This window comes from Castor canadensis, chromosome 11, assembly GCF_047511655.1.
Source record: "Castor canadensis chromosome 11, mCasCan1.hap1v2, whole genome shotgun sequence".
NCBI classification, from domain to species: Eukaryota; Metazoa; Chordata; class Mammalia; order Rodentia; family Castoridae; genus Castor; species Castor canadensis.
The window spans coordinates 11,017,769-11,161,947 of record NC_133396.1 but is presented as its reverse complement, the minus strand read 5'-3'; positions in this window follow the sequence as shown (position 1 = coordinate 11,161,947).

Sequence of the window (144,179 nt, the reverse complement as noted above, 5' to 3'; positions counted from 1 at the left end):
AAATCTCTCAAGAAAACAGACACATGGGTGTGTCCTACTTTGCCTGCATGTCTCATCACAGGTGCCTGGTCAGTTGTTCATGAGAGTGAGATGCTGCTTTGATCACAACTAGGCAGGTGCTCTACCACTTGAGCCATTCCACCAGCCTCCCGGATCACAGCTAAACATGGCAGCTGAGACTCGCCAGGGCCTATTGTTGGCAGAAGGCAAAGGAGCCCAAGGCATTTATATAAGAAATCCATTAGTACTTCTCATTATAAACTTACAAATCAACCTAGAATCCTTGTTGATAACAATCCCAGCATTCTCAGAGTCTGCTTATCCTAAATGGTCTATGCTCTAGGAATTCAAGCTTTATGTAAATGTGAATGTAAATTCAGGCTTTATGTATTCATGAACTAAAACTGGCTTGTAGCATGTCAAATACCTCCTGAAGTTCTTTCCATATCAGTATTTAAAGAACTACTATTTTAAACTGCTGGTCATAGTCCTTACTATGGCTATACTGGATGTATGTGGTCATTTTCCTTTAAATGGATGGATACTTCAGCTTTCCTGATGCTGCCTATCTGAAAAGAGCAATGTTGTAGATTTTAGGTGTTTGCTGTTAGCTATTTTCTGTCCAGGCAGAGAAAGGAGAAATGATATTCTCAGAATGTCTAAAGTCGGATAGCTGGTCAGCAGAGTTAGGACTGTCAAATACAATTTTTGGATCTACATTTGCATGACTATATGTAGGATGGCTAAGTTTTCCTTCTTTCTAGTCTGACAGGCAAATGACTTACCCCGCTATATTGAGGGAAATGCATGCAATTAATCAGGGGACACTTAGGTTTATTCCAAAGGACACTTAGATTGTGCTGACATTTTTCAGTTTTTCCTGTCCTTTTTGTAAGAGTAAGGAGAAAAAATTTTAACGTTTTAGACTACAGTGAGAGCCTTCTCTAATATTCACACTTTCACTACTTTTCAGTTTTCGATAGATTAATAGAAATAATTGTGCGAACTTAACATGTTAGCACCAGCTTAAGGTAAAGTTTACAACATATTCTGTAGAGTTGAAGTGTTGTATTGATTTTTGCTTTGAATAGCCGTGTTGCTTTCTTCTTCTGTGAATGAGACTTGGCTGGTACTGGTTTTAAAGTATGTGTATACCATCCAAGCTGCCACAAAAAGCTTAGTTTTACTCCTGAAATCATTAAAAGAGAAAATCCTATTAAGGAATAGAGTAATTTGATCACAGCATCCATAACTGAGTAACTGAAGTGACTTAGGTAAAAAATAATATTTATATATAAGTTTTTTATGTACTTATATTCTTGTTGAACCAGAAGACCAAGTGGAAAGCACTAATGATGATATTATTATAGAGTAAATCCATGCCGGGGACATTTCATTTAAGGTTCTAAGCTTTCCTTATCATAAAATAAACATAAGGTGTTTCATAAATAATAAAAATTGGCTTTGCTCTCATGACTTTTTTTACTGATTCCATTTGAAACAGAATGATGAATTCAGTTCAGGGAATGTGAGAACAAAGAATACAGGGGAAAATTGCTGAAGGTAAGCTTCTCTTTCCAGCACTCTCTAAGGGCAGAGTTTATCTGGTTTAACTCATTTGGGAATTTCAGACATCTAAGAAGGTCCTGATTGGAGTGAGTGATTGATTTTGAATTTTGACACTCCTAACAGAGATAACCTGGGCTTTTTTGGGAAATTTCATGATGATGCATTATGTATTTTCCTACCTGGGAAAGAAGATATGTTTTTGAAGTGTTATGGAATCACTCTTTCTGAAATAGATTAGATTGTACTCATGCTAGCTTCCTGAATCCTGCTTGAAATCTTCAGGAGTACTTGTGTAGCTCCTAAATAGGCAGGGGACCTTGGCTTATTCCCTGGCAGAGAAGTATGGCATTTCCAGTTACTCTGGCTTAGGAAATAGAGCCCTCTTCCTCCCATGGGGACTCGATCCTACACTATGCAAAGGAATTGGCCTTTTCTGGGAGTCTTTTGGTTTGTTGAGTTAGTTTGAACAAGGGATATGTGACTTAGTGTGATCTACTTTATATTCATGAGAAGAAAACAACAGTCATCTATCAGGTAATCAACCAATGTTTAGGGACTGCTTCCTTTGCACTTTCAATTGTGCCATGTCCTTTTGAGAATATAAAAATAGCTTATCAGCAGTTTTGGAACTACATTAACCCCCATCCTCCACTCTTGGTAGGACTTTCCAATTATCTCTACCTAAAAGTCCCAAGTCAGATAATATTCATGATTGTGTCCTGCCTTCCCAGAAACACTAGCACATCTGGAGCTATGGCCTTGGGGTTGTTTGAACTTGACTCTTTGCCCATTCCTCTTGTCTGTGTCCTGGACCCTTTGCAAGTCAGCATTTTTTGTTTTGTTTCTAAATTTATTTTGGCCTCTCCAGACTTCATGCTTATCCTTCCAAATGCTCCTGTACATTCCAAGTGTGGATCTAAGCTTCATTGTCTGTTGGATTCAACACCTGTTACCTCCTGGATCTGCCTCTCTCTTATCTTAATTTTGGTAACCCCTCATTCTTATCTCATGCTCTAGATTCTGTCTTCTTTCAGCTTATAGCCTGGTATTGAACCATGGTTTATACCCATCATAGTTTTATCCAACTGCTTTCAAAGGGAGGTTGGGCAAGAAGGTGTGCATACAATGGTGAAAAATGATAACCTCTTTAGGGAAACTGTCTGCCTGTATTACTCAGGTTAGCTGTTTGAATGTCCCCCAAAGGCTGATTCTTCATGGTGGTGTTATTGTGAGGTGCTTGAACCTTTTAAGGGGTGGTCCTATCTGGAGGTCTTTAGGTAATAGCTAAATGACTCTTAAAGAGGATTGTGAGCTCCTGCCTCCCCTCTTTGCTTCCTGGCCATGAGGTGAGCACTTTTACTTTTTCACATATTCCCTGTCACTGCTATCCAACACCTCCAGCAAAGGTTTAAAGTAATGGGTCTGCCTGAACATGGACTGGAATTCTGACACTATAGACCAAAATAATCTTTTTTTTTTGTAAGTTGATGATCTCAAGTATTTGCTACAGTAACGGAAAGCTGACTAACACACTATGAAAGCACATGTGTAATGTCAACTGTGGTTACTGAGTGGTGGTTAGAACCATACTCTGGAATTAGATAACCTGATTCTGTCTCCTTTGCCTTCCATCTGTGTGTCATTGAGGAGCTTATGAAACTTCAGTTTCTTCATATGTAAAATGTGAACATGAAAAATTAATCCCTTAGGGTTGGTGTGAACTACAAAACATATACAATATCCTTAACATATAATAAATTCTAAGTAAATGATAGCTTTTGCTTTCATTATAATTACTTTAGGATTATGAATTGCCAAGTATTATTATTGAGTGTTTTAATAATTTGGAAATTATGCCATAGATATAACTTAATTTTTCTGGTTCATCACAACTGATATTTATTATTTATCTTCTAGTTACAAAGGATTATATAAGCAAAGGACTATGTTAAGTGAGAAGTGTCCAACATATGAACTCGAATAAGATATAATTTCCCTTGAAGGAGTTTGCAATTTATTAGGAAAAATAAAACCCATGTTATAAATAGCCAAATGTGATTAAAGGTGTAATGGAAGTAACAAGTCTAATGGTAGGAGAGAGGAAGAAATGAGGCGATGTCTTAATGGCTCAGTGAATTGGGGAGGTCTTCATCAAGTAGAGGACATCTTAACTGGGCTTTGAAGGATGTGAGTGTTTCTACAGATGAAGTTGGGAGATGTAGGAATTTGGGGTGATAGATACTGAGTTAAGAGAGTATATTTAGGGGAAATGGTCTTTCATTGTCATTTAATTTTGGGATCTTTGTATATGTACCCTGGAGATTATGGATAGTGTCAAATGTCATAGTAAATGAGTTTAGATTTATTGTACCATAAGCAAGGGATACTGAGCTGGTTAGGGTTATAATTAGTCAAACTTAAGGGAAGAGTGGCTGAAATAGTATATGACAACAATTGGAGATAGAATAGACCTGGAGAAAGAGAGAAGAGGCAGGACTTTACTGTATATTGTTGAGATGAGAATAACAATAGATAATATTAGGATATAATAGAAAACAAATTCAGTATCAGGGTTGAAGCAAGATGTTTGACTGAATGTAAAATGCAAGGAGGGCAGAGAGGTTGGATCTCATTTGATTTGATTCTGGGAGTCTGGGAAAATGGTGACATAGGAAGGAAGAGAAGAGTAATTGACATAGGAAGGGAAGCAAAGAGGAGGATGAAGGAAGGCGATAAATCTCAGGTTGCACATGCGACATGGTGTTTCATACCTAGCAGATAGGTTAGAAAAGCCTAGTAAGGTAGTGCTACTTGGGTCCTTTAGTGATTCAGCTTGTTACTAGATCCACATGGACTAGACTCTCTCTCATACTTCTTATATTCAGTATTTCTTTTTGATTATTCTCCTTAGCTCCTAATACTGGCTTTCCCATTTGGAGATCAGTCCAATGGCACATTCAGAGAGATAAAGATCCTGACTGGTTTTGTGTGTGTGTGTGTGTGTGTGTGTGTGTGTGTGTGTGGTGTGTGTGTGTGTGTATGTGTGTGTGTGTGTGTGAGAGAGAGAGAGAGAGAAAGAGAGAGAGAGAGAGAGGGAATTATTGCAGCTCATTCTATGAGGGTACATACAATCTTTTAACTTACTTGATCTCAGTTTCCTAACTGGTAAAATGATTAATAGTAACTATCTTATCTACTTCCTATTTGTCTAAATTAGAATGTTGCTAAAAACACAATTTAAGTGCTACATAAATAAAATTAATCATCGTTATACTCATCATCAAAGTCCATAGCGGGTGTCTTTAGTGTGATTTTTAAACCCATTCTCCTGTTGTTTCCGATAAGATGGGAAATCACCAAATGTGCTCCTGTGTTTTGGGCACCACTCTGTGAATCATAGGTACGTTTCTTCTAAAGTGACAATTCAGAACAATCAGAAAGAAAGGCCAACCGCATAAACACATCCATTTCTATTTTAAACTCAAAGTGCATCACCCAAACCACAAAACCCCACATCAAATTTAGCTCCTTCCGAGCGCATGTCCAGCCCCAAGCCGTGGGCTCTCCCAGAGGTGACCTGCTGGGAAAGTGTCTGGGCTCCACGCCCAGGCCTGGTGCAGTCAGTGGCTTTTTCCTCTCCTCTCCCCACGCCTTCCCCCCAGCACACCTGTTTGCAGGGCTCCTTCCTCTCTGCCCAGGCATTTTGAGTCTGCTTATGACCACCTGTTATGGATGACGCAGATTTATCCCTACGCACATCCTTGCCTTGTTGCTGTCTTCAGGGTCCCCGACTGGGTTGACTCACCTCACAGGACATTATTTTTAGCTTTTATCTCTCAGTGGTTTTGTTTACTTTCCGTCACCTTTTGACCTGAGAGCTGGAAATAAAGTCTGCCTTCCATGAAGACGAGAAAGTTGTCAGCCATTTCCTTCCTGCCAGCATGAAAGGCCAGTCCAGCACAGGCTGGGAAGAGTCTGAAGGACTCAGTCCCTGAGTCCGCCAAAGCACCCACAGTTCATGAGTCAATCTACATGGAACACAGCAGTTGCCTGTGGTAGGCCCCTGTTCTTTCAAAGCTTTCTTGAAGATGCTCAAGGGAAATAAAATAAGATTTTTTTTCTTCTCCTTTTGATCACAGTTTATGAACTCAAAATCTGGGTATCTGTGTAGCCTGCCTGTTTCCTTTTTGTGTTTGTTTTTTATTTTTGAAGTAATTAAATGAAGTGTACAGGAAGGGATGAGCAGTTCAGTGAGTGAGCACTTATCCAACATATGCCAGGTCCTGGGTTCCATTCCAGCGACACAAAAATAAAGGAATAAATGACTAAATATTAAATAGTTTAAAAATCACAGTAAAAGAGAGAAATTATGGCTTTTGACATGAAATCATGTAAAACTACAGCTTTGTTGGACGAGACCTGATTTATGCTGTGGAGTCAGATCTAGCAAAGTGCTTGTCAAATGTTCAAGTGCTAGGTGTATATTAAAGTTTTCAAAATTATATTCTGCTTCCCCAATTCTAAAGAACACACACGTACACACAGATATTAAATGTCAAGATGAAAGTGGAAAATACACGTGCACCCAGTGTTCTTTTCCATAGTGGAATCAATTTTTGGGCTCCTGTAATTCAGCCAATTGCTGATTGATGTACCTTTTGGGAGTATTATCAATAGTACTACTAATAATTTTTCTGTATATCTTAGTCAACTTTTCAATCATTTCCGTTCAGATTACATTCTAAATGTCAAGTTACTGACTCAAGTTACACACATTAAAAATTTTTATTAGGATATAGTTGACAAATAAAATTTGTATATATTTATGATGTACAAAGTGATATTTTGATATATATGTACATTCTGAAATGGTTAAAAATCAAGCTAATTAATTACCTCATATACTCATCATTTTTTGTTATGAGAACATTGAAGATCTATTTCCTTAACAATTTCTATGTATTAATACATTAATATTAGCTATAGTCACCCATATCTTCAGAAAGACTGTACCAATGTACAGTTTCTCCACAAATATATAAAACTTTTTATTTCCTCAAATCCTTGCCAACAGAAGTTTTGTCTTCTTACTCTATCTAGGTCACTCTGACCATCTTTGCTATTGGGTACCTTGATATATATATATATATATATATATATATATATATATATATATATATATAGCTACTTATATCTATCGTTAGTTAATTGCTTATTTTTTTAATCCTTCCCACTTTTCTGCAAATTTGTAACTATCATTTTTCTACTGCATATTCATTTCTTTTTTCTCTTACACAAATATCTTCCCAGTTTGTCATATGTCTTTCTATCGCATGGTGTCTTTTTTTGCCATATACATTTTTCCTTATGTTACAAGTAGCTGTGCCTATTGGTCTTTTCCATTGATTGGTTTCTGCTTTTTGTGCTTCCTCTTGGATGGCTTTTCCTGTCCCTACATATAAGACTCACTTTTAGGCAGGCTTTGAAGCCAGCATAACAAGTTAATCCTTCTTCTGGCTGATATTGGCTGAGACTAATGTATCATGTGTCCAGGTCTGTAAGTGGGACATCTGTCTCACAGTGTTGTTTAGGGAGTTGAAGGAGCTTTCGGGTAAAGGGCTCAGTACTGAGTACCTCTAGGAGGAGGGGAAAGCTATTGGTTTCCTCTTATTTATTGGTTTCTTCTGATTCAAAATGATCTAAATATTGAGTTGGTTTAGATTCTTTAAGCAAGAGAATGACAAGGCTGAGAAGTTACCTTTCACTATCTTGTTTCCAATTCATAAATACTCCAGGAGAAGTGGTTTCCAGAATGTCATATGGGTCTGTTTTCTGCTTTAGCATATATATTTTTAATAAGTAATTTCTTTCCTTTTTTATTAAAAAAGAAGTAATTTCTGTTCCTGTGCTTTAATCAAATTTTACATTTTGGAAGAACACCTAGTCTTATGACCAAACGAATCTCTCTTCAAAGATTAAAGACTAAAAAGGACTGAATGCATCTGCCCACGTGAAGGTCTTGGGCTAAACAGAGAGATAAGAGGAATCTGAGATGCTAAGATTATTCTCAAAGGAGTTTCATCGAAACTCCCTACAGATGAACTCTTCAAGAATTTTCTATGTCTTTATCACTTCCAGGATTACTTTTATGTTAATGAAAACTAGTCTCAGTTATCAGTCAAAAAAGACTCTACAGCAACCATAGCTCATTAGTATGCTCAAAGCTCTAGCTGTATATGGAGAAGAGGGAATGAAGTATGAAAAGAGAGTCCATCAAGAGCTTCCGGGTTTTTTTTTTTTTTTAACCATCCACCATCTTCCTTTGTGTTTTCTAATAAATAACAAACCTACCTTGTTCACCTTTTTACAAAGAAAGTGAATTTCCATCAAAGATCTTTTTCTCTGTCAAGTGTAAATTTTGAGGCTCTGCTTTGTTATATTTCCAGGCATAGAGTGATAGAGGGAATACAGGTAGTCAAGAAGGTCATCCAAGAACTAGGAGCTGACCTTTGCTTTACTTACCAGAATATCTATATTCTGCATGTTTATTTCAGCTTAAAATACACAGAAATCATTATTGAATCATTTCTACGTCATTTTGGGGTATAGGCACAGTCTATTTTAGGTCTCTATTCTTTATATCCATAATTAGGCAAGCCAAAGTATTAATATTAAGCTCTGTAAGATAAGTCTGTTTCTAATTCCTTAATAATCCATCACTTACTCTTAAATTTGACAAACTGACTTGAAGTCATCACTTTGGAGGGGTTAACTACAGTATCTATCATTAAAAGGTAATGTACAAATAGAATGGTGTAATTTTAAAAGCCTAGCATGCTAATAATACTAATAAACCACATTAAGTATTAATAAAATAATAATCAGATAATATTTGAATGACAAGAATGATTGGTTGACTGATTCATTCAACAAACAATTATTGAATGCTTACCATGTCTGAGACACAGTTCTAGGGACTGAGGGTAGAATATGAGGCAGACAAGACACTTGCGCACACAAAGTCAATTATCCTATTGTTGATGAGGCTGGGGAGAAAACAAACAAAAAAAATAAGATTTTTTTGGCAGTGAAATGTGCACGAATAATAAAATGGGTAGAGGTAGGAGATTTTTTCTGTGGCAAAGAAGGTGTGGGGCAACTAGGATACACAGGTTGGGCAGGATAGGTTGTTCTGGAGAGCTGACATTTGTGCTAGGATCTGAGTGATAAAGCGTGTGCTTTATTTAAGAGGATGAGTTTCCAAGCACAGGAAACAGGGCAAAGGCTCTGAGGCAGGGATAAACTTGGCAATTGTATGTATGATAGCTAATTTAATGCTACACTTTGGCTAGAGAGCAGTACCCAGATTTTTGGTCAAATTCTAGTCTGTGTGTTGTTAAGAAGGTACTTTTTAAATAAGATGGCATTTAAAACTTTTTAGATGATATGGTTTTGAGTATTGCAGGTTCCCCTCCATGATGTGAGTGAGACTTTTCCAATCAATTGAAGTTGAAATCAAACTGAAAAGTTTGATGCTACCAGAGAAGGGGGAATTCTGCCTCCAGAATTTCAGAATTCTGTCTCTGGACTCAGGCTACCGCACCAGTTCTTCCCTGGGCCTGTATTCTTTTGGTCTATTCTAGTGAATTATTTATTTATTTTTTGGAATTGTCAAATCTTCAAATTATGTGAGACAATGCCTTAAAATAAATCTCTTTCCAAATGTATCCAAACATTTTCCCTGCTCTATTTCTCTGGATAACCCTAACCATAGGAATAATAGATTGTAAGCGGGCAAGACTGCAACAGCAAAACCAAAGGTGGGAAGAAGTGAGTGCCTTTGCTGTGTGTTGAAGACACTGACCTGAAGGTGCTCGGGAACTGAATGAAAGGATGGCACCAAGGGAAGTTCTTCTAGTAGATGCTGTGCTATGAACTCTGTCTATAACTTCTCATATGAAGAGAGCAAGACGCAACAGACTTACATACCTTGCCAAGATCACAAATCTATTAAGCGCCCACATTTGTAGATTTTCAAAGGACTGTTTGAAACCTCATGGTTGGCAAACACTTTTCAATTGGTTACTAATTCAAGACTTGAAGATGGGGTTGGGGAAATCATGGGTTATTGGAGTAGTTTAATATCCTATTGGGATGCAGGATAGTTTGTCTTCTAAAATGCCAGCCCAACCTCCCTGTCATCTTTTTGATCTCACACTTTCTTTACACCTTCACCAGCCAATGACGCTTTGCTAAATTCCATAGCTATTTCTCAGGTGATTGTTTAACACACATGTAGTTGAAAGCTTTTCAGTCACGATGATATTGGTGATCTCCCAGAGGGAGGAAAAGTAAGAAGATGCTTGACTCTCTGTACCACCCTACAGGTAATGTGCTACTTAGTCCTTCTGTGTGACCCACGGAATCCAGACCATCATTCACATGCTATAAGCCAGTCAGAGGCTCAGAGGGATAATGCATTGCATATCAGAGCACAGAGGTGATAGATGACAAAAACAAGGTGCAAATATAAGGTGTACTAGAACACTCTCCACCATTTCCTGCCATCAGTGCAGGAAAGTCATTTTCCTTTTTCCAGTATCTCCCCACTTATGTCATTTCTACTCTACTCTAATCTGTCTCACTTGCTTCACTGAGTACATAAACATATTCCAATTAATTACTCAACAGTGACACAAGAGATCATTCCATTGTGTCGGTCTTTATGTTCATGTGTGTGTATGAGAAAGAGAGAAAGACAGACAGACAGACAGAAATTACTTAGCTACAAAGGTGAGAATTGACTAAAACAGAAATGTCCAATGGTGGGGTTTCCAGGTTTCAGGGGACATATTTAAATCTGACAGTCTATCCTAAGGTAAGCCGGGCTTTTATTGTATTTAATTAAGGTTTAACATCTTAGAACCCCTTATTTCCCAAGAAATGCAAATTACATTCCAGAGGAACCCTTGACTTTCAAGACAAAGATTTCTTTTACTTCTTCTGCTTGTCATGACATTGGTAAGGATTTTCCTTGCATTTAATCTAATCTTTCTGGAATGATGACTTTCCATTTCTTTGCATTTTGGAGTAAACAATCTTCCCAGGATTTTCCTCATGTGGTCTCCATTGTATATTGTGGGCAAGCAGTGTGTGTGTGTTTGGTACTCATTCTGTCATTCCAATGATTGCCCGAGTTCACCAAACGCTTTGCCAGAGGTAGTGTTACAATCAAACAAGGAGAGAAAAGTCTTTATGTGCTCTTTTGCAGCTTTCAGATACAGGATATCATTTGAAATAGAATTTTAATTTCATTTATTTTCAATTTCTGATAACGTTCTAGATGACCTCAGTGTGTAAGAACGCCATATGCCAAGAAAATGTTTTTTTTCCGGCCTTTGGACGTCAGATTGCTTCCTTTCACACCTTGGAATGCCAGAAATGTATTAACTTTTTATCGCTGAGATAGTTTTCTCTTAAAGTATTTATATGCTGACAGTGGTGTTCTGTTTACTTGTTGTTGAGTAGTTTTCCAAACTCAGTTACAATAGAAATAAAAACCTAAACCTCTCCTTCCACTACCTGCTGTCGTGAATGAGAACAACAGAATCAACTCTTCAATCAATCATTTCTGACAAAGAAAAAAAATTTCATGAATATTCTCTATGACTGGAGATTTAAATACCCACATGCACTGAGACATTTATGGGGTTTGCCTTAACTTTAGAACAGCAAGGGAGTGCCCTAAGCAATTGGTTGAGTAGCCTAGATGAGTATCCATTTCCATTTTCCATTAAATAGTAAACTCGATGGAAGGTTATGGGATTTTTACTAAACTAAGGGTAGAAGAGATTGGATGACAGTGATACTTAGTGCTTACAAAATATCAGTGTTTCCTTGCCTCAGTTTCCCAGTCTTACATTTAATTGGATTTGTTGATGAGTTTTGACAAATAGGTTGTGAACCTAAGTGATGTCTTACTTTAGGCCATGGTCGTACAGTTCTTTCCTTCTGGCCACAGATGGCCGGGGAGCTGAGATGGGAAAATAGTGACATCATAAGACCGAAGGACTGTTGAACGAATTTTGATAGGGAAAATTTTGCATTGGATTTAACAGGACCAAGAAATTAATTTTTGCCATTTACATCATCCATATTTTGCATTGTCCTTGAGATAACTTACCTGAGTGCAGGTTAAACTATTACACATTTAAAATTTTTTTTAAAAGCATCAGAATGTTTATCCAAATTTTGATCATGGTTTCATGTACTGCTTTGGAAATGATCCTTGATGTAATGCTTCATATTTCCATTATTTCATCATTCTTATCTCTGTCATTTACCCATTTATCTGGAAAAGCTGTGGTTGTAACGGTTCATAAAGTACCCCTGTGGAGTTTGAAATGCCTGGATGACTCCAATGAGGTGAGAGCTGAGGAGAAAACGTAGAGGCAATTTCCCTGCAGAGTTATATACACTTTGCACAAAACGCATGATAGAAGAAACTTTTATAAAAATAATGCTTTAGGGGCATCTTTTTAAATTATGGCCTGGAAGAAACTAGAAATCTGTTTGGCACAGGTTGATCATTGAAAGGCAGCACTAGAGGAACTTTTGCCCTCATTATCTCTCCTGGCTGGTTTTAATTATCATTCATTTTTATCTTGCTACTTAAAGTCATATGCCTACTTCTCAAGCTTTCCTCTTTGTCTACATGGAGTTATTCCACAGGGGTGTCCCTCAAAAGTCATTCTCTCACCTTCTTAAAATGTAACTGTTCTGAGTGTTATTTCTTCAGTAAATACCTAATAAACTACTGAGCTAGTGAACTGATTCATTCTTGTGTCATTAAACTTTACCTGGGAATCTTCTATATGCCAGGTAGTAATGCTATTGGTGGAGATGTTCCAAGCAGCTACTCAATCATGTTTATTTGTTTCCTGTTTCTTTTTAAATCTTTCTGTTAAAAAAAAAAATTCCGACTTAAAGAAGATTTGTAAACTAGTATCAAGAGTTTCCATATACCTTTTGCCAGGTTCCTGAAGTACCACATTGACACTTTTTACCACATTGATTTATCACTTGTCCTTCTTTCTCTGAAAATCTTGGGAGTAAGTTACCCTGAAATGCTTTTGTACATGTTTCCTAAAACTAAGTCTTCTCTTCTGTAACCAAAGTGCAATCAACAGATTAGAAAATTAATTGATCTAATGCATGCAGTCCAGCAATTAGCAAAGGTGACCCCCTATTCTGTTTGTAAATAAAATTTTACTTAAACATGGCTATGGATATGTTGATGGCTTATCTGTGACTGCAGACCCTACAATGGCAGAGTTGAACAGTTGTGACAGAGACTGTATGGCCTGCAGAGCTGAAACTATTTACTCTCTGGTCTTCTAGAGAAAACGCTTGTGATCCCTGATCCAATTAATAGATTTCATGAAATTTCATCATTTCTGCATATTAACCTTTACTGCAAAAGAAATATATCTTACTTTATAGACCACAGTTCAGTTTAGGATTGTCTGAACTTGTAAGTGAACTTATGTTACAGACTTTGAGCAAGAATACTTCAAACATGACACTGTCTTCTCAGTAGAACATAACAGGAAGCATGTGACATCTGTCTTTCCTATTATTAGTGTTCATTTTCATCTATTTGGTTAAGGTGATATCTATCAGATTTTTTCTCCACTATAAAATTACTGTTTCCCTTTTTACTTAATAAGCATGGTATGGAAAAATAATTTGAGCCCATTTAAATATTTTTCCTCTTATTGCCCAGTAGTTGTCCTTCACTGATCATTTATCAATGTGAATTTTAAAATTCCTTTTTCTTCTCTCTTTCTCTTCCCTCCTTCCTTCCTTCCTTCCTTCCTTCTTTCCTTCCTTCCTTCCTTCCTTCCTTCTTTCTTTCCCTTTCTGCTAGGTCATGGGTTTTTAATTTTATTTTGTGGTTTATAATCTACCATAATCTATTACTATTATTGTTAATTTTGATGTCCCAAATATTACAGGAGAACTTTTGCTTTCAACCATGGTCCATTGAGTGAACTGAAATACCAGGGTCAAATACTGTCATCTTAACACTGTTGTATAGCTGTTGTTTAGTATAGTGCCTAGAAATGACAGGCGCTCAATTAATTCTTGTTGAATGCGAGTCCTAACTTGAAAGAATAAATACATAAATGTGGAATACTAGACACTGTGGTAAACATATTTTCAGTACCTTTCAAATATTATAGCCAGTGTTAGCAGAAACCATGGCAATTTTCTTTCATTTTGATTAGTAATTTGACAGTAGTGAGATGTGACTTTTTTTTAAATTACTTTTGAGAGAATTAATTTTTGATGAAATCTATTGGAAACATGGCTCTTCTTCTAGTTCTAATTTAGCAGGAAAGTGTTCTAAATTCCCCTATGGCCTAGAAGCTTATTAGTTTTATCCAACTACTGGAAACTGATTATCCTTAGGGATTCAGGAATGGTTTTCTCATGAATCCAGAAAACTGCTTCAGTTTCAAAGCAGTTCTGTGTGTTTTCCAAATCTCTGTTTTTCTGAACTGTATAAAAACTGGTCAAAATAATGATTCTAAGAAGTCATATCCCTTCACCTAGCATCCTCTTTCCTCCCCATTCCCTCCCCCCCTCTACTTTGCCTACATGGGGAAATTTCTGGTCATGCTTTGCACTTTGCTATGGGGATTACCATTTGCGTTTTCCCTTGACATTAGTGAACTGGTTGGGGTCCAATGGGCCTGTTTGTGAATTAAAGGGCTGCTGCTGGCTATTGTGCATGGGAAGGAAGCAATGAGTAGCCAAAAGGAAGCAGCAGAGCTTGGCTAGGAGGAAGTGTAATGGTGATATTTTCCCTATTCCTAAGTCTTTGCATTACCGTCAATAACTGATAACTCAGAGGATACAACCTTAGTAATTCATTTCCTTAGGTAAGTGACTTATGGAGGCAAGCTACTTATTTGTCAGCAGGCATTAGAATGTCTAACCTGACTTCAGGAGGACTTTCAGGTTGCACATGTTTGTGCATCTGTGAGCTCTGCCCACCTGCTCACCTCCCCTGCATGGGAGGAGAACTGGCAGAGACTGATCTCCCTGTCTGGAGGTTTGGTTGGAGAAAGACTCAAAAAGTAGCTCACTGTGGATAGCTAAACACAAATTATTCTTGAAGCAACATAACCATCAGATACATGCAAAGCGATTTAGAAGTCATCGTCTGGAGTGTCATGGGTTCTTTGCTTTCCCCAACAATGTCAGACACTGTAATTGGTGTATGCAGTATCTCACTATGGGGATTCGCTCAGGTGTCCACCCAATGTCATTAGTTTTTCCTTCTGAGACTCTCTATAAGCAAGAACTCTGTCTTTTTTATGTGCCCTATGGCACATTACTTAAATGGCCTTAGCAGGCCAAGATCAACCTTGGTATGCATGGAAACTGCAACACAGGTGGGAGATAACCTTTGACAGGCTCCCTCCTATTCTTTAGCTTCTAGTTTCACACAGAAGCTGCAGGAAGCTGCTTCCAGGAGGCTGAGCCCTGAGGAGCTGATAACACAGGGAAAAGCACCTGGTAGCAGTGGCACTTCATCCAGGACAAAAACAGGATCTGAAATATAAACAACATCCTCCCCGACACACGCGCACACTAGCGCGTGCTCAGCTCCCTCCTCTCATGAGAATCTTCATTGAAGCAGGAAGATGGTCAAGACTCAATCAAAGTTTCAAGATTTCCTGTGGACATCGTCAAAAAGTGTTTTTGGTGCGATCGTTGATCTTTTGCTTTTAAGTACACAAATGTGATTAATCATGCAGTACCTGCAATGCTAAACTTGTTTATAGCTGAATAAAAATTTAGATACTTCATGACTAACGCTATTTTAAAGGAAATGATGTAAATGGGATCAAAGCAGAAAAGAAGAATGGGTTCTGATGATCTTGTCTTTTCTGAAAACATCTCTGTGGACATAGTTGTGATCTTTGTGAAGTACCATATTAACAGCCTGAAGATGACATTTATTGTGCTCACAATTCCTGGTAGTGTGTGAGGTGCTTCATGTGTATTAGCTTTCTTAATACAGTGGGAAAGTTGGGCAGAGGGAGGTGAGGCAGCTCCTCAGTGTCACGACTGGTATGTAACTGACAGAGGATTAGAACCCAGGCAGTGTGGCTTGGAGCTATTTCCCTTGTCGATTACACTCTTACCCTGTCCATATCATATTACTTTTTAAAAATATAAAACTGTTTAATATTTTTTAGCTTCAAGGAAATGCAAATGAAAACCTTTACTCCTCATGGCGGTTCCATGAAGAATGGTATGGTTATCATTCAGAGTTGTTATCAAGAAGAATACAAAAAAATGGGGACCGTGGTGTGTTAGTAAAACTTGCCTGTTATCTCAACATTCCTGAAGCTGTGGCAGGAACATCAGGAGTTTCAGGCCCAGCCTTGGTCACATGGAGGGGGGGCTGTCTCAAAAAAAAAAAAAAAAAGAAAGAAGGAAAGAGAGAGAGAGGAAGAAAGAGAGAATGAAAGAAAGAGAAAAAAAGATGTGTGTGTGTGTGTGTGTGTGTGTGTGTGTGTGTGAGAGAGAGAGAGAGAGAGAAAGAGAGGTGAGAGAGAGAGAAGCAAAGAGAAGAAAAAAATACTGGGTGGGGATGTGGGAATGAAACCACTCAGGAGAGTGCTTGCCAAGCATGTGTGAGGCCCTCGTTTCAATCCCCCATATCTTATTATTTTAAATAAACATTATGCGAGTGTTTTTCCTTAAAGACCCTGCAATTGGTAAGGAATAAGTAGAGAAACTTCCAGAATGGACAGATTTTTCAACAGATAAAAGTGTGGACTCTGGGATTCAAATGCAGAGCCCCCTTACTCAAGTCTGTTCTCAATCAAACCAGAAGGGCAGAACTTAACATTAAACATGACCAGATGCACAGTAGACTGGTTTAAAAGAAAACTGGCAGCTGTTGATATAATCACTCTGGATGTTAATACAATTTGGCCAGCTCCTGTTGTCTTAATTTTATTTTTATCATTATCTTTAGATAACAATAGCATTAAGTCCTTGTAATGATTTTCAGGTGCCACGAGAAAACCTAGAGGAAGAGCTTCCTTTCATAATTAACCCAAGTGAAGCATTTGTCCTTCTCCAGTCTGACCAAGAATTACCCGAAGTACATGTTTCCAGTGAATGTTGTGGAGATTGACACAGACTGCTGGTCACGCAGTTTCAATAACTCCCTAACTCTGACTTCCTTTGAGGCACATCAGTAAATTGAGTCTATCTACAAAAGCTTCCTTGTGACTTTTATGTGTGGTATGACTGATCCTTACAAAGAGTTAAGGAACCTTAGCTGCCTGCAGGAAGTCTGCAACCGAATCCAGGAGCTAGAGCGGAAACCTTAAGTGTATCGTGGGAGAAAAGGAAAGCAAAGTGCTAAAGTTGTTACTCTGAACAGAGGATATCAGAGCATCCTGCAAAAAACTTCCTGTTTAGCTAGTAGACTAGAAAACAAGATGAAAAACACTCAACTTCAATGACTATTGTGCAAATATATTTTTATACTTTCATTATCTTGAGCAGGACTCACAAGAACTCATAGTTTCCCAAGGTGCAGAGTTAGTAACTGAATCACTCCCAGCCTCCCATTTTCCTTGTTTTTGCTGCCACACCACATCCTTGTGTCATTTGTTTAAATCTATCCTTAGACCTGTAAATATTCTAGACTGGATTTTTCCCCAGAATGAACTTTCTTCGTGTTCTATTAAACACCTTGTGAGATGGAGTAAGAAGATATGTCTTAAAATATTTAAGACTTATTTTCATCTCAACTTTCCTGCCTCTTCCATGGTCAGGTTTTGGGAAACAGTGGTCCCAAACACTGTTTGGGAATGAGCAGGAAACACTGATGGGTAAATGAAGTTCACCTGCTATTTATGTTCTTTACTCACAGATACTCTCAACTGGTAGAACTAAATTCAAGGAGAAAAATTGGAGTTTTAAGTTCCTTTATTAAAAGATGAAGCATTTAAAGAAAACTTCAGCTATTTAGTCAAATACATCCCAAAAGATGTTGTTATATAGTATGTTGTAATAGGAAATTACTCAGAATAAAGATTTTTTTAAGGTTTTTTTTTTTTTAAACTTACCCACTAGACCAATTTGTATGCTAAAAAGTGCTAACAATCACTTAAGTCTTAAGTGAGCTGTAATCTTTTTGTTGGTGGATGGTTTCGTTTGGTGTTGGTGGCTGTTGACTGATCAGGGTGATGGTGGCTGAAGGTTGTGGTAGCTGTGGCAATTCCTTAAAATTAGACAACAGTGAGATTTACCACATCAGTTTTTTCTTTCACAAAGGATTTCTTCATAGCACGTGATGCTGTTTGGTAGCACTTCAAGCACATAGAACTTGTTTCAAAATTGAAGTCAATCCTGTCAAACCCTGAAACTAATTTTATGTAATATTCTGAATTCTCTGTTGTCATTTCAGGAGGGTTTGCTGCATCTATACCAGAAGATTCAACTTCAGGAAACCACTGTCTTTGTTCCTGTAAAAAGCAACTCTTCCATTAAAGTTTTATCATGATATTATAGCAATTTAGTCACATCTTCATCCTCCACTTCTAATTCAAGTTCTTTTACTATTTCTACTACTTTTGCCTCCATCAAAATCTTGAATCCTTCAAAGCCACCCAAGATGCTTGGAATGAAATTTTTCCAAATTCATGTTGATATTTTGATTATGATTTTATGTATCACAAATCATCTTTAGGCCATCTAGAATGGTAAATTCTTTCTAGAAGGTTTTCAATTCACTTTCCCCAAATCAATCAGAGGATTCACTGTCTATGGCAGGTATAGCTTTGCAAAATGGTTTTATTAAATAAAAGACTTGGCAGTTGAAGTTACTCCTTGGTTTGTGTGCTCCAGAATGGATGTTGGGTTAGCAGGCATGACACCAACTTTAATCTCCTTGCAAATCTCCACCGGATCCTTTGTGTAACCACATATATTATCAATGAGCAGTCATATGTTGAAGGGAATCTTTTTTATTTTTCCTGAGAGGTAGGTCTTAACAATGGGCCCCAAATCTTCCGTAACTTCTGTTGTAAGCAGGTGTGCTGTAATCCAGGCTTTGTTGTTATACTGAAAGAGCACATTCTTAGATCATTCCTAAGAATGCCAGGGTTTTTAGGATGGTAAATGAATATTGGCCTCAACATAAAGTCATCAGCTGCATTTGCCCCAGTAAGAAAGTCTTCCTGTCCTTTGAAACTTTGAAACTAGGCATCATCTTCTCTTCTGTAGCTATGAAAGTCCTAGACAACACCTTTCAATAAATGACCATTTCATCTGCATTGAGAATCTGTCGTTTTTGTGCTGCTGCCTTCATCAATTACTTAAGCCAGATCTTGTGGACAATCTTGCTATTGTTTCTACATTAGTTTCTGCTTCCCCCGTACATGTACGTTATAGGGACAGATTCTTTCCTTAAACATCACAAAGCAACCTCTGCTAGCTTCAAAATTTCCTCTGAAGCTTCCCCAACTATCTTGGTCTTCATAGAATTGAAGAAACTAGGGCCTTGCTCTGGTTTAATATGTGGTGTAATGGAACCTGTAACCACTGCTACCTTCTTTCCTGACCCCTAAAACTTAATTTCCTCCAAGAACTTGGCTGTTTAGCACAAGAGGCCTTGGGTTTTCCTGGGCCTTTGACATGTCTTTCTCATCAACTTTAATCATCTTTAGCTTTTCATTTAAAGTGAGAGATATAAAACTCTTCCTTTCATTTATAATATTTAGAGGCCATTGTTGGGTTATTAATGGACATTGTTTCAATGAGAGAGAGAGAGGAGAGAAGAAAGAGAAGAGCCAGTTAGTGGAGCAGTCAAACACATATATCACTTTAGTTTTCTCTTACAAGAGTACAGTTTTTAGTGCCTTAAAATAATAGCTATATCAAAGTTCATTGACCAGAGGTATATATATATATATACCTATATATATATCCATATATAATTTTTCATTTTTACATTTTAAAAATTTTGCATATAACAAAAAGGTTGAAATATTGCTAGCAGCACTGAAGTGTAATACAGAGACATGCTTTGGGAAAATCATGTCAATAGACTTGCGTGACACAGGGTTGTCACTAACCTTCATTTGTAACACAATAAAAACTACCACAGTATTTGTGAAGTGCAGTGAAATGAGGTATGCTTGTATTGTTCTGACTTCCAAACGAAACAAAACGAAAGATTATTCAGAAAATTTTAAGTAGTTATTTGCCTGTCTCCTATATTTCTGTGTTGATTATATTTATATATCACAAATGCCATGGACTCTAAATTATATCAAATCATGCTTCCAAACAATTGTTCCCAATGGTGAGCAATGAACCTGGACCTTAATTCTGCTTCCCTCTTTTACTCGCATTGTAACTGCAAGCTATCGCAGAGGCAGACGAGTATGCTTTGGATGAAGTCATTTTTATGTTTTAAGAAGGTGAGAGTCATAACCTCTATTCAAAGTTGACATCAGAAAGATTAAGTGCATTTTGAGATAGGGAAATTTACCTCTTGACCTTTTTCCTAGACTTTCTAGTTTTTTTTCTTGCTTGTTAATAAATTGTTCACTGAATCTAAGTGTATGTGAGAGACTTTTTTCTTTACCCTCTTAAATTCTGTGGCTGGTCCTGCAAATTAAATAGGCAGGTTAACAAAAAAATCACACAAGTTTTTCTTGATGTTAATACTGTTATGCACACAGAAAACTCATAGAAATGAAATGAAAAAAACAGAGAATTTGTTAAACTCGGAATATATATTGCTTTAACAAAGGACTATACGTGTGGACAAGGGACTAGACAAAGGAAGGGACTTCAGGCTTTTAGGTGTGGTAAATTGCAGGAAGGAAAATTTCTGGGGAAAACTGGTGGCAAATAAGTTTTTACAAATGTAGTCCTTTTTCCACTGGGGACCTATTCCAATACCTCCAGTGAGTGCCTGAAATCACAAATAGTACAGAATTCTATAAATTCTGTATTTTTTTCTATACACACATGTCTATGATTAAATTTAACTTATAAATTAGGTAAAGTAAGATGTTAATATCAATATTAATTACAAAATAGAGAAATTATATCACTATACTGTCCTCTTTCATTGTGGGCCATTATTAAGTAGAATAAGGGCTACTTGTACACAAACATTCCAATACTGTGACAGTGGATCTGATAACGGATGGCCACTAAGTGACCAATGGACAGGTGACAAATTCAGTGTGGATTCGCTGGACAGTGAATGATTCACTTTTCAACATGAGCAGGATGGAATGGCAAGGGATTTAATCATGCTACTCAAATAGTGTGTGTTATGGTTTGGATATTAAATATCCCTTGAAAACTCATGAATTAAAGGCTTGGTCCAAAATGTAGCAGTGTTGAGAGGTGGGGCCTTGAGAAGTTCTTAGATTATGAAGACTCTGACCTCATCAGTGGGTTATTCCATTGATGAGTTCATAGGTGAATGGGCTGGCTATTCAGAGGAGGGGCCTAGGAGTAGGAAGTAGGCCCTTGGGATGTGCCCATTCAGGGAATATCTTGTCCCAGGTCCCTTCCTCACTTCACTCCTCATTGTCTTTGCTTCTTGGCCACCATGAGCTTTATCTCACCACATGGTCTCCACTATGATGTTCTGCCTTACAACAGGCCCAGAAACAATGGATCCAAGTGACCATAGATTTAAAACTCTGAAACTATAAGCCAAATAAGTATTTCTTCCATCAGAGCTGCTTTTCTGAGGTATTTTGTTACAGTGACAGAAAGCTAACACAGGGCAGAAGTTAAAACTTATGAATTGTTTGTTTCTGACATTTTCCATTTGATATTATTGGACCATGATGAATGCAGGTATCTGAAACTACAGGAAGCAAAATTATGGATACGAGGGAGACTACCATACAGATTTCTCTTAATGTCTCCATTTTTGGTGATAAATTTTGTTCTCCTCTTTCTGGCGTGTGTGTGTGGTGGGGAGGGGCACCTTCATAAAGAGGAATTCATACTCCGAGTTTAGACAGATGGGGGAGGGTAAGGAACTCTCCTATGTCTGCTTTTTCTCAATTGCTTCTGGCTCAAAATAATCCTATGACAAAGTGGTATATTGTGGCATGACACATTCTGATTTCCTTCACTGGGAAGAAGTCCCCGAATGTGAGTCTAGCAAAGATTCTCTTAGAAATACTCCTTAATTTAGAACATAGCTGCTAAAATTCAGAAGCCAGATTTCTATACATATTATTTAACTGCTTGGCAAGCAAGGATTTCTCAAAGAAAAGACAGACAGGGAATGCACTGAGAAGCTGGGTCAACCCTATCTAAAGTTCCACAGACTGAGAGAACATGTTTTTCCCTCTAACAGCCATTCAGAAAAGTTCAGCTGCTCCAAGTCCCATCCCAACCTCCATCATTCAAAATCTGTGAGGTTGATATTAAGCCTTTGATGGAAGAGTCATTTAACATTTTAGAAAATTGTTGAGTTGAGGAAATGTAGAAGCTAGATGGCGCTGGCTGCCACACTCTGCACAAGATTTACCTCCACATGTCAGAAGATGCCCTGTCTTAAGGACACAAATGTGAAACCTTTCTAAGGGATTTGGTCATAGACACAGAGAGACTGATTTGAGATAAAGGAGAAGAACAGAATTTCCTCTGCATTGCTCTCAAGCTGTCCAACATTACCTATTCCTTCTGACTTAAAAAATACAAACCTATGAAGTGCAAGGCCTATTTATCTATTTTGTAAAGAAACTCCTTTTGGTCCTTTGCTTTTCAGCTTGATCTTTTTGGTTTTGCAGTCACCACCGACTTGGAATTCCACAGGAAAACCAAAAGTTCCAAAATAGCAATCGGAAGAGACCTTGGTTTCACTCTCTTTTCCATTAATGCCTCTTTTCCACCAACCACATAACCTGTGCATTTGGAATATTTTCCCAATTGCATTGGCTTTTATAAACTGCAGTGCTTGTCAGGAAATAAAACTGCCTTTGTGGAAAGACTAAAATTATAGCTGAGAACACAGGAATGTTAAGCCAGCCCTTGACATCCTAAAGCACAGGAGAGAACAATGTTGAATGGCAGGTTTAATAGGCATAGGACACTTATGAATTTCTAGTCATATTTTCTGCTCAAATCATTACCTAAAGAGTCACATAGCCTCAGCACAAGAGATATTAATCATACATCTGGTAGATAACACACTTAAAGCAGGATCTCATAGTCTGACAAAATTTTTGCTTTTGCAATGTTTATGGAAAGATAAAAATATTAAAACACATTTATATATTCATTAAATAAATTCCATTTATTGAGAATAATGCAGCTATGTTAAAATAAAACATTCATCAAGTTAATACTTCCAACTGTCCTGAAAGATATGGAGCACAGTTTACATACATCTGTAATCCTAAGGGATTTTATTGCATAAGAAAAAGCAGAAAGTACTGTTGATTGTTTTTGGAGACATATTGGCTGATAAAATGTTGATCCTAATTAATTTCCAAGTGGAAACAGCTTACAGGCTAGCAGATGAATTATAAACTTTTTTTCCTTTCATCTCAGAGCTGCTAGCATCCTTTTTGTAGCTCTGCCTGGCCCAAGTTACTACTTCTACTTCTGCTCAGTGCTAATTCTACCTTCCTTCTCCACCAGCAAAGGAGACTGTGAGAAAGAATTTCTTTACATAAAGACATACATCATTCTCTACTACCCCTCTTCCATCATTTCCCCTCTTCCATATAGCCAATGCGTTCATGAACTCTTGTTCCAACTTGGTAATATATTGTGATACAGAACTTCATGGAAGAAGCAGAGTTGAAAATTCCTACTTTACTTTGAATAGGTAGGAATGACCTCAAAAAGCTCACAGAGGAGAAAATAGGCTCAAACATAGTAGATAATTCTCTCTTCTTATTCTCACTGTATTTCTGGCTCCTGGTGCCATACTTGATATATCATAAGTACTTCATAGCTAAGCTTCTTGTTTGTATCTGCTTATGCATTCCAAAGGCAGGGGGATCTCTGTTAATTTGGACAGAATTGACATAGTTTATCAAATAGTAAGCCAATGTTGTTGAGCCCCAACTAAATACAGTGGAAGCTTTGAGGATTTCAAAGAATGATATACTAGTCCATGTTCCCTAAGAGGTTATCTATTGGTAGCATATTGCTTACCAACCATCTGCCTCAGTGTCTATTTGTGCCTCATCTAGTTAAGTTAGCAAAATGTCATGAGAAACCACTAACCAATTTGTTTTCCTGGATAATTGTGTATAACACCCATCAGCTTTCTATGGCAGAATTGAGCCCAGAGAACTCATCTGTTGCCAGTGGTCAGAGAAGTCAGTGAGAAATAAGCCTATTTCTGTATTCCTGGAGGAGTGCCCAGGTGCCTATGAGGTCACACAGTCACCATGGTATACTTGGCTATGTTAGGACACTGTTCTGCTATCTCTTGAACTAGTTTTAGGAACCTGTTTTAAATGTAACATCCCTTATTGTATTTCAGAGGCTTTGGGCTTCACAATCTGAAATCACAAGATTTACTCTATGACAAAGGTCATGTCTATGTTAGCTTTCTTTTTCTATGACATCCTTTGTTGATATTCTATTTTACTGCTCCCCTCTTTTCCTTATATGTATTCTTAGCTAAACTGTGGAGTGACCAGGGTTCCTCAACTTTGGCACTAGTGACATTTGAGCCCGGTCATTTTTCGTTGTGGGAGGTTGTCTTAGTTTGTTTTCTATTGCTATAACACAACACTTGATACTTGGTAATTTATAAAAGAAAAAAGCTGTTTTTGGCATATAGTTCTGCAATCTTGGAAGATTGCAGATCAAGATCCAGTGGTTGTGTCTGGTGAAGTTCTCATGCTGTGTCATAACTTGGCAGGTTGCATCAAATGACAGAAGCTTATATTATAATTTATTAGACTGGCTTACATAATTGGAACCTAGATAGTCCAACAATGGTCATCTGCATGCTGGAAAGCCAGGAAATATAGCAACTGTTCAGTCTAAGAAGCTATAAGCCTCAGAACAAGAGAGACCAATAACACAGAACAAGATGGACCAATGATGCAGTCCCAGTATGAAACTGAAGGCCTGGAACTCGCTGGAGAGTTAGTAGTGTATGTTTGCATTGAAAGACTGAAGAAGCTTGAGTCTGATGTCCGCAGCAATGGAAGCAGCAAGAGACCTACCCTCTCAGGAAGAATGGAACTTGCATATGCTGGCTGGCTTTCGCCATTGTTCACCATTATTCCATCTGGGCCCTCCGCCTACTGATGGAGTCACCCACATTTAGGGTAAGTCTTTCTCCTTCAGTTGCTGTCCCACATACCAACCATCTCTGTAAACACCAACACAGACACACCCAGAAATGTGCTTTATTCATCTCCTAGGTGTCTCTCAACCCAATCAAGTTGACAATCAAGATTAATCATCAGGAAATTTCAACATGAGATTTTGTGGGGACAAAGCACATAGAAACCATAAGAGGGGCTACCCTCTGCATTGTAGGGTGTTTACTAATATCCAAGGCCTTTGCCAGTAGTTAGAAGCAGAATATTTTCTTTCTTCTACCAACACATTGTCTTTAGACATTGCCAAATGTTGGTGGAGATGGGTTGCTCTCTGTTGAGAAGCACTGGTTTGCATATATGTGATTTTTCTGCATAAAACCATCAAATACCATTTCTTAATATTCCTTGTTAAAAACACCATCCTAAAAGATAACAGCGATCTCATCCAAAGCATTATACTCTGTCCCTATGTCAGCTTTGTGTTATAAGGTGAGAAACAGAGGGACACAGAATCATGGGTTGGAAATTACATTCTGCAGCCTCTGACTGGCTCCTAGTGCACTTTATCATTGTATGAATACACAGATAGAAACTGTCAGAGAAGCGACGGTAAATTTACTTTTTCTCTATGACTTATTGCTGTGAGTTGGTAGTGGCATAGGTGGTAAGAAAGTAACATTACCAATTAAAATGATACTATTTGCATATATGTAAGTATAGTTGGCATAGCAGAAATAAAGTCATATCAACCATTCTCTAAATACTTTGAAATGTTCTTCAGAAATAAAATTTTAGGCATTTCATAGCTGATTTCAAAGAGTTTTTCTCTGCCTGACCAAACTTATGGGAGAAAAATAAAAAATTATAGTTTCTAGGAGCCAGAAGAATGGGGAAATGGAGAGTTGCCAATCAGTGCCATGAAAATTCAATTGTGGAAGTCTGAACAACATTGTACATATAGACAGCAGTGCTATATTATGAACTTAAACATCTGTTTAGAGAGTAGAACTTATGTTAAGTGATCTCACTACAATAAAATAAAAATAATAGAATGTATGAACTTTTGAATAAAAACTTCAGATAAGAGAGATCATTTTGTTTCTCTCCCAAGATTTTCTGACAACGCGAGTGGAAGTGACTTTGAAAAATGGAGCTATGACTCCTTTAGTGTATGCTGGTTTATTTCCTCACAGCCCATCATAATAAGCCTATACATGAAGATGACCAGGAAGATCCTTCAAGGAGAAAGAGTTGGGGTTGGAGCAAAACTGGCAATTGTTGGTCAGATGTCAGTTAGTATTATCTCATAAATTGCTCATGATAAACATGTTTATTTCCTATTTGTAGATGAGTAAATTGAAGTGAGAAGAGTTAATAAACAGGTTTAGGTTTGGACTAGCAAGGTTCTTATTGTAGGATATTCAAACTCATTCTTTTCCTGTAAAGCCATGGACCAGGTGAAGTGTCTGTCATCTCAGCTTCTTGTGCTGATGAGAGCAAGGCAGGTAGGCGTGTACAGTAATGAGACACAAAATGACAAGCCAACATATTATGCTTAAATACTACATGACCGCCAAAACATTTGTGTATATTGATTATAGTCTGGCTACAGAAAATAATATTTCACTGCTAAAGATTACTTTTCATTATTTGCTACTTAAACACATAAAGCCCAGCAAAAGAAAGGCAGACTAAAAAACACATAGTTACATAAAATATTTCCATAGATCTTATTTTCTATTTTAAAGAGATCATTTAAATTTTATTGGTGGTTGCAGAATTTTATTTTACAAACTTTTCTGAACCTCATGGGGGCTCTAGAATGTGTTAAAATGAAGCTTTCCTGAAATGAATAAACTAGTGAATTTTTGAAGAGTTAGTGAAATGAAGAATTTTACCTCATTATCTTTCTGATAGGTTGAAATCAGCTTCTTTTTTGTTGATTTCTTTTCTATTAGTGTATAATAGTCACACAGGGAAATACATGGTGATATTTACATATGTGATTATAATATATCTTAGTTATACTCCCTCCATCATTCTCCCTTTCCTCCCCCCAGAACAATTTTAACAGGTTTCATTCTTCTATTTTCATATATGCACACAAAACACAGCCACTATATTAACCCTCATTCCCCCTTTTCTTGTGCCCACCCCCACCTACAGGTACCTATCCCCAGAAAAGATTTACTTTTCTCCCTTGACATTTTTTTTTAAAAAATTAACTGTATATTGATAGTCCAAGGGGGTTTTCTTTTATCAAATTAACTCTTTCCCCTCCATTACTTACTCATTCTCTACCAGCATGCTACCCTAATATTCAACAGTTTACTGTACTCTGCATAATATTATAATGTATAGATGGGTTGTTTCAATACTTTTCATTCTGTAACATTTTCTCTCTCCCTCCTTTGGTAGCACCCTCAGACAGACTCTCTAAAACAATTTTGTTCTCTCTCTCTCTTTCTCTCTCTCTCTATATGACTGTATATGTTTCTATACATACATTTAACTTATAGGTCTAGCTTCCACATATGGGAGAACATATGAAATTTTTGACTTTTTTGGGCTTGGCTTACTTCACTTAACATGAAGTTCTCCAGTTTCATCCATTTACCTGCAAACAACATAATTTCATTCTTCTTTATGGTGAGTAAAACTCCATTGTGCATATATGCCACATTTTCTTAATCCATTCATCAGTTATGGGGCATTTGGCTGCTTCCAAAGCTTTGCTATTAAATAGTATTGCAATAAGTGTGGGTATGCAAGTGGCTGTGTCATACCCTGGAGTACATTCCCTCAGATATATGCCTAGGCGTGGTATCACTGGATCTTATGGTAGTTCTAGTTTTAGGTTTTTCGAGAGACTTCCATAGTATTTTCCATGGTGGTTACACTAATTTACATTCCCACCAACAGTGTAGGAGCGTTCCTTTTCCCGGACATACTGGTCAGCAGCAATACTGTTATTTGTGTTCTTTATGGCAACCATTCTGACCAGGGTGAGGTGGAATCTCAATGTAGTTTTGATTTGCATTTCTTTTATGGCCAGGGATGCTGAACATTTCTTCATATGTTTATTGGCCGTTGGAATTCTTCTTTGAGAATTGTCTGTTCAGTTCATTTGCCCATTTATTCAGTGGGCTGTTGATTCTTCAAGCGGTTAGTATTTTGAGTTCCCTTTATATTCTGGTTATTAATCCCTTGTCAGATATACAGCTGGCAAAGATTTTCTCCCATTCTGTAGGTTGCTCTTCAGTCTGGTGATTGTTTCCTTTGCTGTGCAGATGACTTTTAGTTTCATGTGGTCCCATTTGTCAATACTTTCTCTTAATTGCTGAGCTACTGGAGTTCTATTCATGAAGTTATTACCTATGCCTATGTGGTCCAGTGTGTTCTTCATTTTTTCCTGGATTAATTTCAGATCTTACATTAAGATCATTAATCTGTTTTGAATTGATGTTTGTACAGGTGAGAGACTGGGATCTAGCTTCAGTCTTTTGCAGGTGGAAATCCAGTTTTCCCAGGACTGTTTGTTGAAGAAGCTATCTTTTCTCCAGCACATATCTTAGGGACCTTTGTTGAAAATCAGATGGCTGTAGTTGTGTGGATTTATGTCTGGGTCCTCTATTCTATTCCATTGGTCTTTGTGTCTATTTTTGTGCCAGTACCATGCTGTTTTTATTACTATGGCTCTATAGTATAGTTTGAAGTCAGGTATTGTGATACCTCCAGTGTTGCTTTTTTGGCTCAGGATTGCTTGGCTATTAGAAGTCTTTTGTGCTTCCATACGAACTTTAAGGTTGACTTTTCTATCTTGGTGAAGAATGTCGCTGGAATTTTGGTAGAGATTGCATTGAACATTTAGATTGCTTTTGGTAGTATAGACATTTTCAAGATATCAATTCTGTCGATCTATAAGCATGGAGTGTCCTTCCATCTTCTGATATCTTCATTGATTTCTTTCTTTAGTGACTTGAAGTTTTCATTGTATAGGTAGGCACCTCCTTCATTAAATTTATTCTTGGGTAGTTTAACTTTTTTGAAGCTATAGGGAATAATATTGTTTTCCTGATTTTTTCTCAGACTGTTCATTGTTTGTCTATAGAAATGCTATTGATTTTTGTGTATTGATTTTATATCCTGCTACTTTGCTGAAAGTGTTTATGAGATCTAAGAGTTTTTCAGTTGAGTTTTTAGGGTCTTTTAGATACAGGATCACATCATCTGCAAATAGGGACAATTTGACTTCTTCCTTTCTTATTTGAATCCCTTGTTTTTCTTTCTCTTGTCTTATTGCTCTGGCTAGGAATTTCAGCACTACATTGAACAAGAGTGAGTGGGAAGAGTGGACGTCCTTGCCTTGTTCCTGATTTAGAGGAAATGGTTTCAGTTTTTTCCCATCAAGTATGATGTTAGTTACAGGTTTGTCATACATAGCCTTTACAATGTTGAGGAATATGCCTTCTATTCCTAATTTCTGCAGTGTTTATCATGAAAGAATGCCAAATTTTGTCAGACTCTTCTGTCTATCAGTATGATGGTATGGTTTTTGCCCTTGATTCTGTCTATGTGGTTTATTACATTTATTGATTTGTGAATGTTGTATCACTCTTACATCCCTGGAATTAAACCTACTTGATCATGGTGTATAATCTTTTTATTGTATTGTTGGATTCTGTTAAGTATTTTATTGAGGATTTTTGAGTCTTTGTGCATCAAGGATATTGGTGTATACCTTTATTTTATTGTTGTGTCTTTACCTGGCTTTGGTATTAGGGTAACACTGGCTTCATAGAATGTATTGGTAGTATTCCTTCCTTTTGTACTTAATGGAATAATTTCAGGAGTAGTGATGTTAGTTCTTTAAAAGTCTGGTAGAATACAGCAATGAATCCATCAGTGCCTGGGCTTTTCTTTGTTGGGAGAGTCTTTACAATTGCCTCAATCATTACTTCTTATAGATCTGTTTAAGTTTTAATAACCTCTTGGCTAAATTTTGATGAGTCATATGTGTCAAGAAATGTATCTATTTCTTTTTCATTTTCCAGTTTGCAAGATTATAGGTTTTTAAAGTATTCCTATATGATCATCTGAAATTCATTGGTGTCTGTTATAATATTCCCTTTTTCATCTCTGATTTTATTAATTTGGGTCATCTCCTTTCTTCTTTTGTTAACTTGGCTAGCAGTTTGTTGGTCTTGTTTATTTTTTCAAAGAACCAGCTTTTTGTTTCATTGATCTGTTGTATTGTTTTTTGGTCTCCAATTCATTGATTTCTATCATTATTTTTATAACCTCTTTTCCATCTATTACCCTTTTGGGTTGTCTTGCTCTTGTTTTTCTAGGAGTTTGAGATGTATCATCAGATTATTTACCTGAGGTCTCTAGTTTTTTGATGTGGGTGTTCATGGCTACAAATTTCCCTCTTAGGACTGCCTTGGTGCATCTCACAAGTTTTGGTGACTTGTGTCCTCATTTTCATTTGATTTTAGGAATTTCTTAATTTCTTTCCTAATGCTTCTAATTGATGGTCAAAAGTGTGTTGATCAATCACACCATGAGTTTGAATGTTTTTGTAGTTTTCTTTGTTATCGATTTCTAGTTTTATTCCATTATGGTCTGTTAGTAGACAGTGAATTGTTTCAATTCTTTTGTATTTGTTGAGGTTTGTTTTATGATCTAGGTTGTGCTCTATTTTGGAAAAAGTTCTATGGGCTGCTGAGAAGAATGTGTAATCTGCTGTTGTAGGATGAAATACTCTACAAATGCCTGCTAAGTCCATCTTGTCAAAGGTATTATTTAGTTCTAAGATACCTTTGTTGATCTTCTGCCTGGACATTTTGTCTATTGAAAAGAGTGGGGTATTGAAATCTCCCACAATTATTGTATCTGGTCCTAACTGTTCCTTTAAGCTCAGAAGTATCTATCTTATGAATATGGAGGCTCCAATGTTTGGAGCATATATATTTAAAATTATTATGCCTTACTGCTGGATTGTTTCCTTTATTAATATGCAGTGGCCTTCTTTATGTCTTTTGACTGATTTTTGTGAAAACTTGCTTTGTCTCATATGAGAATAGCTACTCCTGCTTGTTTTCAGTTTCTTCATGCCTGTTTAAGTCTTTTTCCAACCTTTTACTTTTAGTTTGTGTGTGTCTTTGGTTATGAGGCATGTTTCTTGTAGACAACACATTGTTGGATCTTGCTTTTGGAGACAATCTGACAATCTGTATCTTTTGATGGAAAAGTTAAGTCCATTTACATTTAGGGTTAATATTGAGACATGTTTACTGATTCATGTGTGTCTATTGCTTTTCTTCCAGATTGAGTTTCATGTTAATTGTTCTTTTGGCTTTGTTCAGCTTTGGGTTTTGCTGGTTTTCTGAGTTGGATCATGCTTGCTGTTTTCCTAGTTCTTGTTAGTTTTGTCAGTTCTCCTTGAGTTTTATTGTTTCCTAACCTCTTGTGTTTGTGATTGTTTTTTCATTCTGTTCCATGTATATTTTCCTTTGAGTAGTCCTTGCACTGCAGGCTTGGTGGACTTGAACTGCTTTAGCTTATTCTTGTCTTGGAAGGTCTTTATTTCTCCCTTGAGGTTGAAAGACAGCTTTGCTGGATAAAATATTCTTGGTTGGCAGTTATTCTTTCTCAGAGTTTGAATTTTATTGCTCCATACTTTCCTGGCTTTTAGGGTTTGTGTTGAGAGGTCTGAGGTGATTCTTATGTGTTTACCTTTGTATGTAAGGTGGTGTTTTTCTCTTGAAGCTTTCAGTATTCTTTTTTAGTTTTCTAGATTTGGCATTTAATTATGATGTGTTTTGGGGTTTTTTGGTTTGATCATGTCTATTTGGAGTTCAAAATACCTCCTGTAGATGGGTGTCTATATTGTTACATAGATTTGGGAAATTATCTGTTATGATTTCATTGGATAGATTTTCTTTGCCTTTGGTTTGTATTTCAGCTCCTTCTTTCACCCCATGAATTATTAGGTTTGATCTTTTGATTGTGTTCCAGCGTTCTTTATGTCATATTCATGTGTTATCTTTATGATTGCTCACCTGAAATGTTCCTCAATGTTGTCCTCCATCTCTGATACTCTTTCTTTTGCTTGATCTTATCTGCTGATAATACTATCCATTGTGGTTTGCATTTGATTTATTAGGGTTTTATTTCTAATATTTCAGTTTGAGTTTTTTTTCATAATTTCTATTTCTTTGCTGAACTTCTCTTCCATAGTGCTGACTTTCTTGTCGAAGTCTTGGATTGATTTCCTAACTTCATTTATGTTTTTTTTGAGTCCTCTTTAAGGTCTCTGATCATTTTTAAAAGTAATCTTCTGAATTGTTTCTCTGACATTTCAGTCAATTTTTTAACTTTGGATTCAGATGTTGAGTTGTTGTGGTGAAAGTTTGGAAGTGAAAGATTGCCTTGGTTTTTCATATTTAAATTTCTATTCTGTGTTTTTCACATCTGTTGGTCTAATATTCCTTGGATGCATGGAGAACCTATTGCAGAAGTGAGTGATTTATTCAACAATAAATCAATCATTTGAATGAGAAAGGAACAATTGATGACTGAATCTGTCTCTCCAGAAAGGCAGTATGGGAACAAAATTCTTATATCTAGGGGAACTATATGGGAGCTTAACACTGGTTGAAGGATCTAGGGATTGGAAATTGAACTATGGAATGTGCTAACCTAGTCATTTACACAGCTCCATCCTCCCATGGAGATTACTAAGCCATGATCTCTGATACTTTACTTCCCATTGTTCCTGACCAGCAAACTCCTTAGTGCTGGTGGTTCATCCTTTCTCACCAGTGCATTCCTGATCACTTTGGTGTATGATGTCTGTGTATTTGGGATTTCTATAGAATAAGCTTCTCTGGTAGATCTTCTGGACTAAATAATTTATCCATTCCAACATGTCCCTATCTTTATTTCTTCTTCTACCACCTGCCAAGTCAACTCAGGATATTCTACATTGCTAAAATTTGTCCACTGTTTTTTTTTTGTGCTTCTAAGAGCCACACAAGCAACAAGTTTGTCCCATTACTTCAGTTCCCTGTTAGAATGGTAAATCTTGTTAAGTAAAATACCTTTAAATGAATGGACTCTTGCTTATCCAGGCTGTATTCTACCCCTCCCCCTCCCAATTCATATCCCAGGAAAACTCCTCTGATTCCTCTAATTCTTGTGAATATAGTTCTTCTGGTATATAATCTTTTTCTGTCTTTATCAGACCCAGTATGTCTCTAGCTGGGTTACATTGCAATTAACCAGTTAGGAGCCTAGAAAACAGTGTTGAATGAGAAGCACTGCCAGGTACTTTTCTCTGCCTCATTTCAACAACTTTCCAACAGTCCTATGAGGCAGGTATTATTTTCATTTAAGAAATTGAGATATTGAGGCTTTGAGGGCTTAAATAATTGGCTGAAGAGCCCATCACTAGTAAATGGTAGAAACACAGAGCAGGATGCTGGTGGGGTAGGGGATATGAGCAGGAGTTTCTTCCATTGAAGAAGGCATTGATGTGGTTTGGAAAAGTCTGGTTTTGGTTAACACCAGGAAATTGAAGGAGTTTTGAATAAGAAGGTGCAATTTAGTGGTAAGACAATGAATTTCCAGATGAGGTAGTAAAAATGAGACTATGGAGTATTGAATAGGGCTAACATGGTCCAATAATTGAGTTCGGATGAGAGGATGGAAAGATACAGCTCCAAGAAAGGACTTGAAAGTCCCAGATTTTGTAACTTTTTTGATACTACTCTCTACTTATTGAGGATTGTAGCACAGAATAGCAAACAAAATTAAAAAATCAAATTATAACATGTATTTGTTACCTATTGCTATATAATACATCATCCTAAGAGTTTGTGGCTTCAAACAAGACAGAGATGTGGGAAGGCTTAACTGGCTCCCCCAGCTTATGGATTCTGCCAGGGCTGTGGTCATCTCAAGGATTTACTGGGCCAGTATTGGCTTTCAAGCTTACTCACAAAGCTGTTGCCAGGATTCAGTTCCTAGCAGACTATTGGACTAAGGACTTTTGTTCCTTACCTCTTAACTCTTCTGTAGGTAGCTCACAACTGAGAAGCCGGCTTTCAAAGTAAGCAAGTGAGAGAGCAAAAAAAGAGCCTGCAGGATGGAAGTCACAGTGCCAAGATAAATTAATGGTAAAGGAGTAGTCTCATCAACAAATGGTACTGGGTCAAATGGATATCTGCATGCAAAAGAAGGAAGCTGGATTCCTATCCCATGTAATATAGAAAAATTAGCTCAGAATGAGTAAAAACATAAATATAAGGGGATAATTATTAACTCTTCTTAGTAGAAAAGAAAAAGATGAAATCTTTGTGACATTGTATTAGACCATGGTTTCTCAGAGGTGACATCCAAAATCCAGACAACAAAAGAAAAAAAAAAGATAAATTTGGTCTCATCAGAATTAAAAGCTTTTGTGCTTCAAAAGATGCCATCAGGGAAAAAGATGACTCAGAGATGAGAGAAGACATTTGAAAATCATGTGTCTGGTAATGGACTTGTGTCCAAACCAAAGAACTCTTACAAATCAATCAAAGAGACAACCCAATTTTAATTCAGATGAAAGATTTGAATACACAATCCTTCAAAGAAGATACACAATTGTTCAATAAATACATTAAAAGAGCTCAACATCATTAGTAATTAGAGAAATGAAAATCCAAACACAATGAGCTATAATTTATACTAACTAGGATACTTATAATAAAAATGATGATGTAGCTATCTGAGGACAAATTAGATGTCATTCCTATGTGCTGGAAGTGTAAAATGGTATACCTACTTTGACTAACAATTTGGGAATTTGTCAAAAAGCAAAACAGAGTTAACATATCATTTATCTATTCCACTCCTAACCATAGACATAAGAAAACTTAAAACATACATCCACATAAAAACTTCCATATTAATATTCATAGCAACATTATTATAGCTCAATTGTGAAAATAACCCTCAAATTTATCAGGTGATGAATGGATAGTATATATGTATGTATATTTAATATGTATTAGAATATTATTTGTGCATAAAAAAGAATGACGTTCTGGTATGTGCTGTAACATGAAAGAAATGTAGAAACATTAGATTAAGTGAGAAGAGCCAGACAAAACCCCACCATGTATTGTCTAATTCCATTCATGTGAAGTATTCAGAATAGGCAAATCCATGTACAGAAGAAGCAGATTAGTTGTGGCTGGGGTTGAAGGAAGGGGGTACAAGGGAGTGACTGCTAATATTTATAAAGTTTCTTTTGGAAGTAAAGAAGATGTTCTGCAATTAGTGATAATCAATGCTAAAAATCCACCAAATTGTACCTATTAAAAGGAACTTATGGTATGTGAATTATATTTTAAGAAAAATGTTATTTAAAGAAGCCTGTCCCTTCATCTCACTTCTACTGAGTCTTAAAATTTAATCAAACCTAGAAAAGTCTAGATTCTATTGTAAAAACCCATGCAGTTTAAACTTTTAGCCATTTGCGTCCTATCAAACATTTCTTAGTAATTGTCTTATATCCTGTTGAATGTTTGACTCACACTGACTCAAACTATCACATCAATCTAATTGCCTATCATTCAAAGAATTTTAGAGTTCTATTTAGCATAAATATAGTCTAGAAAAAATCCATTCTTCTTCGTCATTTAAGTGTTTTGAGTTTTCATTAACATTTTGTTCCTAGAGATGAGTAATCTAACAAATGCAATTACACAAGATGCTGACACTTCTCACATGAAATCTAAGTAAAATTCAAGTTCTAACACCCAACCCCCTGAATTCTTAATTCTGTTTTTGAAAGTGAAAATAATTGTTTATGGGGTAAAGGATCAGATGTGTTTAATATATTTTAAAGGACCAGATATGTAATGACAAAAATTAAAATGCCACCAAAGAGGAAGTTACAGCACATGACAGCTTATTTTCTGATTTAGTAATTTTCCGCTAGGTTCAAAGCAGCTGGGGAGAGTGGCAAGTAACAAAATAAGACATATTTATGGAGCCCACACATGGCAAGATTTTGTGTAAAATTAGTCAAAACCATTATACTTGTAGATGAAGAAATGGATTCCAACAAGCTTGCATTTTTAAGGAGCAATCATATTTGCTCTAAGTGAACTGGAAGAACTGAGAAATTTATTGGATTAGTTGGTCACCAGCATTGTAGCTCATAATAAAATCTTAGGGGAGAGCTGCCAAGTACTGGCACTCAAAAATTAGGATAATAATCCATTGATTTTCAATGAGTAGAATTCAACCCAGATTGCAGTCTGTCTTCCTCTCCAAGGGATGGGGGAGGGGAAATAAGGCATTAGAAGAATTTCCATGAAAACTTTTGTGTTTTGCCTTTATGTATTAGCTAAAATATTTTAGTAAAGGATGGGACAGAAAATGTGCCTCATTTTTAAAATGTTAATAAAAATGACTGATTTCAGGGTGGGTACAACATGAGCTTGAAACATCTTATTATACCATAATAAGGAAACACTACACACACACACACACACACACACACACACACACACACACACACGGTGGATCTATATGTATACTGGTGCTTATCATCAGAAATAAAGATCCAGCTTGAAGAGACTATCCATAGCCAAATCTAGGACAATTTGAGCATCAAAATAATAAGGTACAATAATAAATAAAGAGCCATCAGAAAAAGGGAACCATGTCAAAGATCAAGAAGGAAAGAAATAAAGAAAGGAAGGAAGGAAGAGAGAAAGAAAGAGAGGAAGAAAAAAAAGAAGTAAAGAAGAAAGAAAGAATAACAAACAGGAGAGAAAGGAGGACTCTTGCTGACTGCAAGTCTGGGGGGACTACTGGAGTTGGAAATACCATTTGGAAACCACTGAACACAGATTGAAGTAACTAATAAAAATCAATGTGTTCTAAATATGGGGAGAAAATTTCATGAGAAACAGAATATTTATATAGTCTTTTTTAATGTTCACAAATATTTACTTATTAAAAATACAAAGAGGTAAGTTTATGCTGAGAAATGCAGCAATAAATACAATTGAAGAAAGGAGAGCAATGCTACATGGATGCATTAGCACCAATGAAGATTTTGCAACCACACCACACAGACCTCAATGCCTGCAGGCCACTTTGTACAGGATTTTTTAAAACACTACTCTGAATAGATCTTGTCAGTTTATGTAAGAGAATGAATACACATATAATCACAAATGCTCACTGCACATGATTGTATTTAAAAATTAGCAGACAATATTGTAAAGACATTGATAAGTAAATTTCTAAAAGGCTTTGAACCTAAAACAATATTGGCTTGCATAGTACTCCTTTTTCCTTTTTCTGCCTTTTCCCTAGGCATTGCCTATTAGTGCTGTTAGAGTTAAATCCTATAGCATACCCAATAACTTGCATATGAAGTAAAAGGAATACTGTGAAAGGAGAGTAATCTTGCACAGCCAATCCTATGGAATATCTATGCATTTTTATACTTATACTGAATCTTACACTTTAATATTACACTTAGACTAGAATTTTTAAACAATAGAAAAATATTTTTCCAGTGTAGTGTATATGGTTTCTACACAGAAGACTAAATTCATACTTATTGCTAAATGTAATCTTTGCCAATTAAATCTAAGACATTTAGAAATTTACATACATGGTCTTAAGGAATCTGGCCATACTTATCTGTTATAAGTGAGATTTAAATTAATACAGTGATTATGCAATAAAGAATCAGATCGTTCCTTGGCTGCATCTTGACTGGTGATCACAGTCACCATCACCTACAAGGAGCAGACGGACATAGCGTGCCTTCAGGTGTGGAACTCCCAGAAGGAGGTTATATCACATATGCAGTACTCTAGCTGAGAATACATCACCTCAATGTAATCCGGAGAAAATATCAGGCAAGCCCCAAAGGAGGAAATTTCTAGTAAACAAAAGGGAGACTTCATTTTCCCAAAACATCCATGCCATAAATGACAAACTGCAATGTTTCAGTTTAAAAGAAGTCAAAGACAAAATGTAAATGAGGTTATGGAGGAAAGGGAGCTCTACCATACTGTTGATAGGAATGTCAATTAGTATAGCCACTATGGATAATAATATGAAAGTTTCTCAAAAACTTAAACTATTATATGACCCCAGAAGTACTGCTTCTGAGTATATATTCAAAGGAAATGAAATCAGTATTTTTAAAGATGTCTGTACTCCTATGTTTATTGTGGTATTATTCGCAATTGTCAAAATATGAATCAACCTGTGTCCATCAATAGATGAAAGGATTAAAATGTGTCTTCTACATGCAATGGACTATTACTCAGCTTTTAAATAGGAAGGAAAGACTATTATTTGTAACAATATGGATATACCTGGAGGTCATTATGCTAGATGAAATAAACAAGGCACATAAATACAAATACCCCATGATCTCACTTATATGTGGAATCTAAAAAACTAGAACACACAAAAGCAGAGTAGAACAGTCATTATCAAGGACTGGGGAGGAAGGATTTGGGAGATATTGGTCAAAGAACAGAAAATTACAGCTAGACAAGATGAGTAAGTTTAAGAGACCTATGGTATGACATGGTAACCATAATTAATAACAATAATTATTTTTTAAAAGACCAAAGAAACATGACAAGCAAATACAAGACCTGACCTTGGACTAGATCCTGTCCTGGAGTTGGGAAGGGCACTGCATTATTATAACACTGTCTGGTCAAGTGGAAAATCTGGAATCCAGTGTAGGTTAAAGAAATAAAACATTTGCTAACATTAAATTTCTCAAGGCTGACAACTCCTTGGTTATAAAACAGAAAATTCCTTCTTTTAGGAAATACCCATTGAACTACTCACAGGCCAAAGGACTTGATATATTTAATTTACTTTCTTATGGTTCAAAAATTAGATATAGCTAGATACATATTGAGTTAGCACTAATGATAGAACAAATGGTATAAAATGCTAAAAATAGGCAAATCTGAGTACCTCGTAGGTAAATATTTTCATATCATTTTTATTTCTACAATTTTATCTATAAAATTGAAGTTATGCCCAAATAAAAAGTTAAAAATTGGTCTGGGAATTTCTTTTGTTTTAGTTGGCAATGGACTTTGCTCGTGCAGAACTTAGCAAAAGGAATCTGAGGCTTGGGAAATCCAGTAGGACTTTTCAAGTCTGATGACGGATGTGCGTTTCAGATCAAATAGGGAAGGAAAGAAAAAAGATAAGTTTTATTTCTGTTTACAGTTATCTGGTTGTAAGAAAAACACACTCATGTTAGCCTAAATAAAATTTACTATAATTTATTATAGGAACAAAGGGCATTTCATAAAGTATTACCAACCTCGTGGGAGCTTTAACTACATCAGGTAGTTGTCTGTCTCTGACTCTGTCTCTGTCTGCTCTCCTCTCCAGTCACCTCTGCTCAGGACTATAGGGTCACCAGGTGGAAATATGAAGCAACTACTTCAGCAAAATTTATGAAGGGTTTCCAACTAAACAGGCATAGGCTCTGTAAACACCCCAAATATTTCATTCATTATGTTAAAGAAGAATAACTGACCATTGCTCTTTGATTAACGACTTAATTAATGTGACTTAATCTGTAATGAATAATTTATCTTAAGGGCAATGTAAGATTGTCAAAATGTTAATATGAGCGCGATATGCTTCGATTTTCCTTTCATAAAGAACACTTTGACAAAGGGTGGAGAGTGGATTTTAGCGAAATGAGAGCAAATGTGGGGTATAGATTAGATGCTACTGTCATAGTCCAAGGAAGGCCTGTAGTAACAGTAGCAGCACAGGTGGAGAGAAGGGGTAGATGAGGAAAATTGGGGTGGGTGGGGTTGTTTATTTTGGAGCAAGTTCTCACTATGTGGTTCTAGCTGGCCTTAAATTTGTGATTCTCCTGCCTCAGTCTCCCTAGTGCTGAGATTACAGGTGTATATTGTTAAATCTAATAAAATGGCAAGGAACAATTTGATAATGGTGGGCGCTGGATCACAATAAGCCCATATTCATTAAATTGCAATTTGTCACAGATTGAAGAGTACAATTGGTAAGTATGTTAGTCAGCTTCCCATCGCTATAACAAATGTCTGAGATGATCAATCTGTAAAGAGAAAAGATTTATTTTGCCTTACGGTTTTCATTCCATAATGGGTTGTGCCAGTTTTCTTGGGGCCTGTGGTAGAACACTGTGGCAGGAGTGAATGGGGGGGGCAAAGTCACTCAATGACTGAAAAGTAAAAGAAGGGAAGAGATTGGCTTCCCACAGTGTCCTTTGAGGGCACACCACCAAAGACCTCCCACTAGGCTCCACCTCTTAAAGTTTTCACCTCCTCCAAATAGTGACAAAGTGCAAACAAAGTCTTTAATACATTTAATACATTTGGAGAACACTTAATATCCAAACCATAGCTGTGGGGAATCGACAAAAAAGACAGAACTACATTTCTACTGCCGCATAACAAGTTGCTGCAACCCAACAACATGAAACAACACCCAGATGTCACCTCACATTTCTATAGGTCAGAAAGCTTGATGAACCTGACTAGGTTCTTTGCTCAGTCTTCCAAGATAGAATTCAGGGCCACCTAGGCACTGACTTGGAGACTCTGGGAATGAATCCATTTCCAACCTCATTTAAAACATTGGAAGAATTCAGTTCTTTGCTGTTACAAAATAGAGGTTCCCATATCCTCAATGACTCCTAGCTGAGGTCCTGTTTTAGTACCCTGAAGTCTCCTGAAGCTCTTTGACATGGGTTTTAACACAGCCTTGCCCCTCAAAACAGGCAGAAGGACCCTTTGCCTAGATTTCTTCGCCTCAGTTTCAGAGCTCCCTGGCTTGCACTATCATCAAGAGGTGCTTCTCTGCATTTCAAAGGATTCATATGAATAATTTAAGCACAGGTGGCTAATCTCCCTCTTGTCATGTACCTTCTCATCACATTTACTTCTTCTACCCCTGCTAGAAAATCAACAAGATGGACTATACAAGGACAAGGGTCACTGAGGGTCAGTTTTAGAATTTTGCCTGCCACACAGGCAAAAGACTGTGTTACAGATTATCCCTTTGACAACTTTTGTTCTTGGAGAGGGAAGATTGCCTTTGACTCGACAGTAATATCTTCAGCATTCTCAGAAAAAAAAGCAAACAAACAAAACCCTATTCTTTTTCCTTCTAAAGTGGAAAAAGCTAAGATGATTCTGTAGTAAAGAGGATGTGCTTCGCTTCCCCCAAGACACCACAGCTGGGCAGCACAGTTGCCTTTCTGGGAAGAGTGACTGCTCTGGTCTGCATGGAAGGCCACCCAGGAGGGAGCACTTCCATGTGGAAGTCTGAAGGAACAGTGGAGTACCATGAACGTGGCATCAAATTCTACCACAGCTGCTTGTTTCCTCTCCCAGAGAGATCAAGACAGACCGCTGTCCAGAGAGCAAGAGACTCGGAGCCCAGGACACTGGTGATTAAGGGGGAAATAATGCCTTGGGATGAGCAACACCAGGCACTTGTAACCCAACCTCCCAGTGAGTTTTCAGCATTTTTGAGTTGTACCAAGATGTCTTTCCTTTGGAGAAAGCAGAGGGAGAGACAGGGACATGAACGCTGCAATAATGTGGGTGGCTAGCTGCTGAGAGTCCAGAGCCCAGACTCTTGGCTTTTAGAGTTGCAAAGCCTTCAAAATGCCAGGGAAGCATCAGGGAAAGTGAGTGGGAAGCCTCTTACAAGAATACTATGGGCTGCAGAATTGCAAACAGATCTGACATACTTACTCAGGAGCCCAGCAGAATCTGAACACTGCCTGGTGTTACAAGTCATGGGACAGAAGGCGCTTGTTCCTCTGGAATGGACTTTGGCACTCAAAAAATCACCATCTGCCTTTTTTTGGCTACTTCAGACCCCCAGGGAGGGACTTTGTTGTTGTGTCTATGTCCTGAGCCTCATTTGTAGTAGAGAGGAATCATGCAACAGAGTTGGCAGCTGTCTTGAAATACTGAGGAAAGTAGACAGGCAGAAGTCTCAACATGAAGGGTGATTGAAGGAAAGTTTTGATAGAGACAGTCAGGCCTGGGTTCAAACTCTTATTCTGCCATCTGTGATAGGAGTGATCTTACAAATGTTGCTTTGTCTTTGTAATCCTTTATTAGCTTCCCTGAGTCCCAGTTTCTCATTTGTAAGTGGTGGAGGTGTGGGCAGGAATGATGTCTCTAAACTGTGCAAAGAAAGTCACTCCAAGGTTTAATAAATTATAGACACTACGATGTAGGTAATATCTTACCTTACATCCAGAGGACCTGTTGGCTGCCTACTAAATAGCTTTTCCTTTTATTTTCTTCATGTCTGGCAGAATCTAGCTCTCAAAATATAATAAAAAGGTAAAATATTTGTTTTCCTAGTTTCCCTTATAGCCAAACATGGGCACACGTCTGGTCGTGGCTTGGCTCTGCTATAACCTCCTTTAAACATTTAGAGGAGTCATCAATGGTTTACAAAGAAGAAAAAAATGGAAAGAGGGAGGCCTATGTATGGTAGACTGAAGTTATGACAGTGTTCCATGGCATTGTCAGACTGCTGAATGAATCCTGGAACTCTCTTGCTGTATTAGTTAGGATTGTCTAAGATATGCTGAGGAAATAAGCAAACCCTAAATCTTAATGGCTTATAAAAACAAAGGTTTATTTCTTTATCTACTTATTTGCTCATGTTGTATGGATGGCATGGACTAGCTAGGGGATTTGTCCCATGTTTCTTTACTCTAAAAGATAAGTAGGTAAAACAACTGTATCCTAAATGGTATAGGTTTAGGGATTTGTGTATTATAGAGCTACAGGCTGTGTTAAAGGAACAAAAAGACATCCTTGAATAAATATAAATATCCTCTAAGTTGTCTTCTTCTTTCAGTTTATTCAGAACTTAATATTTTCAAAGGCTGAATGTCCAAAACTCCTCTTTGCATTTTCATTACACAGTTTCTGCTATAGCAATACTGTTTAACAAACATCCTCAGATCTCAGTGACTTATAGTAATGCACATATTTCTCACTCATAGGTCTGTGGGTGAGGACTGGTTTTGCAGATATCAGCTAGGAATGTCAGATCTTCACTTCATGTACACATATTGGATTCAAGTCTTCTCCATGTAGCATTTTCTTTTTGGATCATTTGTTATTTGATATATGTTCCTCTCATATCTATAGAAAGAGATTCAGTTCAATCCACAAAGGCTTATTAACATCTGTGATATTAGTGGAGTTAACATTTCCTTGGCCAAGTCACATGATCCATCCCAAAGTTAAAGTAGTAGTCTTGAATGTGCTGTTTTATTTCTTGGGAAGCACTGTAAAATCATATGGAAAGGGATATGAACATAAAATTTTAACACAAAGAGAAAATAAGAATTGGCAACAAGCCTCCAGTCTACCATACACATGCCAATCAACTGATCACAGCAGTCAATAGTTCTATCTTTCGGAAAAAAATAAAGTTTATGACACTAAAGAACTTCTATGTCCTGGACTTTTCTTTCTTTTCCATTCTCTTCTCAGGTTTCACTTTATTCAAATCAAATTAGCCTATTTTATTAGAACCTGACATAGTCCCTGTCATTTCTAGCTATTGCTGATTACACTGCGAGTCGTCATATCCTTCTTCCATACTTCACCTAAAGCCTAAGATGCCTTTCCGTGTTTCAGTCTACAATTTTGCATTTGTCTGAGCTGGTCCATTTGGGGCTTAGAAATTGAAATCTTGGATAGATGACTCTTCTTAATCTCAGCTAGAAACTAACTTTGAAGCCTACAGAGTAACTTGAGCACTTGGTATTGAAACTCTTAGTCTTACTGTAGAAGAATACCCACAGGGTTGCAGACTGTGGACATAAAACTTTAATGCAATAAGGAGGAAGTAAGGCAGTAAAGAAGTAAGGAAGTAAGGCAAACTACATCCAGTCTGCCATACACAAGCCAGTCCACTCATCACACCATCAATGGCTGTATATCCCTGACAAAATAAAAGGCCTCAATTGAATATTATACAGGCCTCCCTTTTCACTTCCTAAGCTAAGAACTTTTACTGACCGGGCTCCTTTTTCATTAGCCTTGGTCATTTGGAACTGTATAATTGAAATGGAAAAAGTACAAGCCTTCTCATATGGTCTTTGGAGATTAATCAATTGCATGGCATTTGGTTGGACGGAACCTCTTTCCAAAAGTTAAATTGATGAACAAGCCTAATATAAGAGAAATAAACCTCCCATTGCAGTGTTTTGTATTAAGATTTCAGTCGCTTCCCAACACCCAGCATGAAAAAAAGAAAAGGGGTGTTTTGGAAAGTGCTAGTCTACTTCTGCTACCTTTGTCCTTAGAGTCTCTGTCATGACAGGAGCCTTCTGTACTCTACTGCGAACATCAGTCTCTAGAAACACTGAGCTCCACAGTTTGGTTTTGGGAAAATTACATAGACTGGGCATAGCCACTATTGGCAAGAGGAACCGCATACGACAAAGGGAATTGAAATTCACCCAGGGCAGCTGTCTTTGATAAGAAAGAGAATGTTGTTAAATACTGCAGTATTGCTTAAGCCTGAAGCAGTTTGTATTAGTCAGGGTTTTCCAGAGAATCAGAGCAGCAGTTGTGTGTGTGTGTGTGTGTGTGTGTGTGTGTGTATAGTCACACCTTGATTTGATATTCATGGGGGTTCTAGGACTTCCTGTGGATACCAAAATCTGCAGATGATCAAGACCTTTATGTAAAATGGTGTAATATTTTCAAATAATCTATGCACATCTTCCTGTGTAAGTTAAATCATCTCTAGTTTGCTTATGATATGTTATTCAATGTCAAGGTTAGGTAAACAGTTGTTACTTTGCACCATTTAGGGAAAACTGATGAGAATGAAATGAATGTACGTGTTCAATACACAGGCAATTTTTCTTTAAATGCCTTTGATCCATGGATACAGACACTGTGAATGGAGCACCCACCATTTATATACCTGTATATTCTCCCTTCCCTAATATCTTGTGAGACGTAAATGCAGTCTGAAAGTATAAGTGGGCGTATTTTATATTTATTTTCCTTAGGGCAACTTGCATATGACACTAAACTTCATCTTACTCCTTTCAATTATATGAAAATTATATGTCCATACTTGCTGGATGTCTTCTTGGTCTTTCTTGTTCTCTTCCCCTCCCACATTCATTAGCATTGCAATTCCAAGATCAGCACAGCACTGTTTACCTCCAAGTTCCCTTTGGCAGTCTCTGTGTTTCCTTCAGAGCTTGTCCTTTGTTACTTCTATGCAACTTTGGGCATAGGCATCTTTGCCAGAGCTGAGGTCTAACATTTTTAAATTACTTGCTTTAAGAACTTGTTGTCTTGCTGAGAGTCTTGTCTTCTGATGAGCTGTGCCCAGTCTCGCCATCAGTGGATGAACTAGTGGTCTGAAGTGAGTGGACTTAGTGTGCCAGTTTGGGTGAAGTTCCCTTCTCTGCTAAATCACATAGCTTACATCTCTATGCCCACCAAATGAAGAACCTCTAGCATATTCTCATGAAGGATTCCAGGTTTTAGAAAAATGAGACAGGCAGGAAATATCCTCTGGTAAGGAAGACCCAGCTGCCCTCTGCAGAGAAGAAGAAAAGACAGTGAAAACTAACTTGAAGTGAGCACTGTATCTCATCACACATGTCACTTGCTCTAGCACATGCTGGTCTTTTCTGTCCTATTTGCTTTTCCTGCTAGACTGAAAATGATGTCAAGTCTGAATGTTATTTCTATCCCTTTAAATGTGATCATACATGTAACAAGTCGTCATGAAGTATTGTTCAGAGGCTGAATGCAGTGAAGAAACAAAGACCAGTACAGAAAGCAATGTATAAACATAGTCACCACTGGCCATCAAAATTACTTGGGAAACTTTTGTATATTAAACTTCTGATCCTCATGCCTGATGAGTCCAATTTAATAGGATTGAGGTAGGCTCCAGGAATCTACATTTATAAGACACACCAAGGATTTTAGGTTGAATAAATATTGGGATACTTTAATGATTTCATTTTGTGGAAGAAAAAAATGAAATTCAGAATGTTAAGTGACTTGGAAAAGACTTAGTTGAAGACAGAGATGACAAAGGAATTTGTAAATATATGGCTATTTTGTTGTCTACAATAATAAAGACAATACACATTTGTGCTAAGAATTTAAACAGTACATAGAGGTGTAGAAAGAAAAATAATTTTCTACCTCTGTATCTCAGTTTCCCATTCTTACTCCCAAGAGCTAATCACAAATTGTGTATATACTTTATCATAAAATTTTTAGTGTTAGCTATGTGCAGGATATTGTGATCTATTTTGTCCCTGAACACAGAAATTTGTTGAGGCAATCTGAACAAAAATATTAAAAAATGACAGCACTAGTATAGTTAGTGCTTTCTATAGGTCCTGTATTGAACACAATATATCTATTTTTTGCATTTAATAATTGTATTAATCCTGTTAGTAATTGTTCTTAACCCTATGAAAAAGATGGCGAATTTGAGGCACAAAGAACAAAACCCTGAAATTTACACTGCTCAAGCATTGTACAGCATTGATACAGCCTGACCTTTTGACCTTCAGCTTAGTTACTTCAGTAGGGTTTCATCCTACCTTTTGACACTGCTAGTGGGAATTAATGCCACATATCTCCTATAGAAAAGTAAGTTTGAAATTGATGTTAACAGAATATTACATTTTGACCTTAAAAAAACCTTTCCTCGGATTCTAAAGTAACTTTTTTCAATATCTTATTTTCTTCTTGCAAAGATGGTTTCAGTCTAGCAAATGTTGTGTCAAATTATGACAGCCATTTAAAAATGTTCTGGCACTAATCTCCTTATACATGGACATGCATGCATGATGATGTCATATGTCAAAGCAGAAGTCATCAATCATTTAATGTCCATCAAAACCTGCTAGGTTGAACTAAGCAGCATGCCTGTAAAATTTGTGCCAGGGAGGATTTGAAAGAACCCTTACAAAGGACTCTTCAATCACCCCAACGAAGAAAATATAAGCATCTCAGTGTTATGGCTTGGATATGAAAGGTACCCCAGAAGGCTCAGTTATAGAAGGCTTAGGATCCAGATGGGGTGTAATTTTGAGCGATTCTGGAAACTTTAACAGTGGGGTGTGGCTGGAGGAAGTAGGTCATTGGGGCAGGTCCTTATAGTAGCTTATCCCTGGCACATATTTATTTCTCTCTGCTTAAAACCATCCTGAGGTGATCACCTTTGCTTCTCTACACCTTCTCATCCATGTGTTCTGCCTCACCATGGCTCAGAAACTATGGAGCCAGACACCCATGTCTGAAACATCCAAAACAGTGAGCCAAAATAAATCTTTATTCTTTTTAAGTTGTTCTGTTGGGTATTTTGTCACTGCAGTGAAAAGTCTCACTAGCACAAATAGGAAGGTTTCTTAGTGCTTGGTGTGGATGTGGCTTGAGTGTGTCTTTCAAAGGTTACTATATTGGAAAGGAAAATGAAGAGGTGAGAGAGAGAGAGAGAGAGAGAGAGAGAGAGAGAATCTGTGACCTCTACAAGCAGCAGGTCTTTATTAGGGAGAGGAGACCTGAGAGGGCCCCTCGACCATCAGAGTAACACTCTGAGAGGGGAGAGAGCACACCTCTCTTGGTTTGTAAGCATCCTGCAGTGGGAAAAGAGAGATTGGAGGAGGATGGGCACTAGAAAAAATGACTGTAAAGGGGGAATAAGGGAAGGTGCTGGACATTATCAGGAAGGTCATTGGGACTGGGTAGTCAGCCATATGTGTTGTTTTTTGCTGGCTCTTTTGTTTTAGTGTTTCTCAATGTTCCAACATTCCAGGATTTTTATTACATATATATATATCATAAAATATATATATGTGATAAGGGGCATCGCCGTTCTTCTGTCTACTTCATGCTCGTCAGGGACAATGTAGGGAGTTGTCCAGCCTGGAGAGTTTGTAGAAGCATGATGGCTTTAAATTGCTCCCTTGAGGTAGCCCGAGAAATGGCAGTAAAATGTTCCTGTAAAAATCTTTGGAGGATATTAATAAGACTTGGTAGAAACATTAAAGCCAGACAAACAAGGATGAGAGGAACTGCCAATGGAATGAGCCATGGGTACAAAGAGGAAAGGATAAAAAGAAACAATAATCCTCCCATAAGAAGACACATAGCCCGCCTTTTTCATCTGTGAGGAGATCTAATCCCCTCCTGTTTTGTAGGACCACTACCATTAACAAGTCTATCTGATCTTGGATTGCAGAAATCTATAAGGCAATGTTATTAAGGCTTTCTTTTAGAGCTGTGGATAGCTTTTGGAATTGGCTGATTGACACTCCCAATCCAGTTGATCCTGTCTCAATCCTGGTTAGGAGGCCCAGTCCCACTACTAGGGGGGTGAGGCCAAAATCTGTTTTTGTGCATATAAAGCTGACAATGGGGACAGGAATTATTTCTGAGTCAATAGTGTATGAGACAGGGGGAATCAGAAAAACAAGGTTACAAATTCCCATCCAGTTAGTAGGTAGACATGTGTATGTGTGGGACCCACACAGAAAGAAGATTCCTGCAGAGGGGGAGAGGCATCCCATTAATTCAAAAGAGAGGAGGGGTTTTAGCAGGTCTGCATTTTGTTCTCTTCCTATGAGTGAAAGGAGATGGAGAGGAAGGCCATTAAGAGGGGTTGTAAGAGAGGGGAAGAAGCACTAGTGGGTGTGGGGGATTTCATGATAAGTTGGTGGGTTGGTGGATAGAGGAAAAACTGGGATTGAGGTGTGAATAACAATTTGTAGTCACTTTTGGAAAAGGGATTTGGGTACAGTTCTGGTATGTTAAAGACTAGAAAGGCACTGGGGTGGAGTCTCCCATTACAAAAGTCTGATGTGGCTGTAGTGAAGTTATCCTGGGAGGAGGGGAGGAGAAGTAGCTAAATGAAATTTCATTGTCCTTTTCTTATCTATTAAAATGTGGGAATGTTGAGGTTAACAGGGAGGACCACCATGTTAGGACCAGACCCCATCCTCCTTGTAGGTGGCTTACTGGAAACTTCCCCACCAGACCCCAAAGACTAACAAAAGGACAGTTGTTAACCTGTATCTCCCCAGATGGGTGCCAAGGAGAATTGAACAGACAGTAACCTAACTACGACTTTCTTGGTTGCCCAGCAACAGCATTTCTTTATTATCTTTTGGTACTTTTTTATTAGCCCCCCTATATCTAGCCCAAGCCTGTGTGTAGCAGTGGGCTCTAGCTCTCTTATTGGTAGTGGGGAAAGCTTTGGTCTATCCCGTTAAGATGTCAATGAAAACTAGAAGATATCTGATATGCTTAACGGGGGGCATATTAGTAAAATTCACTTGCCAGTCTGACTGGGGTAAGTCACCTCTTGCCTGATGGGTGAGTGGGGAGGGAAGTTTGATAGGGGTTAGTTTAGGAGCATATGTTGTAACAGGATGAGATTTCCTTTAGTGTTTTGTGGAAGTTAGGATTAGGAGCAATATGAGTAAATGGAGTAAAGACAAGAAGACTTGGTGGAGGGAAGTTAGTATGGGTTTAATTTGTTGTTCTGGTAGAATAAGAGTATTATTAAGAAATCAGTTATCCTTTGTGTTGGCTAGCCCCCTGAGTTTTTAGTAGTTCTATCTCTTTTGGTGTGAAGCTATAGTGAATTGGTAGAATGGGTTGGGGGTGGGTAGCATTTGTTGGGCTGCCTGTTTAGCTGTGGTGTCTGTCAAAATATGGCTGATAGATATGAAGATATTATCCTTTTGATATTCCTTACAGTGAAGGATGGCAGCTTTGTGAGGGAGAGTGGCCGTTTAGAAAAGGTCCATAATATTTTTATGTTGGTTATTGGGGATCCCTTAGTTGTTAAGAAACCCTGTTCTTTCCATATTAGGCTATTAGAATGGATGGCTACTGTATGTGTATTTTGAGTCTGCATAAATGTTAACTGTCTTTTTTGACCTTTGTAATGCTCATGTAAGAGCATACAGTTCTGCCTGTTGGGAGGTAGTTGTAGGAGGAAGGCTATTTGTTTCTATTATGGTGTATGTATTATTATTTGGGTGTCCTTTGACTATTGTGTATCTTGCTCTACCTGTAGAGGTAGTGGAGGCTTTCATAGAGCTGCCATCTATAAACCAGGTGGGGGCATCAGTTATGGGGGTATCTGGGATGTGATGAAAAGTTGTAAGTGAGTCATCAGGTACCTGAATACAGTCATCTGTTGGGGGCTTTGGGTTAGGTGGAATGTTTGAGGGCAAGAAGGTAGCAGGGTTAAGTCAATGACATCACTGGAAAGTTAGATCAGGTTGTAAGAGAAAGAAGAGTACGATCTGAACACAAGATAGGGAGATGAAGTTAAGAGCTTTGTGGCTAATTAAGTCTCGAATGTTGTGAGATAACCAGATTGTCATAGGCAAGTTGAAAATTATTTTTTGAGCTTCTGGTATTAAGAGAGATGCTGTGGCCAATACTTTTAGGCAGGCTGGCCTAAAAGTAAATGGGGTCTAGTTGTTTTGAGAGGTAGGCTATAGGAGTTACTGAATCTCCTGTACTTTGGGCAATCAGGCCCAAAGTTGGCCTTTGTCTGAGTGTAGGTACAGATAAATAATTTTGTTAGGGTTTGGGATGGAGAATGCAGGTGCCTTTGATAAAGCTTGTTTGAGGAGGTTAAAAAGGGTCAAAAGGGCCCTGGGGCAAGGTAAAGTCTCTTCTGGGTCCCCTCTAGCAGCCTCATATAGTGGTTTGGCTATTATTGAATAATTAGGAATCCAGGTTCTAAAATACTCAGTTAGTCCTAGAAATGAAAGGATGTCTCTTTTTGTCTTAGGGGAAGGAATTTGGAGTATGGCAGTTTTTCTGTTTTGAGGTATTTGATGATATCCTGGAGTTAATAAAAGTCCCATGAATGAGATTGAAGTTGAGATAAGTTGGGCCTTATTTTTTGATACCCAATATCCCCAGTGTGTTAATGAATTAAGGAGAATAATGGTGTGGGTTTTACATAAGGATTTTGAGGGGCTACATAGACGTTTGGGAAATTTGCTTGGGAAAAGAATGAAGGAATTGAGATCTTGCTGTAGGACGTGGCCATAAAGGTGAGGAGAGTCTCTGAATCCCTGGGGGAGGACTGTCTAGTCTAAAGGAGTCATTGGGTTATTTAACTGGGAGGCTGGGAATCTTGTAAGGGGAATTAATAAGGATGAAGAGATGGGGTGGGGGTCAAAGGCCAGAGGGTAAGAGGGAGTGGAGAGATAGGAAAAGCAAAGGCGAGAATGGCCAAAGTCCAGAGTTCGACACACCAAGGCGCCATGGAGTACCAGATGGAGAGGCCAGGTCTTACCCATCCCTTAGAAATTGGAGCCAGTGTTGAGTGTGCAGAGTGGAATCTGTGAAGGGCCCTGCAGGAGGTCGAAAAGGAACAGGAAGTTAGGGGTTTATGTATGACCAAAAGGTCAGGCCCCAGAGCAGTGTGACTATTAGGTAGAAAAAGCCAGCTAACAACTTTTGGGCTCAAGTTCAATCAGAATGGGAAGTTGCCCCAACCCTATGCCCAAAAGAATTGTCAGTATGATGGGGAGGCTTAGCAAAAAGTATAATAGTGATAGCATCATATAGATGATAGTGAGGAGGGAAAGAAAGGAGAGAAAGAGAATTTTGGAGAGAGGTCAGGCGGTTGGGATGGAGTTGGGCACCAGCTGTGTCCCTCTCGGGAACTTAGGCACATCTTGGCCTTAGTGCATCTGTATAAGCCCCGGATCAGAGACCCTGTAGGGTTGTACCATTGACCATAAAGATTGCCACAGAATCGCAGTAGCCTGAGAAGGGCATTCCCTGCACTCCCTCCCCCTCCCTCGATGAAGAGAGAGAGAGAGAGAGAGAGAAAGAAAGAGAGAGAGAGAGGGAGGAAGAGAGAGAGAGAGAGAGAGAGAGAGAGAGAGACAGAGAGAGAATTTGTGACCTTTGCAAGCAGCAGGTCTTTATTAGGGAGAGGAGACCTGGAGACCTGAGAGGACCCCTCGACCATCAGAGTAACACTCTGAGAGGGGGCAAGAACGCGCCTCTCTTACAGGCTTGGGTTTGTAAGTATCCTGTAATGGGAAAAGGAGGCTTGGAGGAGGATGGGTATTAGAAAAAATGACTGTGAAGGGGGTTGGGGGGAAGGTGCTGGACATTATCGGGAAGGTCATTGGATCTGGGCAGCCAGCCCTGTGTATTGTTCTTCTCTGGCTCTTTTATAGAAGGTAGCCATGTTTGCATTGTTTTAGTGTTTCTCAATATTCCAGCAGAAAGTTGGTCCTCACTGTGGTGATGCTGGGAGGTATGACCTTTAAGAGGTCTTGAGGTCAATGTAGGGTGCTGCTTGCTCTTGGAAGAAATTGCGAATCTTAGTCTCTGTGCCTTCCTGTTGGAGATGTGATCCTTTGTTTCCACTAGGATGCCATGAGGTCTCCACCAGAGCCTTCATTCCTGGAAGCTAAATAAACCTCTTTTCTTTATAAAATTACTCAGCCTCGGGTATTTTGTTTTAATAAAAAACTGACTAATGTGTTTAGTGTAAGATTTTTCTACAAGTGACAGATAATTCAAGACTATATGGATGGCTGTAGCATATCTTGGTGGTAAAGCCCTTGCCTAGCATGCTTGAAGTCGTGAGTCTCATTTTCAATACTTCAAAATATAATAATAATAACAACAATAATAAAAATGATGATATGGCTTTAACAAGAAAGGACCATATTTTTTCCCAACGTTAAGTGAATTAGTTCTCATATGGCAGGTTTACTCCATGAAATCTTACCACATAGGCGCCTTCCAAGTTTCTACTACTATGTTCCTATAGTTAGCCTTTTTCTTCCTAGTTCAGCATGTCATAGTCTATATTTAGGCAGCAGATTAAAAAAGAAGATAACTAGGGTTTTTGTATCAGCCATTTATTAGGAAGGTTCTTATGTCCTCGTTTCCCCCTTTTCTTTAAAAACTTAACTGAGTTATAATTGATATACAGAGAACTTCACGTTTATTGTGTGCAATTTGATAAACTTGTACATGTGAGTGTTTACAATACAATCATCACAATCAAGGTAATAGACATATTCATACTCTGCCAAGATTCCTTCGGCCCTTTCATTTTTGTGGTAAGAACACAACATAGGATCTTCTGTTTTAACAAATCATATTGTATCATTAACTCTAGTCACTATGCTGTTCAGCAGATGTCTAGAATTTACTCATCTCACAACATTTGTCTATATCAGAGATTGTGTTTTACTTCATTCTTTTAGTGGTTGTAAGGTGTGCAGGGGGTCATGAACTCTTTATTAGGGGTGACCCTAGCTCAGTAAAATATTCTATTACTACTAAGGAAGAGGGAAATGGGTAACATGGGACCAATGTTATTGTCTGCCACTAGATAATAGAATAATAATATGGGGAGGAAGTCAGGGGAAAAATAACTTACTGAGCATTGAGTATAGCATTTGCTGAACCAAATTCTTTCTCATGCAATGTACTCTGTGCATTTCATACCACGAGAAGCAATATTGGATTAGTTTTGCAGAAAATTTGAATGAAGTTGACGAAGACCATATTTCTTGCCTAAGATCATTGAGTTGGAATTTGAACATCACACATTCTCTTGTTCCAATCAGATGCATTTTTCCTTCTAAGCCATGCTGCCACTCTGAAGTGGCACTGAGGCTCATGCATTGGCAATTGTAGGACTGTGGCACTGGGAGAAAAGAGTGGGAGATGAATTTTGCCACTGAAACACCCTTCATAGGAAAAGACTCTTGCCCAAGACATGTGTTCCACTAAAATGAAAATTTGCAAGATGAATTTTCCAACTTTATGAAAGGGTAAAAGAGAAGGAGCAGGCAATACGGAAAGTTGAACAGCTGACAAATTATTAATCTTATGGAATTTGGAGAAATAGATTTATTTTGAAAATAATTTAGCAAGAAATGAAAGTCAAAAGCTACTCTGAAGTTTGATTTATGTGAGTTTTAACCAAGAATAATGTAGTGATGTAATTACGATAGACCTTTGGGAGAAAATGGCCAGATTATTATCAAGTTCATATTCATAAATGATGAGAAATCTCACTTTTGGTCTAGCAGCTGGTGTTTAAAAACTTACATATTCGTACACCTGAAATGTTTGGTTTGTAAAGTCATGCTTTTATCATTAAAGCTTCTTCCAGTGTTCAGATGGCATACTCTACAATGGGGCAAGGCATAGGTTCTAGTTGCGTTTATTGGTTTCAAAGTTTCTTGTTTTAAAAATCATTCTTCAAGTTTTAATTTTTTAAAAAAATCAGCTTTTTCGACTTGTTATTTTCCTGTGGTAAAATATGCAAGAGAAAATTTACCACTTTAACCATCTTTAAGAGTACAATTCAGAGGGATTAAGTACCTTTGCAATAGTGGGTAATTATCACTACTATTCCTCTCCAGGACTTTCTCATTATCCCAAACAGACACTGTTCTCATTAAACCATAACCCACCCCCTCTCCTCAAATCCTGGAAACTTATCTTCTGTTTCTTTTCTCTAAGAGTTTGCCTGTACTATGTGTCTCATTCAAGTACAATTATGCAATAGCTGTCTTTTGTATTTGACTTAGTTCACTTATCATAATGTTTTAAAGATTTATTCATGCTGTAGCATGTGTCAGAAATGCATTCCTTTTGTACCTGATTAAATGTGTAGTCCACATTTTTTTATTCATTCCCCTGCCCCTGCTGACTCTTGGGTTGTTTTCACCTTTTGGTGGGATGATATGAGTAATAGTGATGTGAATATGGTGAATAATGCTATGAACAATGTCACACAGTATCTAAGCACCAGATACGATGGTTTATGAGATGTTTCTCAGAAGCTTGTGTGTTGAGCATTTGGTTTCTAGCTGGTGGCCCGGTTTTGGGAGGTGGTGGGAACTTTAGGAGGTGGAGCCTAAAGAGAGAAAGTAGGTCACTGGGGGCATGCTTTTTGAAGGTTGTCCTGGTCTCTGGTCCCTTCCTTTCTTTCCAATTCCTGTCCACCATGAGGTGAAGAGCCTCCTCACTTGCTCCCACTGCCTTTCTATGTTGCTCTGTCTAAGCACATGAGAGTAGAAACATGGACTGAACATTCTGAAACCATGGGCAAAACAAATCTTTCCTCATTGGTTTTTGTCATGTATTTAGTCACAGTGATGACAAAACAGACTAACTTGCTTGATTTCAATTCTTTTGCACACATACCTACGAGTGAATAATGTGAATATTCTGAAAGTATATTCATATTATTTTGAAGGTTGTGATGATATACCTAGGAGTATAATTGCTAGAACATATAATTCTATATTTAAACTTCTGATGATTATTTTAATTCTTCACTACAGGGGTTACATTTTAGCATTCATACCACTAATGCATGTGGGTTCTTTATTTCTCCTCATCTTCATCAACACTTGTTATTTTTAGGGTTTTTGTTTCATAACAGCCATCCCAGTGGGTATGAGGTGGTATTGCATAATGACTCATAACAGTGAGCATTTTTCATGTACGTACTGGCTGTCTGTATGTCCTGTTTGGAAAAATGTCTATTTAAGTTCTCTTCCATTTGAAAAATCTATTGTTTTGGTTGTTGAGCCCAAAGCTCACACTTTTTTGTGCTAACTACTTCTTGTTAGCCCAGTATTGTGTCAGGAAAATAGCTTTTGATTATCTACAGTGTTAGAGAACTTGCAATTCCTTGCTAAACGGTTTCTGGATATAGCGTATTCTGGATATAGCGGTTTCTGGATATAGCGTATTCTGTTTTGCCCAGTCTATATCCCCCCAGGTCTGACCATGGTATTGTGTTACCATTGACACTCATGTATTGATGGCTTTCTCTGCTGCACAGGACATTTCCTACCCGATCAGTTCTCAGTGAATGAGTGATGAGAGTAAATGCGTAATTATTTAATGGAGGTGAGAAAACTGTGAAGAACAAGTTCTGCACTGGCTCCCGGGGTTCCCCAGTAGGATTGTCCTCTTTAGTTGTAGCCAACTTAATAATTCTATGTTTTCCCGGGGTTCCCCAGTAGGATTGTCCTCTTTAGTTGTAGCCAACTTAATAATTCTATGTTTTCCTTGGATCACTTTCTTATTCTCCTGATGTTTTCTGAGAATCTCCTCCAAAACCAACAGTTTGTGCTTCAATCCTGTCTCGTGATCTGCCTCTAGGCAATCTGCACAGACTATGTGCAGAGGACAAATAAATAGATAGTTGGTGTTGGGTAAAGTGGAGAAGCTTCAGAGCCTTCCTTCCATTACTGTCCACCCTAGGATCTTCTTCCTGCAGGCTCCTGAGATAAACTCCTTTACTTGGTGGGTAAAATGGGAAGCTTGTTAATAGCACCTTATTTCAGACTATCAATGGGAAATTAAGCAGTAGTTGCAACTCTCAATGATGTAATAAAGACATTTTTTCAATGGAAAAAAACTTCTACTGGCAGATTAATATTAGTTTCTGTTTTTTTTTTCTTCTCTAGCAGTTTTTATGCTAAACACACACACACATACACACACATATATATTCATGCAGTATTCCCTAGTAAGATCAGACAGTGGTTTCATATCAAAAGTTGAGTATTATCTTAAAATAAGATGCTTTTCCAAAATTTCAAGTGATAGATCAATATGAACTCATTGTTAAGAATTTCACAGACAACTTGTTATTTGTTCTTTGACGCTATTATTTCCATCTTACAGATGAAAAAACTGAGCTTGGTGTAACATCTGGAGCACAGTAGGACAATAATAAATCTTACCTTTAAGTAAAATTTCATCATGTTAAAATTTTTCATTCTATAATTTAATCACTTTAATCAATGAGTACCACAAAGACAAAAAGCTTGTTTTCCAGATCTGCATATGCATCAAAAGCGGAAGAAATGTGCTAGTAAAATAACTCAGCTTGCAAATACTTTAATATTTTTAATTTAGGCACAGTAATATAGCACAAGTATAGGATGTGGGAGCCCTGGCTAGACAGAAGTTGACCACAAATTTTATATGAGCCAGCAGTGTGATGTGGTTACTTGATTGCAATGTCCAGCGTCATTCTAAGAAGGCTTCTGTCAGGAAGATGGGTGTGCTCCTTGGTTAGACCAAATGTGTTCATTGGAAGAATCAAAACTCAGTGAGAAATGTTGCTTAAGTAGGTAGCTACTAAAGGACTTTCAGAATGGTACGTTCTGAGAGCCCTGCTGTGTGAGGAGCACATGAGGGCACTTGTGTTTGTTCATCTGGGTCTGAGGTACCGCAGAGTACAGTCATAAACTTTGGAATCAAACAGATCACAAATGAATCTCAGTTCCTCTGTAGCTCAGTAGTTCCTCAGTTTACTCTGTAGCTTTGTAAACTTAGATGAGAAAATCTCTGCACTTTAGTGGCTTTTTAAAAAAAAAGTGGAATGCTAATTCATGCCCTCATATATCTTAAAATGTCCAAATAACAGACTATGTGCAAAACATTTTGCATATACCAACTGTGAAGTAAATACTAGTTTTCAGTCTTTCAATATTTGGAGGGCTGTTATGTAAGAAATTTGCTCCCTTGTACCTTTCCTGAAAATAGAAGTACCAATGGGTTCAGTGGAAAAAATTTTGGCTTCATGTTAGAACTTTACTTCTAATAATTCAATTTTCTTACAAAATGCAGATAACTCAAGTATGCTCCCCACCCCAGAATGTTTAGTCAATACTCCAATGGCAAGCATCTCAAACATAATGTGTTCAAAAGCACAGTACTTGGGTTACCTACATTGTTTGCAAACCTGCTATGCTTCCTGTTTTCCACAGATCAGCAAATTGTAGCACCACCTGCTCAGCTGTTCAAACTTAAGTAACTTGGAGTTGTATGTGATTCTTCTTTCTCTTCCTCCTCTTTTCCCACCCCAGGCCACAGCGTCAATCTAGCCAGACTTGTCAACCCTCAACCCCATATATACGCCCAATCCATCCACACTTCTCCATCTCCTAGATTACCACTACCATCTAATTTATCAAAATCTTATTCTGATCTACAACAATGGCCTCTTACTTGGTTTCCTTGCTTCTACTCCTGCTGCTTTAGATTCCATTCTCTATACACAACAAAAGTTTATGAATCTATTGCTTAAAATTGCCTAAGAGCTTCCCACTGCACTTAGGCTAGACCCTAAAATCCTTATCACAGACTATGAAGTCCTGCATTGAATGGCCTCTGTCCATTGCAACCTTGTTTTCCAGCACCCTTCATCTACATCCCCACCCTCCAGTCATTATTCATTTCTTTATTTTATGAGGCCATGCTGGTTCTTACCTTATTCCCTTCATTCCTTCATCTCAGTTTTTCCTTCTGCTTGAAACTCTAAGCCTCAATGTCATTTCCTAAAGAGGATAGCTTTGCAACATCCCATCTTTAGTCACTTTCTAATTGTGCTAAGTATTTTAATGCTTCTACTTGTACTGAATATTATTTAATCATTTTTCCTATTTATCAATGGGCCTACCTAGGGAGGGCTATAAAATATGTATTTAATGCATAGCTTCATAAGCAATGGAACTAAATTCCCCACAAAATAGTGGGACCTGTATCAATGAAAAGATACAAGCATGCTTTCTTTGTTACAGATATTAAAAAAACAGACATTTTAGAAAAGATTCTTGCCCTGACCAAGATATAACTATGTAACCATTGAAATTAATTTAAGCCACAGATTCTATGATCTGATTGACAATGTCCATCTTCTTCTGTTGAAAAGTTGTTAAAATGTGAAGAAATCAGTGATTACCTTGGCATCTTTTTTCAGAAGTGAATGAAAAAGGCAGGAAGAATAGAAAGGGGAAAAGAAAATTGTTGCAGCACAAGTGTAGGTTTGACAACGGATGTACAATACAATGTCAGTTAATTAGTTTGTTTTGCATGACATTTTCAGTTGACAAAATCCGAGATAAACAAGAACGGATGGTCATATATATTCACCCACAAATAAGTTTCTACCATGTATATTTTTCTCATTCTTTGTTTTAATGTTGGAATTTGCACTTTTCTATAAAAATCAAAAAGCTAAGACTCATTGTCTTCCATGGACCTCATCTGTTCCTCGTTTCAATTGTATAAATATTATTTACATGTCATGGGTTTCTGACCCCTACTGGTGGAGACCAAATCGATTACCCATGAACCGCTCAATTTGCAGTCATTTAAAATTCCAGGCTCTCTGGCACAGAGAAAGAACAATGGAAATTTGTTGTACTTCTCTGTCTTGGTTTATTTCCTTTTTATTCTCCTCTTTCCCACCACTTTCTCCTTTCCTTTCTCCACCTCCCAGGATTCCCTAAGACAAAGTCAGATTCTCTTTCACCACGCATCTCAATTTTGGTCACCAGATCAAAATATGAGATCCTTCCAAGAACTGTTCAAATGTACTACATCAGTCAACCTGAGTGTCCCAAATGCAGGTGTCCCATGCTGAGAAGGAGGGAGGCAGGAGACCAAGGGAAGTGACTGTCATTTGAGCCACATGTGGTTTATCTACCAAGTGGCAACATCTCTCACTCCCACTCTCCCAGCCCTGCTCCTAGGGCAACTGATCTGTCTTTAATCTACTCTGACCACAGAGCAAATGTTTTAAATAAAATCTCTGCATGAGTGAGTCACTTCTCTTCTGGCTCCTATATGACATACTGAGGAGTGATGGTTTACTTTGCCTCAGTAACAAAATTAATATAAGAGAAACATTTTTGTTATGTGGTATCCTAAAAAAGTTAGAAAAAGAAAGAAGAGACATATGGGCCTGAGCAGTGAAATTTGGATGAAAAAGTTCCACTAGACATGAGGAAACTAATGAAAAAAATGTAGTAAATTTTCTTGGCAGAGAAGGGTGAAAAAAAAAATCAACAGGAAGAAGTAGAAAAAAAAGACACTTTCACTAAACAGCTGCGGTAACTAATAATACTACTTCTGTAAGGTCTTCTAAGAAGCTGCATTTGTATTATCATTTAAAATGAGACAAAAGTAACTTTAAATCCATAGGGGACTTGTTTATTGGGTACAATCTGGATTACAATGAAGGAATGTAGTGGTGTTTTTGAGTCTTTCCTTAAGAAACCTTGTTTAGAGATAAACACAGACAGGAGGTGTCTTTCTTTGGCCTGGATGGGTGGAGTACCTGGGGCCAGTGCAAGTTTCCATGAGATTTTACCTGACTGAAAGCATCCCACTTCTGTAGAATCATCTGAGTTCTCCTGAATCCTAAAGCCCAAATCAAGTGTTGCACATCTAATGAGAGGGTGTGGTCTGTTGCCTTCTGCAGTATTCTGAATCAAATTGTAGTCTGCTATTTTAATAGTATTTTGTTATTCTATTCTACAAATAGAACAGCATTCTGCTACTTATGAATAGTAAAGTACTATGAATTCTTCAATGATTCCCGACCAGTGAACACTTTGGAATGTGTGGAGTAGAGTTTATGTAACAATTTTAATGTTCCATGAAGGTATTCTGATTCCAATGCGTGAGGGAATTTCTTTTGCCCTAAATTGTGAAGACACAATCTATAAAAACAAAGATACTCTTACCCAGCTTGGCAAATTTTGTAAGGAAAGTAAGTCCCCTGAGGAAATGGTAGATCTTGGCGAGAGAGCTGTGAAGTTTAGCACTCAAGACAGGACTGTTTTAAAGCATCTCCAATGCTATGGGTTGGCTCTATTTCTGCCTGTTATTAGCAGTGTAATCTTGGGTGGGTTGTTTTTCCTCTTGGAGACACAGTTCCCACATTTCAATCATGTTAAACAAAGTAAGCCAGACTCAGAAGGACAAAGGTCTTATGTTTTCCCATACATATGAGACAGAGTGAAAGAGAGAACATGATTATAATAGTGAGTCTGTTGGAGAAGTCTGGAAGGAGGCAGGAGAAAAAAAGTCAATGATAGAGAGTCAATAATATTGAAATATATTGCATCTGCATAGGAAGAGAGCATAATGAAATGCACTTAAGGCTGTTGAACAACAAGGGAGCAGGGTGATAGAGAAAGAATAAGTAACAGAAGGGGTGAACCTGATTTACATATAATGTATAAATGTGTGAAATACCAAGGCAAAACCCCATTGAACAATTAACATACACATAAAAGTAATGAAGAGCAGAAAGGTAATATAGGTCCTGTCTGAGAGCGGGTACCAGTGGGAGGGGTAGGATAAATAGAGAGAGTGAAGGAGGGTGAATATGATCCAGGTACTTTATATATGTGTACAAAAATAAAACAACAAAGCCTGTCAAAATTCTTTAAGAAGGGGGGAAGAGAAAATGAGAGAGAATGATGGATGGAGTGAATCTAATTAAGATACTCTATAAACACGCATGTAAATGTCACAATGAAACCCCCTGTACAACTAATATATGCTAATAAAAATGTATTAAAAAAGTGGGGCTAATCATCCCTTTATACTATAGGGATAACTCAGATCATTTATGCAAAGAGCAAGCATATTTCTGGCATGTAATCAATGCTGAATGATTCAGTGAGTGTTGTATTCCTTATGCAACACCTGCCGAGGAAATTTTCAATAGTACCTTGTCTTTCTTTTATCTGGGATGATATTTACAAGCAACATTTCCTTCTTCAACTCAGATTTTTGGGTATGATGGTCATTTAAGGATTTATAACTGTATTTTATTGCTGAAAGAGATGCTATTTTTACTCTACAATTTCTGAAGAAATTGTATTATTATACAAGACTTTAATTAAATTTGATTCTCAGTTCTTAATCCATTGTCTTAGCAAGGACTTGAATAAGTGGGGTTCCTTGGGAGTTGAAAGAAATTCCTGGCTTCATAGGCAACGCAGAACAGCCAGGAGCTAGCCTTGGTGTGGGCCTTTGTGGTGGTATTCAGAGGCTTCTCTACCAATTTGGACATTGGCCTGATTGTAGAGGCAAGGATTTTTAGGGTTTGGAGTCCAGCCTTCTTAAGTTGACCTATTTTTCCCATTGAGGTCTGGTCATTTTTTAGGAATCCGAGAAGAAACAGGTTTAGTGTTCCTATTGTTCATAGGACTCCAAGATCTCTCTAACTTACTCAGATTTATATTCTTCCTTCCTTCTCTCTAGTTTCTACTTCATTTTCTCCTCTACCCTCCTAGTCTCTCTCACCCTATGAGAAGAGTACCTAATGTAATTCTGAAGGCTTAAATATGAAATGTCACCCATGGGCTCGTATGTTGAACTCTTCACTTGGTCTCCAGCTGATGGTAATGTTTTAGAAGGTGGTAGTAACTTTGGCAGGTAAGGATTAGTTGAAGGAAGTAGGTCACTGGGGATGTACTATCAAGGTACACCTTGATTCCTAGTACCTTCCTATCTGCCATTGGGTGAGTAGATTGTGTCACATGGTCCTACCACCATGATAGTTTGCTTCACCACAGGCCCAGAATCAACAAAGCCAAGGACTATGGACTGAAACCTGTGAAACCGTGGGCCAAAATATATCTTTACTCCTTTGACAACTTAATAACTTGTTAGGTATTTCGTTACAGTGATAGGAAGTCTGATCTAACACAATAGTATAATCCAAAATATTAGGACTTTGAAAACACAACTCAGAGAAGTGAGTCCATCTTCAGATAACTTCACAAAACAAACTATCAAATAAAAGAATATAAAGTTTAACTATTTCCTTGTAGTGAGACATAGATAGCAATCATGTATTTTTTATTATGGTGAATTAACTTGTCATATGACAACTTTGAGGATGAGCACTGTATTTAATGTAGTTTTTATAAATTTAAAATGACTGGGCACTTATCTTACTTAGGATTCATAATGGGTAGCTGGAGAGGAGAACTCAGTGTTGGATTTATTTTAGTAAACATATTTTAGAATATATTTAGATTTACAGAAAAATTGTGAAAATATACCAAAAGGTTCCCCAAAACCACACACCCAGTTTCCTTAATTATTAATAACTGACATTAGTTTAGTACATTTTCCAGTACTAATAAATAAATAAATACATTGGCATATTTTTAATAAATAAAGACCAAGTATTCAGATTTTCCTCATTTTAATCTAATGTCTTTTTTGGGATCCTATCTTGGATACCATAATATATTTGGTTGCCTTGTCACCTTGGACTCTTCTTGACTGTGACAATTTCTTAGACTTTTTTTTATGACCTTAGAATTTTAAAGAACTCTGGCCCAGGTATTGAAACTTTTTCTGATGTTTTTCTCTTAGCAATTACAGGAGTTATAGGTTTTGGGGATGAAGACCATCAAGGTAAAGTACTATTTTCCCCTCCTCATACCAAGAGCACGTGCTATGAACATGACTTGTCTCTGTTGCTACCAGCCTTCATCACCTGGTGGAGATAAAGTCTATCAAGTTTCTAAACTATAAAGTTATGGTTTCCTCTACTTCCCATTCTGTTCTCTTTGGAAGGAAGTCAACATGCAAAGATTAAATTTTGGGGATGGGTGGGTAAGCTCTATCTCCCTGAAGGGTAAATATCCATATAAATTGTTGGGAATTCTTCTGTATGGAAGATTTTTTCTATTATGTCTTATGCATGCTTATTTATTTGTTGTGATACTATGATTTATTATAAGAAATATATTCTTGGTTTTTTTCCCACTTCCTGGCACATAGCTCCTAAAACCCTTAGAATCTCCTCAGCAAATTACTTTTCTGTATTCTAATGGGATGACTGCTAGCTGGGGGTTCTGCATAGCCTCAGGATACAGCATGGTTGTCAGGGGAGTCAACAAATTAATTAGAAGATTGGGATTTTCAACCTTTTTCCTTGGCCACCAGGAGGGGAGAGGGTTATGGTTGAATTGATCACCAATGTCCAATGAGTTAAGTGATCACGACCATATAATGAAGTGTCCATAAAAACACAAAAGGATGACATTTTAGAGCTTCTCATTCAAGGAACACAACGGGAGGGTAGAATTGCTTAGAGGAGCCATTGAAGCTCCTCACCCCTTTTACCTTATCTTCTCCAAGAGGCTGTTTTTCTGACTTTTGTCCTTTGTAATAAACTGATGATCTAGTAAGTAATCTGCTTTCCTAAATTCTGTGAGATGTTCTAGGAAATGACTGCACCTCAGGACAGGTCATAGGTTCCTCTGGTTTGTAGCCAAGTCACATAGAAGGTTAAGTAACAAGGAGAATGAGGAGATCCAGCACTTGCGGGTAGCATCTGAAGTCAGGGCACTCTTTTGGGCCTGAGTCCTTAACTGTGAGGTCCAGTGAACTCCAGGTAGATAGTGTCCCAGTGGAAGTGAATTGTAGGACAACCAGTTGGAGTCCATAGAGAACTGGAAAATTGCATGGTACTGGAAAAACGCATGCATTTGGAGACTGAAATGGAGTGCAGAGAATAAAAGTTTACTTGTTGTTGTCGTTATACTTGTTTATTTATTCATACATCCAATGACTTACTCATATCAGCGTGGATTCACAGCTATTCATTTCACATGCTGGGGTATAATCCAATGTCATGTTATTGATCTTCCTCAAATTATTTCAGTTGTTAGACACTTTTTCTCTCAGTGTTCACATACATCACTTTCTTTCATGAAATTATTTTAACGAAATTTATGAAATGAATTCTTTTAAAAGTGACTAATTATAATTTTTATAAGCACATTGGATTCCAGGTGATTTTTAGGACTGAGGAAGGCAGGTAAACAAGTGTGGCCTAGTTTAAAAGACTTCCATGAACTCTGTGTTTGAAGTTGTGAACTCACTGTGACCGTCTAGATTTTTAAGTAACTTTACTTTGTTTTGGCACATGACCACTTCCTGTTTTTTATAAGGAAAAGAAAAAACACTACTAAAGCCTGAAATATCAGAGAAACACAATATTTGGTCGATGGAAGTTTAGAGAATTAAATAAAAATGGATTTGATTTCCCTTAAAATACTCACAAATTGTGAAATTAGGTACAAGAGGAATAGTAACATTTTAGGTTGGATTTTTTCCCACAAAACTTTTGAAAACTGATGCAAGGTATTTGAGCATTACCAAAATCATTCTGCAAGTATCAGCTAGTCTAGAAAATTCTTTTCATCTGGTGTCAACAATACATACTTTAATTATATAGGATATTTTTCTTTTATTAGCATATTTTAGTTGTATAAAATATTGGATTTCATTGTGACATTTTCATGCATGCATATGATATATTTTGAACATGTTTTATTCATTCCCCATTATCCTCTCTTAAGTCCCTACCACTCTTCCCCTTGTCCCCCTTTTCCCCCTTTTCCTTCCCTAATAGTACACCTCTCACTTTCATGTCTTTTTAAAAACTACATTCCACATATGAGAGAAAACATGTATTATTTGTCCTTTAGAGTCTGGCATATATCACTTAAATGATGATATCTAGTTCCATCCATGTTTTTTCTTGCAAACATTTTTCTGTTCTTCCTTATGGTTAAATAATACTCCATCGTGTATCTATGTCAAATTTTCTGTACCTATTCATCCATTGATGGGCATGATTTCATAACTTGGTTTTGTGAATAATGCTTCAATAAACATGTATATGCAGGTATCTCTATTGTAAGCTGACATTGATTCCTTGGGATATATACCCAGGAGTGATACAGCTGGATCATATGGCAATTCTATTTTTATTTTTAATTTTATTTTCCTCCCAAGATTATATTTAAAGCTCATCTTGTTAAATATAATTATAGTTCTAGTGTCATCCTACTTAGGCCCTACAATAGGTTAATAAAGGGAGATGAGTACCTGGTACTTCATTTACAGATTCTTCTGGATCTGGCTCTGCCCAAGATAGAATAATGAAAGCCTATCCTGAAACAATCAACTATCTGAAGATACTTAAAATAAGGAACAGCAGAGAGTTATGACCTGGAGTAAAACACTGGAGACATGGCTTACACAGGAAATGTGTTTTTTGGTTTTTTTCTTCCTCTCTCTTGTGGCCTGAGCTGCATGGTGGTGACATGGAAGGTGAACACTCCAGTAGGGATGTCATGTGTGGACCTCAGGGAGAAAGAAAAGGTATTCTATATCTCAGTAGAGGAGGGCGAGTCCAATTTTCTTTACTTGTTTTTTCTTGTCTAGCACCCAAGGCTGACCTCATTCACAGAGAACCATGGCACCACCAGCACCAATGCCACATCTTCAGAAAAGTCCCATCTTTCTGTCTAGAGCAACTAAGAAAAAGTGAATGTAGAGGCATCCCAGGTGGGGAAATAGCTCAGGAATCCCCAATTTTGTATCTGGACAGACACAAGGAGCCACTGGACAGTGACCAAAGCTCATTCCTGAACAGCAGCACATTTGTAAGATAGACCCAAATAAACATAGAGAAGAGTCTGAGATCTGAACTAAGATGTAAACCATGGTCCAAGTGCAAACTTACCCCTGAAAGGTGAATGTGTAAGGCAGACTCAAAGCAGCATAACTTAGTCTTTGAAAACAGAACCAAGCTCAGGGTCATGGAACAAAAAGTGAGACTGAGCATGCATGATAAGTCTAACTGCATCTTTTGTCTGCTAAAACAAACACATTAACATTCTCCAGTTGATTTCTACCAACACCTAGAGTTTGCACAATGTAATACTCAAAATGTCTAGCACGTAAACCAAAAGTAGATTTGAAGCAGAAAACTATGACAAATTCTTAAGATAATAGACAAAATCTCTAACTTAAATACATTTGATTTTTTTTTTTCTTATGATGCCGGGATCAATCCCAGGGCCTTGCACATACTAGGTAAGAGCTCTACTACAGAACTATATCCCCAGCCCCTCCCCCAGTGATACAAATATCACATATATTTATCAAGTGAAAATGTCCTTGAAATAAGTATGAAAGAGTTTTCATCAAAGAAATAAAAATGACAAAAAAGGCCAATGGAAATTTTGTAACTGTAAAAGATAATATCTGAAATAACAATCTACCACATAGACCTAATGCTGGAATGCATATGAGGAAAAAATAGTGATTTTTAAAGGCTGGATCAATAAAAATTATTTAACACAAGAACACAGAGAAAAATAACAAAAAATGATCAGGGCTTCTGGGACTCACAGGATAACATCAAAAGTTCTAACATATCATTGGAGTTTCAGAATGATAAGGAAGATCTGGATAGAGAAAATATGAACAAAGGAATTACGTCTAAAAGCTTTCTAAATATGTGGGGAGTAGGCATTAAACAGTTTACAGACTCAAGAATTTCAGCAACCCCAAAGTGGGCAAAACACAAGGAATCCAGGCTCAAGCATATCATAATAAGAATGCTTTAAATCAGGACAAGAAAAAAGTCTCGAAAGAAGCTAGCAAAAAATGACATTGCTTATAAAACAAAATACCATCTGAAGAGCAAAAATCTTTGATACAATGGAATACATCTTTAAAGTAATGAAAGGAAAACAGAAACCAAAAACTTGCTGAGAATGGTGGTAGTGGTATATGCCTGTAATTCCAGCACTCAGGAGGCTGAGGCAGAAGGATTGCAAGTTTGAGGCCAGCTTGAGCAACATAGTGGGATCTTGTTTAAACCCCAAAGCCAAAAACCTGTCAATTTAGAATTCTATATGTAGGAAACTACTCTGTCTCAATCTGTTTTCTGCTGCTATTTCAGAACAGCAGATATTGGGTATTTTTTTTTATTGTTGTGCTGGGTGGGGAGACATTGTGGCATTTACAAAAGTTCTTACAATATATCAAATATATCATATTTGAATTCACCCCCTCCACCACTTTCCTTCTTCCTCCCTCCCCCATTCCTGGAATAGTTTCAACAGTTATCACTTCTGCACTTACATACATGTGTACACATTTTTTGCACCGTATTCATCCTCCTACCTCCTTTCCTTGCCACTTCTCCCTCCCACTGATACCACCCCCACTCCCCGCAGGACCTGTTCCATCCTTCTGTTCTCTGGTTCTGTAGAAGAAAAAGAAAAAAGGAAAAAAGAAAAAAATTGACATTTTTGATTGTTTGTGGTAAAGGTTGCTACACAAGGAAGTTCCTTGTGATATTTCCATGTATATATGCATTATAATCCCAACTGGTTCATCTCCTCTATTTTTCTTCATTCTGCCTTAGTCCCTTTCTTATGGTGGTTTCAGCTGGTTTAAGAATTCTATATTCATTCTTGTATAGAGAGCATATTGTCCGTATTCAAGTTCTTAGTTTCCTTCTTTTACCTTCCCCCTCTTGTATGTGACCTCCCCTTAGTGTGACCAGTTTCTCATATTGTTGCTGGATTTGCATTTGGTCTATACTCTACATATGAGGGAGGACATGTGGCTCTTGGCCTCTGACCTTGGTTAACTTCACTTAAGATGATCTGACTGGGTAATTTATAAAGAAAGGAAATCGCTTCTTACTTTTCTGGAGGCTAGGAAGCCCAGTGCTGAGGGGCTGCATTTGGTGAGAGCCTCCTTGCTGCATTACAACGTGGCAGAGAGCTTCACACAGCGAGGAAGCATTTTCAGGACAGAGAATGGGAGATAACTTCACCTTCTTCTCAGGAACCTTCTTCCACAATAAGGAATTAAGCCACCTAACCCCTGTTAAGACTGTTATGAAGGCAATTACATCTCTACATGAGCTTTGGAGGGGACAAGCTATAGTATATCCCTTAGACATGAAGGCAAAGCAAAAATATCCAATGAAGGAAAAATAAGACAATTCATTTCTTAATAAACCTACTGTAAATTAAATGCTATAAACAAATTTCTTTAAGATACAAGAAAACAAAAAAGAAAGAGTAAGAGTGAGAAATATCTAGGTAAACATTGAAACTATTGTTTTTTTCTCTTGAGTTCCTTTACTTGTGTATTGCTGCTAAAAACAAAAATTATAACGTTTTAGGATGGGGTTTTCAATGTATATAGATATGCTATGTGTGATAAATATATTCATAAAGAGAGGGAGGTAAAGCCATCTATATATTAGAAACATATAGTCTTCTTGAGAGAGTAAAATATTAACTCTAATTAGATCATGAATTTTATATGTATATGTATGCATAAAGTATGTGTGTAAATATGTATAGATACACACACATGTATAACAACCATTACATATAATAAGAAAAAAATAAAAATCTAGTGAATAAAGGAAATATTAAAATATTCAAATAATTTTTAAAAGACAGAAATGGAAAATGGAAAAAATTTCTTAGAAACAAGAGAAAACAAGTAATAAGATTGTACACCTAAATTCAACCATATCAATAATTATTTTTTATGTAAATATCTAGACAAATTAACAGATTACCAAATTATATTAAAATACAGACAATTCCCAACTATATTATGCTTACGAGAAATAGTCTTTAAATATAGAGGCCTATATAGGTTAGAAGCAAAAGTAAGAGAATACTACACTATAGTTTTTTTTCCCAGAAGATGCTAGAACAAGTAGAACGGCTATGTAATTCCTGAGCAACACTGCCAATCACCATGATGTATCTGATGTTTACTGAATACTTCACCCAACAACAGCAGAAAACACATTCTTTCCAGGTCCACAGGAAATTCACCAAGGTAACTCAAGATAGATCACAAGGCAATTCTTAATATACTTAAAATAACTGGTATTAATCAAAATGTGTTTTCCGATCCTAATTGCATTAAATTAGAAAGCAGTACCTGGAAGTCAGCAGCAGAGAAACAACTGGTCCAAGAAAATTTCACAGATAATTAAAAAATACTGTAAGTAGAACTAAAATGTAACAATAGAATATCAAAACATTTGGATTGAGCCATGGCATTGCTTAGGAGGAAATTTGTAATACTAACTACTTGTATTAGAAAAGAAAAAAGATTTCAAATCAACAGCCTGAGCTGGTACTTTGTACACATTTATGTAAATGAAAAAATGTTACCAATGAAACTAGTCCAGGAATGGGGGGAGGGCTACTAAACGAGGATGACCGAGGGGGTAAGCTCAAGTATGATGTATTTGGTCTATCATAAGAACTTTTGTAAATGTCAGAACATACAAAAAATATACTAATAAAAACTCTGTAGTAATATCCTCCCCCCAAAAAAGAAATGAGAAAAGCAAACTAAAATCAAAGAAGCAGAAGTTAGGAAATGATTAGACTGAAAGTCAATGAAATAGAAAATGAAAAACCGTAGAGAAAATCAGTAGAGTCAAAGTTTGATTCTTTAAAAAGATCAAGAATTCAACAAAACTTTAACTAAAATCACTAATTAATAAAATATAAATATTATCAAAATCACAGGTGAAAGACAGGACATTACTACCAACTTCACAGAAATTAAAATGATTGTCAAGATATACTATGAACAATTCAATACCAAAAACATGACAATGTTTTGATTTTTAAAATTTTTTGACTAAATTTTATTGTGTTTAATTATGATATGTGTTAATCAGCTTTTCATGGCTATAACAAACATCTGAGCTAAAGCACCTTCAATAGAGAAGAGGTTTATTTTGGCTCATGGTTTTGGGGGCTTCAGTTCAGTACAGTTCCTTGGTCTGGTTGCTTTGAGCTTGTAGTGGCATAGTATATCATGGTGGGAGCTCCTGGAGAAAGAGGTGCATTCCCTTATGGTGGCCAGAAAGCAAAGAAAGACAAAGGAAGGAGGTGGGCTCAACATTCCCCTTACCAGTGACCTAAATTCCTTCCACTAGGACCCATTCTAAAGGTTTTTACCCCAGACTGATGACCAAGCCTTCAAGCCAAGGTTTTGGGTACATTGAGTACAATGTTAGCAGATGGTAAGATGGGCGAGGTAGTGAAGATATTGATGTGTCCATCACCTCACATTTTGTATCTGTGTGTGTGTGTGCGCGAGTGTGCGTGTGTGTATGTGTGTGTGTAGCCAGAGCAGCTAGAGTCTTCTCATTTAGCATATAGAACAAGGAGTCATAAGCCAGGGAATCCAAAAATATAAAAAGCAAGGAAGCAGATTATTTCCTAGAGACTTCAGAGGGAGCAAAGCCCTGGTGTCAACTTAATTACTGGCCTAGTGAAACTTATTTGGAACTCCCTGTCTCTAAAACTGTAAAATCATAACTTTTATCTTGTTTTAAGCCACTAAGTTTGTGATAGTTTGTTATAGCAGCAAATGAAAACTAACTTTCCATCCAAAAACACATTTTGCTCAATATATAATTTTGGTGAAAAATATTGTTCACAAGAAAAGACACAGAAAGAATAAACATTCAAGAGTGTGTGGTATTAACCAATGGGTAAGATTTTGTTTATGTCATCAGATCGTTTAAAATAGATTAAATAGCAGCTTAGAACCTGTTAAATTAGACAACTTAGATAAAATGGATAAATTATTGGAAAGATATGAATGATCCTTAGTGATGCAAGAAGATGTAGAAAAATGTACATATATTCATAACAAGTAAAACAACTGAATTAGTAATTTGAAATCTTCTCATGAAGAAAATTCTAGGCTCACATGTCTTCATTCACAAGTTTAACCAATGATTTAACAAAAATAATACCAATTCTCCACAAATCTTTCAGAAAATAGATGATAGGATACTTATGAACTCATTTCAGGAGGCAAACCTTACCTTTAGACAAATTCATAAACATAAATGTAAAAATTCTTGACAAATTATTCACAAATGGTGAATATAGCAGTATATAAAAAGTAAGGTATCATCACCTAGTAGTACTTGTCTCATATATTCAAGGTTGGTTCAATATTCCAAAAAAAAAAATCAATCAATGAATTTCATGCTATAACACACTGAAGAAAGGAAATCGTATGATTTTCTTGGTAATAGTCAAGATTTGTTCACCATAAACCTCTCATGCACGATTAAAATCGAATGAAACATCCTTATGTAAGAGAATGAGTGTCTAAAGAAGCCTGCAGCTTACATTTTCTTAACAATGATAGAAAATGCTTTCTTTATAAGACTAGGAACAAGACAGGAGGGTTTTTGCTCTCTCTGTTCTTAATGTAAATCATCCTTAGAGGTATTAGCTTGTGCAGTTATGTAAGCAAAAGAAAGAAAAGACATGCAGATTAGGCATGAAGAAATAAAAATACTGATATTTGCAGATGACATGCTTGCCTATATAGAAGACTTAAAAAAATATCCACCTAATATAATAGAACCTATCAAGGTTGTAGAATATGAAGTCAATATGAAAAAAATCAATGAGTTACATTTCAATACATCAGCACTGGAAAATATAAATTTAAAATAGCACAATTTACAATAGTACCAAAACATTAAATTCTTGCATATTTCAGTTTTACAGTACCACTTCCAACTTTCATAGCTTTGTTAATTCATTTTGTTGAGAGAATTTATTTGGCCGTGTAATAATCCAAGCTTAATAAGTGTTTGAATGAACCTGACTAGGACATGTTTGGATAAGAACTTTAACTAAATCTGTAGAGCAATATAACGCTGGAAATGTGAACAAAAAGTGAATTAGATTAGTTATTTTAAAGAAGAGACATTTAATCCTGTACTTCAGAATGTAGAATTAAAGTCAGGAGTTCAAGTCTAGGAAGGCCACTCAACAATATTATATCCCCACAAACTGTGTACAAATCCACAAGGTTCAGAGACCTGCCTCAGTGTACAGTGTATGCATGTGTGTGTGTGCGTGTTTGCACGTGAACGTGGGTATAGATGTGAGTGAGTAGTTTTGTGTGTGCCAATGGGTATGTACATGCATTTGTGTGTATTTGTGTGTGTTGGGAAGTGGGGAAATGCCTACTTAGAGTCTGCCTGTACTTCCTCCCTCACCATCTAAGTAGCAGAGACTTTTCTTGGTTTGTACTTTATTGGAGTTCCATATGAGAATTTCCTGGAGAAGAGTTTCATGACCAAAAATAAACACGAAAACCTCAATTAAAAAAAGAAAAGACCAAGGTGATGGAAAAAAAAATCACCAGAGCAGGCAGAAGGTAGGCAGCAAAGTCTACCATCTTTGGTAGATTGAGGCTGAAAATTTTTTCCATGACCTTATCGGGGTAATTTGTGCTTTGAGGACAGGAGCCTTAACTACTGAGGAACTGAAGGACTGGTAAGGAGTTCAGTTGTTGATAGGAAAATTACAGGGAACTAGTCAACCACGTCATTGAGGCAAGAACACATTTTGTGTTAAATTGGGCTGTAAAGGTCTGAACCATAACCATGAGAAATATGATCCAGTAAACTATGGCCTGGGAACAGCTTTGGTCCCAGATTCTGGGATGGAGCCATATCTACAGTGGGATAAGGCTGCCATGCAATGCCCTTCAAGGGGTGATTCTTGAAGCATTTCATTTGTCATCACCTGGGCAATTCATTTAAAACACAGATGCTGTGCTCCTCCACCAGTCTAATGCCTTAGCATCTCATAAGCCTTGTCATTTTAACAAGAGAGCATCTTGTTGCGTCTGATACCCTCTAAAAAGTATAGAACTGCATGCCAAGTTTTTCAAAATTCCTTGCTGCTAAGAGTCACAGTGATGCTTGTTAAACATTCAGCTTTTCAGGCCCTTCCTCTAAAGGTCTTTATTGACATAGTTAGACTTTTATTCTCAGATTATTTTTATCATAGATGAGGAAAAATCATGAGGTTAAGTGTGCAATTTGAAGCTGAGGGTGGTGGCTCATGTCTGTAATACCAGCTATTCAGGAGGTGAAGGTAGGAGGATCAAGATATAAGTCTTGTCCTGGGCAAAAGCATGAGAACCAACCTGAGAAATAACTAGAGAAAAGGTTAGATCAAAAAGAATTAACCTAGAAGCTAACACACACGCACACGAAATTAATGAGTCAAGTCCCTTTATAGCTATCCTTATGTCAACCAGCAAAACCCCTTGTTCCTTCCTATTATTGCTTATACTCTCTCTACAACAAAATTAGAAATAAGGGCAAAATAGTTTCTGCTGGGTATTGAGGGGGTGGGGGAGAGAGGGAGGGGGTGGAGTGGGTGGTAAGGTAGAGGGTGGGGGCAGGGGGGAGAAATGACCCAAGCCTTGTATGCACATATGAATAATAAAAGAAAAAAAAAAAAGCTAAGATAAAAAACATTTTCTTCCATAATGGCTTCTCTTGCAGCTCCTCTCTCCCCTGTAAAGAGTATAAATAGGACAAACCTGCTTAAGATTTTCATTTGCATGAAAAAAAACCAAAGTTTTAAATGAAAGCAAAATAAAACCCATCAAGGGTAATTACTAAAAAAAAAAAAAAAAAAAAAAAAGACCTGAGGGTTTGGTTTATGTGGTAGTGTACTTGCCTGGCAAGTGGGAGTCCTTGAGATGAAACCCCAGTACTGAAAAAAAAAAGTCCAATGAGAAGAATTTCTGACTGTTATTGAAAAACTGTTATAATGAAAATTCAAAAAGAGCATAAAAATCATTTTCAGGTTTTCTTTTCCTCACTTGGAGCACATTCAGGAAAGTATCTTCATGAACAGCTTCATGAAATTGCTACAGAAATCATATGAAACATAAAGTGTAGGTTTCTCTGGGAAAGACAAGGGGGTCTTCTTGACAATATTTGCATAAAAATGACATAAGAGCCACAAATTATTTGATGTCAGCTGACATCAAATGGCAGTGTTTTCCATGTTTGTACCGAAAGGGATGCGTAAGGTATGACCCATACCTGTTACATGTATTGTGCGTGTCCTTTGGAAACTTACTGGGCAAAAGCAAGGACTAGTTTTTTTTTTTTTGAAGCTATGTGATGACCTTTTATTTATTTTTTTAATGCTTAATCATTTTTAAAATTTTTATTGTTTTATTATTCATATGTGCAAACAATGCTTGTGTCATTTCTCCCCCCTGCCCCCACCCCTCCCTTACCACTCACTCCTCCCTCTCCCTCTTCCCCCACCCCCTCGATACCCGGCAAACTATTTTGCCCTTATCTCTAATTTTGTTGAAGAGAGAGTATAAGCACTAATAGGAAGGAACAAGGGTTTTTGCTGGTTGAGATAAGGATAGCTATACAGGGAGTTGACTCACATTAATTTCCTGTGCGTGGGTGTTACCTTCTAGGTTAATTCTTTTTGATCTAACCTTTTCTCTAGTTCCTGGTTCCCTTCTCCTATTGGCCTCAGTTGCTTTTAAGGTATCTGCTTTAGTTTCTCTGCGTTAAGGGCAACAAATGCTAGCTAATTTTTTAGGTGTCTTACCTATCCTCACCCCTCCCTTGTGTGCTCTCGCTTGCAAGGACTAGTTCTAAAAGGAAATTTGGATGTATGCCTCTTTGTCTTGTAAGTGAATAAGTGGGACATACAGAAATAAATAATTCATTTGCTGGGCCACCTTGATCCTTGCTTCTCAAACTTTACTGTGCATATGAATCACCTGGAGATCTTGATAAAGTACAAATTCTGTTTTAGTTGCTCTGAAGTCAGGAATGAGATTCTCCATTTCTGTTCAGTTGTCACATGATACCAGTGCTGCTGGTCCTGTGACTGCACTTTGAAATGCCCAGGACAGGAATATAGCATTCCATCTGACAGGTGGAAGCAATGGACTGTATTATAGCTCTCTGTGAGGGCCCTTTAAGGGAGCATGAGAGTACAATAGAAGTTGAGTGAAAATGGACCTTATCTCAAAGAACTGCAGATGGCTGTGGAAAATGCAGTTAGAAGGATGACGCAATGTTATGCAATCTCCCAGAGCTTTGAACAAGTACTTAGAGAGGAAGCCCCTGCCAACAGAAATCTCAGCAGGGAATTAGCAGACACTGCCTGTAGAGATGGTTTGAGAAAATAATGCAGGGTTTTGCCACCACCAACTGTCCTGGGAACACTTAGAACAGTGGAGAGCTTACCCCCAAGAACTGTGGTTGAGATCTGAATGCAGATCTTTGCCATCAAACTACTCAAGCATTGTAGTTTTCTGAGACAGAGAAGGAAGCCAGGCTTTGGTTTGGGGCAAGGGAAGAATAGACATTTGGCTTTCTTACTTTCCTTGAATAACAGAGTTGCTGGAATAATACTTTCACTCCATCATGGAACCTGGCTGGGTTGGAAGCCTAAAAGCACTATGTGTGAGGTTATGGGATGGGGATGAAGGACAAGAGAGAGGATTGTGTCTCTATAGGGATTCCTAGTAACTTTTGCTTTGGATTTCCATCATGGATAAAGAAGACCATATAAGTAATATCCTTCTGATATAGTTAGCAAAATTTGAGAATTGCCTTAAAAATTATTGCTGTAGTAAATTTGGCTTGACCTTCATTTGTCATCATTACTGTGACCCAACCTCGGTTGTCCTCACTTCTTTCTGGGTACATAGGATTTGTTTCTTGCTAGCTAAGTTTTCACTGTGTCCCATCTTGTGAATATTGGAAATTATTTCTCTTCTATAGACTGTAAGTGCCTTTCTTAATGTCCTTAGCTATAAAATTAGATGGTTTTTATCTCAGTAGAATATTAGCTTTTCCATAGAAATTATTAATTCAAAAATTGTGCACCATGAAAGGCAGTACAAAAGCTCAGAAAATTTAATGAGAAAAGAGTTTATATTCAAATTTCCTATTATCTACTAATTTTAACTGCATATTAATTGAAGAGTCTTGGATTTTGGAATTGTTCAAATGTTCTGAACATTTGGAATAAGAGGGCGGAAGATTAGAAGTATGAAATAGGATGTCACATTGTAGTCTTCAGTTGATATAAAAGTTTTCATAAATTTATTTATAGCTTTCATTTGAGAATCATTAAAAGAAAAGATGTTTTTCTTTTTATCTCTCATGCTATTTTTCTTCTTTGCTTTGGTCCTTTGGCAATAAGAGAACTAAGCCATGTGAAAACAGAAAGGACAGGTCTGGAGTGATGCAAAGCCAAGTCTTTAGCTCCCACTAAATGGTTTCATAGGCTTACATTTCCTACAAGGTACTTCAGTGATCATGTACTGGTGTCACCATCTTTGAGGAGTTAAGTGGTCTTCTCTAAGTACCCCTTGGGAGGAGAACTCTCCTCCTCCTCTGAAGTGGCCTGGAGAGGTTAAGATAAGTGGCAGTATTATGGCTTATCAGTGTCACAGCAGGAAGATGTGCTCTTCATGAGTAAATCATTGAACTTGTTCAAGGCATTCAAATGAATTGGCCCTGACAGATGGTTAGAGACAGATAAGATACGGTTAGCTGGTGCTGGTTGTACTGCCTGGCAAATTTTTTTGCAACAAATTTTCTTTCTAGAGGAAAAACAAACAGGCAAATGAACAAACAGAAAAGAAAAATGAAACAAAAACAAGAACCAACTAATTCCTTAATACATAGAATCTATGGAAAATGAGTCAAAGAAATGAGTGTGTGCACGGATTATTTTGTTTTAACTTTTCATCTGGCCATTTTTTAGCATTGTGATTCCGGGTACAAACTCACTATTGATGTACCACAAGAAGACTCCAAACTTACTAGAATGTCCTATTTAGGTTTCCTGTCTAGGAGACCTCTGCTGACCTTCTTACTCAGACCTGCTGCTAAAGCTTCAACATCGTCTATAGAGTCCTTCTACACCAACTTAAAAACTCAATGAGACAAGGAAACCTGTTCAAATTGTGCTAAGAAAGGGAGATGGGAGGGGGTGAATCTAATTGAGATATATTGTAAGCACTTATATAAATGTGACAATGTACTCCCCACAGCTATAATATGCTAATAACTAGATAATGAATATAGATATTTGGCAAATGTAGAATTGTTACTAAACCTTATGAAAAAGTGTTCATTCTGACAAGCAAGGAATTTGTAGTGAAATGACATCACAGCATTACTTTTTAACCCATTAAAGTGGAAAGTAAAAACAAGAAGAACATACTCAGGGCTGGTAACTGTTGAAATCAAGTACCCATTTCATGACTTAAGTACTTTTCTAAATTACTTGTCTTGGAAATTGGTGTACTTTCTTGAGGCCATTTTGGCATTATATTGACTCAGAACTTCTGTTCTTCATATATTTTAAATATTCTAAATACAAATAGAATCATGATTTTCTGCATCACAATCCTCCATAACCTCGCTTACCTTTAATTAATGCAGAGATCATCTTTATCTGACAAAGGGTCAGATAATACATACTTTAGGGTTTGCAGGCCATATGGTCTCTATTTCAATTAATAGACTCTGTGAATGCACACAAAATTTTAGAAAGCACGTAAATGAGTAAGAAATTTCAATAAAACTTTATTTAGAGACAATAAGATTTGAATTTCCTATAATTCTTGCATGTTGCTAAATATTTTTCATAAGGTTTTTAACATTAAAAATGTTACAATTATTTGTATCATAATGGGCTTTAAAAATTATTATTTTAATTGTATACACTTAAGGGATGCACGGTGATAATTTGATTCATGTATACAATATGCAGTGGGAGATGAGCTTTATCTCAACCACCTGCCATAGAGATGCCAGGCCAGAGTAGATCTTTCCTTATCACTAAATCCCCTCTTAAGAAAGCATTAGAGAAGTGGTTCAGTTTGTTATGCTACAAAAGTTTAAAAACTTCTTAAATGTAATTACAAGATTAAAGTAAGATTTTTGGTATGATTTGTGGGAATCAAGGTGTATTTAATCAACAAGGAAAAATATTTACATCTCTATTTTAAGAATATATGAAGTGAAGGTTGCCAGAGAATTGTGGGTATGTGAGTTTGAAAGAAGGATTTTAATTAGGAATATAGTAAAATAGGAACAGAAGTATGAAGTTGGGCACATACATAATCAACAGTATATTATAGATTTGCATGTTTGACCTTGATTATTTTTTGGTGGACTGTAAACAAATAAAAGCTAGATAGAGAAGTGATTATGCAACTGAACAACAAACAAAAGCCTGTCTACTCATGATTTATGACTTTTGAAAAATACAGCCTAATTAACTGTAAAGACATAATGACAATTACTTTTCATTTTAGAGTTTCTCAATACTTGTTATGTTTTCATAGGAGAAATGCTTCAAGATAGAGGTATAGGCAAAGACTTTCAGACTAGGACTCCAATACCTTGGGAAATATGAATAAGAATTACCAAGTAGAATTGCATCAAATTAAAAGCTTCTGCATCACAAAAGAAACAGCAGAGTGAAAAGACAGTCTACAGAAGGGGAGAAGATCTTTAGCAGATACTCATCTGAGGGGACTAACATCCAGAATATATGAAAAACTAAAAAAAGTAAACTCCAAAATAACAAAAAAATCCAATCAATCAATAATCGGGTAAATGAATTGAACAAATATTTTTTAAATGAAGAAGTACAATTGATCAAAAAATATGTGAAAAATGTTTAACATCCTTAGTCACCAGGGAAATGCCTTGAGATTCTACCTCCCTCCAGGGGGTACGGCTATCATCAAGAAAACAAATAGCAACAAAAGCAGATGAGGATGTGGGGAAAAGGAACTTGTATTCACTTCTGGTAGAAGTATAAATTAGTCCAGCCATTGTGGAAATCAGTATGGAGCGTCCTCGAAAATTTAAAAATAGAATTCCCATATGAACCAGCCATTCTACTTCTGGGTGCACACCCAAAAGAAGCAAAGTTAGCTTACTATGGAGATACCTGTATACCAATGTCTCTTGTGGCACTATTCATGATAGCCAAATTATAGGATCTACCTAGGCACCCATCAATAGATGAATGGATAAAGGGAATGTAAATATACACAATGGAGTTTCATTCAGCCATTAAAAAGACTGAAATTATGTTATTTGATAGAAAATGAATGTGTACACAACACTCTAGAAATGAAAATACTAGTGCTACTACTAACAACAAGATACCAGAAAAGAGTATATGGCTTTATTTCTTATATAATTACCTTTGCTCTCAGTAATTAGAGTATAATTTTTATGAATGTACAAATTACTGTTTTTTGGTGTTGAATAGATAGCTCAGTTTCTCTGGCAGTAATTATGCTACCAACTATTGATGTATTTAGGACCATTTACTTAATTTTACTTTATTAAACTTTGGCATACTACTAAAAAGAAACAAACAATGAGGTTAACCTCTGTATGGTGTGGTGGTAAACCTCGGTAATCCCAACACTCAGGAGGCTGAGGCAGGATGATCATGAGTTTGAGGCCACCTTGGGCTACAAAGTGAGAATCTGTCTCAAAAATACAAAAGCAGAAAAATCCTCTAAGTTTTATAATTATGTAAAACATTTACAGAGTTTCGAAGGTAAATATCCAGAATGTGATGGATTTGAACAAAGCTAACCTGTCTCCCTTCTCCATTTATCACATTCGTTCTCTTTGTCTTGCATGTAGATTTTTAAAAAATTGAGTGTTGTTATTTTATTGTTATAAAACCGGGGACAGATAGTTTAACACCTTCTTGTGTCTACCAGTGTTAGATGAATGGTAGAATACCACAACAACCTTTCTTCATCTTACTTCCTTCACTGCACAATATTTACTCAAAATTGTCCCATGGTAGTACCTACAGTCTTGGATACTGTGAAACTGCACAGTTTGCCATTATGTTGATATTCGGTAGGTTACTCAATCAGGCTCCTAAGAGGCAATCAGGTTACTTTCTATATTTTGCTGCTACAAAGTCTTTGATGCACAGTCTAGTGTAAATACCCTTTTTATTGCTGAAGTGTAGGTTAGTGGGTAGATCCTGGCTGGTGTACTTATTGGGTAAAATAGCAAATGCATATGCAATTTGGTATAAATTGCCAATTTCTCCTCCATTTTTCATTCTAGCAAAAACAGAGGCTGCCAGTTTATTCCCAACTTCCTCAGGGAGTGTATTTTTACTTTTGACTTTTGACAAATAAATGCATGGGAAGGGGTAGCTCCCTGTAGCTTTGGTTTTTATTATTATTATCATCTTATTGTTGCACTGGGGGTACATTGTGACATTTACCAAAGTTCTTACAGTATATCATAGTTGAATTCACCCCTTCCATCTTTCTCCTTTATCCTCCACTTCTCCCCCATTCATGGAATAGTTTCAACATGTCTTATTTTTCTGTTTTCATACATGAGCACATAATATTGATCTGCATTCATCTTATGGTGATTGAGAGTCATTTTCAGTTTTCTCTCTGTGAGCTTTCTTTCCATTCATTTAACCCATTTTCCCATTGAGTTGTATTTTCCTTTCCTCTGCTTGGAAGCTTTTTGTGTATCCAAGATTTAAAAACTTGATGATAAAAGTTGGAAATATTTTCCTATTCATTACTTGTCTTTTAGTTTACTTCTGTTTTCTTTTACTACACAAAATTTTAATTCCTATGTCCTTAAAGCATTCTTAATTCTATATCACTTTGAGTCTTGAGTCATACTTAAGAAAGTTTCTGTTTCCTTCCAGTTGTAAGCAATTCACTTATAGTACTGCAGGTTAAAATTTTCCCATTTAAAGATCTCATCAATTTGGACTTGTCCTGGCTTATAATGTAAGAGAATAGTCCAATTTTGTTTTTATATGGCTGGTTCTTAGCCCAATACAATTCACTACATAGTGTATCTTTTGTTAAACATATAATGTGATGCTTTTATTGTGTATTACATTTGTTCTTGTAATTGAGTCTATTTCAGGGCTTTTAATATGTTTATTGGCGTGTAGCAATTTATGCCTGATACTGCACCATCTTAACTCTAGAGGATTCATAGTATATTTTAGTATTGGCAGACCTAAACTTCTGCCCTCGCTATTCCTTCTTCTTCTTCTTTTTTTTTTTTTGGGTGTTCCTTATTTGCTTTATTATTATAAATAAATAAACCTTATTTGTTTATTATTTGCTTTTCCAAATGCACTTAGTAAAAGAACAAAGTCTGGTTCTAAAGAAAACCTAATAATATTTTTGTATAAATTTAAAAGCTAATTTAGATCAAACGAGTGTCCATACTGATAATAAGAAAAAAAAAATGACAGAAATACTTTTTAATGGAAGGGGTTCGATGGACTAAAGTAAAGTATACTCACAGTGGGCTACATTGAGAAACTTGGGAGGGGAGGGTGAACAAAGAAGACTAAGGTGAAGGAACAAGATTGTTGGACTTCATATACTTATATGAAATAGAACAAAGAAACCTCTTGCAATTACTTTAAGTGGGGTGGGGATGATCCAACCAATGTACATTATAAGTCTATTTGGAACTGTCACAATGAATCCCCCCACCATTCAATGCATACATTCTAATAAAAAATCATGAAAAGAAATACCACTATTTTAAAAAATGAGAAATGATACATAAGCATAAAATACTTGTTTTAGCTAGATTTAATGGCTATGCCAACATTTTAACACTAAGATTTTCTTTTATCTGAGACACACACTCATTCAAGAGAGACAGTTTGACTTTCAGCATAACTGCATTTATTTATTAATAGGTCACTTGTAGTTGAGTTTTTCTATATCTGTGGCTGCATTAGTAATTGGGTAGGTTGACATGATCCACTCGATAAAGACATAAGGATTGTACTTTCTTTTAATCTACTGTCTAGATCATGTTTCGTGGGTTTATGACTGACAGCAAAAGTCTAGGTAGGGCTTTACAAAAGAAAATCTGCTCTTTTCACTGTTTCTGTGTCTTTGGTAAATGGTTAACTTGCTACAATTGCAATTAAAATGCAAAGGTTCTGCATGAATTTTGTTGCAGACAAAATTCACTAGTATCAAAGATTCATATTCCAGAGCTCATTCATCACATTAGAGCTGTGTGCCTGGCTGTGGTGGATTGAATTTGCCAGATCTTTCTTCCATCTCTAATTCTACTGCCATGTAAATACTTATAGAGTATCTCATATTTGTAGTTTTAAAATAACATTATGCATAATTCAACAATCCATGAGAGTCTACTTAATGTGACAGAATAAAATTAATAACCTCAAAGTCTAGAATTAAACAGGTATTTCAAACTTGAAACTTAATGCAATATGTTTAATAGTAAATATTTACTAATTGCCAGACTCCTTCCAAGTGTTTTCCACATATCAACCTATGCAATCCTTACAACATTCTGAAAATGTAAATACCATTTCTGAATTCTATAAATAAGGAAATTTGGGCCCAAGTCATATGATTGGTAGATGAAATTTGGACCCTGGTGGACTGGTCCAGGTGCCTGTGTTCTTAACCACTGCACTTACTGTCTCTGTGTGCTAGAACAGCTTCTGTTCATTCAGAACATGTGCGCTGATCACTTCCCATTTGCCTGACACAGGGCAAGCACTGGGGGAATACAATGACGACAGACATATGTGAAGTCTCTCCCCTTGGAAGGAGAATGGGTGGAAAATTAAAAGAACATCAATACATAAGCCTGAAGAGGTGAGCAAATACTGGTTTTGAAGATGTTGTCAGTCAGGTTAAGGAGATTAGATTTTATTCTCCTGGAAGTGAGAACCTGTGGATATAGGTTCTTGTATATATAGCTTTATATATATAAATACATATCAGTATAGAGAAAATGGATGGTGACCTTAGCAAGAGCAAAATCAAAAGCCTGGTAGAGTGGAAACTGGGCTGGAATGGAATAAGGAATAACTAGAGAAAGGAAAAATAGAAACTGAAGTTAATCAATTTATTAAAGAGGCTTGACAGTGAAAGTAAGTAGAAAGGACAGTAGCAAGAGGAAGGGAAGAAAAGATGAAAGACCTTATTTTCTTTTAAGATAGAGTTTAATGGATATTTGTAGCAGAGAAAGGAAAACAGAAAAATATGAGTGAAGATAATCAATGGTGCAATTAGTATAAGGGAGATTTTTAATTTTTTGTGGAAAAGAGTTGATATGGAATAAATGAAAGTGGTGCCACTGTTTTTTAGGAAGAGCCTCTCACCAGGCTAAGGTAGTCATCATTTCACTCAATCTCATATCAGTCATATGCAAGAGGAATGGTTATTATTATTTTACATATGAGGAAATGAGTTTAGTGATGCTATTTAACTTATTCAAGGTCATATGGGTAGTTGGTATCAAAACTGGGGTTGCAGACTGGGGTGTTGTCTTTAGAGAAGAGTAGAAGGTCACCAGACAGGGAAGTCAAGGAGACAGTTTATTCCAGGCAAAGCTTCCATGGTATGAAAGCACACATGATGGACACAAGTGGAAAAGCCAGCTATTCTCTGGGTTAGAACATGATGTGAGGGAGAGAACTAGTATGAAGTGATGTAAAGGCAAACGTGGAGCAGTAGAAGGTCTTGTCTTTACTCATTTTGAGGAGTAAGCAGTAAGTAGTTTTAAGTTGGAGAGTAGAATGATCATATCTGGATTTAGAAAGACAAAGTGGGTGGAGACGGAAAGTTGGGAGGCAAGAACACCAGTGAGGATTCTATCGTAGAGAAAAGCAGCAGCTATGTCATGTGGTTAAGGACCAAATTCAAGAGACTTTTCAGATGTATGATGAGACTGTGTGCTGAGTGTTTGGGAAAAGGGCATAAATTACTTTGACATTCTACAACTATACCAGAAATTAATAGAAAGATGTCTTTGTTCCTCAGAGAAAATGACTTTCCACCTAGTATTCTATATCCAATCAATGAAGAAAGTGTGAAGATTAGATATTCAATTTTTAAGTAATTTACTTTTTATTTATTCATTGGAGCCACTAAAGAGTGTACACTAACAAAGCAAAGGAGTAAACCATTACACAGGACAACCCAGGGCATGCAACACAGGGGAGGTGAGAGGAAGCTCTCTGTCCAGGAAGATGTTGAAGCAAGATCTGAGAATGAGCAGAGCAGGAAGCCCAGAGAGCAACTGATCCCCACTGTACCTGGAGACCGTAGAACTCTATGGAGAGTCTCTAAGAGGCTGAAAATGATGGAAAAACTGAAAGAGATATTAATTCTGATAAGGAAGTTGGGTATGAAATCGTGATGGATGATAGAAAAATAAGCACCATCAATAAATATAAAGCAAAGCAAAACAAAAGAAACATTGGCTCCATGATAAGAAAAAATATGAGAAAGAGAATACATTTGCACTACTTGGCATAGCCCAGTTGTGAAAAATATTTGGACGGTAATAATATTATCATGGCGGAGTACTAATTTAATAAAGTTTGATATTACTGTGTTGCGACACTGTAAGAGGGGGGCTGAAATGCATGGAGAGTAGTTTTTGGGAGTGGAGGTGGTATAAGAGTTAAATTCTTGGGTTCAGTAGCAGCAAGTCAGTAGGTAGAATTCTAAAATTGAAAAAATCAAGAAGAAGTATTATTGGTTACTTTGATATTACAAAGCCAATACCAAATGAAATATCTGAGTTGCTTATTCGGTGAGAATGAGATTCATGGAAGGGTTAAGATGACTGCTAAATTCGAAAATGAGTTTTGTAGAACCATTTGACATTTTAAAGCTCCACAAATTGTATAGTATTGAGAAACTACACTACTAAAAGAGAAAGCAAGATGAGAAACAAATTCGGGAATGAAAATATATTGAGATGGCTATCGTCAGCACCAAAATCCATTGTCAATACCAACAACATTAACAAGCATCTTTTAAGAGGTCTGGAAAATAATGGTTAAGACTATAATTACAATTAGATTTAAATGGAAGTTGTGTTATCATGGCTGAGCAAATATTGATGGGTTGATAAAACCAAGAAAATGTGTGTTATTTCCAAGTGGAATTCCCATTTAAATGAAATGGCCTTGATGTGTCAACTACTAATTAAGTTAGAAGTCCATGGAGAGCAAAAAAAGCTATCAATTGTGAATATATCTTAAAAGTGAAAATATCGTGCTCTGATTTATACAGTCACATCTTCAGTTTGCCAAAGAAGCACTAACAATGGCCAATTTACTACTCACTCAGAAAGCATATGAATGCTGAGGTGTCTAAAGAGATGATCTAGAATAAAGAGATGATCTAGAATTACAAAATCCACTCCTTCCTTTGGAGAGAGAAGGAAAATTATCAGTTGAAGGTGTCAGTTATCTTCAAGTATTACCCCCTTGAAATAGATAAAGTCATTATTAACAGTGGGATATTTTTGGGGGTAAGGAGCATGATGGGAAGGAAAAAAGCATAAACTAATATAAATCTCATTCAAACCACTAATTTTGAATCATTTTGTAATGTCTACAATTTTATGGCTGGGATACATTTCTTTTTTTTCATTCTACCATGTCTTCCTTCTTCCATTTCCATTCCATTCTTTTCCACCTTAATTTCAATAGGTATGTTAAAATGAATGCCTGGGAATTGATGCTTATTTTAAATCACTGCTAAGTATGAAGGATATTAGGGAAAAGTCAGATTTACTTTTAATTAATGCAATAAATGTTTGTGTTCCTAACAAGCAGTTGGATGTCAAGATCCAGTGCTCAATAGCTTTTCAACTCTGCTTGTGTCATGTTTATTATGGCCATTATTTTATGGGTCTTGATAAATCATATTGCTAAGCCTAGAGTAAGTGCAAGAGTTGACTCTGAGCACAAGGTTATGGGGACACTAATTATGTGGATAGGTGGTGTCTGTAGACAATCTAACATAATACCTGACAAGAGATACATATTTTGTACATGAGTTATCTTTGTAATGAATACTTTGCCCCTCCACCTCCCAATAGGCCTATCAGTAACAGAGAAAAAGAAATATTTGGTAGAGATCAAACAATTTATGAGCTAAACTTGAAGAGCTATTGATTTTCTTTTCTTCTTTCTGAATGAATACAAAATCCTATCTAAATATAAACAGTATAGAAATATACATATCCACATATTTGCTGCTTTAAGTTGTTTTTCTTTACTTATTGGAAACATTAAACAAAGGTTCAAGACATGGACTCTGGAGGGAAATTTCCTGGAGTCAAACACTGATTGTAACTTTCTAGCTATGAAACATTTCTAGCTATATGACATCAGACAAGCACTTAACCTCTTGTGCCTCAGCATCTTTATCTGTAAAATTGGGGTACTGACAGGATGCAATTCATATGGTTTGTATGAGAACTTGTGAGTTTCTTCTATGTGTGTCTAGCATTGTGAATAGAATAGTCCCTGGCATAGAGCAAGCACTAATTATTAGTCATTACTATAATTACTTACAAATGGTTCAGAGTAATCTAAATGAGAGTTGATCTATTTACACTACCCAGTATACATGAACCATTTCTTCCATATCTTTATTTCATGTTTTTATAGAATTCAAATTCAGATTTTAATATTAATTGAAATTATCATGTTCAGTCATAGAAAATATCAGAAAGGGAATTTATTTATAAAGAGCAGTTGTAGAATACATGCCTCATTTTAAAGTGCACAGAATGATTGCATGATATTTTAAGGGTACAGCTGGAACTAAAATTTGAGCCTTGGAACTCCCAGTTTGCAGATCATTCTAGTATATGAAATTCTAATATTATGGATATGGCAAGGGACAAATACATGTAACTCTTAATTGACTGAATAAATGCAGAAAATTCCTGATTTTAAAATGTTCTACTTTTTATACACCTTGGTTCTGGAATATTTGAAATACAAACTTGGTTGCCTATGTATACCTGGTTCTTCAGGGAAGCTTTAGTAATAGTTGAATTGGTTATTAAGCTAAACTTCAGAAGCTATTTGCATTTCAAATTTACTGTAACTTAATGTCTGTCTAGCATAGAGTTGAAATATTCTGGGTCTTTCTGGCTTGCTCTCTGGAATCCTTTCAGAGCACACATAGAGGGGTTTAGTAGTTTCACGTTACTATAACGTGAAACTCAGGAAGGAAATAAGTTTGTGGAATAAATACGACCTTTGTTTTAAGTTTATTTTGGGTTTAGAGGCCATTTTGTGACAAGTGAGTTCATAGAAATGACACAGCAGCGAACTCAATATTAACAATTTGGCCAGAATTTGAACTTCGGAATAATTAGCAAATACAAAATTAAATCAAATGTGGGTAGATAGTACACATGGCCTCAGTTCCAGATGCACATTTGTGATTTCATGGTGACATTCTGTGACTGTTGTGCAAGGTTAAGAAGTCAAAGTCGTAAAATATTGTCAAAAATCCCAAGCAGAGGCTCACCCTCAAAGATCAGTTCTTTGGGAGGAAAATTTTTTATTTGTTTTTAAATTTCTGAATCTGTAAAACCAAGGTGGGTAATCTGGGCTCTTTTCCCCCAACATCTTCACTCCAGCTGAATTCAATGTTTCTTTAGGACTGTTTCCACAAGGAGGTAAACTCCAGGGCAGAGGGGCTGCTTCAAAGCAAATGAGGCCCTTAATTTATCATAAAAAAGAAGACTGGTTGTTAAGGTTTTATTGGATTACAATAAAGGCTCCTAGTGCTAGGAGCCTGTGGTTTGATTCCCGGCATCACTGGGGGAGCTTGAAATCATAACCACAGATTATAGCAATGAGCTTCCAAATTTCCATATCCTAAGCAAAGATGCTGCTTTCCTGGAGCTAATGTGGAATTACATGCTCTGTGATTTCAGAATACGTATTGGAAAAATTTCTGTTTGGATATTGCTTCAGGAGGGCTGTGATTCTCCAGTCACCTCTGTGGTTACAGCTTCAACATTCTTAAGAACAAAAGAAAAAAAATAAAACCAAACCAAACAAAAGATGATTGTTGTGACTCCCTCCATCCTGTCCTTTTGTGCAGCCTGAATGCTTTCATTAATTTTGTTCTTTCACCGAGTTCAGTCAAAGTTCTTACAAGGTCATTCTAGGTTGTAGTGGCGACTTAAGCACATCTCCTAAGTTGATCTCACTTCCCAAAATTCCTAGCATGAAGTTGTATTTTATAGGCTAAAGAGACTCTGAAATCTTTCATCTTTCATGTAAATTGTGTGTGTGTATATATATATATATTCACATGTATTTATACATACATATTTATATAATTGTAGTAATATAATAAACTTACGTATGGCACATACTGATATAGAACAGTAAATATTTACTAAATTAATTAAATATCTATCTACCATCTATCTATCTATATTGTCTGTCTTCTATCATCATCTATCTGTGCATGTTTGCCTGGCAGACAGATTACATTGGATCATCTGGGGATGAAGAAATGAGTAAGTGGAAGATATAAACAGGTACACTTGATGGTAAGGTTTGATCTTAAGTGTCCCCTGGTGGCCATGTATTAAAAGCTAGGTAGGCAGCTAGGTTGTGGTGCTATTTGGGAGATGGGGTCTAGTGCAAGGAAGTGAAATCACTGGGATCTCAGTCTCTGTGCCTCTTTCTTTACCACCTGGACATCCTGAGAAGAGGAGCTTTGTTTTACCATGCATTCCCTGCTACCGTGTTTTGCCTTACACGGTAAGCCCAAAGTGATGTCGTCAAGAGCCCATGGACCGAAACATTTGAAAGTGTGAGCCAAAATAAATCTTTCCCGCTTTACAAAATACTTTCAAGTATTTTGTCACATCTAACACATTTGAATTTTCTTCTTGTAAGATAGATCTAATTGAACCGGTAAAGAAAAAAAACACTGTCGATTTAATTTTTTTCTCATATTCATTTGCGTATACACATGTATTTAATGGTATGGAGACAAAGCCTATAAAACTCATGCACACAGGTATCATACTCCTGGAAACTCCTGCCTGTATTTGCCCTTCATTATTTAGCCTCAAGCGCTATCTCATAATTATAGAGAGACTTAATTTTTGTAGTTGGAGAGAAAATGCTGACCTGTTTGGGAAAGAGAATTCATGCCTGGAAGGTTTGGGGTTGTCTTCTACCTGGTCCAATTTCTTCCTCCACATCGGAATATGGGAAAAATCATATTTAGCGTTTTCTGTGAATGGTTACGATGCCCTTCTCTAAAAAGTATAAACTGTAGAATACTCATAATTACACAATAAGGAAGTATGCTATCTGATTGCTGTAGAAATCCAGAAATAGGCTCCTGAGGATACTTTTATTAATAGCTCAACAATGGCTGATTGGATTTTTATCTTCAGTATGTATTTGCTCCCTGTAGCAGAATAAACATCCTGGGTCTTGTTTACGGACTTGTCCTGCCCTATGGGAACACTGTGTTCCACTCCCCTCACCTGCCGGCCCCTCCCCGCTCACCTTATTGACTTTGGGCTTGTCCTGTCACATGCTCCAGACGGTGGTGAGAAAGCAGGCATGACACATCCATGCAGACACTTTAAAGAAGTGGGTTGGCTCCAGTTCCTTAGAAGGTTGCTGCCTTGTACCAGGAGAACAGCAGGTCTGAATAGTGGCTGCTGCTCAGCCTGGGTCTGGAATTCGAAGACAGTTGTGGATGACTGGAGGTCCGAAGTCCCACAGCCCTCAGATGGCAAAGGGAAATAAACATGTTGCCTTAAGCCACTAACACATTGGAGTTGTTTATTGCCACAGGAAGGGCTGACTAATTTTAGAACCTTCCATCTCTCCAGTCTTGTCACTGCCAGTGAAGCTTGCTTTCTGAAGCTCATTTTTCTTGTGGTTGGAGAAAGCCTGTGAGACATCCAAGCATCACCTCCAGATGTGACAATAGCCAGGGGCATAAAAACGGCCATCTCCTTCTTCATTTGCCTGAGTAGAGGCACAGCTCCCATAAGCCCCGTGGTAGAACGCTGGTGTGCCTTCCTGATCAGAAACAGTGTCACAGATCACCTCGAACTTTCATTATTATGGGGAATGGTACCAATCATGACTGACCTGTGTCAATCAGGGTCAACCCCTCAGCCTATTTTCTTAATCCTATGTGTGTGACGGGAAGGGATAGTAATAGTTAGACACCTAATCAAAATCAGCTCTTTGAAAAAGACAGAAATAAAAGTTGGCAAGCAAACCCCCGACGACTCCTACTCTCTTCTATGATTTTTCTTATACTTCTTTGCCTTTTTCTCCTTGAGCCCCTGGTTTGTTATCCATGTTATATACTGCTTATTCTTAATTTTCTGTCTTTACCATCCTCTTACTTTTGTTCTGCTGGCCTTAAAGTATGGGATATTCAGAGGAGGGAGAATCTGGTCAGGTTTCATGGAAGAAAATTATTTTGATTTTTAAAAAATTGTGTCTTACTTTAAATCCAGACAGAATTATCTCACCTGTGTACTGGTGAGACTGGCAGTCTTGGTCCCTAAGCAATTTTAAATTCACACATATCCATCCATACTCGGTCCCAGGGACTCCTTATTGAGGACCACTGAGAAGAGGAAATCATTTCTTGTTTTAAATTTGTAAGGTCTACATTGGTGGCCTGGGACTCTAGGGGAGGTGACTGTTCGTAGTGAAAATGCTCCCTTTCTCAGGCTAATGCTAATATTCTGAACAACATGGTTTCTAGGATTTCCTGAAACATTTGTTTCTCAAAACACAACCTTAGTTCAAGGCCCAGAACAAGAGCTCTGAATGATGTATCTTCTGGAGTGTTTCGAGGGAAAGGCAGGAGCAATAGCTTAAAGAGGCATTTTACAACACATGAGCTTTCAAGGACAGCTCTGGTAATCCTGTGTTCCATTGAGGATTGTTATTTCTTTTCTATTCTTTTATTATTTTTTTAAGCAATAACTGGGGTTTGAACTCAGGGTGTCACACTTGCTGGACAAGTGCTCTATCACTTGAGCCACACATCTACTCCATTTTACTTTAACTTTTTTCCAGGTAGGGTCTCATTTTTTCTCCTTGCCAAGTCTACATTATAGTCTTACTGTTTATATCTTCTACATAGTTGGGATAGCAGATGCATGCCACCACAGCTGGCTTTTTTATTTGGATGGGATCTCATGAATTTTTGTTCCGGCTGGCCTCAGACCATAAACCTCCTGATCTCTGCCTCCTGAGTAGCTGGGCTAACAGATGTAAGCCACCACACCCAGCTTGTTTTGTTTTTTTTTTTTTTAAAAAAGCTTGTATGTCCTGAAATTGTATGGCAAAATGCAACTTAAGTATTGTCTCTTTTACAAGCAGGTGTGATGCAACTTCTTTGCAATGGTGCCAGACATATTGATTACTTTCTTCTCTACAGGTAGAATAGTAGTCAGAGGTAGGACAGTAGTCATCCTAAAGCCCCCATTGGATGCCCCATCGGATATTATCCGACCCAATATATATATAATGTGTTTATTTCCTAAACATATACACATGTGATACTTTTATTTTTGTTTTCAATATTTTAATACAACATGTTTAAATTGTTACCTTTATGTTCTTTATTTGGCCTCAAAACTTCAAGAAACCTTCACAGAGATCTTTGCAGAGACCTTTATGGAATCATTAGAAACTTAAAAAATCAGGTAATTATATTACCAGTAAATTGGAAGGATCTGCAAATAGTTAAAGTTAAACCAAAGAACCTGTTATGGGTCAGAGAGCAGCGTGGCACTCATGAAATGGTTATTGACTATGGAGTGTGACCAAAAATAATTGAGCCACTCTCTGCTCCTTCCCACCCTGCCCTGCTCCCTCATGGCACCACTCCTGATCTGTCTCCACTGGAGGTAATTGCCAAATTGGGACAAAGTTAAAATACATTGATTGCTTCTGAGTGTAGAGCTGTCTGAGAACTTGAATCATTTAGTTTTAATGAATGGAAGGAAAAAGCAATGGCCTGCATTCTTGGAAACTCAGCCTTGCATCCTGACATCCTTTGACATTCTGGGGTACATTGTAAATCTAATTCATTTGTTAGATGGGGACTGGGGCAGGACACTATGTATTTTTGTCCCTCTCGCCACTCACCCTTTTTAAAAAGAATGTCATCTTATTGACAACTATCCTTGTGTTTGGTGTAGGAAATGACTTCTGAATAACATCTCTTTCTCTCAGACCCTAGCAAGCTTTCAGATGCATGGACTTCTCTTAGACTCAGGCTTGTGGAGGCAAATGGGAAGCTCATTTCTATGGGACAAAGCACACACTCCCCAGGATAATGGAAGGTCTTCCTAATGTTTTTCTTTTTCCTTCTTGTAGGATTGAACTGCAAATTTCTTCTATTTCTTGAACACCATGTTCCCTCAGCCTATGTGACTTTGCCTCTGCTACTAACTCTTCGTAGATCCTCTTCTACCATCTTCTTCATCTTGCCAACCTCAGGAATAACCTCCAAGACTCAACCTGAAGTTTGCTTCCTCTGTCAAAACCTACTGGGACCTTCCTAGACAGAATTAAATACTTCCCATCTGCATGTTAAATGTCGACTTAAGTAGGGTCCTGTTGTTCAACATGTCTATTAAAATTTATGCCCATGTGTTGTAATGATTTCTTTGCAGTTTATTCCCTTGGCTAGTTTTCATGTCATTGAAAAGCAGAGGTGATGTGCTGCTTGTTTTTAAAATGAGCATCTAGAATAAACATGTATATGTGAGTGTTTAGAAAGTGTAAACTATGATGTTAATCAACGTGTAAGTGAACAATTGTAATTGAGTTTATTCAGAAAGTAACAAGAAACACATGCTTTTTACATCAATAATTGACTTAATTAATGGAAAGTAGAAATAGATTTTTTATTGGAGTCCAAGTTGTGTTCTAAATAAGTCAACCAAAAATCTTCTATTCAAATTTTATTCCTTGGTTTCCCTCTGGATTTCTCAACTGACAAAATTTCTAGAAAGCAGCATCAAGCATGTGTCATCTATTCTTCAGTTGTGGATTTTATCAGCAGTTATGCAACATAACAAGGGTGATGAAAATGGTGGTGAAAGTGCAGGGAACTTAAGTCCCTCTGCTGTTTATGAGTTTAAACTAATTTACTTTAGCTTAACTTTAATTTATTTATGTGACAGTTCTTACCATTATTAAGAGAAGAGACTGAGATTAATATTGAGTAAGAGGTTTTACACTTGGTGATCATCTTGTCCTTTCCTGGATATGATGCAAGAAGTCTGTCAGAGAGAATCATTTATAATGATTTGTATTGGATTTATTGTCTGTCCCATAATCAGATGTCATATTGCTCTCAACTATAGTTTAAAATCACCTCAAAGCATAAATCCTATAGAAAACACCTTTATTGTCATTTCTTCTTAATAACACAAGAGCAAGAGAGATGGTAGCATGGGTGGTGGCAAACACTACTTTCTCTTAACTTATTGAATGCCAAATATGTTAAACACTAAACAAGAGATTGATATATATCTACTGTACTTCAGGTATTGATCGGGTGATAAATGAATCGAGAAAGACAACCTCATGAGGGATCTTCTTTACTATCATAAAAGAGATAAGCACACATAAGAGAAAGCATGAGAAAGACATTCTACTGCACGAGAAACAAATTTTAGGGCTTTAGACTGTTCTTGATATGTGATTTTTTTTTTAATTTATTTTTTTATTATTCATATGTGCATGCAATGCTTGGTTCATTTCTCCCCCCTGCCCCCACCCCCTCCCTCACCACCCACTCTGCCCCCTCCCTCTCCTCCCACCCCCTCCATACCCGGCAGAAACTATTTTGCCCTTATTTCTAATTTTGTTGAAGAGAGAGTATAAGCAGTAATAGGAAGGAACAAGGGTTTTTGCTGGTTGAGATAAGGATAGCTATACAGGGAGTTGACTCACATTGATTTCCTGTGCATGTGTGTTACCTTCTAGGTTAATTCTTTTTGATCTCACCTTTTCTCTAGTTCCTGGTCCCCTTTTCCTATTGGCTTCAGTTGCTTTTAAGGTATCTGCTTTAGTTTCTCTGCGTTAAGGGCAACAAATGCTAGCTAGTTTTTTAGGTGTCTTACCTATCCTCACCCCAACCTTGTGTGCTCTTGCTTTTATCATGTGCTCAAAGTCCAATCCCATTGTTGTGTTTGCCCTTGATCTAATGTCCACATATGAGGGAGAACATATGATTTTTGGTCTTTTGGGCCAGGCTAACCTCACTCAGAATGAGTGATTTAAAAATAAATCAGTTTATTAACAGAAAACATGAGCAGCAATACCAAAAATACTTTATCTAATAATTTATCTAATAATGACCATCTTATTTATTTTCAAACAACTTTAGGCTTGACTGCTCATAATAATTATGAATATTTAATAATATTTGATTATTTATATTACCTTTCTGCATCCATTGTCTAACAGGTCCCTGGACCCCAACTGAACATTTTCTGAGTGGGTAGAGAAGGTCTGACTACCTCCACGGAACAGTCGAAAGGTTAAGATCCAAGGTCACTTGGCAAGTAGTTGTGGACAGCATGCAACTCAGCTCTGACCCCACTCCAGTGTTTAGTAACCACAGTGTTAAAAGCTTCCTCTATGTCTTTTCCTCATGGAATCACTGCCACAGAGTCTTCTCTCCTTGTTATTTATTTTCTTTTAATGGAGCTTCAGTTCTCAAAATGTGCTCTGCAACCCTGGGAGGTCTCTGAGGCCCTGTCAGGAAGTTTATGAGGTCAAAGCTACCTTTCTAATGAAGTTGAGACACTGTTTGTTTTCTTCACTTCGTTGACATTTGCACAGACAGTGAACAGGCAATGGTAGAAGGCTGCTGGTGCCTTCTCATGAATCCAGGTATGGAGAACATATCTTTTCAATACTCTGTGAGGAAACAGAAAGCACAAGCATGCTGCTATCTACCAAAATCCAGAGATAATCCTGGGGAGAAACCATCAAGCAGTTGTTTGAGTTGAAAACTGAAAAATCTGATTTTTTTTCTCTCGTTGGCACTCTTTCTAGGACACTCTTTGTATTTAAATGAGCAATTGACAGACTATAAGTATTTACACCTGAGTTTTTGACAGGGATATTTTTTCAAACAAATGAAGGAACCCTGTTAATATTAAAAAAAAAAAACTGACAAATTTTTTCCAATGATAAAATTTGAATTTCCAGAAAAAATTGAATTTTGGAAGACAAGTACATACCACCATAAGCCTAAATTTCTCAAGATCTATAGACTTTGATAATGAGATTGGAGGTTATTTTTGATTTTGTACAATGACAATGTGTCAGCATTTGGATGATCTACAAAACTTAATTGGTCAGTGCTTGATGGTGCAGATTATACATGAGATAAAAGATCTTTTCAAAGTAGAAGGTAGACCAGTGGACTTTAATGAGCCAGAGTACAAAAAAGTTAATTGATTTGGATTTAGAGATCACATTATAAGTAACTTTACAAAATGACCACTTGTAGAATTTTGGCACAGTGTTGAAGACAAATTTCTGCAATTATCTTTATTTTTTATTGTTTTATAATTCATATGTGCATACAAGGCTTGGGTCATTTCTCCCCTCTGCCCCCACCCCCTCCCTCACTACCCACTCCACCCCCTCCCTCTCACCCCCACCCCCTGGATACCCGGCAGAAACTATTTTGCCCTTATCTCTAATTTTGTTGAAGAGAGAGTATAAGCAATAATAGGAAGGAACAAGGGTTTTTGCTGGTTGGGATAAGGATAGCTATACAGGGAGTTGACTCACATTTATTTCCTGTGCGTGGGTGTTACCTTCTAGGTTAATTCTTTTTGATCTAACCTTTTCTCTAGTTCCTGGTCCCCTTCTCCTATTGGCCTCAGTTGCTTTTAAGGTATCTGCTTTAGTTTCTCTGCGTTAAGGGCAACAAATGCTAGCTAATTTTTTAGGTGTCTTACCTATCCTCATCCCTCCCTTGTGTGCTCTCACTTTTATCATGTGATCAAAGTCCAATCCCCTTGTTGTGTTTGCCCTTGATCTAATGTCCACATATGAGGGAGAACATATGATTTTTGGTCTTTTGGGCCAGGCTAACCTCACTCAGAATGATGTTCTCCAATTCCATCCATTTACCAGCGAATGATAACATTTTGTTCTTCTTCATGGCTGCATAAAATTCCATTGTGTATAGATACCACATTTTCTTGATCCATTTGTCAGTAGTGGGGCATCTTGGCTGCTTCCATAACTTGACTATTGTGAATAGTGCCGCAATAAACATGGGTGTGCAGGTGCCTCTGGAGTAACCTGTGTCACAGTCTTTTGGGTATATCCCCAAGAGTGGTATTGCTGGATCAAATGGTAGATCAATGTTTAGATTTTTAAGTAGCCTCCACATTTTTTTCCAGAGTGGTTGTACTAGTTTACATTCCCACCAACAGTGTAAGAGGGTTCCTTTTTCCCCACATCCTCGCCAACACCTGCTGTTGGTGGTGTTGCTAATGGTGGCTATTCTAACAGGGGTGAGGTGGAATCTTAGTGTGGTTTTAATTTGCATTTCCTTTATTGCTAGAGATGGGGAGCATTCTTTCATGTGTTTTTTGTCTGCAATTATCTAAAAAAGCCAATAAAATACTATAGCTTTTCCTAACTACATGTCTCTGTGAGGCCCCACGTTAAGAATATATATCAACTAACACAACATATCACAATAGATTAAATGTAGAAGGAGATTTTATAAAACATGAAGCAATTCCATCCTCACTAAAATTTATTTGTGCATCTAATTATTATATTTATGTTAACATGTGCTAGGTTTATACTATAAAAATTTAAAAATATATATTTTTATATATTTCTCTGTTTAAATTTCTAAGAAGGCAAAGAAGAACTTTGGTTCCAAGCGTATGTAGTCCTGCGATTGGGGAGATAGCGCCATAGCAGGTCCTGTGGTAAATGTCTAAGTCACATTTTGAAGGACAGTGCACCAGCACCCAGGATGTTAACCTCCAGGTGATGCTAAAACTGGGCCTTCTGATCCCTTTATCCTTTGCCATGATGTAGCCCGTTACCAGGTTCACCCTTCATGGGGCTATCCAAGCAGCATATCAGGTCAGTTGCCAGGGGTCTTTGCCAGGGTGCTGAATCCTAATCCATGACAGATTTCTCTTTTATCAGTAATTATCTCCTACCCAGTCTTATGTAGTGCTTCACCCCTAATCTGGCATGCCCAGTATTAATTTCAAGGCATTTGCTCCTGGTTATTCTAGGTACAGAGAAGTCATGTCTTTCAGTTATTTCAGTTGTAAATCATTTCCTCCCATAGCAGCCATGCTCTTCCCCACTTGGACTATACTGAGAGCTCTCTCTAGTTATTGATCTCAAGTATATTGCCCCATTGTAGTGGTGATCCCAAGTAGCCAAACATGAGGGGGATAAGCTTCTGGCCACAGCATGTTGTTCGTTAGGAGCAACAGTAAGAGGCTGCTACTGAACACTTGGGGTGGGGGTTCACAGAACCTGGCAGTTCACAGTTTCTAAGGGCATCAAACCAGAAATTCCCCATCCTGAGTTTCAGGGCTCTATAGCTATCATTTTAGGCCTTTGGATTTTACCCAGGGGACATTTTAGGCTGTGAATTCAAGCTCCTTTGTAATTCTACCACTTTTAAGATCAAGGTTTGTGCATGAGTTTTAGCATAATTTGTCTGCTTGTTGCAGCTTGTATATATTTCTCTAAGCTTCCTATAGGCTTTCTGGTTTCTATAGCTTGCTTTGAATGGACAGCTAGTTGTCCTAGACAGCAATTCTCTTTTTCACCCTGACTTCTAGTATATTTAATAGAAACTATCCAACTCTACAATCATTAAAGCTGTCTCTGCTCTTTTTTCTTTCTACTACCTGAACAAATGCATAAGTCAGGGTTCTGTCTTTACAGTACTGCATCACTGGGACTTGATCCATCACAGGCAAGCATCTCAGTAAATCTGAAGCTACAGCCTATCGGAATTACCTTTGTCCCACTCACCATCAGCAAGACAATGCTTCTAGTTATCTTTTTTCCCCGTTCTGGTTCCAGAGATTGAACCTAGGGCCTTGCACATGCTAGGCAAGCACTCTACACTTGAGCCATGCCCCCAGTCCTCTTTTTGTTTGTATTTTATATTTTAGATAGGGTCTCACTAACTTTGCCTGGCTTAGCCTCGAACTCGTTATCCTCCTGCTTCTGCCTTCCAGAGGACCATAGATGTTTATCACTATGCCTGGCTTACCTCTTACTATCTGAGTGGCATGAGGTCCAACTCCACAATCTTATTCTGAATGTCATGATCTAGGGCCAATTTTGGTAGCAACTGTCTAAAAACCAGATTCTGTGTCAAGGACTCAAGAACAAGTAGCTTTTGTGGTAGGTGAATCCAGGAGACACAGGGAGACGGGGGAAGGTGAGAGAAGAAGAAAAAAAGCCAGCAAATGTTGTGTTAAAGAATAGATTACTGCTATGTGCAACTGTGTCTCTTTCTTGCTAAAGACTCAAGGTCAGATAGAACATATCTTAGAATTGTTTCACTGTAGACAAGAAGGCTGGTCATTTATTCACCTCTTCTGTCTCTCCTTCTTGCCTAGGGTAATAAATAACTCATCTGACCTGTTCCAGTGTGGACTGAGCTTGCATGTGTAACCAGAGTCTTGGGACAGAAGAGCTGTGGACATCGAGGCAGGAAACCATGGATGGGACTCTGAACTGTCCACTGAAGCTGAAGGTGACCTCATGGTGGGCTGAAGGTAATACATGACCTTAGCATTTTGAAAGTTAAGTGGGGAAGCTTGGATCTGATGTAGTAAAGAACAGAGAGTCACTGAATATTTTTGCACATTGCAGTGTCTTGAAAGTAGTGTTTTCAGGCTCATGTCTGGCAGGGTAAGGAAGAGATTAGGGTTGTCAGCAAGAAAACTGTGATAGTAACCCAAATACAGAGCACAGGGAGTTTACAGTGCAGCACTGACAATGAACAAATAATACAAAAAAATTATACTTCTTTTCCTTTCTCTTGTATTTATTATTCCACAGTAAAGATATACCATGATAAATTTCACAAATATAGCCTAGAGCACCAAAACCAGAAAAGACCACGTGCAGGGGAAAATATGTGTTAGTAAACCATACAAAGGTAAAAACATGGCGCTTACATATATGGTTTAGAGATATAAACATGGGTAAAGTTGTTGGCAAAAGAATAAGGAAGTTCTCTGGAATAATAAGAAGCAATTCAGGGCGACTTAAATTCTCAGCTACAGAGATGAGATTTAGTTAGAATGAGGTCCTCTGGAGCTTCAACTGTGCTGGTATTATTTTGTTTGTTTAGCTGGGTCGTGGGTGCATTGATGGTCATTATATTTCTATGGTATTTCTAATATGCAAGCCATATTTTAAACATGCTGAAATGTAGGACTTGTTGACTGAGGACATGACTAAGAGAGTGAGAATAAGCTAAGCTGATTTTCCATCTTTCTTTTTGTGTTTTTGACAACACAATAAATATTGAATTTTTTTCACACATATACATATCTTCACACAAAACGAAGAAAAAGAAATAGTTCTCATGTGTAAATTTTTTCCTCAGTCTTTTCTGAAGCTCTGATAAATAACATTTTAATTAGCCAGTGACCTGCGATTTCCATTTGCAAGGGAGGGTTTATAGAAGGCCAAATCACCGAGTATGGAGGGATAAGTGATTAAATTAAGTAATTTTTACAAAAGTGTCTTCAAGAATAGCACTAATCTTGAAGATTGGTTGTCCTTAAAGGAGCCGTCTTAGAACAGCAGTTAAATATTGTGAACAGTGTTTTTTATCATGGATGGCTCCAAGGGGGAGCTGTGACACTTCTTTTGTGTATTGGTTTTCCAGGAATAACAGTTTAACTTGCCTCTGTTCTTGCACAGTAGGGCTAAAAATCCTCCACTTACACAATAGTCAGTGATGAATGACACCACCATGAATGACAACTGCAGAAGAAACAGTATAAGTGTATTTTCCGCTACTTGTGGTTTCTCTAGACCACAGCCTGTCTTACTCTCACTGACTGTTAGTGACGTCAAAGCAAAATGCCCATGCTAAAGGAAGAATGGAAAATAACTCAAGAGAACATACTGGGTTTCTCCACTTGCATTTAAATCATTCAATTTAATGACAGTACCAAGAAAGAACGATATTCAAATCATTTTAAGAGCACTAATGTTTTCTTTGAATATTTGGAGAGTAGTCCTGAAAACAGCAATGTAATTTCACAAGGAGAAAAACCTGACTGTGGCTTTTTTATAAAATACAAGTCAAGCCTACTTTTCCTCTCCAAAATTTTATATACTAGCTCCCAAAGGCCATATTATTTACCATCTCACTAGACTTTGAATGTTGAATTTTATTGTAATTTTTATGGGAGAGGCTGCATTTAATAAAATGAATAAAATTGCATTTTTTCAGCCACCAAATAAAAGGAACCTTAGGACATTTGCTGAAAAGATATGTCTTATGTTTCTGGCTTGTTTATACCAGAAAAGAAAGAGAACCAGGAATTTCAGGTACAACCTGAGAATTCAGGACCCTTTTACTTTTCCCTTTGTTTGGACTTTACCTTGCTCCTGGAGAATGAGGACATGAATCTGGGTCTGGCCTTCTCAGTGGCACAGTAGGAATGAAATTGCTATGACTTTTTATTATTCAGCATCAGAAAGAGGTTTCCACTGTAACCAGACTCATCAGCCTTTCATAAACAGGACTCTTGACTTCACGAGCCCCTGTCATGTGTGAAGGAGGCAGTGAGTGCAGCAATTTCTCTTTCTTCATGTTCAATTACCCCTAAAAAGATTAAGTCCATTAGTCATTGGGACTTTACTGTGAATTCCTTTAATTGGATCATTAAATTGCTTTTATCTTTACAAATGGCAGGGATCAGAATGCTTATTAATCCTTAATTTAACAAATACTGTTTTGAACTGTTTGGTCAGAGGCATTTGCCAGGACTTAGGCATTGTTTTTGTAGAAGGGGAATGGGGCATGGGTAAGAGAGTAAAAATCTGGGAGCATGAAGGATGTTGGGTGGGTACAATGGACAGCTAGAGGAAAGAAGGAATGGGATATTTGGGAGTTTGGAAATGCAGGGTGTGACTCTGCATGTGTGTGTGTGTGCATGCATGGGTGCATGTGAGTTATGTGTGTGCATATGTACGCATGCATTCGGGAGGGAGAATACAGTGTTGCTCTGGCGCAACAGTGTCACACAAAGATGTGTCATTTCCCAAGTGCTAAGTCTGCTTCTGTTGGGAAATATGTCAAAGAAACAAACTGAACTGAGGAATGCAGACTTTTTTCACTTTCTGTACTTTTGCTCAGAGCCCAGGTAGTACCAAGAGAGAGTCACTGACAACCAATCTTGGTAATTTTCTTAATTTTCTGTTGTCTCTAGTAGAAATCAATCAGTCAGTAGAGAGGTGAGTTGAAGCAAAAGTCAACAACAAAAGCAGGCTATTGTCCAAAATAGAAATTATGCCCAAGGTAGCAGATTTGTATGTTGTAAAACTTCAAAAAAATGCCCTTATGCCTTTGTTATCTAGCCATCAATATCTCGCAATCACCTATTGTATTTTCTTTTCTCTCTGCTCATCAGTTACCATTTCCTTTTACATATTATTGGAAAAGAATGTTGTAATTTTTAAAACAATGGTAGCAGTACTGTAAATATCTAGGGATAAATCATTGATATTCTATTGATTTTGGACTTTCTCAGTGGAATAGACATTAAACTAAACCATACCTGAGTGATAATGTAGCATCTTAATACCTATAGTCAATGAAGCGCTTTTAATCATTCATCTCAAATACTAAATGGGTTGGGACCAGGGCAGTCATCAGATGTTTTCAATTCTGGGCCCTTTGTTTGCTATGGCGTATGCACCTTGGTTGAGCCTGGTTGTTGAATGATGGTCCTTCCTGGGCTTGTCAACATTAACATTGGTAAGTGATTTGGGCTGGGCTATTAAACCTGAAATGAAAGCAATGTTTTTTTTTTCCCTGGGGGTGGGGGGGAAGAATAGATAAAATGTCCCTGAGTAAATATTAGAAGGATATTATGACTTTTAAAAGTGGGCTCTGACAAATTTCACTTAACAATGTCTGGGAGGCCCTTCAGAGTGGAATAAATCATGGCTAATGTCATAATAATTCCTTTAAAATATAGTGTGGAAAACCAATGCCTATTTGCAAATGTCACTTCAATTATCCAGGAAAAGAGTGTGACTATTTTTTTAGAAGAGTCTTGTATTTAGACAAAAAAGAATTTTTAATAGCTTTTGCTGAAAGTGAATAGATAATTTGACAAACTGAGTGACAAATGGGCAAGACAAAGGGATACAGCAAGTAGAAGGAGCTGACACCCCAAATAGTTCATGTCATTCTCTAATATTTGGCTTGAATTGTTTCATGAATAAGTGTATTATACTGGGGTTGGTGTATTAGCTGAATGAACAAACAAACAGAACCCTCCACTACCTCCAAAACTATCTATCAAGCAACACATTTAAAAAACATTCAAAGTATTTCTAATTGCTTGAGCAAACAGTCTATGTTAAGACTATTTGGGGAAGACCTGTAATATAATAAGTTGAGTGAAGAACAGTTGCAGATTATTCACTGTCTGGTAGTGACAAAGGCACATAGGTTTCTGAGCAATCTCGAAGAATCAGGTGAATCCAGGGCATCCACACATGAAGGCAGAGCAGCACCTGCATTGATGAATCTTTCCTGCTTCCAGGTTGACTTATGGCTCATTTTGACAGCAGAGCATATAACTGGCATGTATTCTCTGTACCCACAACATAGATGATTTATTGTTAACTTCAACAATCGGTACAAGAGACATGTATTCACACCAACGCTCCTTCTCTTATCACACCAGAGTAACCAAATAGATGGGTATGATTTGAAGGTGAAGTTTGAACTCTCATGGGACTAAGAGGTCAGTGTGGATTCTTTGTCTGTGTCATAATTCAGAGTCTTTTCTTGGGCATATAGTAAGCAGAAAAGACTGGAAAGTTGTGAAAAGAGTTTCTCACAAGCAGGTGGGCTCTGAAGAGTGTCTGAATGTCTGCCAGCAACTCAGGGTTTTCTTTGCACAGCAGGGTAAAGACTAAGCTTATCAACTTGAGCTTTATATTTTTGGTGAATTAATGAAACCAGAAGATTATAATGACCTCTCAGGAGAATTAAAATATGAACCCTTTTGATAGATGTCCAATTATTTTGGATTACATGAAGTTTATGAGGTTCTCAGGAAATTACATGTGACCCTTATTTGGCCCAAGTTAACTGCCCTTGCATTCTGGCTATGGCAAAACCTATATCCGGTTAGGAGTTTGATGGAAATGGCTAGGCTTAATGCTGTGGTACCAGTTGTGATTTGGGGCTAAGAGATTACAGTGGCAGAAGGGTTAGAGAGAAAAGAATTAGAAAGATGATATGTGGTTTACAGATTTAACTTTAGGTCGGGGAGGAGTGATGCCAACCACAGGCTCATTCTCAGTTTAAAGGAGTTTAGAATTATCTCAAATTCTTCCCAACACTAAGGGCTTATGATTCAACAACAATAATGCCTAAGAAGAAAAGCAGACAGGCTTTTCTCCCCAGGCTGGGGAGAGTGGCTAGGGTGTTGAGTGGAATGGGCAAGGTGGGTTTTAATAGCGCCAGCCTTGCCTTCTGCTTATCTCCTCAAGCTATCAATCTAGCCATGTGTCCAGGTGCGACTCAGTGCAATGCTTTCCTAGTTGTAGTGCCCTTTGGGTTCACTCTGGTGGAGTCCATTTTTGGGTGGCAAAATAAAATCACAGGAGGCATCAATACAGTGATATAATAACAAGATGTCTGGGCTCAAGAGATAGAAGCCTAGATACAAAGTCTAGCTTTACTGCTGGCTGGAATATTAAGGGAATGACTTTTGTGCCTCAGTTTCCTCATCTCTCAATGGACCTTATAAAATACCTACTTCTAGAGTTCTTTTGATGACTAAATCCAGTCTCTTTTGTTTACCACCTGCTCTGTGCAGGCAGGGATTCATGTATGTTTTATTTATTGCAGGATCCCTAGTAACAGAACACAGGGGACCAAGAAGATACTTGAGACTTGTTAGATGAATGGATGCAAGCAATGCCTTTGTAAGTGCTGTCTGTTGGTGTAATTTTTGAAAAAAGCAAATATTTTGTTTCTCTTCTTTTAATACCTAGCACAGTGCTAGCATATGGAGAGAAGAAGGGAAAACTGTACCCTCATCCTCTAATGAGGAAGGTAGAGTTAAAAAACTAGGAATAACATTTCTTCATGCATTTATTTACCATTTGTACTTCTTCTTTTGAGAGCTGTCTGTTCCATTTATTTGAAGAAAATGTGGTATATGTAAATCATAGAATATTATTTGGCCATAAAGAACCAGTTATGTAGTTTTTAGGAAAATGGATGGGGCAGGAGATCATCATGTAGAGTGAGATGAGTCAGACTCAGAAATAAAAATATTACAAGTTGTCACTCAAATGAAGAATCTAGACTTAAAAATAAAAGGGGAACTGTTAGGGGGAAGTGAACTAACAGAAGCAGGGAGGGAGAAAGGCGAGGGAGATGGGGAGTGAACATTTTCTATTAATGCATACACACACATATACACACATGTATATATATGTATATATATATGAAAATAGCATAATGAAACTCACTTAAAACTCTTAAAAAGAGCAGCAGGAGGAGGGAGGGTTTAAGAAAGAAGGGTGGCGGGGGTACATTTGATCAGACTACATTTATATGCATGTATGTAAACATAATGATGAAACCCCTTTGTACAATTAATTTACACTAATTAAAAAGAAAAAAAACTGCACTTGGTAGGTGAAAATCTGGAGGATTGTAATTTGAGGCCAGCCTGGGCAAAAAGATAGTGAGACTCTGTCTCAATAAATAAGCCAGACATGGTAGAGTGCATCTATAATCTTGGCTACCCAGGAGACATAGATAGGAGGATCTTGGTCTGAAGTCAGCCCCAGACCAGACCCTATCCAAACAAGGTTGCTGAGAGAGTGGCTCAAGTGGCAGAGCACCTGCCTATGAAGTGTGAGGCCCTGAGTTCAAACCCTAGTACTGAAAAAAATATATCTGGCAAGTATCTTTTCTCAGACACTGAAACTGAGATTGATGCATTTAGCATCTTCTCTACCATCTCTCTTGTAAGAACACAGCATATTTGTTCTCAGGGTTTGTCTCTCTGAAGGAAATTCAGCATCGTTAGAAGGTCTACTACATAAACACCCTCAGGGTCACTGTTGTTCCCTTTTGTCTCCACCGTCACGTCAGCCTTCCTGGGGATTCAGTGACAAATCTGGCACAAAAAGCATCTCAATTAAAAAATATTCAGGAGGCCAGCACTATTCTCACATTCACTGAAGGTCTTCTGTCACTCTGCCTGTTTTGCTCTTCACAGCAGCCTGGACCTGTTTTCATCAGAGCTTTGTAGTGCCGTTTCTCAGCACAGTCATTCGGTGATGTGTTTTCAGGCTCTGAATCAAAAGAACATTTTTCTGCAGTCTGCGCAAACCTGCTTGGCATGTGCTCTTGTTTATGGAAACTCCAACGTATATTTGTGTTCTTTTGCATGGGGTGGGAGTGGTGGGGGTGCATGCAGGAGATTAAGGCTCTCGCTTTCCACTGGGCAAGCTGAATTCTTAAAGCCTTATCTGATTTCATAAAGTAAGCAGAAGTTTGAACTCAGTCTAGACTTCGGCTGATATGTAACAAGAGAAAGGAGTCCATTCGGGGCCAATAGCAGACTTCACTTGAAGGATGACCTGGGACAGAAGAGGAAATTGGGTCACAGTGAAGGCGCCCCCTACCTCTTTTGAGTCACTATTCGTCAGACAACCCTGTTCATTTCTATCACCCCACTCTAGCCCCTCCTCTGTCGGGTCATTGTGGATCAAATCCCAGATGGCAAATTTCAGTATGCGATTCCAAAAGATAAATCTGTTTAATAAATTGATAGTAAGACACCACCTTATCTTTAATTAAAACAACAATTCCTTTATACCATCCAATATCCAGTCTGGAATACACTGATTGTGGGGCTACAATTTGAACACAAGGTCTGCACACACACACACACACACACACACACACACACACTCACAAACCCTTGAGGCACAGGTGTGTGAAAATGTTGAGGGATGTACAGGGTTCAATCCTGAAAAAATTACCTTCTTTTTATTTTTGGAGGCACTGGGGGTTTAATACAGAGCCCTGCATTCAGTAGGCAGGCAGTCTACCACTTGAACCACACCACAAGCCCTTTTTGTGTTGGTTATTTTTGAGGTAGGGTCTCACTTTATGCCTGGGCCAACCTGGATTTCCATCATCCTATTTATGCTTTCCTGCATAGCTGGCATGACAGGCACATACCACCAAGCCCAGCCATTGGTTGAGATGGGGTCTTGTGAACTTTTTGCCTGGACCTCGCACCATGATTCATCCAATCTCCACCCCTCAGGAGAAGCTAGGATTACAGGACTGAGCCACCATGCTCTGTTCTTGTAGCAGTCTTTTGTTGCAAAATCCCTAGATGGAAACCTGCTCCAATAAAGGCCATAGGTGCTTCCTTGGGTCCTTCCTTGCTCCATGAGCAAGCCACTGTTGGAGTTCCAAGCTGTGTTTAACATGCTTTATAGACACAGATTCCCTAGGGAACTAGGGAAAGCCATAATTCATCCCCTTACCTTAGTCCCTCCAACAAATGGTGGGTATCTGGGGGAAGAAGAAGAGAGTGACATAAGCAGGAAAATGCAGAAGGGGGTGACATGTCTTTCCCTGCTAGAATTAAGGTAGGCATGGTGACTACAAGTCAGGAAATACCATTATAACTCACAATCACTTTGTTCCTGTCAACATGAAGTTAAGAAATGGTTACCTAACATAATAAAACATGTTTTGTGCTCAAGTTGTCTACCTGTGTTTTTTTTTTTTTTCCTTTTCCAATAAAGGATTTCAGCTAAAGCATTAGATCAGTAGCCTTTAATTTCTACACTTAGGTAGAAATTCAGTTTTACTCTTTGGTTCTCTTTCTGTACATTCCTGGAATTCATGAGTTTTGCTCTGAACTTCCTGGGAGCAAAGGCCAAGGTTTGGATGTGACTTTTCAATTAATGCAAGTTATGGTCTCTGCTTCTCCTAGATATTAGTGTGTGACATGGCTGGAGGCCTTTATTTTGCCTCAATTATTCACTGAGCAAATGAATGCATGCTCTTGAATATTTGACAAGTGCAACACTTATGTGTGGCTAGAACTGCAGCTGGCTGCTCTTAGCCTTTTAATCTAGGTGCTTTCTGTGTTGTTGATGTGTGTTTTGCCCCACTCAACTGGGGATTGTTAGGTCATGTTAGGAATGCACTGTGCTTTTGGCTTTCAGGCATGAAAAAATAGTTACCGATAGGACTAGCTTTATAATTTTCAGGGCCTAACTGTAAAATAAGGATGTAAGGCCCTTTGTTTAAAAAAAAATTGAGAATTATAAGATGGAACAGTAGAGTCCTCTTAAGCAGGGGTTATGGGACCAGACAAGGAGCACACATAGAACTTGGTCATGGAGCACAGAGCAAACAGTAGGGGAACCAGTAGGGTAATGTTTCTGGCACTTCTAAGATGGAGAAGAGTAAGGGAGAGCTGAGAGTCTAAGTCAACTTGGTGCAGAATTGTGGGAAATAAGCAAAGTGGTACTGGCTCAAAGTAGTCAAGGGGAGAGTTTTAAGGAAAGATATGAGCACTGCTTTGGCTAAGTTGATCTCTGTTCTCTAATCTATGTTTTCAGTAGGTTGTAGGAGGCAAGGTCAAAAGTTACCTGGTGGTAAATGAAAGCACAGGTAAAAAGTGAGAACAAAAGACAGAGTAAAGGAAAAGTCCCTGCTGTCAAAAGGTATGGGGAAAGTCTGTTCTCTCCCACCTACCTCTCCCCCTGCTTTTAGCCCTTCTGCTGATTTCCTTTAGAGGAAAAAAAAATGTTCACAGTTAAAAAACAAAAGACTCAAAGCAGATTTTTCATAGTCTGTGAGCTGATCCCAGGGGTTTGTACTTCACAGAAAAACCATTTGGGTACTTCTTCCATGTTTTTGCATCTGGAGAGGGAGGCCCCTCTGTCCAAGTGTTGAGTGACATCTTAGAGCTTATTTCTTTCCAGTCAAAGTGGAAAATATCAACTAAGGTTTCAAAGGAAAGGAAATGTAATGTATTTTCTCATCAAATTTGGCATTATCTATTTAACAGGCAGGGCTTTTAATCTTCAGTGCGGTATTTTTCCATTTTATAATTCTGAGTTGCCTTAAATCTGTCTTACCCTTTTAACTTTGCCTTTCGAAAAACGAATGGGGTTTGCACAACTTATCTTCTTTTCTCATTTGTTTCCTCGATACTTTCGATTATCACTTGCCAGGGTTTCTCTAGAGAAGCTCACCATTTTGCCTCTGCAAATATTGAATGTAACACAGATAAAGCTTCTTTGTTATTCTGAATTCATTAATGACCTTGATAAAAAGAATTTTCCATGTCTGGCATCTAGGAGGACTAAAATGTTTTGAGACTTGTTGATATGAATATATAAAGAGCAATAATAGACATTTAAAAAAATCTCATTAAAATTTTAAATGGGAAGGAAAGTCAGTTACTTTTGCTCCAGGTCCTGAAATGGCAATGAAGTCGCCATCTCTGTCTCCGTCTTTCCCTTCAAAAACCTAAAGAAGCAGGGGACTGATCTCTAAGAGTTAAACTTTAAAACTAGCCTAGTCTTACATAGATCACAGCAAGGTGGATCCATGGCAGGAAAGATTCAACAGCAGCCTGTTGAAATGCATTAGAAAAGCATGTGTGAGTGAGATGGAGGAACAATGCAACCAAAATTTGCAGAGGTAATCACTGGCAGCACCCTTTCAAGTGCTGTCCAGGGAAGTCAAGGTTTTAGTAGATGGACTTTCAGCATTCTTCATGCCCCAGGCTGTCCCTGATGTTGACATGGCTGTGCTATATTTTCTTAGGTTGAACTCATGAAGTATTCAAACTTGATATTAACCACGCTCACCAATCAGGCCGAGGAATATTTCTTGGCTCACTTTGTTGATCAGTTTTGAATGAGAGTAGCTTGTCTTCATCCACAAATAAAATATCAGTTACTGAGGTTGTTTCTCTTTTCCCTGAAAATTAGTACATTGAAATTCTGGTCCAGTCAGTAGCTGAGTGAAGTAAGTGACTGAGCTCTTAGGGAAAGATCTGGACCAGTGGAAGGCAGGGGCTTGGGACTTTGGCACTGTCACAGACACATGCCATTTTCTGTGTCCCTTTGGACATTCAAGTCATGTCATGTTAGTCAAACAATGTCATGTGTCCTCATGTAGCTTATTAAGAAATTATATTCTCAGTTCTTCCATATTGCTTGATTTCTACTTTCTTCTTGAATAATCTTGGTGCCCAGAGTGTTCTGAGAACAATTTTGAATGCTTAGCTTGTCATCAGCCTTCTCTTAGGTATCTATTTCTTTTTTCATTTCTGATTCCTAATTTAGATCCTGTCATAAAATAAGGCTCCTGAGGCTACAACTGGAAGAATGACACAATTAGGTTAGAGGCTTTTGATGTTGGATACAATTAACTCCCTCTTCATAAAACTTTGCCTGATAAAATCATGTACCCATCAGGACTTTGAGCTCATTAATTAATTTTACCTTTTTCTCTAGCTTTTTGATGTTGCCTTTGCTTGTATCAGATGGGTATTTCCTGGCTGATAACAGTCTCAAAGAAGCTTTTGGTTCACACACTAGGTTTTGCTGTGTGTCTTTTTCCCATGTCTGTTGTCAGCTGATTGCAGTTCTGTGCATATGTTGTGTTTTTACTTTTCCTGCATCTGTCTAAAGTCACTCCTTCAATGCCTACACGCACTGAGTCTGTCCCTCTGCTTAGTATCACTTCCTTGGCCCAGCTCCCCCCGTCACTGAGTCTCCATTGTTCTAGTCTCTCTAAACTGTAAAAATTGTCTTTTAAAGCTACATAAATCTTCTCAGATTATATCATTCCCTCTACTGTATGTGTGTGTTTGTGGGGGATGGAGTTGGTCAACCAAAGAACAGCAAGAGAAACTTTCAGAAACCAATGAAATGAAGGATTCTGAGTCCTAACTACTGATGAAACAACCTAATAAACCCACCTGAGGGAATTTTTAGCTCCATGTTGCTGTTGGATAAGATGGGGCAAAGTTTTTCTTTTTCTTGTGCTGGGTGAGGGTATATGGTGGCATTTACAAAAGTACTTAAAATATATCAAATACATCATACTTGAATTCAACCCCTCCACCACTCTCCTTCATCCTCCCTCTCTCCCCTTTCCTGGAATAGCTTCAAAAGCTATCATTTTTACATTTACATACAAGTGTGCACAGTATTTGCACCATATTCACCTTCCTACCCCCTTTCCCATAGCCTCCTTTTCCCACCAGTACCCATCACCCCACTAACCCCCAGGCAGAATCTGTTCTGCCCTCCTGTTCTCTGATTTTGTAGAATAAAACAAGTGAAAAAAATGACATTTTTGTTTGTTTAAGATAGATACACAGGGAGTTTCCTTGTGATGTTTCCACGTATATATGCGTTATAGCCCAAATTGTTTCAACTTTTCGTTTTTCTTCATTCTACCTTAGTCCCTTTCTTATGGTAGTTTCAGCCAGTTTAAAAACTCTATATTCATGTATAGAAAGTACGTCAACCATATTCACCTTCTTAATTTCCTTCTTTTACCCTACCCCTCTCATATATGACCTCTCCTTAGTATGACCTGTATTTCATAATATTGTTGTATTTATATTTGGTCTATATTCCACACATGAGAGAAAACATGTGGCTTTTAGGACAAAATTTTGAAAGTCTGTTGATGGCAGAGACTCTGATGAAATGGAGAGGAACTTAAACGTGTCAGGACTCTGGGGAGGGGACGTGTTCTGTGGTAATTCTGCATTTCAGCAATCGCCATAAACCCTGGGATTCCCAGAGGAAAAGCACTGCACACCATTTGGAGTGACCTGTGTCTGAAGCGGTGTGTAGATAAGACACCTGGGAATGGAGCATGAAGTGCTAGAGTCAGGAAGCCTCTGTGTGCACCTGTTTTCCATCCCCAGCATGTGTGCTCTCTGCATTGGGAAAATGTAGGTTGACTTGCAGCATATTATTGCTTGGTGTCAGATTAGGAGTCTGGGAGTCAATTTCAATTCATATGAATTCTCTAGGATTATATGGGTAACAGTAAGTCTTTGTATTCTAAGGTAATTTTATATTTTCTGAAATTGAGAAATGGACCCATGAAAATGTAGGACTTTGGTTTTATGAAAAAAAAAATCACTTTTTAAGTTTCTTCACTCTCTCTCTATACTCCACCAACTCTGTTCCTCTTTTATAGTGTTTTACTTTGGGTTTAGTAGAATTTAATCTTGCCATTAGTAGCTTTCTGTCAATCAGAGCCACACAGTGGTAATGCTGTCTATGTGTTTTGTCCGGCCACAATACTCTTTTATAAATGACACAGATTTAAAGAAAAAATGTTACCTTTAAGAAGGTAAAACAAGTTGACAAATGTTTCTTTAAGTGAAGCTAATTGCATGGAATATTTTATGACATTTCCATGGAAAATGTTACAGGACATCCCTAGAGGATTTCAGGGGAACGTTTATAGCTGTTTCCTGCTCCATCAGCATTTTACAGAATCCTGGGGAAAGCAGGGGTGGTTAGCCGTGGGCATCAGTTTCTGCTGGTTAATGGAGAAGTCTAAAGCACAAATACAGTTGTGAAGACTTTCTCAAGATGATGCTAGGAAACTACTGTCGCCAGGGTGGTCACAGGTCTCTACAGCTGGCTTGAAAGAGGGCTTGTTAAGTCAGGTACAAGAGGGAAATCCTGTCTTTGTTTCCATGATTGTAGCTCACCTGTATGTTGCCTACTCCCCCATAATAGTACTCAGATAAAAAAAACCTTTATAAAAATGCTCATCTACAGTAGAGAGTACTTTAACTCATATTAGTGAGAAATTTTCAATTCCTACTACTTTGAAGACATACTCTGCATAAAGATTATAAACAAGTATAACCACAAAGCCTGAACTCCAGAAAAATCGACCTATGGCTTTTCTTATGTTTGTCTCCCATATTACCCTTTCAATGGGTGAGGCATAACGTGAAGCTAATGTACTTAATCCCACTGCCTTTTCTCTGTGAAACAAATGTTAGCACATAATTATAAAGGCCCTCACAGAATCATCTCATGAAGACTTAAAACAGCACTTTGAAATATTCAATTGACTGCACATGGATGTACAAAAACCACACGATTATTTTATGTCACCTTATTCATATGTATTGTAAACTCTTTAAGTGGAATCTGTAAAGAAGAGAAACTGGCAGCATCAGGTATGGTTTTCTGATTTGAAATGAATCTCTGAATATCTTATTTGCTGGTAGAGAATTTATATAGTGAATTCGGGGATCCAGTTAAGAAGTCAGGAAATTTGGGTGTGATTTAAGCTCTGATGCTAACTAGAAAGGTGTATCATTAAAACTTAGGTTGTTCTGATTCTTGGTGGATTGTCTCCCCACTTTACACACTAAGTTATTTTAAAGGCATATTATAATAAGATCACTTTACAACTGGGCATAGTGATCATATGCCCATAATCTCAGCTACCCAGGATGATGAGGCATGAGGATTGCAAGTTGGAGGCCAGCCTGGCCTTTATAGTGAGATCTTGTCCCCCCACCAAAAAGAATCCTTTTGTGTGATTTATAAAATGTGAATTTCTGGAGATTTTCTTACCTATAAAAATACTGAGAATGAATAAGACAGAAGCTATTGTTCCTATTTTTATAGAACAGAAAAAGAGTGCTTAAAAACCTGCTTTCTTATATACATTTATCTGTTGAAAGGGCAGGTAATAGAACTCAGGGGTTTAGATTCCTAAATTTGAGATATTTTCCATTGACTGAACCATATTGATTCTTTGGAGAAACTTTTGAAAGGTGTTAATTCCTCAGGATGAGGGTACAGCACTTTGCTCTGTGCCTTGGTCACCTGAAGTCATTGGACATGGCTCATGGCCCTCCTCAGGTGCTCATATGTTGTTTTCCTTATTCACATGGGATTTATCTCCGTGATGCCAAAATAAATAATCATCTCAAGATAGCTTTGAAAAAGTAAAACCAGTAGTGTTTAGTGTCGTGAAGACAAAACAACCAGCTCGTTTGACTTTTGTCCATTTTCAATTAGCAGTTCTAGAATCATGGAGACATGACCTGTGTTTTTTTTTCATTTACAAGGTGTTTTTCAACTTTCTACTGTTTCATTCTTTCTACTGTTTCTTTCTTTCTACTTTTTCTTTCCTTCCTTCCTTCCTTCCTTTCTTTTTTTTCTCTCTCTCTCTCCATCTCTCTGCTTATCCCCTCCCTTCCTCCTTTTTCTTAACTTCCTTCATTCTTTTTCCATTCCAGTTACCAAAATCTTATTTTAGAAAATTTGAAATTCAAAACGAGAAGAAAAGTTAATGTAATTATAATCATATAGAATACTTGTATATATTTTTTAACACGAAAGCACATTATTCCTTTCTCTTTCCTGTTCAGTTTGCTGAACTTCAACTACATTTGACATGTCCCTTTTGTTTCTGACTTATTTTTTATGTGCTGATTGATGTCTGACTTCAGAGAGACTTGGTTAATTTTTTTTACAAGATCTTTATGAAGTTCTTTTACATTTGGAGCTAGATGGTAATGAGTAGCAGTGTTATCCTGTTTTACTCACTCAATACTGGCTAATTTGCATCAACTATATCTTGGATTGTGCATTACTGATCATGGGTAGAAGTAGTTGAAAGAATTTTGCTATGCAACCAGTTACCCATTCATTCAAAAAATATTGGCTATTTAAGTCCTATATTTTAGACACTATGATAGGTTATAGAGATTGGTTATGTCTTCATAGAGTCATTCAATTACTAAGGCACATATGCATCAAGAAAGTCATTATAGGGTGGGACAGGTGGGAAGGAGAAATGCAAGCACTGGGTTACAAGTCAGATGCTAAGGCTGTCACTGTTATGCAGAAACTTATGTCTAACTTCCATAGAAATGAGATCTTAAGTCTCATGCACTCAGTTACAAGAACATCTTTCACTGTTTAGATATCATGACATCAAGAAGTTAGAGACCATTTTACTACTAATGTGACCATTTTACTACTAATGGGCAAGGGAAGATTAACTCTAGGGATTACCTGGTATAAAAAAGATGAATCAATAATTTACATTGATGCACACACATGTCTATCCTATAGATCTATTGCTCTATCGATCAATCTATCTAAAGGAAGACTCCTTACAGAGATCACGGACTGACTCAGGGAGTCATTTAATATCTCTCTCTCTCTCTCTCTTATTCTGTCTCTCTCTCCCTCTTATTTTTATCCTTCTTCCCCATCTATCTCTTTCCTTCCTTATTTTTTTATTAGCATATTTTGTTCTTTTTCTACCCCAGTTATCACTGTATGGGCTTCCTATTTTATTAATTTAGGCAACATCTCCTTATTGGTCATATGATTTCCCTACAGTTAGTGGTGATTTTAACCAAGTTGTCACCTGATTTTGAAGGTCAAACTTTGACAGAGAGCATCTTTCTGACAAGATTCCTAAAGGAAATAATAGAATTTATAGCATTCTGGGTTATTTCAACTGGAACAAAGTCACATAGCTTAACCACTATGGAACTGAGTGGTATATATATTCAAGAATGCTCTAGCTTGGATCACAACTGTCCCCCAAAAGCCAATGCGTTGAAGGCTTGGTCTTGAGCATTCAGTGCTATTAGAGGTGGTGGAACCATTAGGAAGAAGAAAGTGAGGTCATTGGGGGCATGTCTATTAAGGGGATACTGGGACCTCATCCTTTCCTGTTTCTCTCCCTGCTTCCTGGTTGCCATAAGATGTGTAGTTTGCTCTACCACTTACTCTCTGCAATGATGTTCTGCCATGTCACAGACCCAAAATAAATGGAGTCAACTCACCACGGAGTGAAACCATGAGCCAAAATAAACCTTCCCTCCTTTTGAAGTTGATTATCAACTATTTTTGTTTTAATAAGAGAAAGATGATCAACACAAGGAGGTTTAAGCTTGTTTCATATTGGACCTAGAATGGTAACTTGAGGAAACAGTTTCCATAACTGCATTTTAATATTTGATGTTTTTAAATGCACAGAATAATCACTTCAAAAATATTCCAGTATAGCAATATGAATAATATTGATGTGCACATAAGAAGACCTGAGTTCTACTCTTGGCTCCATCAGTAACTGTGGCTTTGGGCAAGATACTTTGCTTCTCTGGGCCTCTGTATTTTCCTCTGAAAGGAGAATAATAATTAGATGAGCTTTGAAGATCCCTTATAGTGCCATAGTTTTCTGATGTGAGACAAATTCAAAATATCTTCATAGAGGAGTGGATTTGAACAAGAAAACTCCTACCACCTATCTTTCAATACATTATGGTAATCATGGGCCAGAACTTATGGGACACAGGAAGAATAAATGGTGTCATTTAATGAAAGGAACTCTGAATTTGGAATCAGTAAACATATGAATGTAGGCAAATTATACTTAATTTCTTTGAATCTCAGTGTCCTCATCTGTAAAATAGAGGAAAAACACTCACTCTCACAGATCTCTCATGAGAATCACATGGGATGTTACCTGTGTAAATCCATTGTACAGCACCTGACATACAGCAGGGCCATTCCTCCCTCCTTCTTGTTCATCCTACTGAACGGAGCTGGCTGAGTTTACCACTATGATCTTAGTCAATAGTGGTTTCTCCTCATAAACCAATTACCAATAGCCTCCAATGTATGTTGTCCTGCCACCCAGTAATTACTTGCTCTGGATTGCTGCTTTTGATGAAAGCTGGGCTGTTTTAAAAGGAATTCTTGTCCCGAGCACTTTTTTGTGGGAAATTGTGCTGGGGCCATTGGTAGTAGAATTGCATAGGTCATTAGTTTGAAGAAAGCCAGTTGATTTTCAACTTAATCCAACTGAGAGAGCAACTGACACTGTAGTCCACAACAGCCTCACAACAGCTTTCCAGGGTAAGGGATCTCCATGATCCTGTGAATTCATTTTCTTATGGCAGGAATCTAAGGCAGTGGTCAGGTAAGTCTGACTGAGCAACTATATCAGAAAAACCCACATGGTCCCCCATAGCTGAAAGCATGGGAAATGCATTAGATATTTTTAAAAAGAAAGTGAATAAGAGACAAGGAGACAGAGAAGAGCAACAAAAGTACAAAGGGGATGTAAGGTAAAAGAAAAATGCAGAAAGGGAGGAGGGATGAATGTCAACAGTTTTTACCTTCCTCTGACATAAGAGAATCAGGATATAATTGCTGGCAGGGAGGGGGGGAGGCTCTCCAAACCACAGAGTTTCAAAAGTCCAGAATATTGTATTTATGTAATAATCCAATGTTTGGGGAATGTTTCTAAATTCTGATTCTATAAATAGGTCCATGAACCAGATTCATCAGAATCACCTATGTATATTCTATTACATACACTTTTCTGGGCATCCGACCTATAGAGACTCAATTAGATACGTCTGAAATGGGACCAGTGAATCTGTATTTTAAAGAAAACACTGAAATATGGGTAGGCTAAATCCATATCAGTTTAGGAACATAAGGTGGTATTTCAACTTTTCTCAAACAGGGCCATTGGTTAAAAATACTTTTTTTCAGTGTACAATTAGTTCTTCGGGAACAAAACCAAACCAAAACCAAACCAACAACAAAACCTGAGATTAAGCCAAACATTATAGACATAAATTTATGAGAAATACAGATTTTGAGCCTAGGTAAATTACACCACTATATGTATGATTCTATGTTAATCACAAATAGTGAAACCATAGGTAGGAACCTTTAAATTTGAGGCTCCATCTTTTCTCAGGCTGTAAGAGATCACTCACTGTGGAAAGGAAAAAGCACACACAGCTGTCTCTCATCCCAACCCTGACCCTGTGTGTAAGAGACTGGCCCTGTGAAGCCACATGCAGAAGTAAGGATGTTGATTTAGCTAGGGTAGTTAGGCTAGCCAAGCCATGGGTGAGAGGCAGTGAGCAGTGGTGACTGACTGTTTTATCCCTCCTGACATAAATTTAGACCTGAACCTTTTCTCAAGTGCATGTACATCCCATACATGAACTGACTTCACTCTGCCATACTTTCTCTTTACAGTCTGCCTTCATATGCCACAATGTCTAAACTATTGAAATTACACCTAGCATATTTGCAGATGTTTTAGACTGTAGTATCACAGTTGCTTCACCTGTCTTCCTGTTTCTGTAAGCCAGGATGATCTCTACTGGAGGCATCTTGGATGTCTTTGATACCCAGTGCAAATGCACTTTGGATTGATGGCATGCCTGAATGTGACTATTTCTTTCCGTTGGCTTATTGCACTAGATATGCACAAAAGGCAGAACTGTAGCCAACCCACAGCTGCTTATAGGGCGTGTTCTGTCATTTTGGTCAAATTCCTGGACTGTCATCCACCATCTATCACAAGTGTCTTTCTTCAAAGGGAGAATAGGAAAATAAACTTTGACTTTTGCAAGCAGAAAGAGCAAAGAACTGGTTCAATGATATGAATTTTATTAATTATGCAACTCTTTTGGAGAAGAGATAGAAGTCTGCTCTGTGTTTGGAAATACCAAGGAATTTAACAATTGACTTCCTGACTTAAGCAAAACATACCCATATGCTAAATGTATGCAGCTTAGGAGTAGCTGTAGCCTTGGGAGTGGCTTGGAAGGCCTTTTTTTTTTTATTTTATTTTTATTATTGTTATACTGGTGGTACTTTGTGATATTTACCAAAGTTCTTACAACATATTATAGTTGAATTCACCCCCTCTATCATTCTCCTTCATTCCCCTTTCCCCTATTCCTGGAACAATTTCAGCATGTCTCATTTTTCCATTTCCATACATGAGTACATAATATTTCTACCATACGCACCCTCCTGTACCCTTTCCCTACATCCTCCCCCTTTCCACTGGTACCAACCCACAGGCAGAATTAGAAGGCCTTTAGTTTCACCAATGTTCCCAGTCATTTAAGTTCTGTATCCCAATTGGTTACATTTGCAAAATGTCTCTGTTCTTTTGGTTGATTGGAAAATAAACAGGCTTTAGAGGAAGAAAATACTTTTTCTCCTTAAACATATAACTTTGTTTCAGAAAAGTATTTTAGGCAACTAACAAAAATGCATATAGAAGAAAAAATAGTAATTTGGGGGTTTGTTGGATTTTTAAAGGTATTGGTGTTTATAAAAATAAGATTTTGGATAAATATTACAAACAATTATGCTAGCTAAAGCAGAAATTGACTACAATTGAGAATAATTTACCATTTGGCAATTTCTTTTAAATAGGAAAACTTAGAGTTGGGAATTTAGCTCAGTAGAAGAGCACTTGCTTAGCAAGTGCAAAGGTCTGAGTTCATTCCCTTGCACAGAAAAAAAAAAAAAAAGAAAAGTAAAATCTGGGTGCTAACTTAAGACATTTGTGAATGTCCCTGTACTATATATTCAAATGTCAAAAATGTTGGGTTTTAGTTGCAGGATTAAAGTGTATATTGTTTGCATAGTTTTAATTTTATTTATTTGTTTAGTTAGCATTAAAGCTTAGATAGCGTGAGCGTTAATATTATTTATACTATTATTTCCATCAGGTCAGAATTCGTGGGACCAAACCACTGTCAAGCACACTGGCATAAGGTACTGCCTGAGGACCTCAGTTCCTTGTCATGTGAGTCTCTCTATAGAGCAGCTTGTGACATGGTAGCCTGCTATGTCAAGGTCAGCAACGGAGCAAGTGGAGCAGACAGGAGTTACTGTATAATGTAGTTTAATCACAGCATAACATACCTTCACCTTTGCAATGTTCTCTTGGCTAGAAGTAAGTCCCCAGTCCTGCCCACATTCAAAGGGAGATGCTTACACGAGAATGTGAATTCCAAAATGCAAAATGTGAAGATTAGATGGGGGGAGGGTCTTCATAAAGTCTGTTTACCACAGAAACAGAAATCCAAGAATAAAAAAGCAGAAAGGTAGAAAGAAAAAGAGAGAGAAAGAGGAAGAAGATGTGGGTCGGAAACTAAACTTAGGGATTTTTTTCTATTTCTCACAAGGATCTGGTTCTACTTCTCAGAAACTGGTCATATAAACATCTCCCAGTAGCATTACAATAATGACCTCTTTTAAATATTTTTTTAAAAAATTTAATTATGGCAAAATACTCATAAAATTTATATTTTAATTATTTTTAAATAATAGTCATCAAGAGTATTAAATGCATTCACAGTGCTGTGCAACCAATCTCCAGAACTTGATTTAGCTTACAAAACTCTATAGTCATTGAACACCGACTCCCCATTCTCTCTTTTTCCACTGTCCTTGGCAACCACTCTTCTCCTTTCTGTCTCTATGAGTTTGATTACTCTTGGTGTACCCCATTTAAGTGGGATCATACAGTATTTGTCTTTTTTCATTATGAAGATATTTCATATCTTTAAGACTCACTCATGTACCACGTAACAAGATATTTTTCTTTTCTAAGGTTGAATAATATCCCATCACAGGTCACGTTTTCTTTATCTGTCCATCTAATAATGGAGACTTGGCTTGCTCCCACCTTTTATCTGCTATGAACAGTGCTGCTTTGAACATGGCTATGTAAATATATCTTTGAGACCTTGCTTTCAATTCTTTTGGTTAAATAGCCAGAATTGGAATTGATGGATCACACAGCAATTCTATTTTTAACTTTTTGAAAAACCACTTATTGCTCTGCACAAAAATGGTACCATTTTACATTACCATTAACATTACATTGACAGTGTATGGGGGTTCTGCACCCTAGTGTTTGTTATTTTTTCTGTTTGTGTACACACACATGGACTTTTGATAGCCATCTTAAGAGGTAAGAAGTGTTATCTAATTGAGGTTCCTTAATGGTTAATGATATTAAGGATCTTTTCATATTCTTAGTATCTATTTGCATATCTTCTTTGGAGAGATAATTAATCAAGTATTTTACTCATTTTTGGAGGTCTTTGTTTTCTAGACCAATAAAATTTATTTGAGTGCTTTGAAAAATATATATATCCTGATAAAAGAATATTCTTTGTTTTATATGGTACCATGTTCTTGGTCTCACTTTATGCAAATAGACCCCTCTAAGAATGGAACATAAAGCCCAGGGGTATGAAATGTGTTTAGCATCAACAGTTTTCTGGAGATACATGAGGGCTGTGGGGCTCAAGAAACACTGAAAGGACTTGCACATCTCATGCTTCTGGAATTTCACTTGTCTTTGGCTTCCAATAAAGAGTCTTTGTTCTTTTCAAAGATGTCATTAACATTAACTGCTAAATTAGGCAACATCACCAAAGTATATGTAGGTTACAACTATAGGAGGGACAAAGATCCTTTGCTCTGAGATCACTGAAGCTCATCTTGCAAAAGCCTGTGAAGTAGATTGCTTGCTGAAAGACCAATGCTCATATAGGCGCACATGTGCACACACACATTCACACATGAAAACTCTGTCTGTCTGTCTGTCTACTGACCTACCTATATTTTAGCAGGTGAATTCCAAAGCCATATGTAGAGAAGTTTCTTTAAAAGCTAGGAACACATGACTCAGGGCTGGAATGATTTTAACTCTGTCTCCACCCCACCCCTGTCCTGTTTCTAAGGCTTTACAAAGACCCTGATTGAGTGATTGGATCTGAAATTTGTAATGAAAGAAAGTCAGAAGGCTTTTCATTTTTCCTCCTTTTCCCTCCCCCTTTTTTTCCACCACTCTAATGAAATTTGCAGACATGGAAAGGAAACGGAGTTATTTATAGGAGTGGGAGGAATGTGAGCGCTAATTGTGCTTAGTCTATTCCTAAGTGCATAACCTGTTTGCTATTAAATTTTACAATCTTTCAGCAATATACACATTTTTAAAGGAGAGAACTTCATAAATCTGACAAAGAAAAACCAGAGTAAATTATTCTAAGGGTTTAAATCTTCTAATCAAATTCAGGTTTAAATTAAAAAAAAAAAGTGATTTGCAGGATTAACCTCTCTTGTAACACCGATTTCCCCCTCCTCCCTGGATTAGTTTATTCGTTTCCTTTCCAGACTTGTTAGGTTTGATGTAGCTACTCATAGATGGTCTAAATTTTTGATGGTAAGTTATGCCTGTGTGTACACTCATTTATGAAAAACTGGGTCAAATGGGAAGCTTTTGGATCTAGTGTGTGAAGAAGGCACAGAGACCTTGACCTCTAACCCAATATTTTGACAATGTAATAATGGGGATTGCTCAAATTATTTTGCTCAACATAAAGCCATGCTGGGGAGAAAATTGACATGAGAAAAATTAATTCGTTCCCAGGGTGCTCCTCACCTTTGTTATTGCCCTCATGAAATAATCCTGGGATCCTACTTATTAGAAATTGAATACCTGGTTAAAAGGAACTAAAAAACCTCATAATCATTCCTAAGTGAATTTTCTATGGTGAGAATTATTTCCTGCTAGAGACTTGCTTTAGTTTGGCTGTCAAGGTTCAAGGGAATAGAAAATTACTCAAATTACTTTCTGAAAAGACTGGCTTATTAAAAGACAATAATGTTTTAGGTTCACAAATAGAAAATCTTCAAGAAACCAGGCAGCTATAGAAGGCCATGTGGAATGTTCAACACACAAGACTTTTTCTTTTTTCTGTTTCTTTACACAGCTCTCTCCACCTCCCTCTGCCTCTGGATAGCATCAATAAGTTATTCACCTGCATTCATATGTTTCCTACTTTCTATTTGCTCATATTATTTTGAGTTTGATCATTTGCCATTTCTGAGCCTCAGTTTCTCCTCTGTCTGAATGAGATAGTCTCTACTTATTGAGGGGTTTGGGGGAGGTAATAAATCAGCTCAAACTTTAGTGGCTTGGAGCTGTAAATAATTATTTTTTTCTCATGATTCAGTGGATCCACTGGGAAGTTCTACTTCGTGTATCAGGGTGGGATGGCTGGGTGGTCCAACATGTCCTCACTTACATGGCTGACCACTGGTTCTGACTGCTGCTTGGGAGCTCTAGGGCTGTGGACCAGGGCCCTCGAGTCTCTTCACATGGGCCTTCCTGGGTCACTGCTTGGGTTTAATGCAGCTTGGTTCAATAGGGGAACAATGCAAGTAGACAAGACACCGTGTACGAACATACATCAGACGCCTACTACATGCTCTCGCTAAAGTCCCATTAGTCAAGGCTTTATACGTGGTTAAATTCAGGTGCAGTGTGGATGAAGACTCATAAGGGCATAAATCTAGAAGACATGGTTCACTGAGATCCTAAACATCAGTCTGTCAATCAGGTTTATTATATTAAATGAGATGTTAGATAGAAAATGGTCTTTAATGCACATAGTTGACACCCAATGAACACTGGCATAGTATTTTTGTTGAAGGACATATCAACATTGTATGACTTTATTTGGTTTACACGTTTCTGTGTTTAAAATATTAGTGTGTTCAATTTAAGCATTTGTGTTATATCACATTTTTGTAATCATCTTTAGAAATTTCTTCTTGTTATTTTTTTTTTGGTGGTGCTAGGATTTGAACTCAGGGCTTCATACTGGCTAGGCAGGCACTACCACTTAAGCCACTCTGTCAGTCCTTTTTTGTGTTGGCTGTTTTTGAGATAGATTCTTGCTTTTTGCCCCAGGAGGTCTTGAACTGTGATATTCCTCATTTTTGCCTCCCGAGTAGCTAGGATTACAGATGTGTGCCACCAGCTTTAGGCCACTTTCTTTATTGTTAAAAATAATTCAAGATTCTTAAGATCTTGATATGGTCTAGCTTTCTCTTCTTTAAGAGCCACTAGTTTCTCTCCCATCTTCAGGGACCTTAACCGTAGCTAAGAAAACTACTAGAATGTACTATTTCATTCAGCACAAGCATTCAGTGGGCTCAGAATTAGATAGGTTAATTAGGGAAGGTATCTCAGAAGAGGGAGATTGAGAAGTTCTTACATGAAGGTGGGTGATTATTACATTAGTTGTGGAATCTCCTGGATTTTAGAAGAGGAAAACTGCAACTTAGAATGAAGAAAAGTTCTGCCTCTCAGTCAATGACCAGACTGGAATTTGACTCATGATCTTCTGATGCTAAATATTTATTGAATGAGAAGCCCTGTATTAGGCTCTTTATATATGAAAAAGAACTAAAGAGATAATCCCTGACTCTGGGGAATTTATAATCTAACCAGAGATGAAGATACAAAGTTAGTAAGATGATAAGTTATCCAAAATTGTGACAAACACTGTGAACAAACCAGCAGAATAGAATGATAGAGAATATGGTGGAAGGAAGGAAAGTCGGGAAAAGCTTTTTCTGATGTGGTAATATTTAAGCTACATTTAAAGAGGCAATTGGAAGGAGCCAGCTGTATGAAGAATCAGAGAACCATGTTCAAGACAAAGGGAGTCATATTTGTCTAAGTGTTGAGCATGGAAAAATTGTGATGTGTTAGAGGGAATTAATTAAAAACTTGCATGACTGGGGCACTGAGAATGAAGAGGTGAGATTGCACTTTACCAACTTGGAGAAGTGGGAGGGACCAGATCCTACATGGCCTTTTTAGATGATGGGAAAAAACTGGATTTTTATTTTAGATAAAATGAGAAGCCACTGAAGGAGGTATGTAAGCTAGGGAATGACATAATCTAATTTATATTTTAAAAAAGCTTACTCAAGAACCATCAATTGAGTCCATTTATTTTCCGTGGACTTTGCCAATGATAAAGAAGCATAAGATTAATTTATGGCCTTAAAAATATATATATATCACAGTGGATTGGAGTGTGTGCATAGGGGAGACAGGCACATCCATCAGTGAGAACAAAAGTATGAAAGTTGCCTACATTCTAGTTTGTGTGTTGCTTATAAAACCTTCCACCAGGAGCCTGTCCATGACCTTGCTAAAATGTTGGGCAATGTGACTAATACCATGAGGCACAGTTACTCATCCACAGCTGGTTTACCTAGGGTAGGGAAACAGACTCAAGGAGAACCACTACAGACTAAGAATGCAACGGATTTTTCCCGTAAGCATTTAGGGAGTCCCCAACTCTGCATTAAGTTCCTGAGTGAAGCGCTTAATGAAGCAATAGAAAATGTAGTCACTGATGGTGAGCACTGGGCCTTGAAGATGACTGAGTCATGGGGCTACTGTTTATGTTGGTCACTGTACACCCAGAAGGAGCTGTTCATCTGAAAAAAAGGCAGGGAAGAGGGAAGGAGAAGCACAGTATGAGAAATAGTCTATAGTGTTTGAAGGCATATTGAAAAATGTAGGCTCTTAGGGGTTTTCAAATTCCAATCTTTGCAACTCTAGGCTCATTTTAGTCACTTGCTTGTGAGTTTGCCTATTGTATTGTTAAGGGCTGCTTGTGCTTCTCCCATGACCCCATCTCCCATTGGGAAAAGAAATTGGGAGGACATTTGGAATTAAGTGTATACACACAGGTAAAATATTTGGTGAATAGGTCAAATAGTTGGTGGGATAAAAAAATGTATTTTGCCTTTAATAACATGAACAACTGTCAACATCAAACACACTTCTTGGCATTTGGAGGGTATTAGGTAAATATCTGCACTATTGTCTTTGCCGTCCTATTCCTCCGCCACCAGTCCACAGCCAGTAGTAAACATGGCCTTGCAATAAACTGACATCCAAGTTGTGTACTTACAAGGTAAGCAATGAAGCATGAAAGAGTATTTGCAATAAGAAACTCGAGTTCAATTCCACCATGAATCGTTGGCTGGTTCCCATTACTTCCCCAAAGCCAACTGGCAGTCAGCTCACCCCATTCCTCTTAGAATCTACAGGTGTGTGCTGGACAGTGTAGGAAAGGGTGTTTTATAGCAGCAATTAGTTTATTCCTGGGGTAAACAGTAGAAATTTAGGATAATTGCAGCAAGAAATTTGTTTCCTATTGCAGTGTGAATAACCTGCGTGCAGCCAATTGGCTGGTTGCCCTGCAAATCCCAAAAATGATGATTGGCAACCTGTTTTGCATCTGTGCCTAGTAGGGATTTGCAGATGAACAATGGGGAGGGGAAGAAAGATGGGAGGCTCTGTTGTTACATGTGCTTTCAAAGCCAAGGATGGTTTTCCAGGAAGGGTTAAACCAGAAGGGGGAAATGCTAGTCTGTGTAGCTGGGCTTGTTTCTCTTTAAGATGGGAGTTGCAGCCTGAGTGCCAGTTGGCATCTACTGACTCTGCTATAGGGCCAACACACATGCAGGCAGCCGAGTCACTTAATCCTTCTGACTTTGCTGTTTGCTGCCTGTGACTGTTCTAAGCTTGTTGGAGCCTAAAGCAGCATGCAGTCCTGAGGCTGTGAGCAGCCATGGCCTTGGGTGAACTCACTGTATCACCCTCAACACTGTGCTTTTCAGCCAAGGTTGGCTACCCTCCCAAATTTCTCCTTCAGGTGTGGCATTATAGAGACCATTATTATTGTTGCTGTTTCTGTTTTCTATGAGAACACAGACAGACTAGTTTCCAACATGCCTTGGTATACATTTTCCTTACATATGTTGCTGTCTCCCCAATGCAGGCTGTAATTTGAAATGTCAACACAGGCAGCAACAATGTCACATATTTATATAGCCTTACTTTTATGATTATTGTGCACTTATGATTTAATATTTAGGCATGGATTTTAAGGAAGGTGTTAATTTATGCTGGATAGGTGGTAGAAAAATATATAGAGAGCTCAAATTGGAGTTGGAAATCTTGATTTTTGTTATTATAGACCATTTTATCTTTCCACATGAAGGGGAAAAGTATAAAGTCTTACTCTACTAATTTATAATAATTTCCTCAAATAAACTGAGTACATGAAAAGTTGCTCTTGTGCCTTTTGAACAAGTCTCTTGACTTGCTTTGAGTCCATCCCTACATACTTCTTCCTCCACTCACAATATGCTCTCTACTTACATTGCAATTACAGTCATGAAAAGCTTAAAGCAATTTAGTATTATAATATTTTTGGAGAAAAGATCATCATTCTTGGCATGGCCAATAGGGACCTACTTGATTTGGCTCCTGCCTCATCTCTTCAGTGTCCTGAGCCCCCATTCTTTACTATCTGGTCGTGTAGCTTTTTCTTTCAATCCTCAAATGCATTATGATCTCCTTGATATAGGATCATTGCACATTCCATTCCTATTTCTTGGAACACTTTTCCCACTGATGTCCATAAGTAGTTAACTGCTTCTTAACTCAAACTTTCATTCCAAAATCTTTATACTCTCAGACCAGCTTGTTATTCTTTCACACAGTCTCTGTAGATCTTCATAACCTTGATGCAATCTGTCATTCTAGGTGAATCTATGACTATTTGACAGATGTCTACTGTCTCCTCTGTTTCAAGTACTCTAATGTCCTTGGAGGATGACTTAAAGGAAACTGTGAATTTTATGGGATGAGGGCACCAAACATGGTCAGGTCAAGAAGGAGATGCCAAATCCAATATTAAGAAGAAGCAGAGTGAAAAAGGCCAAGGAAAACAATTTGGAAGGGGATTTGACAGAGACAAATCAAGGTCACTATCAAGCTTCCTTTGAAGGAGCTTACAAAGTGAATACCAAGTGAGCTAGGCTCTGAACTTCATTTAGAAGTAGAACATTGATTTTTGGGATCATAGCATTATAAGTATAGGAGCACTGATCTCTAAACAAAGTATTTTTTTTCTTTGACAGAATTTTCTCTGCTCTAAGTGTAGACAGATCAGGATTGATACTTCTGTGGCCAAATCAGAGCATTCTCAGAGCTGTGGATGGCTGGAAATGAGTTTCTCTGGTGAACTCTAAGTGATATTGCAGCAGAAATGATAGCTAAGGGTATGCATATAAAGGGAAAGAACCATAGAAACAGGAGAATAATCTGTAGCACAGAAGTGCCAGAGAAAATGGAAGGAATAAGGAAAAGGAGAAAAGAACTGATAGAAAGGTGGTTAAGTGAGGAATTTCAAGGAAAGAGAGGAAAGACTTTCAAAAGGGAGGGTGTGGAGGAGGATGATGAGGACAGAGAATTTGCCTTGAGATTTATTTACAATGAGGTCGCTGATGACTTTGGAAAAAACGGTGTTCGTGGAGTGTCGGAGGAAGGAAACCAGAGAGCAGGACGCTGAGAAGGGGATTCTGGGAAAGTGCGAAAGTCAGAGCGGTACACTTGGATTGAAAGATCTTTAAATCTCTCAAACAGTTCAGAACTTTGCCAAAGACAAAAATCCTTGCCTGCCATGGAACTATTGAACAAGTTGTTCCAGTTTTTTTCAGATGGCTGTTCTCAGAAAGCTCAGAGGGCATTCATATCTCAGCCAGAAGTGTTGAGGGTCAGGATTGAGATGGACATCTTGGGAGGTGAGGGTATGGGATCAGGGGTGTTGTGCACTAATATACTTGGCAGAGTGTGGAGGCAGGAATCCATCCTTAGGGATGGTCCTCCTTGGCCTGACCTGGTTCTATTGTTGTTAGCTTCTCATTTCCCGGAGTACTAAATCTATCACAAAGTATTAAAACTGGTGTTTGGAATCTAATTTAATTAACACTTTTTGCATTTTCAGAATTCAAGGAAGAAGAAATCTTGCCTTTTGAATGTTTGTCTAGTACACTATATGGTCATACCAGGAGATAAACTGAGTTTTAGGAGAGAAGAGGCTACTGCTGGACACTGACAAAAGCCTTGGAGGGGAAGTAGGCATGAGTGTGAGTTCAGTTTACTAGCAGAACTTGGGCCATAGGTGCAGTTAGTGCAGCTATAGGCTAGATCTCTGACAAGTAGGAACAAAGTATTATGGCCAGGGAGGCTGTGGATGAAAATGCTACCTGAAAATCTTCATCACTAGGTAGCAACACAGGTAATCTGTTGCCCAGGCAATAGGCAAATGGAAGTGAGAATCTTTAGTATGAAAACAGTACTAATTAGTTTTCCATGGCTAATTCTGCCTAAGTACACAGGCTACACAGTCTCATCTACAATGTAACCATCCTCCACCTATAGTACTGGCTTGTGCTTGTTCTCTTAGTAGAGTTTGTGTACCTTGGGGCTCTCAAGTGCTCTGTCAGATAAGTGAAGCTCATCGTCCCAGTCCCTAGGCTTTGCTCATTGGAATCTTCCTTCTCTGGTGAAACACATTATTTGGAAAAGTCATGATGGGTAAGCAGAGACCTCCATCATGAGTTTTAAAAGAACTCTCTCTTAGACTTGTTAGAGGGGCAGTAAAGGAGTTCTTGGGAATGTCCTATGGGAGGTTTCCTGGTCTAATCTTTTGGGTCTTGTGCCTTTTAGTATACTGTAACTATTCATCCATACTCTGAGTGTAATATTAAATTTAGTCCAGAATAAGAATTAAATGTCAAGGTTACCCATGACTTATAATGTCAGATTATAGGAATCAAGTCATTGACCTCCATTTTCTTGGAAGGGCGAAGTAGGCAGCCATTGTGAAGCTGTTTCTCTCTGTTTTGAAATTGACCCTCTTCCTTTGATGAATATTTTCTGGTGCACAGAGAAAGCTAGAATGACACATACTAGAAGCAGTGCCAATGGAATTTAAGGCCCCTAAGGGAGGGGCTGTTCTAAGTGAAGTGTCATGCTGGTGAATAGGGTAATTGATGATAAAGCTCCAGGGTTCTGGCTGTGTACTCCATATACCTGTTGGTTTGTGATTAATAAGCAAAGGTCAATCCTATTCCCCTTTTAAGAACAAAAAGATTTCTTAAAATTGGCAATCAAGTGATAACCTAAAATTGATTATCTTAGATTTCTTAGACACTAACTATATTCCAGAAGGAAAAAGTAAGACTTTGTGTATTAAGAAGGGGAAGCCTGTAACTTTGAACAGTACCCACAACATAAATTATAATATGCCATCTAAAGCGACATGAGAACAAGAATTGAAAACACAACTTCTTGGCAGTAAGATAAGAATGTAGGACTACATGTTAGCTGAAGTGCTTTATAAAACTAACTTCCTACCCAATACAAATATGAGCAATGCTATGAAAAACAGGTCACACTAAGGAGAGGTCACATATGAGAGAGGAAGGGTAAAAGAAGGAAGGAAGGTAAATATGGTGATGTACTTCCTAAATAAGCATGAACATAGAATTTTTAAACTTGAAATCATCATAAGAAGGGGACTAAGTCAGAGAGGAGAAAAATACAGGCGATGAACCAATTCAGGTTATAATACATATATACATGGAATTGTCACAATGAACACTGTATAGTTGTCTTAAACAGACAAAAATGTCATTTTTAAAAAAAATAGAGAATAAGAAGGCAAAACAGACCCTGTTTGGCATGTTGGTATCAGTGGTAGGGGAGGATATAAGTAAAGAAAAGGTGGTAGAAGGATGAATATGGTAGAAATATTATGTACAATGTATGTAAATGGAAAAATGAGACCTGCTGAAACTACTTCAGGAATGGAGGGAGTGGAGATAAAGGAGAATGATGGATGGGGTGAATTCAACTATGACATATTGTAAGAATTTATGTAAATGCCACAATGTACCCCCAGTATAGCATTAATAAAAATAATAAAAATAAAAAAACCCAAAAACCAAACTACCTATGTGTCTATGCAATTTTGGCCAAGTGTGAACATTTGTAGGAAGAACCTACAGTTGCAACCGGGACAACAGACAACTGCAGATGCACATTGTCCCCAAGGTGGAAGGGTTCCTGATTCAAGGGTTTTTATGTGTTCTTCTGCAAAGTCAGAGCTGTGCCAATGCTGAGAAATGTTGTTCCAGGAATTTGAGGCTTCAGCTTTTATAAAAGTATCTTGGGGCTGCATATAGACTACAAATAGCTAATGAACATCTAGAGAGTATAGTCCAAAACAAGTGGTTGTTTAAATATAAATCAATGAAAATGAAATCAAATTAAAATCTTGACTTAGGTATACCTCTCACATTTTAAGTGTTCCATAGCCACATGTGGCTATTGGCTGTCAATTTAGATAGAGCAGAGGTAAAACGTATTTGTCATCACAGGAAATTCTACTGGGCAGTAATACTAAGGTCTGTACAAATATTCACAGCTAAAGATGAGATTTCATTCAAGAAAGGGGATTCTTACCCAACCTGGAATAATTAGAATGAGAAAAGATTCACAGAAGAAGTAGAAATTGAGATGACTTGGAAAACAATAAAAAATTAGCCAAGTAAGTGACAGGAACAGTTAGGACAGAAGGAAGAAACTGAGATGGGCATTTGAGACTGAGGACCCTGAGTGGCCTTGTGGAATTTAGTCATTTCCTAACTCTGCAGTGTAAGATGCATGAAGGGGCACGATGGGAAGCATGAATAAATAAGTGGAACTGGTGAGATAATAAAGGGCCTTATCCATTGTAAGGACTTTGGATTTTCATCCTATGGACAAAAGGGAACTGTTGAGGGATGCTCTGTAATGATAGCTACGGGATGACTTCGAAATTTTTCCTTCCACAAAGATCACTCTTGAAAGTGTGTGAGAATAAGCGTGAAAGGGAGTATTTTGGAAGAGAATTGAGAAGGTAGGTTTCAAAAGCTATTACAGTTTTTCTAAACAAAGGAGTTCATGAACTAAAGCACTGACAGTGGTTCTGGAGAGGAAGGCAATTACAGTAACAGTGTTTAGGAAGTGCTGGCTGTTAATTATGGAGGGCAAGGTAGAGGGAGAAATCTAATCTGACTCTCAAGAGTCTGGTTTATAAGGCTGTGCGGAAGACCAAAGTCCCTAAATTGGAAGATAGGTTTGGAAAGAATGATGAATGTTGTGTTCTGTTTTAGGCAAGTTGAACAGAATATGTTGGAACTTCCAGTTGGAGATACCCAGTAGACAGAATTACAAGTCTAGTGTTTGAATGAGAAAATTGGGTCAGTGATGTAAATTTGGAGTCATCAGTTTTGATGTTGGTTAAAAGATATTCTCTCCAGAGAACATATATAATGAGAAGAGATGATTATAATTTTGAACAACACCAACATTTAAGGAATAATCAAAGAAAGATAAACTTTCAATTGAGAAGAGATCTCTAGCAAAGTGATAGAGATCTATTAATGATGTTATAGAATTCACAGAGAAGAAATGTAGAGGAAGGAAGTGGTCAGCAGCATAAGAAGCAACAGATAAATGTAGGTGAATGATGTCAACTTCAGGGACTCATATCTCAGAGAGTGAGTACAAAGACCAGGTAGAGGAGGATTTTTCACTCATGTCTTTAAGTAGGTCCTTTAACCAAGGATATTGAAAGTGTTCCTAAATCCAGTGTAACTAGGACATCGGTTTTCTTATGGCATTTTTTCTCAAGCATTATTATACTGTGTGATATAAATCTTCAGTTTTATTTTTTATTGTGTTCATGGTATTTTGCATTTTATGGGTTCTCTTTCCTTCAGTACACTTGATGTTTCTCAAGAGCTGCAACCCTGTGTTTTAGCTTTTTCTAATTCCTACACCAACACTTAATTCAATTATTTCATGCCGTGGGAAGGTTAGATAGGATGATGTGGGCTTGTTTCTTTGAAATACAGTCTAAGGAATTCCTACGAAGTTCTCAATAAAGAAGTTTTGAGTATCATTACCATGAGTAATCAATTTAACGATGTATATCTCAAACATCCACATTCTCATTAACAGAAAGTTGTAGAGTGTTTGAAACATATTTTTTCAAGACATTATATATCTGGCAAATATAAAGCACTGGATACTTGACTATTCCAAAATGGAGTGATAGAGAGATGAGTAACCTGATTTTTGTCATCAAGATGTTTTCCAAAGGACTGTCAAAATATGCTTGTGTAATATAACAGAAATACAATGATATTAGAATTTGTTGAGTGCTTCTTATATTAGCTGCTATTTGTTTTAGTCTTCGCTATGTAGGGGAGTTCAGACAGCGGGTTTTTTTTCTTAGAACTGTTAGCTTTGTTGTATATGGAGGAAGCAGAGACAGAAAGAGTAAAAGCAGCCTGTTTTTATCTACATGGTTAATTAAGGAAAGCCCTAGCCTCAGAATCCCAGCTGCCCTACCATATATATGTGACACCCTACATACAACTTGATTCCATATCTTCCTAGCAAGAGTCTGGGAAGTGAGTGTCATCAGTACCACTTTGTAGTTGGTGACCCAAGGCTCTGATCAGTTAAATAAATTGTAGATCAAACATCCCATAGATAGTTGAATCAACTTTCTAATTAGGTGGTTGACTTAAGACCCTTTCTCTTTCCACTATATTTTCTTGGCTTTCAGTGTTCTATCTTTAGGACTGTCAATGATTTTATTGATAGTGAGGAAAATTAGACAGCTCCAAAGCTGGCCAGGACCAAAAGAAGATGATCTCATTTCTCTCTGTTGCCTAGGAAAAGGCTTCCAAACTTCCCAGACTGGGGCTTTACCTGCTTAGTATCAAGCTAAAGAAGGTTATTTGATAAATAACACCACAATTATTGTAGCAGTCTTGCATGTTCATTGAAAAAGACCTGGAAATACAGAAACAATGGGAAATGACCACATTTTATCCATTAGCCTTTCTCATACAAAATGATATTTCAATGTTATTGTTAAATATTTCTTAACAACATGATTTTTAAATCACCCTTGAATACCGTCAGATGACAATTATGTATTGCTACAATTTAGATTGTTGTTATTGAAATTAACATTCTTAGCTAATGCCTATGGTGACATCCTTATGACCAACTCTAACACATTGAATTTCTAGCTGGGTTCAGGTGACTCACGCCTGTTATTCCAGATACTTGGGAGGCTGAGATTGGGGGGATCATGGTTTGAGGCCAGCCCAAGTAAAAAGTTTGTGAGACCCCCCCATCTCAACCAGTGGCTGGGTGTGTTGGGGCAAAAAGCGAGACCCTCAACTCCAAAGCCAGCAGAGTAAGAAGGGCTGGAGGTGTGGCTTAAAAATGGTAGAGCTCCTGCCCAGCAAGTGTGAAGCCATAAGTTCAAATCCTACTACCACCAAAATACATAAATGAATAAATTTCTAGTCAGGGTAGTACAATTAAAGGTCCTTTGATGTATATTGCTTCATTGTTTCTTAGCCATATATGGCAGGTAGTGCTCCCAGCAATAGTAGTCACTATTTTCTAAACTCTTGCAATTCAATTGGTCAAAATGGCATTCCTTTGCAGTTTTAAATAAAAATGTTTGTTGCAACTCTGATAGGCTGAACTATTTTCCTTCCAAAACTTCTCCATGCCTTAGTCTCCAGAATTTGAGAATATATTACTTTACACAATAAAAGGGAATTTTCAAATGTGATTAAATTGAGGATTTGAGATAAGGAACTTTTCCTGAATTATCTGAGTGGCCCCAATAGTCCTTATAAAAGGAAAGCAGGAGGACAAAATTAATAGAGAGAAGATGTACGAATGGCAGGAAAAAGCAGAGAGAAGAAGGTTTGATGCTGTTCAGAACAGAGGAAGGAGTCACGAGCCAAGGAAAGTGAAAGTGAGCCTCCCCTTGAATCTGGGAAAGGCAAGCAATGGATTCACAAAAAATCTCTAGGAAGAGCATACCTTTGTGGACCAATTTAAGATTTCTGACCTCTAGAACTATAAGGTATTAAATTTATGATGTTTTACTTCACTGTGTTTATGATAACTTGTCATAGAATGTTTTTTGTTTTCTCATTTTTCCTATGGCTGATTTTACGTTTTTGGGAGTTTTAAAAGGCCTTTTTTATATAAAGGTTATTAATCATTCTTTAGTTGTGTTTTGCCAGTATTTTCCCCCCATTGTTTGTCTTATAATTTTACTTTTAGTTTTTTGTGTGTAACTTTTTTTCTTTTCGCATATAATATAGTAATGATGCTCACAGACTGTTGTGTCAGAAAGTTCAGCAAAATTAGAGTTTCAGTTGACACTCTAATTTTGGGCTTTTTACTTGTCAATAAAATTGGAAATTAATAACATCAACCTTAGTAAAATAAAATAATTGCAGTGATTAAGTGAGTAATACATGTAAGGAATTATCATGTGTCATATCTAGCAAGTGATCAATATGCATTAGCTATTCACTTCTTTATTCTTAGTATCTTCTCATGTATGGTTTCCTTCTTTGCTAAAGGACTTGAGTGGGGTAGGATATTTTGCATTTCACCTTGGAGCCATTCAACATCTCCAGTTTCATGTAGTTAAGAACTTGCCTTTTTTTTGTCTGTACCAAATTATTCCTTCCACTAATTATGTCCATTTTTCCTGGCAGACATTAGAGACAACCAAACATCTTTATGCTGACCTTGAAGAATTAGAAACTTGTCTTTATGATAAGTTGGAAAGGAAGCCTACTTGCTGATGGATACTTTGCTCTTTTACTCTTGATGTAATGGATGTGGGGAAAAAAAACCAAAAAAAAAAAAAAAAGACTTTTTTCATCATCCTATCAGTTCAGAATGCAGAACACCATTTTTATTTTGCTCTGAGAAATGGCAGGTGATGAAACCAACTAGTAAGTTCCAGGCTTATCTAACAGCTGGCTCAAAGGTGATATGTATGTAAAACAGACTCTAGTCCAAGCTTTTTGGGAAACAGAACTTTCTAGAATTTGCACATCTGTTAAAAGAACACAGAATTCTAGGCAATGTGTATCCAGGAGCAATTTGTACAACCTGCCAGTGCTTTGTGTCCTCATGATATTTTTTTTCAAATGCATTTGCTTTTGAAAGTGGTGGGGTGAGTACAAATACGCAGAAATGTCTTTTCAAAATACCCCAAGTACATTGGGTTTTCTTCTTCTCTTTGATTCAGGTCCATGTTAATTTGGTGGTATTTGGAAGCAGATTTATTTTTTTGTAGGAGGGAAAGAACTTCAGCCCAAAGTGTTTTATTTTCTTTATTTGCAGAGTTATGAGGTCATCGTCACAATGGCGATTCGGTTCATAAGGTAGCAGACCAGTTTGTTCAAAGCTCTGTCAGATTATTTTGTCATTTTAGGGATGCTGCTTATCCTGTGTCCTAATGTTACTCTTCTCTCAAACAAACAAACAAACAAGCAATCAAGGATAGCAATCAACCTGAAGTATTAAAAGTGGATTCCTTTATACCTGATGTTCTTTTGATTTGAAGTGATTTCAATTATTGCATGGTTGCCAGAACTTCATATCCAATCATCTACTTAGCTCATGTTGAATTTCTCAAATCTCCAAAACTCTGGGCAAAGGAGAGAATATAAAGCAGGACTACTTTTCAACATCACAGTGCACAAAACACACAAGAGCTACCCTGGGCATTTATTTATATGAGACTTCTTTCATCTGGAATGTCTACTTAATGGCTTAGAGTGTAGGTGAGCACGTATCACACTTGCATGCTTCTCATTAGCTCAGAACTCCATTTGCCCACCACTTCCTCCTTCCTTCAGGTCTCCTGACAGAGACTTCAAGTTTTTTCAGTTCCATTCCATTATCCTTTCCCTTAGAAGTGCTGCCTTCCCAGCAGGGCCGCCTCTGGTCCTGAACACCTTCCAATCCTTTTCCTGTGACACTCCAGTTTTAGAATTCTGATCACCCAGGGGTCAGGTCTGTTCCCTATGTTTTCTCACTTTTGGATCATTCCTTCTCTCTATGTGGGTGATATCATCTCTGGTTTCTCCCACAATTTGGATCTCATCACAATTTCTTCTTTATTACACCGTCCTTGCCTGGTTCTATGCTCTGCATGGTTCTGGATCTCTCACTGCTAGCATTTACCCACTTACATGAAGATCAGCATCAGTATTATTTTGTTTCCTCACTTTACTAGAGTCATGGTCTGTGATAGATTTTACTCAACACTGCTTGTTGACTTGTGTGGTGGCTAATGTGTGGGGAGATTTGGATTTAACTGTACCCTGTTATCCTGAGGTATGGTTTTAGCCATGAAAATGCAAGGAAACAGAATTCCTCTTTTGGTATTATTAAATTAGGACACTTTGCCATGCTCTTTCTGCAAATCTTACAAAGATTGTTATCTGAATTGTATGTAAATGATTTTGGACCACAACCTGGTTGATAGATCTGAGATGCACTGCCCATATGTTTATTTAGAAGTAGAAAACCAGATCAGCACTTAAGATGAGGGTATTCTTTTCTCCTTTAGTTCCCCAAAACATTCTCAGTTGTTATTCATGGCTTAAAAAGCGTTTTGCAAGTATTCAGAGTTCTAAGACCCTTCTACTAATATTACCCTTATACTCAAGAAACAGAGGTCCCCTCTGGGCCTCACACACACAAACACACATACATACATGCACACACAATTTGTTAAAGAATACACAGGATTCCTTGTGATTTGTTATCTAGTACTTGGTGCTGGAACAGTGTGACAAATACTCTTAAACATCTACTCTTTTATTTTTGTTTTTTGGTGACACTGGAGTTTGAACTCAAAGCTTTGCGCTTGCTAGGCAGGTGCTCTACCATGTGAGTAATATCTTCAGCCCTTTTTGCTCTGGTCATTTTAGAGATAGGTCTTGCCTTTTGACCCAGGAGGCCTGGACCTTGGCCCTCCTATTTTAAGCTTCCTGCTGTAGTTGGGATGACTTGCCATTGTGCCCTACTATTGTTTGAGATGGGTCCCAAGAACTCCCTGCCCAGGCTGTCATTGAACTTCGATCCTCCCAGTCTCAGTCTCCCAAGTAGCTAGGATAACAGGAGTGAGACCCTGGATGTTTGGTAAACATTCACTCTTGTAACAAAACACTATTCCAGCCCAAGAGTGAGTCTCCTCAAAATTTTTTGCTGTGTGTTCTTAAAGCAAAAGAAACGGAGTCCAAATGTCATGAAGGTTGATGGATAATACTTCTGTTGACGTAAGAGATGGACACTTCTTAAGCAAGCAGGGAGAATTGAGGTAGTAGAATAGCTTCATTTAGTGGGAAGACCAACTTGTGAAATAATGTGATATGTTATTACATAGTATGAGCACAATAGATTCCTGTGTAACAAAGTATCATTTCTCAATAACGCCAAACACTAATTTTCTTGCTTCTTTTCATGTTTTTCTTTGCAATTCCAGTGGAACTCAGAAATCAGTATAGGATCTGTAAGCTGAGGGATATTTTCTATTCATTAATTCACATTACTCTTAAATTTGTATATATGTAAATAAATTGTATGATGTGCAATACTGATATGTGACAATGATGACTAGATGGATCCCAAACACTGGAATTGCAAATGATCACATATTTTTAAAACTTGAAGTGTGTATGTGTATATATATGTATATATTTATGTATATATATATACACATATATATGTATATGTATAGTTACAAAGATATATGTGCCATTAAGCTTAGCTTAAGAAGTTTTTGATATTTTAACATATAATTTTGAATCTTTAAAAGGAAATAACTTTTTAAAAGTACGTTTGTATCCTTCATTTAATTTTCTTTTATAAATGAGAATAAACTCGAATTTGTATACATTGGATAAAATTTCATTTTATGTTTTAACTTTTTAGTCATTTTAATCTTCTTAGATATTTGATCAGTTCTCAGTCTTATGACAATCATAACTACAGATTTCTTGTTATGTTATTTGAAGATTTATTGTCAAATTTGGAATATAGAACATTAACATAAAAAAAATCATTCATGCTTTTGATTCAGATCCTGAAAACATTGGAATCAGTCTTTCTTGGTAAACCATTCTAGAAATTTTCATTATGTGATTAAAATTATTTTCTTTAGATCAAACAGAAGTTTTTTAAGTTTATCTTAAGCCATTTCTCCTCTTATTTAAGATACACACATTTACATACACATGGTGAATAATATCAGATGTATTTTACTACATCTTCCTTGATAATGTGAGTTTGAGAATTGTGTTCTTATGAGTAGTTTTATTAATTTTTGATAGTCTTATGATTAATTTCTCAGGTCTTATCTCTCAACTATATATATAAGTATTTCCCTGTTTGTGAGATGTAATTGGGGATCCATGATACTGTTATAATAGCACTAAAAGCATGTGTCTGAGAAGGGAACCTAATAAGGATGCCTTGGAAATAGACTTTTCAGGTTAAATTCTCATTTCCCTGCATTTGATCTAAACCCCAATTTTATTTGGCTTGTGCACTAGTAAGTGGCTGTGTAGAGAGCTGGCTTGGAAGTTCTGGGTTCTGACCCCTTGAGAATATGCCATGCTGACTGAAGGCTTAGCTGCCCATCCATAAAATACTGAGCTACTGATTCCAAACAACTGCCTACCTCATAGACATGCTGTAATGGTTTAATGAAAACCACTTAGAGCTCTTTGAAAGGCAGGGGTGGGGGAGATGCTCTCTATAAACAGAATTGTTATCAAAATGTTTTCTTCATTAGGCCTTTGGATCCCCTTGTAAAAAGTCCAAGCTACCTAATGGATGGGGATTTATAGATAGCCATTTGTAAAAGCACATCCAAGCACACTCAGATATTAAACAAACACAGATGTGCAAATGAGATTATGAAATGGTCCGACAACAGCACAGCCTGTACCTGGGAATTGATGAAAGGGAATGATTTTTTTCAAAACTCAAATTATTCTCACTCCCTACCATACATTTGAGACTTAAACTGCCTGATCTGGCCAGCAATGAAATGGAGATCCTTTTATAAAACTTGTAACAGTGCTCCAAAGGAAAGAAAAATTAGGAACAGATTGTCTAAAACTGGATCTACATTGGCCTTTAATCTTTTTAGAGACTTTTTTTCCCTCCCTTGCAGTGCTAGGGATTGAACCCAGTGCTTCATGCAAGATAGTCAAGTAGTGCCCTACCATTAAGCCATCCTCACAGCCCTACAAATTTTAAAATCTTATCTAGATTGCTATAGACACCATGTAGCAATCCTGAAGGTCATGCAGCTAGTTGCTTGCTACCCATTTGTATATGCTTTTGAAATTTCTTATAGATTTTGAGAATTGCTACAGAAACAGTCAAGCTCTACTGGGGCATCTGAGAGCTGTCTATGGTTTTGTTTAGATGTGAGTTAACTCTCCTGGAATGGTCATTCCTACAGTTCAGACCAGTGGCCCTTGATCAAAGGTCCTGACTTTTGAGCCTCTATTACTTTCTCTTTCATTAAATCCATGAATAACATGAACGAGAGGAGACTCTAATGATGATATTGAAACATTTTGATTTGGATTATCTACACTAATGGCCTCTTCTCCCAAATTCTCTAAATTGTTGCTCCACCCTCTACTTGACTCTCACTCATACTGGCCATCTTCTGTGACCATTTGGCAAAAGCTTTCTACCCTAAATGTTCCTGTCTTGCACAATGGAAACGGTACCCATAAGGTCTCAATCAAATTGTCATGTGAATTATTTTACATTTCAAGAGCAAGATAAAAATAAACTGGATTGGGATTGGAAAAACCATTTCATATCATCAACCTCAAGCAGCCACCATCTGTAGTCATTCCAGCATGGTTTCATCTACTTGCTAACCTATCGTTGAATTCTCTGTTGAATACTCTTCTTCATGGTGACTCAGGCCACCCTTCTATTGCCCAATCTTTGTTACAACTTGGGAGGTTGTTGTGGTTGGTTTGTTTTTAATATGTTGCCCAATCTTTCCATTTTTAGTTCCAGACTATTGCTTTTAACCACTTTCAACTCTCCCATTCTTTACAGAATGACACAGTACTATATACAACCTAGCTCAAGTTATTTTTTCAATCTAATTCCAGAATGTCTGCGTCATATCCATGGACAATCACACACAGGAGATCATCATCCATTTCTTTTTATCTTCTTAAGGATCCATTGCTAGAGAATTCATAATTCTCATTGATTTCTCCTAACAGTTTTGTGACCTAGGTGACATTTAACTCCTGCTAGGTAGATGATGAAGGTGAGGGTGAGACTGTTTCGTTAGCTACCCAAAGTCACCCAATTAGTAATTGATGATGCTAATAATGTTTATTTAAGTTGACTGACTCCAAGACTCATGTCTGTCTGTCATACACCTGCCTCCCTATTCATATGTCTTGATACAGTCTTACACATATTTTCCTTTATCCATCTCTCAAAAAGTCATACTGTCAATCTTGATTTCTATTTTACAATCTAAACACATTTTTTTGAATCATGTTTTCATCAGTGTTCTTAATGTTTTAACCTGTACGTAGCTCCTGCTCTAACCTACTGACTGTTAGGTTCCGTCTTGCTTAAGAGAAGGAAGTAACTGGCTGTGTGTTCTCTTCATCTGTGTATGTTTTTCCCGTGGGGAAGTGTACCCATTGTGAAGGCTCTACAGCCTTGCCCTGCACTGCCTCTCCTAAGGTACAGCAAAATGAAAATATCACTCAAAATGCAGTGTCCATAGAAACTTAGGAAATTCATTAAAATAAACAAACATGCTTTAGTCTGAATTTGAAGAAAAACCTTTTAACGGTGAATAATTAACTGTTTGTCAATATAGTTAGAGTACATTTCCCTTAAGTTTCTGTTACTATTTAAAGCCTTTTTAGAGCATTACATAATTATCATTTATTCCTACCTTGATAGTTCTTTATCAAACAGCATTTTAAGTGTTTGAGTTGGTTGTGAGTGATTACACATTTAGCCAGAACTATGCTGTGCTTTTTTTTTAAAATTTGTTTGAAAGGGTGGACTATGAGGAGTACTATAAAATGTTTCCTTTTGTTTAAGCTAATTCTGTTCTTTGATAACATACTGCCTGTTGCCTATATGGGTAATAATAGAACTAAATAGAGCAAGAGATTATATTTTTCCCAAATGAAATTTCATGATCAGTTTTAATCATGGAGAGTGACTGAATGTGAGGTAATGGAGATTCCTTTATTTAGAAATATTTGGGCATAACTTTGAATATTTCATTCACTCATATGAGCCTGATTTTCATCCCAGGAGCTTTGCATGCTACATAGTTATTTAACTTTGAGTAAGCTAGTATCATAATTGTATCCAACAACACCAAAAAAATAAAGCTGGAAAAGTGACCAAGATCTCAAAAATAAAGCTTCTATCTCTACCTCCTGATTTCCTGATTAAAAGTTATGTTAATTCATAACATTTGTTTCTCAACTATATTTGCCCTATTCAGGCAGCAGCTGCATAAATCATTAGAAAATGCCCAAGAATGCAGAAATGTCATAAATACCCTTCTTTGTTGCCTTAATTTTATTTTAAGGGAATAGAATGAATACAGGTGCAGCAGCCAGTATTTTAAGAGTGGTAGCTTTGGATTCAAATTAATTTTCTGTCAAATTGTTGAGCATAATGTAATTCTAAAAAAAAAAAACCAAGTGAATAAAGTTGCAGATCCTCAATATTTCTAACCTGTTGAAATAACTACTTTCTACTCTAAGTGACTTTTCTGATATTCCTAGTTTTATGTTATTGTTTTGTGTAAGAAACCTAGACTTTGGTTTAGACTTGGAGTTAATTGCACTAACTGAACTTAGAAGGGAATGGGGAAAAGCAGCGAGGGAAGAGAGAGAGAGAGAGAGAGAGAGAGAGAGAGAGAGAGAGAGAGAGAGAGAGAGAGAGAGAAAGAGAGAGAGAGAATGTGGTTGGTGGTGAGTTCTATTAGTTGGAATTTGTAATGTCTTACAAAGCCTATGTATTGATAGTTTGTTCCCCTATTTGACACTATTGGGAAGTGGTGGAAACTTTAAGAGGTAGAGCCTAGAGGGAGGTCTGTAAGTCATTAAAGTTGTGCCCTAAAAGGGGATTGTAGGGTCCTGGTCTTTTCTTCTTTCTCTTTTGCTTTATAGCCATGAGGTGAGTGATTTTGCTCTGCTAAATGGTCCAGCCATGATTTGCTGCTATAAGCCTAAAACCAAGGCCAACTAATTGTGGACTGGAATCTCTGAGACTATGGGTGAAAGTAAACCTTGTCTTTTTATAAGTTGAAGATTTGTTATAATAAGAGGAATCTGATTAACATAGTGAGTTATGAAAAGTTAAATTATATAAAATTACATAGATTACATTAAGCACACTGGTGAGAAATACTCAAAACTTGTCACCTCCTAGTTATTTTCCTATGAGCCATGCTTTTGAGGTTATTGATGTATCCATATGGTAGAATTACTACATAACAACCCATTGCTCTGCCTTCATTGACCTCACATTGTTATCTAAATAGTGGGCATAGTGGTAATATTTATACCATAGAAACTGGAAAACACTTCAAATCAGATTATTATTATATACTAACACACCACTAGGCAGGGCCATGTGTAACAAAGATAGAAGTATCAACCCATTCCAGGCATTAATGTGGTTTGACTGGGGCAGGGAATTGAATTGGAGAGTAGGGAGAAGGGAGCTCTAGAAACTGGAAAATCATTGGAGAATATCTGATACAATAACCTGATTCCACAACTGAGAAAACAAAGTCTCTACACGTGGTGAGTTTCCTAAAACTACACAGCCAAGAAGTGGCAGCCAGGATTTGAATTATGAGCCTAGAACTCTTTCAACTAAACCACACACCAACTTTTTTCTTTTCACTCACTTCATAGGAAATACTTAAGAGTCACAATCAGCCTCCTTGTGTACTTTGCCCATGAGAGGGCCCGACTAAAAGCTTCTTAAGTGATTCTTAAAGAATCCTATTGGCTAGGCTCTCGTGGCACGTGCCTATAATCCTAGCTACTCAGGAGGAAGAGATCAGGATGATTATGGTTCGAAGCTAACCTAGGCAAATAGTTTGTAAAACCCTATCTTGAAAGCACCCAACACAAAAAGGACTGGTGGAGTGGTTCAAGTGGTAGAGCACCTGCCTGGGAAGCATGAGGCCCTGAGTTCAAATCCCAGTACTGCATCATCCCCCCCAAAAAAGGAAAAAGTACCCTCTTGGAGGTGATGTAAGACAAATGAAGCACTTATTCAAAAAAAAGTCCAACAGCACTGGCTAAACAGCTTTCTGCTCCTGGATGGATATGATAGTTCTCCTCCAGATGGATGACATTCACAGATCAGTCTTACACTGTAAGATTATACTGGAAGGTGAACAAGGATGCACAGTGCTATGGATATATCCAAACTATATCCCAGGAACTCCAAGAGGCCATTGGAGATGTTTCTGTGAATATAGTTTTGGGGCATATATAACATGTGATGGACAAAATAAGTAGGTGACTTCATCCCAATCATCTGTCTTTCAAAAGATCAGCCTCACTGTTTCATATTGGACTTCTGGGTCACATTTCTTTCAAGGTATTTCTGTTAAAATAATCATAGAGTTTAAAATAATCTTGGGGCATAGTGCTATCCTTGAAATCAAGCAATCCTGGGATAAAATAACCAACACAGCCTTCCATAAATACATTAATCTTTCTCCCTTGAAAAGCACATGTAAAAATATGTATAAATCAGAGCTTTTGTGAGGATTGAAAGACATAAAGCGGTGGGCTCTTAGCACAGGGAGATCTAATTATTTTTATATTAG